Source organism: Aricia agestis, chromosome 16 (genome assembly GCF_905147365.1).
Source record: "Aricia agestis chromosome 16, ilAriAges1.1, whole genome shotgun sequence".
Lineage (NCBI taxonomy): Eukaryota > Metazoa > Arthropoda > Insecta > Lepidoptera > Lycaenidae > Aricia > Aricia agestis.
In genome coordinates this window covers 9,455,310-9,599,488 of record NC_056421.1, presented here as the reverse complement: position 1 = coordinate 9,599,488, position 144,179 = coordinate 9,455,310, and the positions used below count along the sequence as shown (strand labels likewise).

Here is a 144,179-nt window from a genome sequence, read left to right as displayed (position 1 = left end):
TCTTTCGTATATTAAAACTTGTTCTTACAGAAATTATGTGATACTTTGTGACTCCAGAAGTGCTTTGCAGCATTTGGCTCGGTGCTCCTCGTCCTTACGAGGGCTACCGATAGCTTATGTTGTAATCGATTCGCTTCTGGAGTTACAAAGTATCGACGTGAATGTTAAATTTCAGTGGGTGCCGTCTCATATAGGTTTGGCTGGGAACGAACGAGCCGATGAATTAGCACAGCTGGGGGCACACTCGGGTATAGTAGTGCAGCAAATGGCTTTCTTCACGGATTTATTGTCAGATGTTAAAAATAATTGCCACAGTTTATGGAAAACTCATTTTGATGAAAGATCGGTGGAGAAGGGCATTTGGTACAGAACTCTGTGTAATGAGCCACCTAAGATCCCGTGGCTCATTTCTATAAAAGCAGACAGGATGAGGCTAACGACGCTCATGAGACTTCGCTCCGGGCACGTTCCACTCAATGCATTTGGGTATTTGATGAAAGTTAGTGATTCGCCAGAATGTAGTTTGTGTCACAAGCGGGAAGATGTTTACCATGCTTTGGTGGAGTGTGGGGTCAGAGAGGCGCAGGTTTGAGGCTGATGCGGGGGTGGCGCTGACACAGCTTGGTTGCGTGAGCGCCATTCTCGCTCAGCCGAAAGATCTTGTTTGCTGGGGGCTAGTAAATTTGTATTTATATTTTATTAAGTGTAGATCTGATTAGTACTTACCTCTTTTAAATCATTACGCTTGAGATTTTTGTAATTTTGATTTTTATGAGGCTGGCATTGTCGGTTTCGACACAAACCTTTAAATAAAGAAAAAAAAAAAAAACCGCTATAGCTAGACTTCTAAAATTTTCACAAATTGTGTATTTCTGTTGCCGCTATAACAACAAATGCTAAAAACAAAATAAATATTTAAGGGGGGCTCCCATAAAACTAACGTGATTTTTTTGGCCTTTTTTGCTTGTAATCGATAATGGTAATAGGCAGGCACTTGAAATATTCACTAAATCGTAGACTAAATCCTTAATTTTATTTATACTTTAAACAGTTAATAATAAAATTCAAATAAAATAAGTATTTATATTTAAGGAGGGCTGCCATACAAAAATTATAATTTTTGCTTACTTTCGCTCTATAGCGGTACGGAATCCTTCGTGCGCGAGTCCGACTCGCACTTGGCCGATTTTTTTTTTTTATTTTGATCAAAACAAATTAATAATTTTAAGTGGTAAAACGAAACTCTGTGCCATGCGATATTTTAACGAATATCCCCCGGCTATCTGCCGTAATCAAATCACCTGAAAACGCGATGCGTCAAATTCAGATGCCGATAAATTTGTGGTTTTAGCGTTTCTATTTCCACTATGATCATCAGAATCTGATGAAACCATAGACTTATGGTCAATTCACATTACGACGTACCCCGCATTCCATTTAGCGTTCAAAACGATCAAAACGCTCAAAATTGCCTCCTATTTTGAGCGTTTTGATCGTTTTTAACGCTAAATGGAACGCGGGAGTAGAGGCTTTTATGAATGAGCTATTCAGCCCGACACCGCGAGCGGCAAGTCTGTCAATTTAATGTATAGTTAATAAAGTTCAGTTTTGAATGGGTCAAAAATGCATCCTATTGGATATCACTGTCGCACACAATTCAGGATTTATTAATATAAATTATCATTCTCATAATAGGTAGATGCTGAAACACTAAAATACCTTATTCACCTCATATTTAGCAATATTAATAACATAATATTCGTGTTCGCAACTCATATTGTATCCTTCCTGCAACTATTAAAATCGTTGTAGCGTTAATGATCATACTTACCTAGTTACCTATTATATTGTTGTCTAATAATTAATATAATTAATTAGATTATTGTGCAAACAGAGAACAATCACACATACATAATTATTATTAATTAAGTACAGTAACCGAAGTTAATGTTATCAGTTATCACATAACTTTCCATTAGTGTAGTGAGCTATTATAGCGACGCGACGCGACGCCTACATAATTTGGCTGTAGCGATATCGAATTTTCTCAGCAATGATTAGTCATTGCTGGGAAAATTCGCTGAGCTAAGAAATTAAAGTTCATTGTCAGTATTCATCATGTCTTTGTCTTTGAATTACCCATAGCATAACACGATTGGTCAACTTTTATAACACAGAATAAACAATCAAAAAGACCTCTGTAAAAAAAGGGATTCCTATTTTTCCAACAGACGAGAGTGATTTAAGCTTCCGAAATTTGTACATAGATTGGTTCAAGCATACACTTTGATTTGCCTATAGCTTATAATATGAAATATATTTATGGTTTTTAAATTACGCGACAAAAACCATTTTGTCGCTTACGCCCTTTCCATTATTTGCTGTTCCATTGCCTGTTTTCTATGAGAGGCCGGGCCGGCTTTTCATAGAAAACAAGCAATCTAAAACATATCCAACGGTTTTTTACTTTAACGCGGCGTCACCTTAACACTAATATTTTTACTATTTAGTATTTAGTAATCTGAATCATAATATTTTAAATGGTAAAGTGTATATTTTGTCTATCCACCTGTCTGTAACCTCTTAACGCTTTAATCCCTTTAACCGATGATGACATTTTATGTGAAGATACTTTGAGTCCAAGGAAATAACAAATAATAACTTTTATCCATTGTTCAATGTAAATTCATATTCAAACAAAGTGGCTGATAACATCTAGTTAAAAATATATGTATATTTAAAAAAAAAATATTTTAAAAATATACCTTTTATGAGTCTTTTATTTAAGATCAATTAACATAATATTATTGTCCATATATGATAGAAATGTAAACACTAAAATACTATCTAAAATATACAGATATATTATACGAGTATATACAAACTTTAAATATAAACTTTAGTATAAACAAACTTTAAAAGGGGGGGGGGGGGGGGTGGGGGGGGGGGTTTAGATTATTTAGATTAAGATTTACCTCCTATGCTGACGCCGACGAAGTCGCGGGCACCAGCTAGTATAATAATATAATAACGTTCTGAGCACTCAAGTGCTTGACCGGGTAGGATAGGTAGATAAACGGTTATTTATGATACGTGAGTAAATCACACACATCGTATTGCAACGATCGTATCGTTACATTATATTTTTTGTTATCTATGACAGTGCACCGTCGGGAAATTCATTCATATTTCCCGATGGTAGATAGTAGAGCAATCAGAGAAGTTGATTCCTAGGCAGATGGGGGACCTACTACGGGATACATAGTCACGTAGTTTGGTCGCGTTACGTCAAACCCTGCCGACAGATCACAATTAATATTGAATTGACATGATCCGACCAAATGACGTAGGTAGGTCAACTGCTCAGGAATCAATTTCCTCGATGGTACAATACTTTACTAAGTTATAGAGTCCGGTCCAAATTTCCTCCAATTTTTTAAGTACTTATAATAATAATTTTCTATATCATAGTGTAGCGTTAGTCCCATTATGGGTTGTTAAGTTAATGCTCCATTAAATATTTTTGTCCCATTCACTATTCGAATCATTTATAGCAAGTATTACCGTAACTGTACTAATATCCTAAGATCCGACCGTAAAATCCTTCATGAATCGTTTTTTTTCGATCAAATATATTTTAAAATAATCTTTAGACCGCATAAAATGGATTAATGTTGGGTTGCCTTGTTAAAAGTAGCCGCAAGTACCTCTAATTGTGTAAAATGAAAGCCCGTTATACAAATTTGTGTGTATTCAATGGAAAAATAAGAACTAAGAAGGAATGACATTGAGGAATGACAGGACACTACGCATAAAAATAAAAACGCCTGTTAAATAAAAATTGCAATCTTGCGGGTTCTCGACGTCCTCAAATTCTCCCAGGCATAATAATTGTAGGCCTGAACATTTGTCTTAAACAAAAGTGATGGCAACCCCAATTTGCGGCTATCGTGCAACTGGCAACCATGGATATTCATGCACAAAATGCATAAAACTTTAATTTTGTATCAAAATTATTAAAAAAATCGATGCTTCAATTTTGATGATGAACTATGTCTGTTTACGGGCTGGCAACCCTAGGTTGCGGCCGATTTAGAGCTGGCAACCATTTATACCTTATTTTGTCTCGTCATTTTCTTTCAAATTATGTAAAATTTACTGAAAAAAATATTCAAACAAATTATGCATTTATCTCATGAACATTAAACTTAATTAGAGGTACTTGCGGCTACTTTTGATAAGGCAACCCAACATTAATCCATTCTATACGTTCTAAAGATTATTTTAAAATAAGTTTGATCGAAAAAAACGATTCCTGTAGGATTTTAGGGTCGGATCCAAACTATAAATAATTTTCTTCATGCACTTCACTCTCTTGCTTTCATCTTTTTTGACAACATAAAATAAATAGTTTTAATTCACAAAACATAAGTAATAAGTTTTATTTTTTTAACAATTTTAACGAATTAAAGCAATCAAAAATTTCCACAAGCGCACAATTTACACAAACACTAGCTATCAATCACGATAAAACACGAATGAAATGACATTTTCTGAAAATGATTCCTAGCTAGATCGATTTATCGACCCCGAAACCCCCTATGGCCTATATACTAAATTTCATGAAAATCGTTGGAGCCGATTCCGAGATTCCAATTATATATACAAGAATTGCTCGTTTAAAGATATAAGATTTGAAAACGCTTATCTCAAACTATTTACGTAGACTTTTTGCGGTCACATATTTGTCGTTGTCTATTTGTACATTATTTCTTTCGGTTTTCTGACCTTTTAAAATGGCTTCGGCTTCAATGCCACTTGAACTAAACAAATAATATCGAGTGTCGACGTCAGACGATTCTCACCCTCATATTTTACGAATATTCCCGTTCTGCTGCTTAAATTTCCCTGACAGGGTCGATGACATGGAAAATAAATAGCCTGATAGTTGTATACTATACATAAATAAAGTTTTTGAAGATGAAATATCAGAGAGTTGAGAGTGAGTTTTGGTGTTTTCACCGTACCGTTTACCATTTCACCTCACCGTAAGGACATGATGTTGCCAAATATGATGGACTAAATCGGAAGTTGAATCCTGCGATATAAGTCAAAATGCATTTGCCATTTCAATAGCAAAGTTGTCAAATCGAATTTAAATGTACCATCGAAGAAATTGATTCATAGGCAGATCTGCCGTGGTATAACAAAAATGTCGTTAAGTGACATTTGGTCGATTTTCAGGTTTTGACTGTACATGAATAAGAAAAAAATTCTCTATCGACCTACATAAACGGTTTTTTGATATTATGTTGAATAGTTTCGGAAATAATATTAATGAAAATGCCGTTATATTACCCTTTTTTGCGCATGTAATACGCTTAAATGACGTTAAGTCATATTGGGAGTCAATATAGCCGCTAATGTTCATTAACTTGTATTTTTATTATACTCTTTTCTTGTGATTGTTTCACTAGATTGCCGTTATACGATATTTTGTACACTGTAAAGTGATTAAAGTACTTTAACTATTTTATTGTAACTCTTTTTTAATGCAGGATTTTAAGTTTGCTAAACAATAATGCCGTAAAGTGAAAAAAATAGACTTAAATGTGACTAACGAGTCTTAACGGCATTATAGCTTAGCATTTAGTACATTTATATTTTTACTCAATGAACGCTACGAGCCAGTAACGGCATTTATAAAGTAAAATAAAACATGTTTTAAATTAAATATTAGATTTAAGTGTCGCTATCTCACAATAATACGCTATAATGCCGTTAAATAATCTCGCCCGGTGAGATCCTAGTTCCGCGGTCAGGGGTCAGGGGTGAAATCAGTATTCAGATTTCAGTGCGTCGCAGGCGCTTACCGAATGCGCTTACGTAATTAGGAATTAAAATTCCCTATCTCAAAAAACAAACTTGCAGTATTCCTAATAATAATAATAAACTAAGTTGAACAATACCTACTAGAATAAAAAAAGTATCACTAAAATCGGACTTGTGGTTCCGGAGATATGCATGCACAAACATAAAAACATACATACATACATACCTACATACATACACTTTTGAAATTTGGCACATCTGTTCAGAAGCTGTCATAGATTGATATAATATTTTATATTATACAAAAACTGGGCAGTTCTGGAAATATTACATACATGTACATTGTACGCGTCGAATTGATAACCTCCTTTTTTGAAGTCGGTTAAAAATATAATTTTATGTTAAAAATAACATTTGACTTGATTTGTATTTTGTAGTTTCATTAAGTTTTATTTTATTTAGTTGTGTTGTTTTTATTTGAGACACAAAGACTTAAAAACGGCCGTCTTAAGAGCATGCAATAATAGGCATGATGACAATTTTTTTTCTTATCGGTAGTTGAAAGACACTTAAAAAATAGAAACATCGTTGAAAGAATGACTCTGATAGCTTAAAAATTCACCAAGATATGACAATTCAAATATTTCATAAAAAAGACCTGCCCGAAACGCTTCATACAAAGTGCTACGAAAGTATGACGTCAGTCTTTCGTAGTTTGTACGCATCGGGAGGCAACTTTGTTCGACAGGTATATTAAATATTGCGTTTATGAAAGTGATTTCATAACAAAAGTTGCTTTTAATTGCATAAGTTATCGAATTGTATACAAATATTAAGAAATTTAATTGAAAAAAGATTCGACTTGAATATCCAACTTTGAAGGCGCATAACAAAAAAAAATACAAATGCTATCAAGATGAAATTTTGAGAACACTTATTTTTTACCGTGATTTCTTTATTTCATTACCAAAATTCGCTAATCTTTGACCTTGTCATCATCCCTATTATAATATTATTATGTAGAAATGTTATCGTGCCTCTTACCCACCTAATTAATGTGATATTTGTATTAAGTACACTGAGCTAAACGTCCATACAAATCAGTTGTAAGTATAATCCCACCAAAACATTCAATGTAAAAAGGAGCCAAGCAAAATATTGCATAACCATGCAATCGTATATTTATCGTAAAAAGTTTTCAGATCACATTCAAGTCAAGCCTTCCACTTATTTTGTAATTTAAACCAACATTAAGTGAATTTATCAATAGTTTTCTTTATTTTATAATTATTATAGTGGCTCGGCAATTACGGTACAGAACCCTATGTACGCCAGTCCGACTCGCACTTGGCCAGTTTCATAATTTTTCCTTTCACTGTGGATAACGACCAACCTTGTTGCCAAATTTCAAGGTTCTAAGTCTGCAAATCTAAGTCATCAAAATTCTAAGGTACTTCTACCTTAGAATTTTGATGATCTGTCAGACAGTGTGTGACAAAATGTAGTAAATTCGATCATCCGTAACTAATTATTAAACTATTATCGAAATGTTATGTAATTTGGAGGTTAAGCTAGTTTTAATACTTGCTCCTAGTCACTGAAATTCTAAATCCCTAGCTTTGTTAACATCGAAGATAAAGAGGGTGTGAAAAAGCCGCGAACTGCTTCGAGAAAAGTATGCTACGGCCGTGCCTTTGATAAAAAGCTTGGCTGGAGCACTGCCATGCTCCCAGATATACTATAGAGCTATCTAAGATGCTCAATGGGTGGGTGGATGGGTTTTAATTTATTACAAAATATGATCCCTATTTAATACTTTAACTCCGTATAGTTAAATATCACAATGCAATATTTTTCGCTTTTTGTCGCTATAACGCCGTTAACGTAAAAAGTAAATAGTGTAACGGCGTTTTAGCGGAACAATGAGTGGAGTTATTCATATACATTTTGTAGTTTACTAGACTTAAATGCGGTAAAATACCAATAACAGCACTAAAGACTAACATAAGTTACTTCTGTATTACTTGATATTAAGCTAAATCAGGGTTATGTACTATAACGACATTTTAGCTAAACATATGAGAAAATGTTTGTAGTGTTTTAATAGACAACGTTTTTATTAGGAATAGAAACACTAAAATGCCGTTAAGGTATACGTAACGGCACTTAAGTCAAATTATAGATGAAAGAAAGAAACATTAATGTTGAACTAAAACGAAAAATGGGTTTTTTTAATTCATAAATAAATTCTAGAAGATCGCATATTAATAGATAATAAGTATCTCTTTTATGTATGTTCTGGTGCTTTTCGATCTCAAATCGGTTTTGTCATTGAGGAGTTACATAGGTTTAAAGTTTTACCGCGTTTTTTACTCATAACTCAAAAGTAGGTTTTGGTAGATAACGGCATTATAGTCATACCACGGCAGAGATGACGGACCTACGTTATTACTTATTTGGTTAGGCTGTGTGCCTGTGTCAATTTAATATTACCGGGTGCCGGGTCCCTAAACGATCAATTTTATTGTGCAATATTATTGACCGTCTAGAGCAGGGGTCGGCACGTAATTTTAGGTGAGGTCCGGATACTGTGGGAAAATTTTAACGAGGTCCAGAAAAAACACAATTTGCATGGCCATGTATGGCAGCCATATGGTGTGCGGGCTGGGTTCGACAAAGCGACCAAATTACGTAGGTCCGCTATCTGCCTACGAATCAACTTTTTTTTTATATCTTACTTTTTTACGATTTACGAAATTTTTTTTATATCTTACTTCCCTATCGAAACTGGTCAACGCATTTTGACTAGGGAGTAGGGGGCCAGGAGCTTAATGCTTACGTATCATTTATCAATACGTATTAAGTTAGTTAGTTAACAACTTCTAACCGCCTAAGCTCTCAGGCAAAGCGATTTAACTTCGACCATCACTTTTGTCAGTCATCATGATGAGTAATTGATTCATATTATTATATGCATGATGCATGATGGCCAACTTGCGACGTTATTCCGTAGGATTAGGGTTGCCAGGCGTCCGAATAAAGCGGGACACAGTCAGGCTTTTTGATTCCTTGTCGGGCCAAAATTAAGAGGAGTCCGGCTTTTGTAGAGCTTTGAATCGATAATTTCTTATGAAAATCTACTATTTTTAGAAGGTTTTACACCTAATAAAATGTAAAATTGTTTTTAATAAAACACAAAATTACGAACGTATTCCTACACTAAGAACTTTTAGATTCTAAGTACTCAATAGCAGGACTTTTTTGTACAAATGTCCGGCCAAGCTGGCTCCTTTGTCCGACTTTTTGGCTAAGCGACCTGGCAACCCTACGTAGGATTATGTTTTTTACACATTCAGTCGGGCTGGGTTTAACATAACACGACCAAATTACATACGTAACTAATATTCGACACCTGCAACGAATTAATTCATTATTCCGTGATAGTACTAGTTCATACCTAATACTAGCCGTTAAAAGTTATTACGTACTTTATACCTGAAGAAGAAAATCTATTAAAACTGGCCACTTAGGTACCGCCAAACAGGTAAAGTGTAACAAAAATAATAAATATTGATTCTGAACAAACATTTCGGAATTTCGGTTCCATTTTCGGGAAATCGAATTCTGATAAACAAGGAGGCATCGACCTCAGCCATTTGTATGTAATCCCCAAAACAAACAAATGAAAATCGTTTTTAGAGGCGCGCAAAGAAAACAAGAGTGTTCGTTAAGTGCCAAAGAAGTTTCCTATTACTTACTTTCAAACAGATACCCAATGAAATTTATAATAAGTAGTTTGCTTTCAAGTACTTTGTGAATTATTGTTTGTTTTAATTTGATCTACGTGGGTAATTTTGTATTAAGTACTTACCCAACCTATAGTGTACCAACCTAGGTACCTAACCTAGGTTGGTACACTATAGTATGTAATACCTAGGTACCTAGTAATTAAAATAAATTAAAATAACTAAGTATATAAACTTTCGTGCAGATATCCCTACGGGCGACTAGTCGCTTACCGATCAGCCCCTGTAGACAAGTGGCAAAACGCTAACGCGAACGCTAACGTATTCGCTAGCGAAGCGATGACTAATGTCAAATCGCATACATTTTGTAGCGCTAGCGTTAGCGTCAGCGTTAGCGCTTTGCCACTTGTCTACAAGCCAAAGCCTTTAAAAATCAGTCAAGTGTGAGTTGGGCTCGCGCACGAAGGGTTTCGTACCACAATAGAGCAAAAATAGGCTGAAAATTGTATTTTTGTATGGGAGCCTCCCTTAATTATTTCATTTATTTAAATGTTATTATAGCCAGGTTGGCCGACGGTGGCGATGGATCGGGATGAATGGAAGGACTTGGGGGAGGCCTTTGCCCGGCAGTGGGACTGCATAGGCTCTTAAAAAAAATGTTATTATAAATTATTAAAGTGCAAATAAATTGAGCAAAAAATCAAGTTATTGTATGGGTAACCCCCCTTAAATATTTAATTTATTTTGTTTTTAGTATTGATTGTTGTTATAGCGGCAACAGATAAACCTACACAATCTGTGAAAATTTCAGAAGTCTAGCTATAGCGGTTCTTGAGATACGAGACATACAGACGGACAGACATCAAAGTCTTAGTAATAGGGTCCCATTTTACCCTTTGGGTACGGAACCCAAAGGGTAAAACGGGACCCTATTTCTAAGACTTTCCGTTCCGTATCCGTATTATAGAGCAAAAATAGAAAAAAAATGTGTTTGGTGTAGGGAGCCCCCCTTAATTATTTATTTTATTTAAATTTTACTATTAATTATTAAAATATAAATAGAGCTGAGTATGTTGTGAACATTTCAGGTGCCTACCTGTTGTCATCAATCATCATTGATATCGAGAAAAAAAATAAAAATGTTTGAATCATAAACTTATAATATACTGGTTTGAATAATCACGTTTTTTTATTTTGTTTTTAGTACATATTTGTTGTTACTTGTTATAGCGGCAACAGAAATAAATAATCTGTGAAAATTTCAACTTTCTTGCCTATTACTATAGACGAATTATGTTCTTGAGTTACAGCCTAGAGACAGATAGACAGACAGACGGACAGACATCGAAGTATTAGTAATAGGGTCCCGTTTTACCCTTTGGGAACCCTAAAAAAGGAATAAAAAAATAACTAAGTAATTTAATCTTTAATCGCACGATTTTCGTGCGATAAACAAATTTAAGCGCAAGTGCGCAACGGAGTTGTCTAGTTGTATCTTCATAAAAATTTAAATTGTGTTACACTACACACCAGGGAAAATTGTCGATCCGTCGGCCCGGAGCGATTGCAAAAGATCATAACTCAAACGCCCGGCCCGGCTAATAATTCACAGAATTCAACTTCATTCTAAAACGCCATAAATAAAAGTCAGGCGCTTGTAAAAATTGGATCTGTCCTACATTGTAATATCTCCAGCAATAAATAACGGGACCGCCGCGTCAACAGGAAACTGAGGCACTGTCAAACTTTTGCAGAACCAGGACTTAGGCGGCAGGCCTTTTGTAGCCTTGGTTTTAAGGCTAAGTAACACGATACGACGTCGCGTCGTGGGATTCTATGACGAACATCGTAAAAAAAAAACGGCGAAAAACTCTATGAGTCTGCGCCAGTGTAAAGCCCAATCCCCACTCGCGCGCGAACCGCGCGCGGACCGCGCGCGACGCCGCGAAATTTCCGCGAAACGTGAGTGTGGATCCGATTCGCAAATTTTTCGCACTTCGCGGCTGGTTCCCCGACCGCATCCACACTCGCGCGCGAACCGTGCGCGACGCCGCGGCGCCGCGGCGCCGTGGCACCGCGAAATTCTTGCGAAGCATGAGTGAGAGATCCGATTCGCATATGTTTAGCACTTCGCGGCCCGTTCCCCGATTGTTGTCGGTTTTCTGTCCCGCGACAAAGAGATTTTTTTTAAATCTTTATTTTAATAAGGGCTTTTGCCATACAAGACATGCCAGCATTTAGTGAACAGATAATTAATCCTACTTTATACTTTATTACTTTTAAATACTTTATTACTTTATATACTTTATTACTTTATACTTTATAATATTATAAAGGCGAAAGTTTGTTTGGATGTATGAATGTATGGATGTTTGTTACTCTTTCACGCAAAAACTACTGAATGATATATTCAGTTGTCAGAATAACATATAGGCTACAAATTTTGTAGCCTATATGTTATTCTGATGTATAAGCTAAGTATAATATTATTGTAAAGTTTTTTCAAAATTCAACTGATTTTCAAAATTTTTCTTTTGGCTTACAGAGTATCATCTCAATTTGGTACTATACTCACAAAAGTGGTGATCTGATGCTGGGAGCCATGACTAATCGAGGAAACTCCTCAAAATTTATATGGAAACATGTGGTGACTTCGGTTTCGTGGGAAGTAGTCTAAGCATAATATGCAATCAACAAGTAAGATTTCGCACCAAGGTATACCATAATTAGGTTAGAAAGGTGCTAAGATAACTCCTTTGCATTGCTTTAAGAACGGAAAGCATATGCTATAACTATGCAAATTACATTCATTATCACTACCATATTATACCTTATAAAGTTATATGCATCCCATGATTATGAGCCTATTATGACCCATTGGTACTTTTCATAGTCATTTAGATCAAGATTTGATTTTGTCAAGCGATTTAAAAAATATTTATTTCTTTGATTGAACACGTTAATCACAGGAACTATTGGTCCGATAAAAAATATTTTAGTGTTAGATAGCTCATTTATCAAAGAAGGCTATAGGCTATTTTATCACGCAAACTAATAGGAACGAAGAAACAGAGGAAATGTGGTTAAAACGGAAAATTATTAGCAAGGGTTTATCTCACGAACTACTAAAGCAATTTTGTATGTTATTGGCACAGATATAGGTAGGTATGTGAGAGACTACGTGAAGAGAGATAAGCTATTTTATTGCAAAAAGAAGTACGATTTCCGTAAAATTCCTAATAATTTACGCGAGCGAAGCCGCGCGGGCCATCTAGCTTATAATATAAATTATAAAGTAAGATAAATACGGCTCGAGGGCGCAAACTACACTGCGGACATGTCGCGAACTTTGCGAGTGTAGATTAGTGTAGATTTGGCAGTATACGCGATCCGCGCCGCGGTTCGCGGCGTGCTGTCGCGCGCGAGTGTGGAGCAGCAGATTTGGCAGTATGCGTGATCCGCGCCGCGGTTCGCGGCGCTATCGCGCGCGAGTGTGGATCAGCAGTTAGTTGAGCCTAAGGGCCGGGACACATAAACACGATACGACGTCGTGTCGTGTTTATGTGTCCCGGCCCTCAGGCTCAACTTACACTGGCGCAGACTCATCGAGTTTTTCGCCAAAGCATATTCGTATATATTATATTGTCTCATTTAAGTAGAAGTTTCTGCTATAAAAATATGGAAGCGTCGAAAAACGAATGTGCGCGTCGACGCGCGCTCCTATATTATTTTCAAGGCTCCTATATTTTATCCGCCACCCCATGTACGAAATCGACCGGCCCCCTTTAATGGACGCTGACACTCCCTTAAGAGGATACACCAGGAGCGAGAGAAATTGAAAATATGTATTTGAAAATGTCTCAAGTCTCCCACCGCAGAGCTCGATAGAGACAATACGACAAAAGTTCTAATAAAAGAACAGAAAATCTTTGATTCGTTGTCCGCTGATTCCTTCTCCAAAACTGAACCGATTTAAGTACTTTTTTCATTAAGAATTAAAGCAAGGATTGAACTGTGTTCCTATGTTTTATTTTTTTATGTATATTCTAGCCAGTTTTGTTTTCTGGGTGTTTGAAAACAGAGGAAAATCTGACCTTTTTTTGGATTTTTGGACGTTCTTATCTTTTTTAATAATAAAATTATGAAAAAAAGAAAACATAGGGACATGCTAATAGTGGCCATAGATATTCAGGAAAAAAATCATAACTCTACCGGCATTATCCAGGGAGGAAACAGGGGACAACGTTTGTATGAAAAAACGGCGGTGTGGACTCCTCTTAAGACCCTGCTGCCCCTAGGCCGCGGCCTAATTACCTATAAATCCGGGGCTGCTACGCTACCACACATTGGTGACCTTGTACTTAAATAACTAATAGAACAATAGAAATGAATGTGCAGTAGGCAAGAAAGTAGAAACGTGACGCGTCACGAACTCGCGACGCTTCAACTCTGCCCCAGTGTGAGTTAAGCCTATAAAGGTATTGTAGCGGACCATACAGCGCACAATTCTGCATCGCGCTATCGAAGTTTCTGAGAACGGTAAGAAATATAAAACGTCTGCGACGTCAGTGGTCAGCCTGGTCGAGTGGCGAGTATAGCACTCCGCTCAGTCGGAAGATCTTTTGTTGTTACCACTCAGTGGCGAATTTAGACATATTTTTATGTCCGCCATCCTGTGTACGAAATCTACCGGCCCCCTTTAATGGACGCTGACGCTCCCTTAAGACGCTGCTGCCCCTAGGCCGCGGCCTAATTATAAATCCGGGGCTGCTACGCTACCACACATTGGTGACCTTCGACAAAAAGCCTTCTTCTGGACATCATCATCACTTTCTTCATCCATATACGTGCTCATTATAAACGTAAACCATTACTTACTTGAACGTGAACAGTGTGAAACAGCTATAATGGCTCATTTTCATTGGTCGTTAACTCTTTCGTTATACAGCATGCGGGCAGTCCCCGCAGCCGAGATAACGACCAATGAAAGTTATAAGTCGATACGTGTTCGTTACACCGCCTGCGGGGATTGCCCGCATGCTTTATACCGACCGTGATATCGATCAATGAAATTCATCGGTCGATATACAGCTTGCGGGACGCGAGTTGCCACGTTTCCGACAGTTCCCAATGGCCGCCATACTACTGCAAAGGAAATCTTGGATATAATGCCTCACGAAATTGAGTGTCTTTTTTCTGAAGTCGTGTTTCTATTTTATTTAATAAATCTTCAAATAAGTCATTAGATAATCTAAAAAAATTATCATGATCTTCTACTGTATCACACTCCAAATGCAATTGTAACTCCTTACACAATGTTTCTGACGCGCCATGCCTGTTTCTATTTTTCAGTAAAGTTCGCACCCAAAATCTTTTTCTCTTCTCCTTCAGTGACGCTAATAGTTTCTTCTTCAATAAATCACAGACAGTCAAAATTGCTCCGCGTAACATCAATTGTTGTTCCATGGCAAGAACATCTGTAACTGGCGACGAACACAGAGGTTCTCCCCAGCCCTGCGGGCCCTATCGACTAATGAAAACGGTTTCCCGAATGCGGGCCCTGTGGCACGCGTTCCAGAAATCTCCCGCACCCCGCATGCAGGCCCTATCGACTAATGAAAACGGTTCCCCGAATGCGGGCCCTGTGGCACGCGTTCCAGAAATCTCCCGCACCCCGCATGCGGGCCCTATCGACTAATGAAAACGGTTCCCCGAATGCGAGCCCTGTGGCATACGTTTCAGAAATCTCCCGCACCCCATTTAATTTATATGACTTAAGGAGTAAATGCACGGCACATTAGATTTGACTGGATAAATCTAACTTTATGGCGGATAAACGTCCGAATTCCGCGACATCATTTAATTGGAAAAAAATTACTTTAATAAAAATTAGCGAAGCTATCAAGGGTGGACGGATTTGATGGATTTAGGGACACAGAGAGAGAAAAGAGAGTAAGTATGGAACACTAATGAAACGAAGTCATAAATTAGTTTGTACTATGTATTATCCTCCACATCTCCTATCCACCAAAACACTAGACTATTCTCACAACTACTAGAATATTTCGTATTCAAGTCTTTTGCATTTACATCACAAGTATTCTCCATTGGTTCTGTCTTTATATCATCTTCAAATATCGCCTGATGATCTACAAAGTGGTATTGGCCTGAACCTGTAGCAAGTATTGGCCTAAGCGGATGTATTGATATGCTGTTGCAACAATCTGTATGCAACGGAAACTGAAACAGAAAAAAATGTTATATGAAATACTTTACATACATACTTTTTAAAATAATTTGATAGAACTTGCAAAAACTTAGAAAACAATAATATTATATTTGTACTAATTGGCACAATTCTTTCTGGAAGTGTGTTTATGAGAATTAAATGGATTAAAAGTATGTATTATTGCTAATATGGGTATAATGGGTTATAGAGGAAAACATTAACCTATCTGACACTTATATTTTGTAGATTGTGAAAGAGACACTTATTGTTTAAAATAATATTTTGTAAAACCTACCTTAAAAGTAACATTGTCTTTATCAACATCTGCTACATCTAAACCATCTTTCCAACTAACAGCATTCTCATCCCAGACTTTCACAATACCATCAGTGCCACCAGACACTAAGTACTTCCCGCATGGAGAAATATCAAAGTAAATCCTTTGGTTTGTATCTACCACCCTTGACAATATATTTAGAGGTCGTCTGTAGTATCTAATGTCCCATACGAGAAGTTTGTTGTCTTTTCTTGCGCCGGACACTAATTTTAAGCCATCTGGGGTAAATTTCATATGTGTGACTCCACCTGTAATTATTATTTAAAAAATTTAATTTTCCATCATCATCAACCAATAAAAAAACCCAACTGCTTTGATTTACCCAGTGTCAGTCTCACAACTAAGATAGATTCAATAAGACCTTTTGATCTTTTATTAACAAGCTGTTAAGGGTTAAATTATTCAAACCCTTAGCATTTGAGATTAAAAAATTGTATGTTTTTTTACATACTTATTATAAGTAGGTTCAGAGAAGTTGATTCCTAGGCAGACGGTGGACTTAAGTAAGTTGGTTGCATTATGTCAAACTCATCCAACCGATCACAGCTCAGTGGTAACATTGAATTGACATAAGACAACCAAGCAAGTTCAAACAACATAGGTCTATCAACTGCCTAGAAATCAATTTCCTCGGCTCAGTTCCAAAAGTTATAAATAGAGTTTTCAGCTTTACTGTACCCGAGTGTCCATGCATTTTGCCAATACTCTTGTATGTGCCCATTTCATTAATGTTATATAGAGTGATTGTTGTATTCCATGACCCCATGGCTACTAAATTTCTGTCCGTAGCAAAACAGGAGGCTGGTGAATTGGTTTTATGCTCTACAAACTCTCTGCCTGGTCTAAAAAAATGAAAATATTTTTGAAATGTTTCATATTATGTTAAGCCTACAAAGAGATATTTGTAATTTGGACATAGACTAATGATAAAGGTATTCAGTTATGGATTCACATTTTTTTTTTACTTAATCATTTCTTTGTTTCTATTAAAATTGTAAAGTATAACATTTTTTTTAAAGTACCTTTATACCTTACCTTTCCACATCAAAAGTTCTTAAAGCCTTCTTATATCCAGCAATAATTCTTGTTCCATCCAAGTTGAAAGTCACAGACAGGGCTGGCTCCATCTCGTCAACAGCATTGAAGCCTCGGTACGAACATCTGAGTGATCCATCAAATGCATCCCACATTTGCACTGGTGCATTTTGTCTTGTTGTGAGCCAGCTGTAAATGTTAAGTCAAAGTCAAAAATTTTTATTCAGAATAAGTTTTTTTCAAACACTTTCTAAACGTTGACGCTACTGGGGCCTACCACCGGTTCGGGAACTAACCCGGCGAGAAGAACCGGCGTAAGAAACTCACACGGGGCCATCATTTACCAAAAAGATGGAAAAATGTTAAATGTGATATTAATATTCCATGAAATGTACAACTTCAATAAGTCTAAGTTACAAAATTTTAAATTTGAAGGTTTGTAACTTGTTAAAGTATTATTGAAGAAACATAAAAAACATAAATGTTACAGGCAGATACACACAAACACATTACTAAATAGTGCTCACCAACAACTTTCTGGAACATTACTATTCATGCCAGGATACCAACAGAAGTCATACACTAGGCCGCTTTCTTTGATATGAATAATAGAGTCTAGTATATCAATAGTGCGTTCTCTGGACACGTTGGCCGTGTATAAGTCTCTTGGGAGCTCCTGCACGTGTACTCCATCGTTGTTGACCACGGACAAGCAACACGTTCCGTCTGGGGACCATTTACAACCTCGCAAGTAAGGCTGGAGTTCACCACTTGCTTTTTTATTTGAAAGCGACCACGAGGAGTTGCACAGTTCCACAAGAGTTTTGTCAGCAAACAGTGGAATATATTGTGGTAAATATTCTTCATTTACATCGCTTTGTGAGTTTGTATTCCCATTGGTATGATCCACCTGAGGTGAATTTATTGTTTCATCATTAACCGCTGATAAAAGGTTATCGTTAAGTTCTGTTTGGTGTTCATCGATTTCCATGTGTCCTAATGTATTAACATCTTCCATTTTTGTCTAAAAATTATCAAAAATTAACTTTATTAACCCGTAACCGCGTACAATGTTTACATTTACATGCTGACCGCTACTTCTTCTTCCTCGAGGTATTTTGATTTTTGACATTAATACCACAGTCCACAGAATACAAATGATTAATACAAAATATAAATTATAAAATTAGGTATGACATTAGTGATCTGACATTTATATATTTTTTATTCGTAAATTCCTGACTGATCAGTGATCACAGATCACTTGACTGATGACTCTTGACTTGAGTGAGTCGTGACTCATGAGTGATGAGTCTTGACCTTGAACGTTTTTCTGACCTTCTCATAGACAATGCACATAAAATTGACATTGATGGTTGACATAACAATTGACATTGACATTACATTTGTATTTTTGTCCAAACTTCAGTATCAGTTTTTTGCACAAATTGTCATTGTAGTTTTTGGACTTGATTTACTGCCTGGAAATTAATTTAAATTTTAAACTTTTAATTATTTCTTTGCAATTAATTCATTGTCTGAGAATCAGTAATAATTATTAGCAATCATTTAATCAAATGTGTGTTTTAATTAGCAAGATTGATATTTACTATAAATTAAGTAAGCGTAAATAAGTAATAACAGTTCACGTAATAACTCAAAAACTTTTGAATATATCCGACGGATTGAATGGAATCTCGATGATTCGTCGCGAAGAACTTTGTAAATACATTGTCTGATAATGTACATGTAGATGTAGACTTTAGATACCAAATATATCGATACTTTGCAGATGTCTCTTAGGGTAGTAAATCGTGGTTTTCGGTCGACTGCGAGATTTTTGTCCAAAAATATGTCGGTGGGTGAGACTCCCGCCAAAGCGGCGCTGTGCTGCGGAGACGCTGAAGGCTCACCACCAACGTACGCGATGTACGAGGCCTTAAAAGACTCGTGCCAAAACAACGCATCATATTTCCAACCTGATGATAGTGAAAATGGACAACGGCTGTACCAGGGGTTCATGACACTCATAGACCACATAGACTCTGTTTGGCCACTTGTGGATCATGTTAGAAAGGTAAGCCACATTTTTGTTATCTACTATTTTTGCTGAGAAAATTTGAAAAATACCTTTCTGTGTGTACTTAATTCTCAAATTGTGGGACATAATCCTTTCCCAGTCTTACACTACATCTGTGTGTACAAAATTTACCTAGTTTTTTCTAAGCCAATATGGTGGGGAAAACAAACAGATCTTTTGCCTCTATAATATTAGTAGAGATAGCCAACTGTTTGCTCTATCTTTTATTATTTATATTTAACCTTAATGATATATAATTATGAAATTAATTTTCCTATTTTGTATCTGCTTTGTATACAGATGACTATTTAATTTGACACATGTGTACATAGAAGACAGTGGCGTATAATGATAAATGATAACATAGATTTATGTTAACTTATCGGGAGCTATAAACAGATGCTTAATTAAGAAGTTCATTGTATGCCACATACAATTTATTGCTATTAGTCATCCATATTATAATAATTAAAGGGATAGTAAATATTAACCTTTGCCCAATAATTTTGTCTTGAAACCTTACTTAGAAAAGCAAATTTAAAGCTAGGTATGTAAGTTTTGTAGCTAGCAGACTAGACTATAATATCAAAATAGATACATATTAGATAAATGATAGAATTTCAAAATTTTAAAAAATATAAAAAACTAGAAACAAGATACCTATAAATAGAAATGGAAGTACATTAAACAATAATTATTATCATTAGCATGCAATGGAATAGAATTTCTTTAATATTACATAATCTTGTTTAAATAAATTTATGATAATTATGTTCTGTTCTGAGATGTTATTCCATGTTTTACAAAAATATTTTAGTAACCAATCTGCATGTATTAAATTAGTAATTTAAATGAGGCAATATTAGATTATTTATATTTTCTTTTTATTGAATAGGTACAAATATTGCTGGGCTGACTTATTAAATTTAGTACTAAGAACATTTGAATAATAGGACAGGAGAGTGCAATTAATTTTATCAACAACTAGTGTAGTAACTAGTAACTCAATGCTACTTTTAAATGACTTCCCATGAGATACTGTAACAAGTAACAACTGGGTTTCTCCCATGGTGTTGCCATGGATAAAAGCTATTTATTAATACTTTGGGATTTTTGCAGGTAGCCCCACTATATGATTTCGACAGTAAGTCACCAGGCAATGGGTACAGGAGTTTTGTGTCAGTTGTGGATAGCTGTATACTGCATGGATTGAAACTGAGTCGACAAGTTTGCACAAAGCGAGACACACTACTGTTCCGGAAAGGATATTTTGTCAAGTAAGATTTTTATTTATTTCTGTACACTATTAGAAAGTACCTACCGAAATAAATAATATGTCATCTGAAACCGAATCCTGTACCCCTGGAGTTTTTATGGAATTACTAAAAAAAGCAGACATTCTGGTACCAGCCAGCTTTCACAGGAGACGTCTTTTAGGTGACTCAAAATATCTCCATACTTCATTTCATCTTAAATCAGCTTACCAGTTTAAACCGATTTGAGAGGATGACTGATATTTTCTTTTTGATGTGACAAGAGTCTAGACACAGTTTCGCATTCGTAAATATTTCTAGAAATCTATACTAATATTATAATTGGGAAGAGTTTGTTTGTTTGTTTGAACGCGCTAATCTCAGGAACCACTGGTCCGATTTGAAAAATTCTTTCAGTGTTAGATAGCCCATTTATCGAGAAAGGCTAGAGGCTATTTTTATCATGTTAAGACTAATAGGAGCGAAGAATTAGAGGAAAATGTGAAAAAGACGGGGGAAATTATTTGAAAGGGCTTATCTCACGAACTACTGGAGCAATGTTTCTGTTATTTGACACAGGTAAGAAGTAGACCACGTGAAGTATCATAGGCTATTTTTTGCGAACTAATTTGTCTGTGAAATATCTAATTTACGCGGGCGAAATGAAATGAAATGATATTTATTTGGATAAAATATGGTTGCTAAAGATGTTACATTTCGGTAGATCGCTATTACTATTTTGTCGTAGTTGACGACGTCCAAATAATATTATAATAGAAGCTGCAGGGAACGTTTAATTTCGCGTGGTCACGACATCACGCGTAAACGGCTGGACCCATTTTGCTGAAATTTGGTATTGACAATAATAAAGATATTTTGAGTCCCGAAAAAGAACATAGGATACATTTTGTCCCGGAAAAATGTACGGTTACTGCACAATATCCTTTTATGATTTGAGCGTAAACTATTCAATCTATAATAATAATATCTATCGACGCTTCACACCACGTCAGTCTGGCCCCGTGGTAAGTACCTGAAGGACTTGTGTTACGGGTACCAGACAACGGATATATATTTAATACTTTTTATACTATACATATATTTAAGATTTTTTATTATATGATACACATATTTAATACACATCCATGACCCAGGAACTTTGTGAAACTTTTTGTTCCGTCGGCGGGATTCGAACCCGCGACCCCCGGCTTGAGCTACCAACGCGCTCACCACTAAGCCACAGAGGTCGTCAAATCTATTTTGAAGGAATTTGGTATGGAGATACTTTGAGTCTCGGGAAAGGACAAGGAATACTAATTTTGTCCCGGAAAATGTACGGTTCCCTCATAATGAACTTTTATGATTATCGCCTAAACTATTCAATCTATTTTGATAAAATTTGGCATGGAGATTGGAGATACTAATTTGAATCTGGGACAAGGAATGTTTTTTGTCCCGGAAAAATGTGCGGTTCCCACACAATAATATACTTTCTGATTTGCGCGTAAACGACTCAATCGATGTAACTATAAATTAAAGTCCATGCGGACATCGGATGTCGGATGCGGGTAACAGCTAGTAATTTATTATATGGCAAAACAACGTTTGCCGGGTCAACTAGTGTTATTATCATAGCAAATACCTAATACATATAATCTATATACACGTCTCTCGTCATACATCGATTTTACGTTAACAAACAAATGTCAATTGCTATTGTTTATTTACGCACGTACATGGTAAATCAACCGCGTAATTAACGCTTACGTCTCCATAGCTACTAATTACTCATTAACATGCCAGCTCGGCTTGGCACAAAAACGTACGTGTTTAGAATCCCAAACATACTCTATTTTCTATGACAATTAATGCATTCGTAATGTCTTAATTAAGGCCATTTGAAGCCTAGGGTCAGTGGCGGGCGGCGGCCTTACCCATTGCGAGGTCCCGGGCGGCAGGTCTTTGAGAGACCCCGGTCAGCAGGTCTTTGCGAGGCCATTCGGCCGTCTGTCCACCGCCGCCGACAATGGGACCTTACCGCCAAAAATTCAAATAAAATGCCTCTTTATGACTTTTTCCTTGACGCGAGTCCCCTGCAAAAGCGAGGCCCTGAGCGATTGCCCTGTTCGCCACCCCCGAGGGCCACCACTGCCTAGGGTTACACTAAACGATATGGGACGCAACGATGCAATAGGAAAAGTGAAGTGGCGTAGTATTTGCTCTACTGCTAAGTACTCACATACGGTTTTGCTCGATCGAGCAATAACGTCGAGTAAAACCAGTGGCTCGGGCTTTCGTCCACACATTCAGCATTGCATGTATTTAATTCCATCGAGCCGGCTCGATGCGAGCCTTCGATCTGTGCGTTTAGCGGTCCACACAGTAATTATTACTGAATTTGGAGTAAAACTATCAAGCAAAACCGTATGTGAGTACTTAGCATTAACATGGCCAATGCCAGGTTTCGGACATTTTTTTTCGTTACTCATGCCAAAAACCGCAAAAACCAAAAGTCGCGCTTCCTTTCAGTTTTAAGTCCTTAGATGTAAAAAAGAAAGTATTATAGCAGGAGCTTTTAGCCAACGAATAGATCATTAAACACTAAAATGACTTGGAGCCAAGTAGGTCGTGACAACATTCCTGTTGTGAGTTGTGACTAGAGTTCCCAACCCTCTCGGATTGCCCGGGAGACTCCGGTAATAATGCTTAACCTCCCGTCCTCCCGGAGAGCGATAATTTCTCCGGTTTTTCAAAAACTAATAATGATTGCATAATATTATATTGACTTAGTGAATAATTGTAAATTTATTAATACTTATGAATGACTTTTTTACGAAATTGAAAGAGATAAATGGTCCTGATACTATGTTCTTTCTCATATAAAAAAACTATTTAATATTTTTAAGCTATTCCATAGCTTTTATCGCTGGCTTTCATAAAATAAATCTTAAACATCGTCTAACAATCTACGACATATTGGACCCCCCCCCCTACAATTCTCCCGGGTTGGTCCTTTCGAGAGTTGGCAACCCTAGTTGTGACAGACGTCCATCTATCCTACCGATATTCCGATAGTCTAGTCAGCAGTCTTTGCTAAGAATATATTCCTATAGATTAATATGTAAACCACAAGCAAACAACTTCGATATTGTAAGGACAAAAATAAGGTTATTTGAATGGTCAAGGAAAACGCATGCCAATAGAATTTTAACTTGATGATAAAATACTATATTCTGATATTTTTTTTATTCAAATTTTTTACGAGGCTTAAAATGCACTTGGCATCTATGCCAGCCTCATAGTATTATTCAAAATTAAACTATGCGACCCTTCATTGACAATAAATAAAATATTATTAAAGTGCGGGCCTCTTGCGAAAGAAGAGACGCCAAAATAATATTAATTTGCCCCCCAAACAAATTATATTCTGATTTAAAAACGAGTTTTCTAAATGGTACAATGGAATGGTGGATTTTTCTTAAAGGATTTGGGAACCAAAAATAAATACTCCTAAATTAGAGTGTTAGAACGGGTCATCAGTTTTCTTTGAGGTCAATTTAATGAGGTGAATTCGACCTTAGGTAGCCGGTAAGTGAGTATTAGAAAAATAAATTCAGAAGGTTCAGTAGATTATACTATTATATATTTATTTATCCTTACTTTGAATGTGTCCCTTCTTACAACACAAAATTATAAACATTTTTTGATGTTAAAATTAATAATCTACTAAAAATACTGATCGATTGACAGAGCTATTGTGATTGTCAGCAAGTATGAAATTCTTTGCCACGTTATCACGTTGTTTTGATCAGTTATACTGCAGCGTTTCCCAAAGTGGGCGATAACGCCCCCTTGTGGGCGCTGAAAGCCTTGATGGGGGCGTTGTGGGGCCCATAAAAAATGGAGGGCACTGTGTAGAGACTTATTGGGATGGGTGATTATTAATTTAATATTTTTATCTGGATGCATTTTAAATAAAAAATGCGTCTATTCCCTCACATGTGCTAAATAAACTTTTGGCTAGCATGTTTTGGAGGCGACTTCTTAGACAAACATCATTAAACAAAAATTCCTGAATTCCGGGATTGGAGAAAATGCGGGAATGCAAATTAAGTTAGTGGTAATGGTAAAAATATGGTTTGAAAATGACTAATTTAGCATTTAGTATTCACTTTTATAAAATTTGGGGAAAAGACCCTTAATTTAAAAAAAGATAAGAAAGTAGGTGAAACAATGGGGGCGATAAAAAAAATATTCTCAAAGTGGGCAGTAGACAAATCTATATGTATATCTACAATCTACATATACATATATATCTGTATGAACTAAGTACTAACCCTTGCTCGTGATTATTTACTATGATATTACTATCTACAATATAATAATATTATATTTTCTCTATCCGTCTCTTTAATCGCATTCAAAAGCATGTATCTGTAGATAAACAATCCAACTAGGTCACACGAATATCACTGCCGCATCGAAACAAAACATGACCGTCTTAAAAACTCAAGGAAAACTCTTCTTGTGGCTATTCAATCCGTGAACAAATTCAGGTCAATTTGCTTTGAATAAAATTTAGTTTCTAATTATTATATAATACAATAAACATAAGTATTTTATGTGTCTGAGAATTTGAGGAGTTTATAGACTATTGATATCTTTTATTTCATGAAATACAAACCATGTTTTATAGATTTTTTTACATAGCTTATATTATATATATATATATATATATATATATATATATATATATATATATATATATATATATATATATATATATATATATATATATATATATATATATATATATATATATATATATATATATATATATATATATATATATATATATATATATATATATATATATATATATATATATATAATATATTAACTTTAAAATGTTTGCTTGTCTCTGTCTGGATTATTGGAAAAGTCATATCATAGCAAATACCGCGGACTTCTGGATTATAAATGCGAAAGTGTGTCTGTCTGTCTGTTTCCTCTTCACGCTTAACCACTGAACCAATTTTGATGAAAATTGGTATGAAGATAGCTTGAGGCCCGGAAAGGACGTAGGATACTTTTTATCCCGAAAAAATGTGCGGTTCCCGCGCGATAAACGAATTTAATATCAATGAAAATAAACAATGGAATTGCGGGAGTCAATAATAATCATACGACGCGTAAATATTTTTAATAATAAGCCCCCCTTAAAATATTAATTTTAATTTGTTTTAGCATTTGTTGTTATAGCGGCAACAGAAATACACAATCTGTGAAAATTTCAGAAGTCTAGCTATAGCGGTTATTGAGTTACAGCCTGGAGACAGACAGATAGACGGACAGACATCGAAGTCTCAGTAATAGGGTCCCGTTTTTACCCTTTGGGTACGGAACCCTAAAAAATATTACGAAATAATAACATAATGTTGTTATTTCGTAATTGCTTTATTGCGTAAAAAATCTCATATCTGTAGGCCTACTACGAAACCGTTTTGAGATTCGAACAATCGGCTGAGAAAGCTCCGCCCTGCTCTTACAACGTCATTTCTCGTTTGTTAGAATAGGACGCGGCATGCTCGTACGACTGTTTGAGTCTCAAAACGGTTTCGTGGTACGGCCCCTGTAACATTTTGTGGTGATATCGGGATGCTAATGTCCCTGTGATATACACATATCTGTGACAACTGACAAGCATCCAAATCGGACCTAGTTTCGAAATCTGTATTCTGTACAAATTCAAACGATTCTCCCCTCTATTATAATAATTATTACTGTTAGAAATTTACAATAGACCTGGGGGCTTAGTCAACACATTTTCTTTACCTTTATAACAGAATCGCCGATCAAAAATATTGTATAGAATTGATCGGAATTGATTTAAGCGTACGTGTCATGTCAATTCAATTAATTTGCATTTACGATTCTATACAAAAAAAATAAAGTATATGCTAAGCCCCCTAAGTAATTAGTCGACGGGCTTTCGATAATTTTTAAGTACGTCGAAGTTAGAAATAAAAATGTATGGAATGACAAATCCCATACATATTTTATCATCTCAAAGGCCATGTCAACAAGCGACGCGTTTTTTCAAATCTCATCCATTTTCTAAACTTTTATGTCAAAATCTATTATGCTCCCAGAATATACTTTACTTGTCGTTATTCTTCTAAAAAGTTATCGTAAATCAAAAGACCATTAAACAATGAAAAAGAGATAATAATAAACGTTGAACGTGTGCCAGAGATCAATTGAAATAATATTCTCCACAGAATTGTCACTTGTAGTGGGATCTAGGGTTGCCAACTTTTTTTAAAAAGCGTAATATTATGGTTTGACAAGAATATAAAACATTGTTAGAAACGAATGGTATTTAATATTTATTTAAGCTCCTCTTACTACAATTATTATACCTAAATTTATAATGAATTTCTGAGTACTTACATTCTTACTAAGCTGAGCTGCTATTTTTAACTAATTAAGGGATAATAAGCATATCGATTCTGTAATCAATTAAATAAAATAATGGTCTCTTGTAAATTGTAAGTAATTTTTTTGAAAATTAAAACGTATAATGTTAACTGTTTTAATACAGTAGTATAGTACAGCTGCCCTGATACCAGAAAAGACCGCTACGTGCAAAACGCAACTTTTGGTAATTGACAAAAATAGCGGGAAAACAGATTTCTTGAAAAGTATTATGATTAGTTAAGATTTAATTATTGATTAAAATAAGTGACGTTACGTAGAATATTTTCATGTTCTCCTTTTCTATTTAATATGTTTGTAAGGTAATTTAAAATACATATTTCTGGTTTAGCTTAGCCCGTAAATAACTTTTTTATTCACGCTGCTAGGTTAAAACGCAGTTACCTCGATGGTAACTGCCATTTAGCGTATGATTTTTGTCTTTAAATTTTGATATATCTATTTTTTACATGAATCATACGAAAAAATGCCGCTATGTCGCCTAACTGCTTTATAGATTATTACGTAACTGAGAAGAAACAGATTCATCAATCTAAAAACGCCATTATGTGACGTCAACGGCATTTTTGATTAGTTTAATCAAAATTGGTTTAAAAGTTATCAGTATAATACTAAAAAAGAAAGCAGTTAAATGCACTACCCACTTAATAACTGTATTTTAACTAAGTATTCCACTTCAAATAATTCTAGTCATTAGCTGAAAAGACCATTAGATCAAAAATGCAACAGCAAAAAAAATTAAATTTGAGCAGAAATAAAACCATAATATCAAAACAAATTGTTTATTTGTGAAAGAAACTTAAATGCTTAATTTATTATTTGGTAATAAATTGTAAACGACGTTACGTAAACATCATAACAATCAATAGAATTCTTACTGACTTCTGTCCTAATAATTTCTAGTACAGTACCATAACTAAACATATGAAAATTATAAAAAAGTAACTTAAAAAATATTACACATCCAAAATAAAATATAATTATCAAATATTTATCAAAAACTTAATTGTAATGAGATCAAAAACATTACTTCTATGAGAGATCAAAAAGTAGATATATTAAAACCTAATCATTAATCAGTCTCTTCGTTATTTATATTATTAGTTGGTATTCTTTTCCAGAATGTAAGTTTATGAGAAGGCATAAGTTTGGTTAACTTGGTTAAAATATTCAATTTTCTTGTTTCTGATATTCCTCTCGCACTTTCTCTAGGAGTCAGCACCTCGGGAACAGATCCATTTTTTTGGTTTAAGGTAAGTATCTTTTAAAAAACAAACTTCAGTATAATCGCCGTCAAAATCCGATTTGTAAAACATATTTGTAGCTTTTTCGTTCAAAACTAACTTGAACGATATTTTTCATGTACACTCTTGGTGTTGAAGTTTGAATTCTTCGATTAGAAGTATAGTCAGATATATCGATAAAATCTCCTAATTGCATCTCTTTCACAGCTACCTTTCCAGAATTTGCTTTTTCGACACAATCAACAAAATCTTGAAAGTCATAGAGTTTGCCTGACTTCTTCATGGAGAGTTCTACTTGGTGATGAAAATGATCACAGCTCATATACGTATGCCCTTTTTCGAAATAATTCAATATTATTTTGTTAGCGCTTATTTCATCCGAGTTAATGAGATGAACCAAAAAGAAATAGAGGAGCCAATTTTTATTTTGTGCCGAACAATTGTCAAGCCACAAATCAAAATATTTGGTATCACGATATTTATTGAAAAAAGCTTTAAACGCACTGATGATATCATTCTGCTTCCTTCCAGCTATAGCTTCGTGCCATACAAACGCTAAGGGTTTCTTATCATTGGATTTCCCTAGTGATGCAAATGTTTGGTTGTAAGCTACTAAGCGCTGACAAAATATGACTTCTTTAAAAGTGTCTAGTCTCGGCAACATAATTATTTTCTCAAGATCTGTACTGAAATATAAGTGCGATTCATTTTTGCTGTTCTTATGTTTACTGTATAACATCCTAGCTTTTTTTGCTCGCATTTTGTGGTTTAAATAATCATTGCAGACTTGGCAATCAGTAGGTAGGTAAAATATCTTTGTCATGACATTCGCTGTCAGAATGAATACGGTGAGCTTCGCAGATCTCACACTCTTCATTGCCAAGTCTAGCAAACGATATGTTTAAAGACCCTAAATGTTTTCTATATAAATCGTAAGACATCTGTTGAATAGGATTTTTCTCTAAAAAATTTTCGTGCATCATTTTTACGTTTATATCACTTGGCAGGTATCTTCTCAATGGAGCCCTCCTGTAGTGTGTTAAATAGCGGTCTTTTTGTTTAGTTTTTTAATTAAACCGCGTTTATAAAATGCCATCATGCAAATATTTAAATAATATCCTAAGTTAAATGACGGTCATAGTTTTGTAGTGTAGTTTTTTAGTTTGATTTATTAATATTCTACAACGCTTAAAAACAGTTTAGATATCATAACGTGGTTCTAGTGTATGACGATAATTTAGCCGTTTTATTGCTTATAATGGAAATGGTTCTGGGCAAAAATTTGCTACGTATTAAGGTCGTTATAGTTAAATAACGGTTTTTATACTTATCATGACCATTTCACGGCATTCTTCTGTAGTAGTTCCCCAACCATGTTTTCAATTCTTACTAACATAAACATCAGTTAAGATATTATAACATGTTTATAGCTTAACAATTTAGTTTAGCGGCTTTTTATCTTATGGCCATCTCTAAAAACTGAAAAAAGGGGTCTTATAGCGGCAACTTATCTCAGAAACTAATAAACTTAAAAATATAAGTCAAATAGAACCAGAAAGCTGACAATCTGCTTAGTTTACACATAAAAAAATAAAAATAACGTATTTTTCACGTAGCGGTCTTTTCTGGTATCAGGGCAGAGTTGGCAACCCTAGTGAGATCTGACCTATTTTCATTTATTATGTGGCAACACAACCTAATGCTTATCGATTTTGCGATTATTGGCTGTAATTGCATTAAAAGGTACAAATTGCGGTTGAATTGATAAGCTTTTCTGTAATTATGTACATATGAAAAAGTATAATTATAAATTAAAAATAAAAAAGATAAGATTTATTTATAAAAGAATTATAAGAAATAAAAATAATAAAAATGGGAATTTTTTGTCCAAAATTAATTCAAATTTGTGATTAAATGATTATAATGACAAAGTAATTAAGTATGTATTCTTTTATCCCAAAAATAATACATGACCTAAATGTATTTTTTTCTTTTTAGTCTATAAAGTCCCAAATACCTTTAAACAGTATCCATTCAGTAGTCTTTGCCTTAACAAGTAACACAGTCACAATTTTATCCTTTATAACATTACTGGATGACCCGTGAACTCCCTATAACTTAAATTCTAAATTCCTCACCATATAAACCTTCCCTGGACTTTCACAAATATTTCAAGACTAAGATTTGTTTTAGCGAGACTTACAAAGTTGAAATTCAATTTTATTCATACAGAAGAAGATAAGTGTTTAATATTAATATTTGTCACCAGGGAGGTGGAATCCTGTAGCCAGCTCCTGGCATCCCTGGGCACGTGTCTTCATCACCTCCAGACGCTGCTATCGTGGGGTGCTCCCGGGGAGCTCTTCCCAACGGAGCCCCATTCACCAGAAGAGCTGTTCTCGCAGGCAGACACTATCAACCAGTACTGCTTCTATGGAAGGTGCTTGGGGTTCCAGGTATGAGACCAAATTCGAACTTAAAAAAATGAATGGGATAGCAATAAGGTCGCTCAGAAATTGTACTTCTAGAAGGGCCAATAAGTGAATATTGCTATATCTTATATCTCACAATAACATACAATACTTACCATTGAGGTTCATCCATCAAGTAAGTCGCACCTTAAGGGGAGGTCTTAGTTTTGTGACATCACATTTTTCAATTTTATAAATTTTATAGCGAATTTTTTACATTAATGGCCTGTTTCACCGCTTCCTGATAAGGTGCACCTACGGGCATTTCGGGTTGTTTGACAGATTTTCCATACTCCATCTGTCAAATTAAGTGGTGGATAGCCTTATCAGGAAGCGGTGAAACAGGCCCTAAGCATAGTATATTTCATATTATTTACTGATATTAAATATTGAGGTTGTATAATCACGATTTACCAATAGAAACGCGCGCAGGCCCACCCCGCGCACTCCTACTAATACCAAAGAAACCTAAAAATTTAACATTACAATTTACACCTTCCCTCACCATCGGGCTTAAAGTTTTGCGGGGGCTATACTTTATGATAAAAAAATAGGTTTTCATAACATTATTTAAATTGCCAAAAGCGGCCATTTTAATCCCCTAAATATTTAATAATAAGAATAAGAATACTTTTATTTCCAGCAAATTGCTTAATTTGCTTTTTACTTTTAAGAGCTCTCTCTCTTCTTTTCAGTTCCTACCCTCAATGCGAGGTATACTCAAAGGCATATCCATATGCATGGCCGGCTTCTCCGAGGCCTACTACAGCCACGGGAACCTCATCAGCTCAGTGTGGACCGGGGGCCAATACCTTATTGACCCAGAGATGAGAGCACGCCGCATTGTGAACATCTCGCACTCGGCTAGCGTGGAATTTTGTAAGGCGTTCTGGTTTCTGGCTGAGAGTGGTAAGTTTTTTTTATTAATACATAACTAGATGACGCCAGCAACTCCGTAGCGCCAAAATTAATTATCGCGCGGGAACCGTACATTTTTCCGGAATAAAAACTATCATGTGTCCTTTCTCGGGACTCAAAGTATGTCCATGCCTTTCAGAAAAATCGGTTCAGCGGTTTGAGTGTGAAGAGGTAATAGACAGACAGACAGACGGACAGATGGGCATACAGACAAACACACTTTCGCATTTATAATATTAGTATGGATAAGGGGGCAAACGAGCAAACAGGTCACCTGATGCCCGTGGACACTCGCAACATTAGAAGAGCTGCCGGTACGTTATCGGTCTTTCAAGAGGGAATACGCTCTCTAATTGAAGGTTTGCAAGTCGTATTGATCCGGAAATATTGCTGGTGACTGTTATTGTGAAGATAGATGTTATGTGTTATATCATGTTTCAAACGATACAAAATATGAACATTGTATTTTATACCTATATGTGTCACAACTCACAAGTGACTCAGTAGTCACATCACACAAGGTCCAATGTTCATGGTGAGATTAACAACAATTAAAACATATTTTACATTACAAATATTTATAATTTATTATAACATTCATATTATTGTTATGTTTGCTCTGTTCTTGTTATGTCTCAAAATTTAGTCCTGGTTTATTCTTTTACATAATATCAGTGCCGTAAACAGGGCAGTGCCAGCGGTGCCCAGGCACAGGGCGTAGACTCTGGGGGGCGCAAGATTGACCAGGCAGGACTTTTGTTTTTTCTGTTTTCTCCCGATAAGTTCCCGCTGCGCTTCTAGTGCTTTAATTATAATTGGAGCACTAGGAGATTTTTTTATCACCCTGGATAGACAAAAATAGGCCTAAACATAGCGTTGCTCTCTTTACCTATAATATTTAAAAAAGGGCGTTTTTATAGAAGCTCGCACAGGACGCAAAAAAGGCTATTTACGGCACTGCATAATATGAAATCAAAATTATATAGTTTGCTCTATTACATTGTTTATATCGCCAACTCTCAAAACGCTGATTCACCTAAGTTCGCGTTTTGAGTCACTCAAAATTTTCTTGTGGTTTTCTAACCACATCTTATCGTGTATTTTCCAGAAATAATGAAGAGGGTACCAAGCATAATGTCATCTACTGTCGCTGTGAACAAGTTAATCACTATACCGCCCGAGCCCATACACATGGTCACCAATAGCGGTGCTGAGCTAACAGTGCTGCCGCCGACAGTACATATTGGATTACAGGGGCTGAATGTTACACTGATTAGCGCTAGTAAGAGGGAAGGGATGGTAAGTACTTATAAATACGTTACCAACTAACTTATGAGACCGAGCTTTGCTTGGAGCTTAAAACGGGGCAAAATGGACTAAGCTATGGTTTCTCAAAGACAAGACCTACGATACGTACAAAATTTTGTGGAATACAGCCGTTGCCAAGAAGCATAATAAAATTCTCTTTACTTTACACAAGAATTTTGTTCACTACAGTAGAAGATAATAATTATTATTATATTTTATTTATGTAAGTAAATGAAAAGTATTAATTTCGAGCTGCACTGCTGTTGCAATGAATCGTTAATCTTATTACCTGATATAAAAACATAAAATTTTAAATCTCTTGCGCAGCAGCTGACTCTTAGATAAATAAAAATAACTGTCAACTGACACCTGATGACATTTAATTTAATTTCAGAACGACGATTCTTCAAGTCTCCCGCCGTCAGATGGCGTGCTATTCCACTGTCATGGCGGCGGCTTCGTCGCTCAGAGCTCCAAATCCCACGAAACGTATTTACGGGACTGGGCTTCCAAACTAAACATGCCGATATTATCAATCGACTACAGTTTGGCCCCACAAGCGCCTTTCCCTAGGGCACTAGAGGAGGTGTACTACGCCTATTGCTGGATGGTTAACAACTTTAAACTCATCGGGACTACTGGTAAGTTGAAGAAGAAGGTGATAATGTAATAGAGATAGCTGAGTAAGTAAAAAATCATTACAATATTCAATGATTTGTCGCTATATTTTTCGTCACAGTAACGCAGCGAGTCGACGAATATCTAGTTATCTGTATCTAGGTTGTATTTCAGTTGTTTGTTGTCCTATTCTTTTCGTTTATCCCCAAAAGTTTCGTATTATACAGAACATCTATTCGTGTTACAAATTTGTTATTAATATCGTAGGTTTTAATTGAAAGATTTTATAAACAATATTAAATTAAGCATCATTAAAACTGATGTACCTTTTCGTGTTATAACAAATTGTCCTTTTCAGGTAAACGCATCGTCTTCGCCGGCGATTCTGCGGGCGCAAACCTCATAGCGGGCTGCACGCTCAAGATACTGACGTCAGACCTGCGTCCGCCCGACGGGCTGTTCATGGCGTACGCGCCGCTGCTGATATCCTTCATACCGAGCCCGGCGAGGCTGCTGTGTCTCATGGACCCGCTGCTACCTTTTGGCTTCATGATGCGGTGTCTCAAAGGTAGGTCAAAGTCTCCCGGGTAGTTTACAAGCTACCTCGTAACGAGTTGTACGCTCAAAGGTAAGCTATAAGTTAACGCAGCGAGGCTGCTAATTATTTTAGATAGACTGAGACACACGTTGTATTAAAGTTTTTAATCTTTTTTTCAGCGTACGCCAGTCCAAACGGCAAAGGCAACGATGATAAGAAATCCAACAAAGAACTAACATCGTCCAACGCTACCACACCAATCGAAGGGAACGGGTTTCTAAAAGTTAGCCCGTCACAAGGTTAGTACAGTCACGTCTCTTTTTTAGCGAAAGTGCTTGAAAAATATTATCACGTTCTGTGAAGATACAAGTGTTTCTCTAAAACCAATGTAAATTACACTTTTTTCATCGTAAAGTAAAGAAAGACAATGAAAAAAATGAATCACATCTTGTTTAGGTTAAATAAATTCACAACTCAATTATTGTGTATTAGGGAGATCGCAGACGACAGATTTTTGTGCGATCGAGTCTGCGGCGCTCATACAGTCGGTATGGCCGCGGCCAGCGTGCGCATACGCTAAATGCGTACGTCGTATACGTCCATGCATATACATTTCCGACATTAATCCAATACGAACTAAACACAATAAAGACAACAACTCACATCATTTCAACAATAATATATACCGCAATTTTGGTTTCGGATTTATTTTTGTTTTGGGCATGTTTTAAATTTTGTTTTTGTATCCCTATATCTAAACTTACCCTTGTTTTTTCAGAAGCAATAAGCGAAAGTCCGTCGTCGTTCGAGGAGGTGTCCCCGTCTGATCTGTTGGAGCTGCAAGCGGTGGTGTCGGGCAGCGAGCGCCGCCGCTCCGGCGACACCACCGCCAGCGCCTCGCTGCGCACCGAGCACACGCCCACAGGTGGGTAGGGCTCCGCTACCTAACGCGGACGCCAGGATCTAGTTGTTAATATTTGGTTACCTATCAAGGTGTTCGTTGGCATTGCCATGACGTGATATGGGCCGTGTTCGTCGGTGTAATTCATAGTGCCAAGCGCGCACAATATTTGGCGCATGTTAAAATCATGTCATGCTATGGCAGCACAACAAAAAAGGAGCTTTACAGCTTGGCAGCCGGCAGGTAACAGAATATAAACAACAGGTTTGGGGCGTTGCCCTGACGTGATAAAATTTTGACATGCGCAATGAAACGTTGCATCAAAGCGCATGCATCAAAAATTACGCCGATGAACACGGCCAATGACGAGACACAGGTATGTTTGGCGGTTTGGCACTCTACAAGCGACGTTAGCTCCAAAAATATATCCTTGCAACATCGTCCATAACAATTAATTGGAATAATTTGTTGCAGATATAACGCCTACCGAGGACAGATCGCAACAGTACGTATCAGATTTCCTAGAGCGGTACGTTTTCGACAGTGACACCGACTCGGATGGGCGACGGTACCCCGTCGTTAGGCCCGCGCACGCCAGGTACCGTCCCGTGCCGCCGTGTGTGCGCAATTAGAGACGGGGACTGAGACAAAACTAAAAAGTTTTAGCATAATCAATTAAATATTCGTATTTAATTGATTACGCTAACCGAATAATCGTTGATCAAAAGAACTCTCCCGTTTTTCTTGTAACTTCGTCAATAGAACATTTCTATAAACGCGATGTTGAGATAGCTGAATTGGTTATAACATATAACTATAAACTATATTCTCATATAAGCTGTCTATATTCCTGGCGTGGAGTATTCATTCGTTAACCTGTCGCTACAAAATATAATTTGATGGTGTGATCTTTGTCCTATTTTATATGTTATTGCTTCTCTAAGTTACTGTTTCAGTCCCTGTCTCTATGAACGGTTGACACGCTCGCGTACGGTTGTGCTACCACGCTCGCATTTTGTTCTGTGGTTTGAGCTAAAATGAGTGTGCACGCTACACTATAACTCTTTTGAAATAAACACAAAGCACAAGTAAGGTTAAGGCGCCTACAGCAAATTTATATTGCCGCAGCCTTTATAAAACATGCAATTATTTCCATGAAAAAATTATTTATCGATAAAACGAAAACTATATGTAAATATTAATAGGTAATTATGATACGCATCTTTCATAAATAATGCATTAACATATAAATTCATTAACATTTTTATAAAAGTGTTGACGCAAGCATTTGCACGCACTTTGCGTGCACACACGCACTGACGTATACGTTGAGCTGAACTTGCAACAATTCAATACTAACTAAGCGTAATAAAGACAACATTTTACACCATGCACGCATTTTGCGTACGCACACAATATGTTTTGCGTACGCACACGCATTTACTTATACGTCGACAATGAAATATAAACGAAGTCTATAAAGACAAAGATTTATATTTTTTACAGAATATACACTGAAATTTTCACTGTTTTTTTTGTATGTTAACTTTTGTGTCTGCAAATCGAAACACCTTGTGATACACTGTGTGATTAGCGAAGCTTGTAAAGCCCACTTGTGTTTAACATGTTATCACATTCGTTCTTTATATATTTTGTGAAAGAGAAGATTATCTGTAATTCGTTTATCGGGAACCGTACATTTTTTTCGGATAAAAAGTATCCTTGTGTGTCCTTTCCGGGACTTAAAGTATCTCCATTCCAAACAGCAAAATCGGTTTTGCGGTTTGGGCGTGAAGAGGTGACAGACAGACAGACAGACACACTCACATTTACAATATTAGTAAGGATTTAGAACGACGCAAGTGGGTTTAAGTGGTGCGGTGCTAAATTGTTGTGATGATTTAGGCGCGATTCGACCAAACTTGAAGTTACACGAGTGTGACTATACTGAGAATAATTTTACTCTTTCAATTTACTCCAGGATATCTTCGTTTGCGTTTTACCAAGTTACTCGAAGAGTATGAAATAAAATGACAATTATAGTTGACAATGACACCGACCGTGACAGTTGACACCCTGTCGTGCAACTATTCTCAGTTTAATATTTACTCCACCAAAATAGCCCGTGTAAATATTTACTCCCATGTAATAACCTTATTCTTGGATTACAAGTTGAAAAAACGCAAAACCAGCTTACTCTTAGATTAGGAAACAGTTATACTCGAGTAAAATTTTACTCTCGTTTGGTCGAATACGCCCATGTTTCATTATAAAGTCTGTCAAGAAAGTGAAGAAATTAAAAAGTGGCAACATCGTAGTGTCATCCCTTTTTTCTTAAATTGATTTGAAAGGGAAACACTACGATGTTGCCACTTTTTAATTTCTTCACTTTCTTGACGGACTATACATTTCCTAGTTTCTACGTTTTTTGAAAAACCCATAGTCATAATTAATTATTTTTAAAGTTTAAAATTGATTCTTATATTTAAATATAGAACAGAAAACAAAATTTCTTTGCGTTCCTAATGAAATGAAATCGAAAGTAGCCACGACTGTAATTATTGTTGAGTTGCAATGCCCGGCGCACTTGATTTTGCTATAGCATGATGCGTGTTGTAGTATTTATTTTTATTTTTTTATTGTAGTTTCTAAAATTATGTCTATTACAGAGAACCAGATTCGGAAAACTCAAGTACGTTGGTCGGAGAGCCACCGCTTATTATAGATTCCGACCAAAAAGATAAGAAAAAAATTAAAACACGGTAATTATCGTTGCGAAGTTTAAACTAAAATATTTAATATACGTAGATGGAAATCTGCATGAATATCGCTTTATAATGAAATAAGAATTGAAACGGGGTTTCGTTTCGTTGAATTTGCACTTAAACAACTCGACAGAAAATGTATTTTCTGTCGAGTCTCTAGGATTTTAGAAGTTACCAAAAAAATAATATCGTGTCTTTATAAAAAGTTTCTTCAGAAATTGCATACTTTTGTAAGTTTCTTGTAAAACTATCCGAATGTTATACTCTTAGCAAAAACAATACATTCTACGAATGGTTGTAAAAATCTGAATACTGTTGTTAATGTAAACTCAAAACAGAATCTTATTATGTGTCTTCTTGATTGTTTTCATATCATAATACACTATTAAACCGTTTCATTATTGTTTTCATATCATAATACACTATTAAACCGTTCTATGTATTTCATTTAAATATTTGAACTAACGTTTCCAAATTAAATTTAAATAATTCTAAATGTAATCCACTTATTACATGTGTTAGAAAGAGATAGGACGGTTCAACAGTTCTCGCTTGATGTGTTTTCTGTGTTTTGTGTTTTTTGTCTCACGCCTTCATGTTTGTGCCAGTATATTGTCATCTCTTTCTATTCCCTGTAGTATAAGCGAGGCGGCGACAGGTATAATGGGCGCTATGTCGTCTCGGCTGGCGTATATCACCGGTTCTAATGACATCGCGGGGCCTACGAGAGATGAGTGAGTATGATTTGAGGTTATAAAATTTTGTTGTGACGTCATATTGTGAAACTACGCTTAAATTCATTTTTACCACTCTACTTATAAAAATATTTACACAATGTATACGATGGTTTTGACCATGTCTTAAACGTTAGAAAAAACTCGATAAAAATCGAATGAATCGTATTCCATAATGTGGTGGTGCGGTTGTACTTACAGTTCGATGCCTACACTCGCGAGTGGGACGGGCCTGTGTAAAGTTTTTAATAAATAAATAAAAAAAATATTCTCGTACGGCTAACACATTATATTATTATCACATATTTTGCCGCGCTTTTATGTAAATTAATATCGTCAATAGGCGTAACTATGCTCTAGCGGAGTGACGCGGAGTGCCGCATCGTTGTAGTTCCGTTGTCGCGTAGTGCGAGTTTTTTTTTTTTTTTTTTTTGCCGTGACATGTCGCGTGGCTGCAGAGCAGTGTCGCCTAGTACTCGCTCTTGACTTTTTGGTACGCCAAAGAATATCTTATGATTCTTGAGACGCAATATTGGTATTGAGTATATTAATATAAGCCTAACTGTTATGAATCATAACTTGAGTATGGGAGTACATTAATATGGACCACAGTGACGACGTATTTTCTGTGACTCCAGGTTGGCGGCGCGTACGAATCTCGACGCGTTGATCGCCCGCAGTCCGTCCGACGAGTTCATATTCTCCGTGCCGCGAGATCCCTTCCTCTCGCCGTACTACGCCGACGATGAGTTGCTCAAGCGATTCCCGCCTGTTAGGATATTGGTGAGTTGTGTTAATTATTATAATTATTGCTATTATTTTGCAACTTCGGTCGAGCAGAAATTTGTTAACTTATGGAAAGCGTACATTTTACTCGTAATAGTAAACGTAAATTAACTTTTGTCTGAGGGCTCGACGTATATTACGTACAAAATTCCTTCCAAATCGACTAGGCTTTGTGCATAAATGCTTTATTAAATAATAAGTGATCGCTTTTAGATTTTTTCCGTGTCATGGCGCTACACGTGACCATTGAAGAGTATTATCAGAGACTAGACATGTATTATTGAAATATAATACACTAGCTGTCCCGGCAAAAGTTGTTTTGCCGTAAAGTGATTTTCCCTGTTTTCCTGCTTTTCTCTTGAAGTTTTTTCTGTTTTTTTTTTTTCTATTGACCTCACGGAGCCCAAGACCTTTCCAACGAATGCAAAACCGTGGAAATCGTTTCGTGCGCGGAGTTATAGCGTCCGGAAGGAAACCCCGACGTATTTTTATATATTAGATAAGTTATCAAAACTGTTTTCATTCCAGACGGTACACTTGGACCCGTGTCTCGACGACTGCGTCATGTTCGCCAAGAAACTGAAGGGTCTTGGCAACACGGTGGGCATAGATGTATTAGAGGGACTACCGCATGGATTCCTCAACTTTTCTCTTGTGAGTATACTTGTTTATTAGCCTTTGGCAGGGCCGGATGAATATTTTTATGAGTACAGGCCACTTTAAATTGCCATCCCTATGTACAAACTCTGCCCCCCCCCTTAGGGTATACTTCACGGTATAAGCACAGGGTAAAACAACAAAATGATAAGAATACTTTAGGGTGTGTATGTGTCCCTCACACAGAGTTCACCATGAAAGTAGCAGCGCTGAAACAATGTCCTTTTTTTATAATTTGTACAGTCAAGAGCCCCAGCGTCAGTCATTCGCCTACACAAGGATTTTAAAAAGTTACTATTTCAGCGTTACTTTCACACACAGGGAACTCTATAGTATATACAGGGGACTCATACACATCCTAAATTATTTTAACTTTGTCTTGTTACACTCACATATCAATGTGATAATATTGTTTTAAGTTCATGCTGCTGTTAGTTACAATGATTTTGAGCTTACATCCCCTTAATAATTATCTATATATATATAAAAATGGATTTTCAATTGTGTTAGTAACGCAAAAACGGCTGAACAGATTGGGCTAATTTTAGTCTTAAAATATTCGTAGAAGTCCAGGGAAGGTTTTAAAGTGACACGAAGTTCACCTGGACAGCTAGTTATTATTATAACTTTCATTAATACTTAATGATTTTATGTTGTTTTTAGATGGCCAATGAAGCGAATGAAGGATCAAAGTTGTGCGTTGAGAGAATAAAACAGTTGTTCGACTTAGACACTACAAAATTATGAGCATGTCGTGTCATTTATAGATATGTAGGGCTTTAGTATGCTGTGCCTGTATTATAACTAACAATTAAAATGTAAAAAGTATATTTCATTTGCCTGTTTATGTTGTCTAAAAAAGTAAAGTGTAATTTATTTTTGTCTATGGTAACACTTGACTTAGAGTTGCCATACCACAGCAACTTCATTAAATCATCAAGAAAAAATATAATTATTTTAGCATCACAACTTAATATTGTATTAGGGATTTATTATTATGTGTTCAAAGTTTATTGATGTCGAGATGTTGCTATAAGCAAAAATAAAATAACGAATTATATTCTCAATAAATAAAATTTATAATGAATTAAGGATTTTAAATATTGATATTGTAAATACTTTAATATTTTTAACTAATGGTGCGATGGAAAATATTTGGTGTCTTTTTAATTTGTAGTGCAAATAATAATTATTCATGATATTGACACGATCAAAAATACCAAATATGTAATTTTTATTAATTAATATCTACTTTATAAAATATATAAGAAACAACATTATGTTAACCACACTTATGTACAGTCTTTTGGATTTACTTATTATTTCAAAAATAAATCGAAAGACTGTTCAAATGTTATAAATATAATATGATAATTTTATAGTACTTACCTACTTACCAAAATGTGCAGTAGATATTATTTGCAAGCTTTACCTACCAAGAGCTTTTAAATATTACAATATTAACGTCAGGCACCCATTCAATGGTTTAAATTATTTGCAACTGTTAACGTTAACGTTATTTCTGAACATTTCCAACATAATGAAACAGTAAAAGACATCACTGTGATTAAAATTCATTTTGTGAATACCCATGTTTAACAATATTGTTTGTAGGACCATTGAAAATAAAACCTCGTTTCTGCATAATATCAAGTTTTTTTACTAACTTTTATGATCGTAAGACACTAATTAAATTAAATTATTAATATATCCTAAACAGAATAATAGAAAGCAGGAACATTGAAGCTGCTGATGGTTAATTAATGTCCGCAAAACCTATTTTAAAGAATATTTTATTGGTACTTAATATGCACTATTTAATTGTTATTTGAATTGACTGGCAACATTACGTGCGTAATTCCATCCTGTTTGTGCAAATTTTATTACATGGTATGTCCAAAATTTTCTAAATTATTTTATAATAATAACATCTAAACGCAACGCTTATTAGATAGAATATAAATAAATTAATGTGTAGATATTATATTACAAGTTGGAAAAGTAGTCCGCCTCAATTAATATATCGAGTTATAAAGAATATTAAAACTATTGTCTATTATATCTAGTGTTGCCATATTCGTCCGTATCTTTTACTATATCTACACACAATTTAAATATACTTACGACGGATTTTAATCTGAGCGTTTTGTATCATTTATAATGATAATTATAATTATTTATAAATTTGTTTTTATCTGCAATTAACTTATGAATTTGAAATGTTGGCTTGAATAATGATTTTATATTTTAATGCATTTTTAGGTTAAGAAGGGTAGAATAGTAATTAGTTTTTAAATGTTTTTAATTTAAATATACTTTGAATATACTTTGAATAAATGAAATTCAGCTTAATGATTAATTTACATTTACAGAGTTGCACTTTTTTACTTAGGCTGAGCGCAAACTACTGACAAAACTGTCGCTGCGACTTTTTTTTCTTTTTATTAGGTTAGGTCTCTCCTATTATTATTATATGTATATGTAGTTCTCGTACATAACATAGAAATTTTGGCACTTGTGTTTGTAGTTTCCTTAAAACGAGGCGGCAAAAAGACTCTAAATGGAGCTTGGGACGCCTCTTGGACTTAATGTGAAGAATGTCGCAAATCGTTACAGTTTTGTCTTCCGAATGCGTGTAGCTAAGGCGCCTTTCCACATTATGCGGTACGAATTACGATATCGGATATCATCCCAATAAGACACAGATGTGACAAGGACAGGGATGTGTTTTAGTATAAAACACATATCTGTCTTTCTCATTTTCGTGCACTTTAGGTAAAATAAGTGCTTAAAATCAACGTATAATGTTTTCTGTATATCGCATCACATAATGTACAAACGTTCTTAGGGCCGTGCTACACCGGAATGGCAGCGGCGAGGCGAGCACTTTCAGTATTATATGATTTTAAACTTTATCTTCATTATTGTAATACATAGTATCGCTTGAGAAGTCTATGGCCGCTCGTGGCCCGCAGGCGGCCGCGATTTCTGAAGCAATACTATGTATTACAATAATGAAGATAAAGTTTAAAATCACATGACACTAAAAGTGCTCGCTTCGCCGCTGCCGTTCCGGTGAGGCGCGGCCCTTAGGCTGCGTCCCCATCAGACACGGCGCGGCGCCGGCACCGTGTTACGGCACTCGAACGAGTGTTTGTCCAGACAAGCACTCTCGTTCGAGCGCAAATATCGACTGAATAGGGACGCACCGTACGCGGCACCGTGACAGGGTGCGGCGTCGTACCGTATCACGGTGGCGGCGTCGTGCCGTAAGTCGTAACACGGTGCCGGCGCCGCGCCGTGTCTGATGGGGACGCAGCCTAACTGTTAAAACGCTGTGATTTTTAACACGTTTACATTTATGTGGTATAAACTTATACCACAGCTTGTACTAAGATATGTCAATTTAGTCCAAAGGCGACTTTTAATTTAATTCTAGAATCTATTTAGAGTCATGTTTAATTAACAATTACTTTTGTAATTTTTGGACTAACTTTAACTAACAAAAACATTGAAATAGATTATCATTGTCTTAATCTAATTAGTTATGATCATGATCATAACTAATTAGATTTAATTTAATTTTTGTAGATGTAGTAGTTCACTGTTTGTTCCTTTTCATGTTGTGATTTTTGATTTAGTTAAAATATAAATAGAAGTTTGCAATATTTTGTTTGGAACATCTGCGTTAGAACTTGTGTTTAGAGGATGAAAAATGTAGCAATAACCCCGTCAAGATATTTATTCTATAAACCTGCAGGATTATTACATGATATCTTGCAACAGCTATGCAACAGTCGCTTGACAGCAGTTATGTAATGCAGTAGTTATAAGATATTGTATCTTATATCTGTTCTCTATCGGAAATTTGATTGACAATCGTATTGTGCATTGGTACTAAACCTTTTTTTATACGGGCCACAAACGCGTTTTGGTCTTGGTGTCGCAGGCAGTAACTAAAATATTTTTGGGGTAAAAACTTCAAAGCGGAGGTTGAGGTTGGTATAGCCGGATCGCCTGTTGCGTAAATGTCGCAAGATACGTCATGGCCCTGCTGATTAGAATATGAGGTCACTACTCTATACATGCCCCGCGTTCCATTTAGCGTTAAAAACGATCAAAACGCTCAAAATAGGAAGCATTTTGAGCGTTTTGATCGTTTTTAACGCTAAATGGAACGCGGGGGTCGTGTTATCGCATACCACCAGTGTCTACAGATGTTTTGACAAATCAGTATGAGGAGTCGCAATGCAGTATAATATACTCGTCTTTGAAATTATGTGGGTTCATCAATGTTAGCGCTCCTAAAGTTGTGACTGAACTCTTATTAGAATAGCCTACAGCTACTGTTAAAACTGAAAATAGTTTGTAAAGAACGAAAACATTAGCGACATCGCATCTTTAAAACTAATGGGTAATAAATAATTTTATATTTTGTTATTGTACTTCTCTTATTGCAATTTTATAGTCTGTGATAGTGAATTGAAAGCTTTTGAAAAGCGTAACAGTATTTAATGCACGAAAATTATAATAAATGTTTTGTGTTGTATTACTGTTGTATTATTTAAAAATAGCAACACTGGAAACCCGATACTACCACTTCCATACAAACGGCGCGAAATCGCCGAGATATTTACCTACTACTCTGGAAAACAGCCTAAACCTAATTTCAACCTTTTGCATTGCGTTTAGCGTTCATAGTACAATAACTGTCTGCCGTCTCGCTTCAATCTGTCAGGGCTGTCAATCGAGCGGCGGCCGACGGCGCGACGGTCGGGCGGCGAGCGCTCGAGTCGTGCACAAAATACAAAAGTGCCAGCCTAATAGTTATGTCCACACTGTGCACTTTCATCTTCAATTTTCGTCATCAACTTTCATATTGGCGGATTCAATAATTGAATGCGTCAAGGAAAGCAACGCCAATATTGTCATTTTTGAAGTTTTGGATACGGTCCGAGGGCATGCCTCGCTGGCATGCCTCACGTTCGCTGTTGACTGCGCTATAACGCATGCCCTTGATGAACAAAAAAAGTCACAGTGTGGACAAAGCTATTGAGACTTGTAGTCCGGTGACCAGACGCTTGTGTTTATAATACCTGAACTCGGGAGTGAAATTTCTGTACCGTAAGGTACTAATTATATATTCTGTGCTACCGCTACTAATAATACTAATGTGAGACCTATCAGTGGTGATAAACATTTCACATTAATTATAAAATTTCCTTTACCCACACCCAGGAATTAATAAATATAAATAAAAATTCATCATCTTTATTTCATGAATTAGAAGTTCCAGTAAAACAGAGACCAATGAAATTTTTTCAAATGAAGAAGTTTTGGTAACATGTTATAGGTACATACTATGATGAAAATAAAATTTGTTAAAAAATTAACAAAGAATTTATTATATGAGATGAAACGAAATGACAGAAGAATATTAACACTTTAAAACTCAGAAAAATTAAAAACAATACACCAAATGATTGCGAGGTGTCATATTATGTTGATACGTACACTTCGTATTAAACAAAATATTGTGAAAACCTATACTTATATTAACCTTACATTATGTCACAAGTACAGTAGAAAACAGACAGAATTTATGCCATGAAGTTAAAAGAACGCCTAAATGTATTATTTATACAGATATTAAAATTATCAGTTACATGCTAGACAATGTATTGGTATTGCATCATTTGTATAATAGACCACAATTCAAATTGCAACGTCCAACAACATGCGTAATCCCAACAGTATATTACATAAAAACATTGACATTAGACAATTATCAGTCGTACACCTATATTATGGCCTCAAAAAGTCCACAACCATAATCCTATTTCATTACCGTTTCACATTATTTTCTTTTTAGAATCAGTATCTATGTGTGACTCAATTTGGTTATCACTTCCACAGTTAGTTAGCTAGCTTGTGACTTTCAATCGTGTCCATTAACTTTTGCATGAGGAACGGTCCCATTAACTAGATTTAGTGGTTGAGGTTGTCTTATCGTTTTCTGTAGTACGTGAGCGTCGGCAGGCTCTATCCGTTTGTAGTAATGTTCTTTTGTCTCAACTATTTCAAAGCCAAACTTTTTGTAGAAATCTATTGCCCCCTCGTTATTAACTTGTACATGCCTGAAAATAAAAAACATTTTATTAACACAACTGTTCATTTTAATTGTAATTTAACTAACAAACAATAATATTACAGGTGAACAAACTTAATCTTTACACAATCAAAAACTTTATGCTAAACAATTACAATTAAATAATGATTAGTACAGATTTTAATTAACAGGTGCTTGACCTTACTAGTAAAAAAATGTGTGCTGTGTAAAAGGGCTCCTTTAAAATATTATAGGCATTTAATTTATGTTACATACAGATTACAAAGTCATTCAATATTTACATTGATCAGTTTTTTATACACCTCTATCATTGTTATTTGGATTTATAAAAACCATACTACTGTAAAATAATGTGATTCATCAGATCATTGAATATTAAACAGGCTATACAATTGAACAAGATAAGATATAATTGCTTTATGCATCTGTTTATTATGTTACAAGTTAAAAACAGTCATAAAACTTGATTGCAACATTTTTAATTTTAGATAGAATACCCTTATAATACATTTATAAAATAAACAAAATACATCTTTAGGTTACAATATAATGATATTGTTTTTAGGGTATTAAGTGGGTGGAAAAGTGGGTACAGTAAGTAATTATAGCCCAAAAACTCCTTTGATAACAAATATGATGAGAATAGGCGGTACTTACAGGAAAATGCTATCGAAATTTCCGTCTTGTTCCACAAACTTGAGCACATGTTCAACCATCAGGCTGCCTATGCCCAATCTTCTGTAGGGATACAGGCACCCTAAAGTCATGATATACAATCTTCTCGTGTTATCTGATGTGTCTATTCTACAGCACACCGCTCCCACTACGATATCATTGTAATAGGCCAGTTTCGCTAACTCACCAGCCTCCAATACGTCTTTGTAGAACTTGTCATTGTAAGACACTGGGAACACGACGGTGTTTAGTTTCTTTAGCTGTTTTATATTATGCGGGGTCACGTCGCCGAGTTCTATTTTAGCTCTGGAATAGGAAATGTTCTTTTACACACAGATTCAAGCAATCATGGACAAACGTCCTTATTAACAATCGCAACGAAACCACTTTGTTAAAACGGTAAAGCGAACTTGACATGTCTTGAACTCAATGCACATGTATTTACCTAGTCATTTTTAGTTACTATTATTTAATTATCACTAAAATCTAAAACTAATTCACAGTTATATCACACGGGATCACTCCCGCCATCTACCATAATCGCACAAGAAGGGCCTAAAATTTTACGACCATTTTTATTTGACAGCTATAAATGGTGTTGCCATTTGACATTTTTCTTTTTTAAAAGCTTGGTTTTTACTAGTCAAAAAGAAAACGGCGATCATGGCAGTTTGCCAACAGTTTGCAAGTTACAACTTTGCAGTTTGCACATTGTATACAATGATGAAAAACTCAAAGCAGATATGTTACTACCGCACGCGTTGTGAAGATTCAAATACGGCCCAATTGGGCCGTCTGTTGTTTAGTCTGCATAGAGCGCAGTCACGAACGTGTCGCGTCTTGTCTTACCTAAATAAATTGAAAATGACGTCGTGCGTGTTTCGAAAATGTACCAATTATGACTCGAAAGTAAACAAAACACATGGAATCTCTTAACACATGTCTTGATTGCAATAAATACCTCGATTATTTACATTTTCAACTATTTTTTCGAACAATCTGGAAAAATCGAATTTTCGTCATAGCTCAGGCGAAGAAAGAGACAGCGATACGATTCGACGTTTAAAAATAGAACTGTCTCTTTTATGTAAATAGTTTTCGTATCTTTTGTTTCACTTAACTGTCAAATTTGTCGTCTGCAATTTTGAATTTGAAAATTGTTCGGAAGAGATTTAAGCCGGCAAATAGTATGGACGTAACATATCTATATAAGTAGAATATCATTGATTGTATAAAACAATATTAATACTCATAAAACCAAATATTTTCTATTCAGAATGTATGCTTTTCTAATTTTAGGTAAAACAGCTCGTTAAGCAAGTTTATAAAGTAAAATATTTAAACAATAGTGGCGCTAAATTTAAAAATATTCTGTCACTTCTGCTAATTTCATTTTTGATTTCATTCGATAAAACTGAAGATAGCTGTTTGATTGGGTTCCTAAAAATAAGAAAAATGTTTTTATTTCAAAGGCATGTTCTCGGGAGAAATTTAAAGCACTTTGCTAGTAACGGAAAATTAAATAATGTGATAAACATAAAACGTTACCAGACAACAAAGGAAATCGAGGAAACCAAGAGTACAATGCCTATGGTAGAAAACACCGATTTATTTCAAACAGAACGAATAAAACGGGATATTTTACCGTCTGCACGTATTCTGCCTATGATTGTGGATGAAAAGGACGCGACTGTGATGCCATTTGACGAAGTGCCTGGCCCTAAAGCTTTAAAATATGCAGCTGCCTGTAGATATTATTTATCGGAATTAGGCACGCAATTAATTGCCGGAGCCCTTACCTTATCGCTTAACATTGGTAAATACAACTTAGTGCTTACCATTAAGAGCTCACCTGACTCTAAAAATCAAACATCGTCCTTCTCTCTTCACACTCACGCCCGTCTTTCATATGCCAGGTGAAAAAGGACGGCGCGGAATCATCGCCGAGTTAGTTTTACTTGAATACAAGACGAACTAAAATGATTATGAAAAAAGTGTTTTGAGCAAATTTAGGTTTTATCAATACCTTTTTAGATATTAAAAAATATTAAAGAAAAGATAGCAAACTTCGAAGATCCAAGCAAAAATGTGTCTAAAACAAGGTTTTTTGTAAAAAAGAAACTATCGAGCATTTTTTGAGTAATCGTGTTTTCGTCTTGAGCATTTAATCTTTATGAACTGAAGTTACTTGTGTCAAAAAATCAGTTTTCTAGACCTTACAGATTTTGAGATCTAGGTTAAAGTATGTAGTCAAGTTAGGGTCATATGGGCTCTTAATTATTTCGTCTGCTTGAAGTCTTCCTCAGAAGTCTTTTTCCATAGCAACATTCAATCCAATCATCCAATAACGATCTAATCTTAACCATATACCCATTTATATAAAAAAAATATATTAGTGTAGTGACTAGTGAGTGACCCCCCCAAAATTTCAGGCTGCGACCGCGCCTGCATATACCTACCTACCTAGTTATTACATAAAAATTCGTAGAAACCCATCTTTACCACTGTCACTCATACTTAATATTTTCTTTTCTTTTTCAGGATCTTACTTCAACGAGGGCAAGTTCCACAATTACAAGTTTTCGTCGCTATTTGATGAATATGGCCCAGTCGTAAGATTTGTGAACCCTGTTGGCACCGATATAGTTTTACTCAACCATCCTGCTCATATTCAGAAAGTATTTAGCTTAGAAGGGGAGTATCCAAATCGGTCGACACTAGAGTCGTTGCAAAAGTTTAGAACGGAGCGCAGATCGCATTCTTATAGTGGTATTTACAATGAGTAAGTAAATATGTCTAATGTCGGCACTACAATATATAGATTATAGGCGAATGCGTTGGTCGGCGCGCTGGCCCAATGTAGGTATAGAACGGGCGAAATACCTACCGCCAACATTGGGCCAGCGCGTCGCGTCGGCCAACGCGTTCGTCTAGTATAATATTACCTATATATTATAGCTCTCTGCATGTGGCCTGTATGTAGTGCCGACATAATAAAGTTCGGTCGTCAGATAGACAAATTCGGTCATTACCTACCTAGGTACTCATTGACTTTCTTTCATGACAATATGAGAAACTCGTTTTCTCTCTATCCTGACATTCGACCTAGCTAGGTACATATAATTGTTACCAGCTATATCTATTGTTACTAACTAGGTACCTAAGTATATATCAAGTCTTACCTTACTAATTTTTCTAGCTTTGGAATTATATTTATAGTCATACCTATATAACCCATATAGGACTCTGACTAGGTACTTAACTAATTATCAATTTTAATCGATGATTCTGTTGACCAGCCAAAGCCACGAATGGAGTCGTCGGAAGTCTGATCTGCAAGTACCATCTGAAGCAGTCTTGGTGAAGCAAGCTCGTGGTATATCGGAGGTCTGCCACAGGTTCACCAATAAGCTGTACACCATCAGGAACTATCAGGACGAAGTATCCAAGGACCTGTATGAGGAAATACGAAAATGGGCTTTCGACACCATGGGTGCTGCTGAGTCTCAACTTTTATTCCTAGCAAAGCAATATTCATGATGTAGAAAAGAATCTCTAAAGATCTAAGTGCTGTTAGAAAAATTGATTCATAGGCAGATAGATAACCTCAACCAGATTTTCTCAACTCTAGACTCTGACAAGCATGCGAAGTACTGCAACGAAATAATATTATGACTAGAGCGGTCGTGCTGAAGTCGTCGACTGCTCTAGAGCGGTCGTGCTGAAGTCGTACACGACTGCAACACGACCGCGTCATCACGCAGTCAACCATACATACCTTTGTTGTTCGACTGCTCCGACCGCTCAAGAACTGCTCGAGCGGTCCGTGTAATGCGGATATGAATTTAGTATGGAAACTGCAGATCGCCGTGCGGCAACCGCATCTAGCAGTCGGTCTCAACTGCAAGATGCAGTTGAGACCGACTGCCGGCCTATGGGTTTGCTCAGCTATACCCACATCTTTACGGCAGGTCTCATTATGTTCTCCAAGAACTTTTCAATGCTGGATACAGAGGTAATAAGCAGCCAATGTGATGTTTCCTGGATGTACCACAGCCTCGTGCATGCTACCGATGCGATTTTAAAATGCGAAGGTGGCCTGCATCTTTGGAAACTGTTCGGTACACCTGCATGGTACAATCTTGTAAAACACTGCGATAATTTGGACAGGTAAATAAAAGTTATAATCCACGTAAAATTTTAGCTAACATTCAACCATTACACAATGTGTGTAAAGATATTTTATTCATTACTAGCTGTTGCCCGCGACTTCGTCCGCGTGGACTTTATAGTTACTGTTGTTCCCGTACATCGATTGAGTCGTTTACGCGCAAATCAGAAATGTATATTGTGTGGGAACCACACATTTTCCGGGACAAAAAACATTCCTTGTCCCAGATTCAAATTAGTATCTCCAATCTCCATGCCTTTCATCAAAATAGATTAAATAGTATAGGCGAGAATCATAAAAGTTTATTGTGCGGGAACCGTACATTTTCCGGGACAAAATTAGTATTCCTTGTCCTTTCTCGAGACTCAAAAGTATCTCCATACTAAATTCCATTAAAATAGATTGAATAGTTTACGCGCAAATCATAAAAGTATATTGTGCAGTAAACAGTATTTTTTTCGGGACAAAATGTATCCTATGTTCTTTTTCGGGACTCAAAGTATCTTTATACCAAATTCCAGCAAAATGGGTCCAGCCGTTTCGCGTGATGTCGTGACCACGCGAAATATAACGTTCCGCGCAGCTTCGCTCGCTTAAATTAGATATTTCACAGACAAATAAGTCCACAAAAAATAGTCTATGATCCTTCACGTGGTCTTCTTCTTACCTGTGCCAAATAACAGGAAAATTGCACCAGTAGTTGGTGAGATAAGCCTTTTCAAATAATTTGCCCCGTTTTTTTTTTTCACATTTTCCTCTATTTATTCACTCCTATTAGTCTTAGCGTGATAAAATATAACCTTTAGCCTTCCTCGATAAGTGGGCTATCAGACACTGAAAGAATTTTTCAAATCGGACCAGTAGTTCCTGAGATTAGCGCGTTCAAATAAGCCCTTTCAAATAATTTCCCCAATTTTTTTCACATTTTTCTCTATTTCTTCGCTCTCATTAGTCTTAGCGTGATAAAATATGACCTATAGCCTTTCTCGATAAATAGCCTATCTAACACTGAAAGAATTTTTCCAATCGGACCAGTAGTTCCTGAGATTAGCGCGTTCAAATAAGCCATTTCAAATAATTTCTCCCGTTTTTCAGCACTTTCCTCTATTTCTTCTCTCTTATTAGTTTTAGCGCAATAAAATATAGCTTATAGCCTTCTCCGATAATGAGGCTATCTAACACTGAAAGAATTTTTCAAATCGGTGCAGTATTTCCTGAGATTAGCGCGTTCAAATAAGCCTTTTCAAATAATTTCCCTCCGTTTTTTCCACACTTTCCTCAATTTCTTCGCTCCTATTAGTATTAGCGTGATAAAATATAGCCTATAACCTTCCTCGATAAATGGGCCATCTAACACTGAAAGAATTTTTCAAATCGGACCAGTAGTTCCTGAGATTAGCGCGTTCAAACAAACAAACAAACAAACTAACAAACTCTTCAGCTTTATAATATTAGTATAGATTATTTTAAGTAAGTACCTACGAGACGTAAATAAAATTATTAGCACAAAATATTAAATAAGTAGATAATATTCTGTTTCAGTTTATTAGGAAAATTCGTGTTGGAAACTGAGCAAAATATTTTACAAGAAGTTTATGGTAAGTGACGAAATGTTTCTCTTTCTATTCATTGTATGTCGATTGTCGGCCTTTGACCTATTGTTGCTTTCTCTTTCTCTCGTACTGTAATAAATTGCTATCCCGCTCGCAGAGGTCATATTGTACTTTTTTTGCAAATATCGTACGATAGTCGGAGTTTTTGAATACTTTTACAGTTTTTTTTTAATTTATAGATTCAGAATCAAGTTCTCTAGCTGGTTCAATATTGTTAGCTGACAAAAATCTAAATACTGGAGATGTAGCCACTATTTTAATGGATATGATGCTTATTGGTGTCAACACGGTTGGTTGAATTGTTTTTGTTTATGAGGTTTTGGCACGGAGCTAATACAGAGAGGTGTGGTAATCAAATTTCCTTAAGAAACAATGCGTGACAATTTGCGGGGTGAGGGGGTGTCAAGCTCCGCCCACTTTTCCATATTTCACCTATCGTGTAAAAGCAAAATAGCTTAGGTCGATGTTGATGTTACTACGTAGTTCAGCTATCTTACACTAGATGTCAAAATTCTTAAATATTATGGGACGTACTCAGAACTTTAAAAAATGTATATTAATTATAATAAGGTCAATCATTAAAATTAGGGTTAGAATTTTGACCGAATTTTTAATGTAAAATAAGGAGACAAACGAGTAAACGGGTCACCTGGTGGAAAGCAACTTTCGTAGCCCATGGACACTCGCAACATCAAAAGAGCTGCAGGTGCGTTGCCGGCCTTTTAAGAGGTAATAGGGTAGGGAAGGGAATGGGGTGGGTACTAGGTAATAGGTACCTAAGTACTCTTTTCCAAAAATTTAATGAAAAATTTTTTAATCAATTACCTACGGCTGGCCAAATGTCAGCGCGCGTCAACATTAGCAAACAAAACTGTCATTGCGATACTTAACCGATTCAATGCGGCGCACATTTTTGAAGACTTTCAGTCGTGGCGGCACACAATTTTCGCGTGACAGGTTATCCGTGTCATACGCCATAGAAGTAGATGACACGGCTACCGTGTCACCCGCCACGTTCAAAAAGGTTTATTGTTTAGTTGAGCCCAAACCATTGATGTTAACGGAAGGCTACGTTGTTTTGAGTTGACTTCGAGTAGTTTTACTAAGTGTTAACCTGAAAATGGCAGGTAAGCGATTTTTTTATTCAGATGTTGCAAACCTTATGTAGGTTTCAAAGTTAGAAAAATGAGTATACTAAATATAATCGGGGTTTCCGATGTAAATTATTATACGTTCGTAGATAAATTTAAACAATTTAGTTGTTAAGTTTTTTAACCGACTTCCAAAAAGGAGGAGAGTTCCAGTAATAAAGCTCATAGGTACAAGACCACTTTTAACCGCAGGGAAACGTTTTATTCCTATGGATAAGGAAGTTTGCGGTAACAGCTAGCTAAAAATATTTTTGAAAGAAACAACTTAGATTAAAACAAAAATCGTTAGTGGATTAGTAATACTTTGATGTCAGCGCATTACGTGGAAAATCAAGACGGTTTTGTTCGGAGTAGAACCTTCTAAAGTGTAATTTGAGGGAGATACAATCGTTTTTTAAATGACACGGCTCACGTGTCATACGCCACACGTTAAAAACAAACATGTATGACACGACTACCGTGTCATCCGCACTGAATCGGTTAATAAAATAATAATTCTGAATACAGCCCTGGATAATTGTTACTTTTCAAATAGTTATCATAGATGACGATAGATGGCGGTTTATAAGTAGTATAATAATAAAAGCTATATAACTACGGTTTTAGCTATTAAATGTGTTAAGACTAAGTGTATAACAGTTACGAGTATTCAAGTATGATTATTCCAATAAACTTATGCAAAATTATATACGCATTTACGTCTGTATTATCTTTCACAGGTTTGGCCATCTAGTGTCAAGTAGTATAATTAACGCTGAAATCTGAAATGTTCTAGAACTTTTATATTTAAATTACATTTAAAATTATTTACAGATGCAATGTGATGCTATTTATATTATCAGAACGTCTGTCTGAGTAACTTTGACATTGTAAAACACAATACTTCATCCTTTCGTTGTTAAAAACGTAGAAAACACCAATTTATTGGGAGTGTCGTTACGTGTGCACCTGACAAAAGCTGAAAGTGTACTGACTTAAGCCCCGCCCACAATGATGACGTCAGGACCTAGTTGAAAATCACAGTGCACAGTTGCTTAGGCCAGCTCCTCTTCGTATGAGCTCCGTGGGTTTTGGCGTACAGACTTACACAGACCTTATTAGTTAATGTTGCTGTCTTTGCGTAGTACGTTTGGAAAGCCACAGGCCACTATATCGTCAATCGGTATATGGTAATTGGTATGTGACTGCTTCAGTACGTCCCTTGTATTAGAGTTCACTGTAAAAGTAGCAGCGCTGAAAGAGGATTTTTTTGTGATCTTTAATCTTTATGGGCAAGGGTCCCAAGATCATGAATTTACCCACACAATTTTTTTTTCAGCGCTGCTACTTTCACAGCTATACAAGGGATACATACACACCCTAAATTATTATCACTTTGTTTTGTTACATCCTGTATCGTCGTTATACACATCTTTCTTTTTAAAGGAAAAGGAATTGCGACTTCTTAAAAGTAATTTACTTAAGGCCGGTATAAATAGTCACTCAAGATGCATCTCGGTCTCATGACGCGGTTCGGCTCTATGATTGGTCCAAAATTTGACAGCCAACCAATCACAGAGCCTGAACCGTGTCTTGAGACCGAGATGCATCTTGAGTACTGACTATTTATACCGGCCTTAGTGATAAGAGTATATAACATTATTATCCAATCGTAATTGGTTACATTTTAGGTAGCCTCGTCTATGTCTTTCCTGCTATTTTACCTAGCGAAACACCAGAGAGTACAGAAAATCCTATATAATGAAATTAAAAACTCCGTACATGACGCTGTCGATACAACTGTAAGAGACCTAAAGAGTAAAACGCCGTATCTTCAAGCTTGCATTAAGGAGACGTTAAGGTAAAAATGTGAATTAAAATTTATTAATAACTGTTAATAATAATTAAATTACGTTAAAAAAATATTTGAATGTCTCAAGGGCCGAGGGCTACTAGAGTAGTAGTCAGATTGCGCAATTGGGTCGCCAAAGCTCAGAGCACCAACTTTTATCAATCTTCCATGCGCCAAAGGACCTTCAAAGATTCTGATTTTACACTCCAGTGGAGCTATTTCTTTGGAGCTCACATATATGTCGTAGCCGACTGGTTTAAATAGCCGTTCAATCAAACAGCTAGCCCTTTGACTGAACTACGCCATTCAATCACACGGCTAGCTTTTAGATTGAATATTTTAGTCGCTCAAAACGTTCAACACTACAGCTGAGTCAAAAGCCGCCGTCTAATTGAAGTAGTTCAGCGCGCACCGCTGCGGCGCTAGGTGCATTTTATTTACAATATGGCGTCAACTAGCAGGTGTTTGTGGTTGTTTTTCGGAAAGAAAGTAGTTAATAAAAGTTACAAGTGTTATTAAAGATACAAAAATTATGGAGGCACAGACGAGTGAATCAAAATTTTAACAAATATTCGAGGAGAAATTACGGGATTATGAAATGGATGGACGCAGGTCCCCTGAAAGGGGGGTTCGGGGGGTAGGGTAGGTTAGGTTAGAACTGTGACTGTGCTGCGGCAGCAGCCGGCGACCGTCACAAAACACGCCTCAGAATTTTGAATAATCTTTTAATAAAATACAAAAAGTTTTCCTATATTACATTAATATGTAATATAGGAAAACTTTTTGTATTATGGTCGCCCTAGTTAATTTGCCATTAAACCAGTTGGCTTAGCGTCGTTTAGCTGTAGTGTTGAACGTTGTAGTCAACAAGTCGGCTAAAAGACGTAAAGCCGTGTGATTGAATAGCGTTGTTCAGTCAAAGGGCTACCTGTTTGATTGAACGGCTACTTAAACCAGTTGGCATATACACACATATTATGCAGCTTTTAAATGATCTATTAGCTATGTCCACACTATGCGCTTTCGTCTTCAATTTACGTCATCTTCTTTCATTCAACTCTTGTATTGGCGCATTCAATAATTGAATGCGTCAAAGAACGCAACGCCAACATTGTAATTTTTATTCAGTTGAAGTGTCTGTCAGCTTGCGACGAGAAGATTTTACTGGGTGGAATATTTGCGCCTTATTTGGTCATAAGAAATTCCAGAAAAAAAAGAACAAAGCGAAAGTTTTGGATACGGTCAGAGGGCATGCGTCGCGGGCATGCCTCACGTGCGCTGTTGACTGCGCTATGATGCATACCTTAATGAACAATAAAGGCACAGTGTGGACATAGCTACGAGGGCTGCTATTTATGTATCCGGAATTAAAAAAAGGAACAAACATATATCATTTAATATGGTCTCTAATGGCACTGTAGCCACATGTCCATTAATTCCAAAAAAACAGGCGACCATTTGCTTCAAAGTACTTTTTGCACGAGTAACTTTTGTTGGTTTCGGCTCATCTTGGAACACCCACACCGTTGACTGTTGTTTAGTTTCGGGGTCATATGCATAGATCCAAGATTCATCACCTGTGTAGATATTATAAACGGCTTTTGACGTACCACGGTTGTATTTTTTTATCATTTTTTTGCACCAATCGACACGAGCCCGTTTTTGATCCATTGTCAAGTTGTGCGGAATCCAACGCGAACATATTTTTTTTACAGCCAAATGTTCGTGTAATATCTTATGTATGCTCGTCATACTTATGCCTAAGGACGCCTCTATCTCGCGATATGTAACATGACGATCACGCATTATTAGTTCCCGCACAGCATCTATATTTTGTGGGACAACAGCTGTTTTTGGGCGACCTTCTTTATTTTCATCCGTGAGCATAGACCGCCCACGATTAAACTCACTGTACCAGTGATAAACAGTGGTTTTTGATGGTGCTTCATCTCCAAAAGTTGCGGTGAGTTGAATAAAGCACTGTTGTTGATTTAGCCCACGCCGAAAATCGTAGTAAATCATTGCACGAAAATGTTCACGCGTTAAATCCATGGCAAATGAAGACACGCAATTTTCAAAATGACGCCACAATGGAAAAATAATTGACAGTCACATGAAACAAAATGTATTCTTCAACCAAAGAGTTCTATTTTCAAATGTTGTAATTACTTTTTAAATATTGTTCTTGTAAGTGGCCAGTTCCGGATACATAAATAGCAGCCCTCGTATTACAGCCTACGAATAATAAAAACTAAGGAAACGTAACGCCCATACTTTCTTCAATAATACTTCAATAGTTTTGAATATAATACTTCAATAGTTTTGAATTTTGTTCCTTTTCGCACACTAAAATAAGGTAAGGTCAGGCGGGGCAATTTCAACCGGTGATGGAAAAAAAAAACTTTGACCACCCGTAAATAATACCTGATGCAATTTTATAGAAAATTTACTGCGTTCATGCTGTAGAGTGGTTATGTGAGTTTTATTTTTCCATGTTTGTATTCAATTATTATAGATTTTTATACTTGAAAATGCCTTTCTTATATAAAAAGGTCAAAATAGTTGAAATTCCCCCTCGGAGGGGCAAAATAAACTATTGATTATAAGCGGAGTTGTAGTGTAGATGAACGGCTAAATTTGAGCTCCTGAGGTTTGTCGTAAGGTCGATAATCTAAATTGAATCCTATCTTCTATGAAACAAGGCTCACATTTGAAAAAAAACGCATAACAAATTTAAGCGGGGTAATTTCAACTGCTCGCTATACTGACTAGTGATGTGACTGATAAAAAAATAGTCGATAGATGTTTTCACACTTCTTTTTTATACCTACGACAGTAAAAAAAAACCGCGCATTTCCCGTGGCACTGCTGGCACTTAATAGCTGTGGTAGTACTACGGTAAATAAAATTTAACCATGGCACTACCAGTAGTTCCACCGGTAGTGCCACGGGAAATGCGCGAAAAAAATTCGAATTTTGTTTTAAAAATAATTTTAATGTGTCGGCATGAGTACAGGACAGAACGATCTCAGGACATCAGGATGGCAGGTTAAAAGGCCTTACGAAATATATTTGGTTGGATGGTTAGTGTACGAGATTACGAATGTTTGAATTCAATACACGACATAACGGCGGAACTGTGGGGAAGCATGAAACATTTTATTTCACATTAGTCTCCACAGCGCACCCACTGGAGTAAATATGAGAAATGAAAGTGGAAAGTGCAGAATTCAGGGTGATGAGCTAAATCGACGCGTATTTTTCCATGGGTTTATTTCGCATATTTTCCCCAGTGGGTGCAAACAGAGTGAAGACGAATGGGTGGGTTGGAATTGAAATCTAGTCCATAGTCAAATAAGAAAACTATGTGCAAAATAAAAAAAAATACATATTTATTACTTAAAGAGCAACACCTTCAACAGACATGTTGAATTTTACTACTTTATTCTTAACATAACATTGGCACAAAACTTCAGTCTTAGTTTTATAGTCTTTGGACGGAGTAATTGTAACTACAATCATACTATCAAACTAAGTAATTAAAATCAAAACTAAAAAATCAACAGTCTTCTGTTTAACTTAATTAAGTATATTCTTTAATATCAATATCGTTCGGAAACATATAATCAACGCCTTTCACATCAGGGTCGGGAAGATAATCAATTATCTCATGTTCTTCTATGATTGAGTGATCATTTTCGATAATACGAAAGACTTTTTTATTCTTGTTTAAGGAATGAAAACCTTGTACTACAATTTTGCCTTCACTCACACTTTCTATCTGGCACACATACTTAAAGGTCTTTTTGCCCTTCGATGACGAGAATTTTGCTAAAATAAATTTTCCTTCTTTTGGTTTTTGTTTTGACCAACATTGTACTGGGATTATTTTAGATGTACTAGCTTCAACTAACTCCACATCAGCAACATTTTCCTCATAATCTAATTCCATCATGCGGTTGTAAAATGTTTCCAAATTATCTACCGATTCAGTCTCACTCAAAGATACGTATGAACAAGGAGAATCACTATCTGATACGTATTTCTGGCACTTGCGGATATTCCTCTTACCAGACTTTTTAATATACTTTGACTTTGGATCCAACCCGCCTGATTCTCTCTCCTGTTTTTTAGGTTTTCTGGGTTTTTTGCTCTTTGAGATGGCCTGTTTTTCAAGCAATTTTTGTTTTTTTTGGTTTTCTTTATCTTTTTTCTTCTTCTCCTTCTCTTTTTTTTTATTTTCTTTATCTTTTAGTATCATCTCCTTCTCTTCTTTTTCTTTTTTCATTCTATCTATTGTGTCTTTATATGTCAAAACTTCGGCGTTGCTGTTAACAATACGCTTTTTCTTTGTTTTTGGAAGATCACTCTTTGATATAGTTTGAAGCAATAATTCCTCAAACGAAACACATGGCTCCTTAAGCTCGTTTGTCTTAGCTGCATTTTTCACTAACTTGCAATCTAAAATTTTCAGAGATGATAGTTTGTTCAAGTCAAATTTTTTGGATATTGGCAGTTTTGACGTGACAGTGATAGGTACGTTTTGCATCTTGATGTTACTCTGATACGCTTTTTTCTGGTGGGAGTTATTATTAGAAAAAAAACTGGAACTTGGTTCGTCACAGATTTTTTCAACTATTTGCCCGTTTGTAAATTGCTTATTTATTTTGGTTAGTGCAATTGTGGTTAAACTTGGAACCGATGGTACGACAGGCATGACATTCTCTTTGAATTCTTGTGTTTCGTTGCAATTGTAACAGGCATGCTTATCTTGCGCTGGTAAAGAGTCCGCTTGGATGGCATTCGACTGAGAATTTTCCAATTCTTGTGTCTCGTTGCAATCAGAGCCATGCTTATCTTGCGCTGGTAAAGAGTCCGCTTGGATGGCTTTCGACTGAGAATTTTCCAATTCTTGTGTCTCGTTGCAATCAGAGCCATGCTTATCTTGCGCTGGTAAAGAATCCGCTTGGATGGCGTTGGACTGAGAATTCTCCAATTCATGTGTTATGTTGCAACTACAGCCATGCACAACTTGCACTGCTGGTATGGGGCTCTCTTGTATGGCATCGGCCTGAGAATTCTTCCATTTTTGCAATACCAAAGGGTCGAAAATCTCCTCCTTGATGGCATTTCGATTTAATGGTTGAATGCCAGTCTTACGAAATCCATTTTGTAAAATTAGAGGATCCAGTTCATCCCATATTTTGGTTAGAATTCGTGCAAATTCAGACTTTGGTAATTTTGTACCAATATGAAGCCTCTGCCATTTGATTACTTCGTCTTCCCAGCGGTCTTTTAGGGGTTTCATGGCGCTGCAGTCTAGAGGCTGCAAAACATGTGAGGAGTGTGGTGGAAGTTTCAAAATTGTAACCCCTTCTGATTGCGCGTATTCGATGACATTTAAATCGACGTGCGTCGAATGACCGTCATATATCAGCAGCACCGGCCTCGCACTTCCCAACGCAGGAACAAACACCGATTTCATATATTTTTCAAAAATGCTGGTTTGCATCCAGCCCTTTTCACTAACTGCATAGGCGGTATCAATCATTTCGTTTTTATACAACCACTCCGTCCAAAGGTGTTTCCCTTGGAAAATTATAAGTGGTGGTACTTTTTTCCCGGAAGCATTTGCCGCCAGTAACACAGTTGTATTATTTCTTCCGGGACCACTAGTTGTCCGGGTACAGCGAAATCCTTGCTTGCCAATAACTTTACCTTTGACAGGGTCATTACATATGCTGGTTTCATCTAAGTTATAAATTTGTTGAGGCTTATCCTCTAACCCCAGGCATGCCAGCACTTCGCTCAATAAATTGAAATAACCATAAATAATATATGGGTCACATGCCATTCGTCTGGCGATTTCGACGGATTGTGGCTTTTTAATCGATAGGCTGTGTCTTTTTTGGAAGGCCTGCAGCCAATCCTTTCCTGGCATATCATTTTTAAACGGAGTGTTAATTCCATTTCTGCGCACAAATTGAGACACGAGAACTGCCACTTCTTTTCTGGTTAATGGGAAACCATGTTTTTCCATAATGTGTAAGCTATTTGCCATTCGTTTTTCTGTTTCTTCTGAAAAAACCGTTGGTCTCCCAATCTTGTCGCTCATATCAGTGTGGTATACTCTACTTATAATAGTGGATCTTGGTATACCGTATTTTTCTGCTGCTTGGTAGCTCGTCATGTTTTTATTGTTCACATCTTTCAGTGCTTGCTGCAGTTCTGCCACAGTATAAGTCTTTTCAGTTTTCTTTTTATAGTGGCGAACCATCTGCAATAAATTATAAATATATTCAATAAAGTTGAACTACTATGTAATATTTCTTTTTGTTTCAGGAACTTCTAAAGAGTTATTTTTTCCCAAATATCTTTAATATTCACAATATAAGAGATTGTTTATATCGATTAATTATCGACATATGCACATCACTACTGTTTAGTAATCTTCATATAAAATGTAGAGGGGCAATTTCAACTGCCAAATAGTTGACATTTGCCGACAAAACAATTTCAGTGGGGTTACTTAAACTATTGCCAAAACACTGTTTAAACACAAAGTAAAACAGAAAAATTCAACCTAGTCATATGAAGTGGGTTATAAACAATATAACTTACCTTTAAAAACCTTGGAAATCCACATTGAAATCACTTTTTTAATATAAATTTTAAGCTGTCACTCTGCACGTGCACGCATGGAATTTTGTCGAAAACAAAATGGCCGTGTCGGTCAAACAGTATTAGGTCTATCAGCGCCATCTACGGTGAAATTAAGAAAAGCACATTGCGCTTCCCGAATATAGATGGCATTTTTATCAGTTACGTTAAAAACGGAAGTTATGTTGATTAGTTGAAATTTCCCGCAGTCGAGATTGCCCCGCCTGACCTTACCTAATATAGCTACGAAACACTACATTAAAATTGACAAATTAAAGCCGTTGACAATAATTGTCACTTCTATAATTATTACACAAAATTTTTGCATGTATGCGGGCCTTTTTTTGCATAAAGTATGCATGTATTCGGGTCACATTTTTTAGATTCGGAACAATTTTTTTGACACAGTTACTCTTCCTTAGTTTTTATTATTCGTAGATTAAAGCTATTCTTTCTTGCAGACTTACACCTCCCATACCGATAATAACGAGAATTCTGCCAAAGAATATCATATTGGACCATTACAAGTAAGTTAATTTTAAGTTAAAATTAAGTTATTTTAACTAGTAGAAAATGAATATAAATTATATTTACACCCATTTCCAGCATACCCCGTGGCACCATGATAATAATGGTAACTCAGAATGCCTCAACCAAGGAAAGTTATTTTGATGATGCGTCCAAGTTCTATCCAGAAAGATGGTTGCAAGCAGAAGCCTTAGAACAATTTGCATGCATTCCATTTGGGTTTGGCGTAAGAAAATGTCTTGGCCAAAATATGGCTGAAGCTATGCTGTCTTTGCTTACAATTCAGGTACTTTAATATTATATTTTCTTAACTTATTACATTTTAACCAGAGCTGCCAGTAATATACAGAGTGTAACAGAAATAAATGATAATACTTTAGGGTTTGTTGTAATTTGTTCACTGAAAGTAGCAGCACTCAGAGTTATCTTTCGTTATTACTATATTATGGCCAATTCATGACGATAAGTTGTTTCTAGAAACATAGAAGTCTTTTACTCTTTCAGCAATGTGGATGTTTCACTAAATTATACTATCCATACTAATACTATAAATCACAGACATAGATCAAGATAGATACCGCTTGTGTATGTACTTCGCGTGCCATATCGCGTTCCCAAACGACAAGCAATGCTCGTCTTTCGAAAGTCTGTTCTTTAGTCTGCTATTAGAATCGGACGTCAATCGGAATTTTAAAAATGCCTAAGTGCCTAAAAGTGCCGCATTGAGCTGTAGAAATTCAAAGAGAAACGTTGGCCAAGATAATGGACACGATTCTTATCATCGGTACGTCACAGTGGGTAGGAAAAAAGTGACACGCTCGTTTTCATACAAGTGGAGCGACATGCGGTATCTATCTTGATCTATGTTACCTCCTTGTCCTTATTTTTAGATTTTACAAAAGTATAAACTAGAATATCACTATGGAGATGTGTCGGCTACAAAAGACTTCATAACTCGACCTAAGCAACCACTCAAGATAAGATTTATTGACAGAATTCAATGAGACAGCAAAAAACAATCCTCAGCTTAAAAATTTTATTGTATTCTAAGTTTTCTCATACTACTAAACTTAACTTATTATTTGAGGAGCTGGTGAACAAAACCGGACAGGTCCACCAAAGTGCGAAAGTATTTTTTTTTGGAATCGTCTTCTCTTGATCCATCTGTGTCAATCCCTGTTAATATTTTCAATCAAAACTGGTTAAAAAGGCTTTAAGAAGTCCATTTTACAAAACCGGATTAGTTCAGTAGTAGTTGATACTGGTTTTTTTACCACTGTGTAATTTTTTTTTCTCGCGGACTAATCCAGTTCTGTTCGCCAGCTCCTTATTTATGAGTAAATACTTTATGTTACAAATATGTCTTTAAAATTTGAAAAAAATATTTATATTGTGATGTAATTAATTTATGTCCATGCAATAAATGTTTTAAAATTAACTAGTGTATTATTATTGTTATAATACACTTCAGCCTGTTTCACCACATCCTTATAAAGTGCTGGATAGGCTATCCACAACTTATTTGACAGATTCTCCATACTCTATCTGTCAAGTTAAATGGTGGATAGCCTATCCGGCACTTATCAGGAAGTGGTGAAACAAGCCCTAAATATGTATCAAGAACAATAGTGTCAAGTAAACTAAAACTTCATATTATTCTGTAATCTGTAATGACAATGATGGCTACTGTCTACTGAGCACCAAAACTCTAACCCCCTTTTAAGTTAAAAATATTCATGAAGCAAATACCTATACAACCATCTTCTTGTCTTTGACTGGCTTATTGTAAAAGTCACAAGACAGACTAAGGGCCTGTTTCTCCACTTACTGATAAGTGCTGGATGGGCTATCCACAACTTATCTGACAAATAGAGAATGGAGTATCGGTCAGATAAGTTGTGGTCTGTGTGGATAGCCTATCCGGCACTTAGGGCCAACGCTAAAACTCGCGCGGGCGCACGCTCGCGTGTGTATATGTTAATGAAAAATAGTATGGGCAGTGCAGGCGCGTGCGACGGAGCGCGGACGCGGGCGCCGACGCTGCCCATACTATTTTTCATAATTTATACACACGCGCTCCAAAATGCTCCAAATACCATAGACCGCCTTTCGTACCAATGTCTCCATCCTTAGTGACTTAAAGATAAAAACAAGACTCGTCAATCTGCTTACGTAGAGTTTTGGATTTCTTTGGTCACATCGCAAGAAAGGATGGCCACAACCTCGAACAGCTTGTGGTTACAGGCAAAGTTGACGGTCGCCGCCCAAGAGGCTGAAGCCCTATTAGATGGTCTGATCAAGTGCGCACAACTATAGACACTGGCCTCCATGATGCTCTCCATTCTGCCAAGGATCGCCACAGATGGCGTAATGTGGTCGTCATTAACTCCAAAAGGGGAATCACGACCCTCAGCAATGAGGAAGACGACGCGAGGAGGAGGATACACACGTGAGCGTGCGCCCGCGCGAGTTTTGGCGTTGGCCCTTATCAGTAAGTGGTGAAACAGCCTCTTTTATATTCTACTAAAGTTCAAATTGTGAGTCGAGGCACAAAATTTCATATAAAATATTTTTTTTTATATCAAATTCGCTGTCTCATTATTTTAGAGTGGATACCTATAAACTATTACTTAACTACCTTCTCGAAGAGAAAATATTCAAGTATGTTCCTCTTGTCATTTCTTTAGCTTCTTCCAAACCGAGTTGATATGCTATATCATGCAACTTTTTCACTTCAAGTATTAGGCTGGCTGCTGTTAGTGATCCCAGTTCTGGAAATGAAAAATATAATGTATAAGCTAAAGTATAAGGGTTATATTTACAAAACCTGCCAAATAATATTAAAATGATTATTGGGACAACCGCTATCTCTATATGTATACAGAGCTCAGACATAGAGGTAGCTGTATGATACATATAGCAGGCTTCAAGCCAGAAAGGCATAAAAAAAATAGATTTTTTTAGGAGAAAATAGACTTAGGAGCAATAGTGGTAGTTTTGGAATAGTTAAAATACAAAAGATCATTCACATATTTATTCATAAGTACTTTCATAGAGACATGCAAATTGTCAGCTGTAGAGGTCTAAAGGCTAAAAAAAATACTTACGATTACGAAGCCCGCGATATAATCTTTACAGTATGACCCAAATAACTCTAATAAGGATAAGAGCACAAACATAATTAATGTCTTGGCAATCTGTGAACGTTTTACTCAGTGGCGTAGCTACTGCCGTATGTGCCGTATCAATTATACGGAGTCCTCGGGCAACGGAGGCCCTCAACATGCGTAATTTACTCATACTGGTGCCCCGAAACACATTTTTATATGGGGCCCCACCAAGGCATGCTACACTTCTGATTTTACTAATTGAAGGGTTAATACATTTTCTGTCATTTCAATAGGAAAACACGGCTTGGTAATTTTTGGTTGGTTTCTTCGTATCAGGTTAAATTACGCACAAATTACGACAAAGTGACAACTAACTTGGCTTTGGCAAAAAATATTCAATAAGCAGAAATATAAAATGCTGAGCTGTTTGACTTTTTGGCTTAGTTTACAGTCCCTGATGCACTCTGACAGTAATAACTTTCCCATTATTTATAAAAAACACTTGTAATGCAATAGGTATAACTACTTACTTACAATTTTACAAATTTAATGTAAGCACTACACGATTGCAATTTTTTCCTTACTCCTTGTATGTGTTGGCCAGGAGGTACATTACACAAAATACACTAAACATAAAAAATACTTACGTTGCATATGTTTGTAGTCCTCTTTGGTGAATCTACCGCTCCATGACGGCGGTGACTGGTTACTGTTTTGCTGCGGCGCGTATTCTGATACTCCAGGAACTATCAAAGAATCATTAGAACACTGTGAGCTGTCCTCGTTAGGAAAATTCGTACTGTTTTCACCCATTGTAAATAAACATTCAAATTTATGTCGTTACTAACTGAAACTACGTTGACTGTAGGTATATGAACAGGTTATAGATATAGGAGCAAAATTCCTGCACGATTAGCATGGTAATGACAACCTGAGTGATATTATTCGCGCCATTTTTGAAAAGGTTGGGATTAGTTTTAGCGCTGCTACAGATTAGATGGTGTGCTGTTTATTTACTTACTTTGCTCAGGCCACAGCTCAGGTGATGCACGATCCAGTTTTTCTAAGCTCATTAAGCTTTCCTCCAAGGACGGCAGTGGAATATCGTCAGACGCCTGTCCTGCATTAAAAGATCATTTTGATAAGATTTCGCCACCTTTAGTATATATTATATTTAGAAAATCGATTTTGTAACACAGAGAATGCAATATTTATCATAAATGAAGAGGAATTTTACACTAAGACCATAATATACCTTCGTATTTTGTAATCGAATTTTGTTTCGCGGCCATTTTCTAAATTATGACAACAAACTCCAAAACAACAATAGTCAATAGACAATCAACATTTTTTTTAACTTTATAAGACCCAAGAAGACACAGAACACTAATAGTCTCCTTGCTCCTTGTGAGTATAGTATTCGTTGCTAAATAGAATAGTCCTACGGACTACGGTCCTATCGCGGCACCGCCTACCGGAGCAAGAAGACAAGTGTCTACTGTGTACTGTCTAGTGTCTAATGGCGGCTCTCGACATAGGCGAACGCGTTGGCCAACGCGTCTGCAGACGCGTTGGCCCAATGTGTAGAACGGGCGTTCGCGCGTTGGCCAACGTCTAAATACCTACGGCCAACGCGCGAACGCCCGTTCTACACATTGGGCCAACGCGTCTGCAGACGCGTTGGCCAACGCGTTCGCCTATGTCGAGAGCCGCCATAAAGTGCATTTTTATTTTTTATTGAGGAGGAATGAGTTGTTTTCTTTTTTTTTTTGATCTCCACCAGACGGTGCAACCATAGACGTAATATATACTGTCGGGTGCAACGATAGATTTTCTATTGCTATTTGGTTCCCCACCAAGAAGTTAAAAAAAAACACTTTTTTTTAAACTTCTTGTTCGGTGTTTCCCACCGACGACGCGATCTGAAATTATCTGCAGGTTGGCATCACTGACTACATGGGTTGTGTTTCTAAAATCTCGCTGTGTGTGACGTGTGTACACAGCGACAGGCAAATGAGCTCTGCATTGTGCTCAATATTTAAATATTGTCTGAGTATGCCGATTGGCTCGATGAGGACAATCTGAAATCTCTAAATATTTGAGTTACGTTTTACCTGAACAATGTTACTACATTATACATTATACAATTTATATTTTATACAGACATACAGATTACAGATAAAGAAACAGACGGACATCCTTTTACATCTATAATATTAATAAATAATGGCCGTGAGTACATTGCGTCAAAGCCCTTTGACGTGGGAGAGTCATGCTTCAGCACGAATGGGCCGGCTCAACCGGAGAAATACCACGGGCTCACAGAAAACCGGCGTGAGACAGCGTTTGTGCTGTGTTTCACCGAGTGAGTGAGTTTACCGGAAGCCCAATCCCCTACCCTTTTCCCTTCCCTACCCTCGCCTATTCCCTTCCCTATCCTCCCCTATTACCCTATTCCCTCTTAAAAGGCCGGCAACGCACCTGCTGCTCTTCTGATGATGCGAGTGTCCATGGGCGACGGAAGTTACTTTCCATCAGCGGGGCTAAAATGGTCGCTTTGAAGAATCATGATATGAATCATAATATTATTCATTTTTCTAAAATCGCAAAATGCAACTCTGCTTGCAATTCATTTCTGTATTTTTGTACTGATTTGACATTTGTAAGTTTGACAGTTTTGACAATTCATTTGCTGAATTGATTGAGAGGAATTGCTAAATGTGACCATTTTAGCCCCGCTGGTGACCCGTTTGCTCGTTTGCCCCCTTATTTCATTTTAAAAAATGTCCGTTTATCGAGTGGATACCGGACATTTTCGCGGGACAAAAAATACTTTTTTTCCTTTCCCGGAACTCAAAGTGTCTCCATACCAAATTTATGCAAAATCCGTTCAGTGGTTTGAGTGTGAAGAAGTAATTGACAGACAGACAGACGAAAAGACTTTCATACTTTTAAAGTTATAATAAATTAGTATAGATATGTTACAATAGTACCTACCATGTAATATTAGTAAGAATTTTAATTTTTTGAAGTCAGTTTTTTTAAATATTTTAACGCTTCTGTACTGAAAATCGTTTATTCATTAACCAAGATTAGCACATTTACGTTAACAATTAAAAATAAGCAATCACAAGAGGCCAGCGGGAACATAAACATCGCTGGTATGACCGTTTGAGTGAGGCGCGGAGGATCGCGTGATCGGAGAGGCGCGAATTTCACAGCGCGCCGCTTGATTGTCAAAATCGCACTGACTGGCCAGCGGACCCCGCGCGGGCGCCGGAGCGGTCCGCGGCGTTCGAGGCGCGGGAGGGGAGGTGTTATAGGGATGGATCCTGGTGATGCAATAGGGATGTACCCGATTTTTAAAACCCCGCGTTATATCCTCCCCCTCTAGCCTAACAGGGCGCCTCGCCGTTGGGCTAGTTATCTAAGTATCTACGTGGCCTTCCACGTTTACGTTTCTCCCGGACGGGAGGTTCTACCTGGCCTGAGAAGGGCGTGAGATGCGAAACGTGATATTTACCCACGTCCCCCCCGGTCTGAACGTTCTTCAACATATAAGTTGTTGGGCTGGCAATACTACCGATTTGATATGGGCCGTCACGGCGTGGTATGAACTTTGCGGATTGTCCGCGCCCTGCATCGTTTGGCCCCTGAGTCTTCAGAAGGACAAGATCCCCTACCTGATAGTCTGGAGGCGTCCTGCGCTTCTTGTCAGCATTATCCTTCTGGACGGCCTGAGCCCTCTCGTGAGTGTCTCTGGCGTCATCCAGGGTCGCGGCCATTTTCTTTAAGTAGGGAGTGATACCTGGGACGAAGTTATCCACCTCCAAGATAGCCCTCATGTCCGTGGCGGAGTCATAAGGAGCTCGCAGCTCTCTTCCAAAAGTTAATTGCGCCGGCGAGTACCCTGTACTGCTGGTAACGGCGGAATTCATCGCGAACCTTACCGCAGCGAGGTGTAAATCCCAGGTGTCATGATCCTGGCCCACAAGAATAGCAAGTTGAGCCTTGAGGTCCCTGTTCTTGCGCTCGATCGGGTTGGCCTCCGGATGGTAGAATGGCGTGAGCGACTGGCTGATCCCTAAAACATGACATACCTGCTGCATGACCTCGCTCACAAATTGCACGCCGTTGTCACTGATGAGGCGGCGTGGCACACCATACCTGAGGAAAACCTTGTTGGCTAACGTCTGCGCACACTCGACGCTGGTGGCATTCTCGAGTGGAAACAATTCCACCCAGCGCGAGCAGACGTCCTCCACGATCAGGATCCACCTGTTTCTCCTTGGGGTCTCAACCAATGGGCCGAATAGGTCCACCGAGACAACTTCGAATCTTCTCGATACGGCAGGGGTTTGCAGCAGCCCCGCTGGTTTCCGATTGTCGGCCTTATACCTCTGGCAGGGCACACATTCTTTAATATAATTAGTCACGAACGTGCGCATGCCAGGCCAATAGTAGCGAGACCGAACGCGGCTCAAGGTGCGTTCCACTCCGAAGTGACCTGCTGTAGGTGCATCATGGAGGTCAGCCATCACTTGCCTGCGTTCGTGCTCGGGCACAACCAAACATGCGTCTTCTCCGTCGTCGGACTCCAAACTGTACCTATAAAGGATTCCGTCGGAAAGTGTATATCCGCGATCGGACCATGGTCTCCCCCTAGAGGGTTCGTCGGACTCCAAGTCCTCAATAATCTTGCGAACCTCTGGGTCCATCAGTTGATTGTCACGGACGTCACCACTGCTCCGTTTCGGCAGATCAACAACGGTGAGACATATGTCGCATACCGGGTCCTGCGAACAAACGGGCCGCGAAAGCGTGTCTGCGACCACATTTGAACGTCCGGGTGTGTATTCAATACTTAGGTCGAACTCTTGCAGAGTTAGGGCCCACCTGGCCAGTCGGCCGCTAGGTGACCTCTGACTCATCAGCCACCGCAAGGGCTGATGATCCGTTCTAACAATAACCTTCGCGGTTTCCACATAACCGCGGAACTTACACAAAGCCCACACGACAGCGAGAGCCTCCCGCTCAGTCGTCGAGTAATTCCTCTCGGCACTGGTGAGAAGTCGGCTTGCGTACTCGATCGGCCTCTCATCGGAGCCCTCCCCCTGCATGAGAACGGCCCCGAGGCAATATCCACTACTGTCAGTGCAGAGAATGAATGGCCTTGCCTCATCTGCCTGACGCAATATGGGAGCGGATACGAGGAGAGATTTAATGCGCTCGAACGCCTCCTGTTGCTCGGCGTCCCACCGCCAAACGTTCGTCTTCTTCAGGAGGTTAGTGAGGGGCCGTGCAATCTCTGCGTAATTCGGTATAAAACGTCGGAACCAACTCGACGTTTGCAGAAAACACTTGAGGTGTTTCACATTTGTGGGCACTAGCATGTTATCTACCGCCGCGGTTTTGTCCGGATCCACCTGGATTCCGCCTGGTGCGATAACATGGCCCAGGAACTTGACCGACTCTCGGGCGAAATGACTCTTGTCTCTATTGACTCGTAGCTTAAATAAGGCCAGCCGGTCGAAGACGGCCTTCAGGTCCGCCAGGTGCCTCTCGAAGGGACCTGGTGACAGGAGGACCAGGTCATCCAAGTAGGACAGCAGTTCTACTCCCTTCAGGTTTGAACGGAACCTGTCCATCAACCTTTGAAAAGTGGCCCCGGAATTCCGTAGGCCCATCGGCATCCGCTTGAATCTGAAGGTTCCGAGCGGCGTTGTGAACGCCGACTTGTCCTGATCCTCAGGGCAAAGGCTGACCTGATGGTACCCTGACCTCAGGTCAAGGGTCGTCATGTATTCACTGGATTTGGCCGCGTGCAGGATGTCCTCAATGCGCGGGAGTGGATAACGGTCTGGCTCGGTTACCGCGTTGAGCCTCCGGTAATCCACACACATCCTCAAGCTTCCATCTTTCTTGGCCACGAGGACGACATTCGAGGCCCAAGGAGACTCGCATTCCTCGATTACGTCGTCACGTAGCAACTTGTCTAGTTCCCTCTGCAACGCCTCCTTCCGTTTCTGGGACATCCTGTACGGCGGGTTAGCAATGGGCTCCTGGTCTGGACTCACCTTTATGCGGTGGGTGGCGAACTCCGTGGCAGGACCGTGGCGCGCAAATTGGGCCGTTCTGTCACTGATGAATTCGTTGAGAGTGCGCCTTTCCTCCTCTGACAACTTCGTTCCTTCATCTTCGCGCAACGAGAGCTGCGCGGTGTCGGCGCGCAACAGCTCCGTGTCAGCTGGGCTAAGGGAGTAGGTATACACAAAGTCATACAAAAGTTCGGGATCATCCGCGAACATCCACTTACCTCGAGCAACATCCAGTACCATACCGGCCCGGGATAAGAACTCGACACCCAATAGTGTTCTAGTCTCGTCCCCGGGCAGTACCAGGAACTCACTCGTTACCTCATGACCTTCAATCGTGACTGTGACCTCAGCTGACAACAAGTCCCGCAACATCTGAGACCCGTCAGCCAAACGTACAGCGCGGCGGGATTCGATAAATTGTACTCCCGCGTCGACTAAAATTCGGTGCAACATAGGACTCGCGATGCAGTGTGTAGCACCCGTGTCGACTATTGCCACACCGTTACGACCCATAACACGAATATTCACCATAGGGTGCGATGAATTTTCGCACGCGACTGTACTACCTAAGTGTACATGCGTGTCACTACCTTTATCGGAACAATAACAAAAATCGCGACTCGACGTAACATCCCTATTCGAGTCGGTATAATTAAATGTCGCACTATTAAGCCCCGTCCCCTCTTTTTTCGCCGGCAACGAAGTCGACGTTCCCGGGTTACAAACATCACATTTCGCCCTCACGACACCAGTCTTACCGCAACCATAACATCGGACAACTTTAGGTGAACTATAACTGGGGTCGTTACCCTTATTACCTATTTGGGAAGTTTTCTCGCGATTACGACACTCATCACTAATATGACCGAAAGCTCTACAATAGCTGCAACGCGGCCTGTTTTTATTACGCGTAGCGACAGTGCTCGTGCAAGGCGAATTGGATCGCGCGGGGTGCTGGCCAGTAGAAGTAGGTATAATTTGCGACTTACGTGTTTTAATAATATCGGGACTTACTTGATATTCCTTCATGTTATCCTCCGCGATCCTCGTGTTACACAGTAACTCATCTAAACTACTTACAGACTCGCGGGGCACTCTTTTCTTAAGTCTATTACATAACAAACCGTAACACATATCTACTTGCATAACTTCGTCTACTTTATAGGGCAACTTAGCGAATAGAGCGCGCACTTTACACAACATAACTTCGGCGCGTTCGTTATCTTGTTGTTCGGACGCGAAAATCTGTCTAAATATTTTGTACGCCGGTTGAGCGACGCCGTAGATTGCGCGGAGTCGTGCGAGCGCGTCGTGCCACGTCGCGACCGACGACTTGACGCCTCTCCACCATATCGCTGCGTCGCCTTCCAGGAGCATTGGTAATCCACGGAGAGCATGCTCGTCGCTGACGGCTGCGCAGTCCTTGAATATCTCGACGGCGTCGAGGAATGCCTCCAATACTTCGCCGTCATGGGATGACCCGTCGAATCTGGCGGTGCACTTCGTGAAGTTGCCGCCGGGCGCACATGCTGATGACGTCGACGCCACCGGGGTAGAAGCCCTGAAGTCTCCGGCGGATGTCATCAGTGAGCTGATAAGGGTTCTGTTCGCTTCAGCTTGAGCGCGTGTGATGCTATCTACCAGCGTAGATAGAAATTGCTCGGGGAGTTGGAATGCTGGTGCCTGCGGTTGTCTCGTGCCTTCCGCAGGTTGCTCAGCGCGGCCGAACTCGCCGGTAGTGTCTTCGTCGCCGGTCTCGGTTGGCGTGCCGTCGCCATCTTGTTGACGATGCCGGAGCGCGTCCTGCCGTGTTCTCGTCATCGTACGCGATCCAAACGCGAACGGATAATCACGTAGGAGGTCCGTGCTTCTGCCACACAAGCGGGTTAGGTATTTACCTACACGATTTTACGTAATTATGTACGTAAAAATGTCCGAGCCGCGGGATTCGAGCCACTAGTATGGGCGCCAGTTTAACGCTTCTGTACTGAAAATCGTTTATTCATTAACCAAGATTAGCACATTTACGTTAACAATTAAAAATAAGCAATCACAAGAGGCCAGCGGGAACATAAACATCGCTGGTATGACCGTTTGAGTGAGGCGCGGAGGATCGCGTGATCGGAGAGGCGCGAATTTCACAGCGCGCCGCTTGATTGTCAAAATCGCACTGACTGGCCAGCGGACCCCGCGCGGGCGCCGGAGCGGTCCGCGGCGTTCGAGGCGCGGGAGGGGAGGTGTTATAGGGATGGATCCTGGTGATGCAATAGGGATGTACCCGATTTTTAAAACCCCGCGTTATAATATTTAATTAAAATACCTTATTTTGCAATAAATAATAAAAATATAATACGTGAAAACAACAATTATTTATAATCTTCGTTTATAATGTACTTACAAATTACAATACCAATTTTATGTCGGCTGTACACTCTCGCCGAGAGCTCTCGGGCGAGAGTCTCGTGCGAGAGCCCCTTGCCCGAGTGCGATCATGTACATTCTCGCTTAGTTCAATTGCAGTTATGAACTCAGAGAAGATGGACCATTATTTTTCTCTATGCATCGAAAGATATCATTGTAATCCAAAGATCTATAATCATATTTAATTTTATTTCTCACAGATAATGACTGATAATGACGTTTATTATTGTTATTTTTCTGTTCTGCACTGTCTAGCGGCGCGACTAGTAGTGAAAAAACGCGAGAGTGTACAGTAATGCGCTCGCTTTCCTCGCGAGACCCTTTATCTCGGGCGCAAAATACCGACACCGGACCGAGAGGGTCCGAGACAGGTGAGACGAGGCCAGCGCACCCATTTACACTCTTGCACTCGGGCCGCCTCGCTGTGTCTCGGCGAGAGTGTACAGCCGACATTAAACTTTGCTTGTCCAACTACCGGTTTTGGGTGTCCCAACTCCCAACTGCTGTAATTCCGTCCCATGACTCTGATTTACCTACCATTCAGTTTTTACCAAAAAATCAATATAAACTGAAAAACCATCGCATTTTTATGTTTGCATATCTTAAGATAGATAATTTATGAACAAAATATTAAATCTTTTTCTATTTCATGCAAAGTATTTAATGTTTTACAGCTATTTCTATAAAAATAATCCTTAGCTGTCCAATGACTGGTAGTTTACGGTAATATAATATAAATAAATGTGTGTTACTTTCTTTAGTAATAAAGCGTGCGAAAGAAGAAGTAAACATTATTGGCGATTTGACGTTTGCTGTCTCTTCCTTTCTTCCGGTTGCCAACACAAGGCAAGGTGAGTATTTTATGTGAACCACATGGTTAAATATTATTTTTCATTGATATTGTGGAATATTGTGCCCATTGTGATTAATTCCTTCTAAAGGTAAAGATTTGTAAACATAATTTTATTCCAATTCACCTGAAAATGACAAACGCTTGGAGCAAAATGTCCGCCTTCAATGTTCACTGAACAACCTTAAAATTATATGCTTAGTTTTGGATATAAGTTATTCATAATATGTTGACTAAAACCATTAAATTATTAATATTTAGTCTTAAAAGTTAAAATCAATTGTTTACAATGTTGTGGTGTGATAATGTACAAGTTCACACATAACCTCAAAAAGTTACATATTTTCAAGTGCTGTTAATTTTCCAGATTGCTGAACTAGAAATAAATTATTCTTTAGAAGGAAATGTTACTAGACACTACCATGCTTAAGTTACGAGTTTCCTGACTATTAGAAGTGAAGTAGTAGTGCTGATTTCATGGAAACTAATATTTTATGATTTTTTTTAGATGCGTTCCGTTACCCTGAAGGATGTTGAACAAGACAAGGTCGTAAAGACCGTCGCTGCCCACTTGAAGAAGTGAGTTATTTACCACTTGCATTGTAAATACAGATTCCAAAAACTGTTAATCTAAAATATAATATAGTGTTTGGTCATGAACAATAACTTTTCTGTTTCAGAGTGGGCAAAGTTAAGGTCCCTGAACACATGGACCTGGTCAAAACTGCCCGCTTCAAGGAGCTGGCTCCCTACGACCCCGACTGGTTTTATGTCCGCTGTGCCGCTGTACTCCGTCACATCTACATCCGCTCACCAGTCGGTGTCAAGACAGTGACAAAGATATTTGGTGGCCGCAAACGCAATGGAGTCACACCCTCACACTTCTGCAGGTAGGCTTATTTAAGTTGGGATACTTTTTCACACATACTATAAACTATAATTTACTTTCAAATTTTCACTAGTTATTTGTTTTGAAATAGATTATAATTTAATTCTCATTCGTGTGAGCAATTATTTTATTGCTGTTACATTATAGACATTTTTCTTTCAATTATTTTATTAAGAAACACACTATAATAAATTTATAATGAACTATGCTACAGCCGCTACAGGCGTCAAACAAAGGGCTTTAGGATGTGTATGAATCCCCTGTGTTATATTATAGTTACATACTGAAAGTAGCTGTGCTGATAAAGTAACTTCTTTTATTTTGTATGGCATCCCAGTGTCGAAAATTAGCCCACACTCACCAGTCACCACCACACGCACACCCTGAATAAATTTAAAATACTTTACTCCAGCTACTTAATAAAGAGAATTAACTATTGGTATTAGCTGCTTGTATCTTCGACACTTTCTTAAAACATTGGCATTCTGTTTATATAATCCTTGTTATACATATTGTGAAAAGTGTGATAGAGATACTTTTCTTTTTGTGAGAAGTAACACTGTATTAGATTAAGCTTTACAATATTTGTATTTGCGTTGAAGTTTTTTATAAATAAAATAAATAAGCAAAGGGGTTCGAACATTTTTGTATGGAGCCTGGCATATCTAGCCACTGGCCATTTTGATTTTTTTTTTCAAAATTTCCGAGCATGATAAAAATGGTATATTTGGATAGAGTACACTTATACAAACAAAAAATGTTAAATAACATGGTATCCTAAAATGTCACGTTTCCGAGATATTTGGAAGTAAAAATCGCCATTTGTGTCCTTTCCAGACTAATATGGCGATATTTACTTCTAAATATCTCGGAAACGTGACACTTTAGGATACCATGTTATATAACATTTTTTGTTTGTATAAGTGTACTTTATCCAAATATACTATTTTTATCATGCTCGGAAATTTGGAAAAAAATTGGCCTATGCCACAAAGGTTCGTACCCCTTAGATATTCAGATATTATGTAGGAGATACAGCATCTCTCTGGTGATGAGACTTAAAGAAGTTCTTATAACTCCTGTAAACCTTATAAATATAACTTTAAGGCCGTGCGCCCATTGCCACTTTTTGTAGCGATGCTGTCGCGATACTGTCGCATATTTGTATCGATACAGTCACTAGCTGTGTGTCCTGTATGGCGTTGCAAATGCGACTAACGCGCGTTAGTAGTGATGCAGTCTTGCGCTTTATAAACGTGCGACTGAGTCGCTACCAAAAGTCGCACTGGACGAAGGCCCTAAATCAAATTAAATTAAATCTATAATTATTATTATTCCAGATCATCAGGCAGCATCGCCCGCAAGGCTTTACAAGCTTTGGAGGCTTTGAACCTTGTTGAGAGGGTGCCCGATGGTGGCCGCATCCTCACCACAAGGGGCAGGCGTGATCTTGACAGAATCGCTGCCCAGGTCCGTCTAAAGGCTAAGCAAGCAGCGAAACAGAGTGTCATTGTTCTGTAATTTTACTTTAAATAAAAATAAAAAAGTACTGCAGTCTTTTAATAGCTTGTTTATGAAGTTTCGATTGTTATTTTGGTTTCTTATCATAGACACAGAAGGGAAGTAGATTGGATTTTTGTTATTCTATGGTCAAACTATATGACAGTATATATTAAGTCTATGGGTCAAACTATGTAAGTAAAGACAGGCAGGGTAACTACTAACTTGGTAGGGCTTGTCTAACTTAACCGATTCAATGCGGCGCACGTTTATCCAATACCACAGAATACATAATATTATAATTAGTAAAAACGTAGATGACCCCCGTAACCCCCGCAACGTTTTCGTTAATTCGTTTAACGCACGGGAGCCGTCAGTCGTGGCGGCATACAATTTTCTCGTGACACGTGAGCCCTGTCATACGCCATAGAAGTAGATGACACGTCTACCGTGTCACCCGCCACGTTCAAAAAGGTTTATTGTTTTTCTTGGTTTTTACGTGGTTATATTAACTTAATTTATTTAATTGAACCCAAACCATTGTTGTTAACGAAAGGCTACGTTGTTCAACGATTGACGCTTGATTTCGAGTAGTTTTACTAAGTTTTAACCTGAAAATGGCAGGTAAGCAATTTTTTTATTCAGGTGTTGCAAACCTTTTGTAGGTTTCAAAGTTAGAAAAATGAGTATATTAAATAAATCTGAGTTTCCGATGTATATTATACGTTCGTAGATAAAAAAGAAGTTCGTTGTTAAGTTTTTTTAACCAACTTCCAAAAAGGAAGAGGTTATACGTTCGGCTGTGGACATTTTTTTGTGTGTTCATACTCCGCTGTTTGTAAACCGATTTTCAAAAATAGTGGATTTTTAATAATTTGATGTCAACGCAAGTATTTTTCGACATTATTGTTTTAAAAAATTACGAGAAATTGAAAGTCTAAAATAATATAGAATAATATTATGGGCTCCCAATTAAACTTCTTTATTTTCTTAAAAGTTTACTACTAAAAATCCCGGCCGCACATTATCTAAATTTCTAATGACAAAAATACATTTTGACACGTCAGAATTCTGATAGCATGCGGGGTCCACAACAAAATGTATGAACAGTCTGTTGACTGTTCATACATTTTGTTGTGGACCCCGCATGCGTGGACAGAGTGCGTTCCGGCGAGGGTCCGGCGGGCGTACGGCCGGGCTAAAAAAGAAGACAGCCCCTAAGCAGCCCCTACTTTTTTCAATTCACAGAATATTCAGAAACGAAGCCTATAGGCTTGTTTTATTGCGTGGAAATTTAAGACGGTTTTTTTTCGGAGATACAGTCGCTTTCTAAATGATGACACGGCTCACGTGTCATACGCCACACGTTAAAAACCCATAACACGCGGCTGCCGTGTAATCCGCAATGAATGCACCTTTTAAAAAAGGGTTGACGGCCCCTACTTTTTTCAATTCACACAATATTCAGAGGCGAAGCCTTGTTCTACGTGGAAAATTAAGATGATTTTGTACAGAGTAGAGCCTTCTCAAGTGTAAGTTGAGGGAGATACAAGCGTTTTTTAAATGACACGGCTCACGTGTCATAACTCATACGCCACACGTGAAAAACATGTATGACACGACTCCCGTGTTATCTGCACTGAATCGGTTAAAATGACGCGCCCCTCCCTTGTATTCACATTTCACAGTACAAAATTTTTCATTTAGGTACGGTATATCAACTAGTGAAGTGGTGGGGCGCGTCATTTAAAATTAAGACATACTATAAGTAGTAACAAGACAAAAAGTGCGGTGTGGCAGCGGGGGGGGGGGGCTTACCTGTTCCAAAAAGATGGTCGGTCTGGTATATCATGAAAATTCAGTTATTTCTGCGCAGAGTAGGTTTTATGCCTGCCCCTAGTACGTGGTCATATATCTATAGTAGGTAATAGATATATGACCACTTTTTTTTTTTTATTATAAAATTGTGGCCGTCTATGGACTGTTCGTCCATATCCTTTTTTTGTTATTTTATTATTTAGATTTTTCGCACCAAGGATAATTGAAATAATATTATGAATTTTAATTAATTAATTAAAAATATATGACCACGTTACACGACCTCAGTAACAAAACTTTATTACCTTACTACCAGCCATACTCAACCTACGGCCCGCCGCGCCGGGACCTGTCTGTAAAGCTAAAACCACGCCCACCGGCAAAATAGTACAAAGTTTTAGTGAACGCACGTCGTAAAAAACTTTAAAATCGCATATAGTTTTTATATAATAACTTTAAAGGAGACTATTTCCTTGTTTCGTAACATTTTAGAGCGTGTTTTAAGACTGGATTGCACCAACTAACTTTGACTTTAACCTTAACTATAACCGGAAAAATTTACAGATATCGTATGAGAATATGGGGTGTTTGGACGCCATATTTAAGTTTAACTATAACCACGCCTCTGGTGCAACCCAACCTTAGTAGTTGAGACTTGGGCTTTATATTTTTATTTTTTATTCAATTTCAGTAAAAATAGCCTTTACAAAATTGTGTGGCTAAACGTATTACTAGTATTATATAAAAAGAAGAAGAAGACTGTCATTTTGTAACTTGACAGTGACTTTGACATAACGAATGTCAGTTGGCATTTCGACTGTCAAGCAAAATCAGCAAAATATTTTTCAATTTTCATTCGTCATTGATTCGGGAGTGAACTACGCTTCGAGCGGCCTGTTCAGCAGTTTTGTTTAAATATTTGATAAATAAATCGTCTAGAGTTGCTTCAGGCCGGTTATTTATAGCTTCGATAATTGCAGTGATGTCAAAATGCTAGCGGCATTAATGCCCAAGTGCGTTCTTATATTGACAATAACTTTCGTGTCTTGTTGTTTGTGTGAAAATTATGGATTATATGAAAAATCCCTGTACGTGGCCGATGAGCAGAGCCATGCTCGAAAACTGCATATAATTAATAGGCATACGGACAGGAATGAAGACCTTGGCTTGGCTAGAAAGAAACGCGATGCCACGGCGGTGCCACCAGCACCGTTAGGAAAGAACATTTCTACGTGGGTAAGTGTTTTTAAAATATCTATATTCTTTGTTGTTTTCGTTCTAACGTTAGCATAACAAAATATTATCGATAAGCTGCTTACCGGCGTCGTTATCGTAGCCTATGCGATAAATCGCCTAGCTTCCTATTTATTTTAAGCACCGACGAAAGAAACATTAGGTACTGATTTATGTTAATTCTATTTTCAAAGAAAAAGAGAGGGAAAAATAAAAACAGGTACTCTGTAAGGTCAAGTTTGAGTTCTGAAGGACATGTTTACCTTTCTATTAATAAATGCTAATGACTTGCTTTATTTTGCAACAAATAAAATTTGGCAATGATGTGCATAAAAGTTACATCTTACACAAATACTTGTAAGTACCTACTCATTAAAGTCAATGTGTAACAAAGAACATAAAATGTGTTCCTGTTTTAGAACTATAAGTTCTGAATAATTCACATTTATTTAAAAAACACTTTTATTATTGACACCATTGAACAAAATATATTATATTATTATAAATTTTTTTCAAATTAACAATGTTTAACACTTTGTTTATATGCTTGAAAGTTTTAACATTAGACATTAACCTTCTATTTTGTTGTGAAAAACGAATCCAGAAAATATATTTTTTTTCTCATTTTAGGTACAATGTTTTTTTAGTTTTAGCAAACTCAAAATGTTCATAATATTATACCTTTTGACTGTTATTTTTTTTAATTTAAGTTCTGTCCTTGTTATTTTTCAATTATTAACATAATGCAGTCCATCAAAAGAAAATGTTTTTAAAAGTTCTAATCAACTTGTTACCTATATTATATTACATTATATTTGTTTCAATAAGATTTAAGTGTCACATGTTTTTATTAGTAAATGATAACGAATTAAGAGGTCAAAAGATTATTTCTTTGTTGGTAATTGTGTAATATTATGTAGTCAAAACTAATTCTGAATGTTTGAACTTGACAATTCCTTCGTTTCCAGAATTAGTTAACTTTCATATTTTAACATAAAAAAAACAATTTTTACAGAAGAGTAAAATAAAAACAAGATATTTTTACTTTCTTATTTTTTCTGTATTGTAACAAAAATTTTTTTTTAGACTACCCACCTAAATGACAGTCATCAACAGTTGATGGTGCACTGGGTTGGGGAGGGATCCAATGTGATCATCTGCCTGGCAAGAGATTCCAGTCCGAGAAATAAAGGAGCACTTACACCATCTGCTCTCTACATCTCATATGACTATGGCAAGAATTTCACCAACAAGACGGAGAGTTTCCGACTTGGTGATGAACCAAACAGTGGCTATGCACAGCTGGACAAGTTCTTCAACCATCCAAAGTATCCAGAGTTTGTAAGTTATTCTTTTGATTCAATTTAACAAGATCAAGGGCTATATTTTGAAAAAGTACGGGCCCCTTTTTATGACCCTCATCAATTAAAATATTTCTTTGAAATTGATAGAGATGTACAGAAAACAATTTTTTTTATATAATGATCGGTTTACATTATTCCAGTCCAGTGATGGAATGTGAATGCACTGAATTGCATTCCAGTGTCTGTTTACATTATTCCAGTAGTAATCCAGTGCTGGATTCGATCACTGGATTAGAATAATGTAAACCAGCTAAAATATTAAGAATTTCAACTCCAGCCAAATAAACTAATGCTGTAATTTTGCTTATTCACAAGTAATAAACTGATGCGGCAGTGTGTTTGTATTGGATATTTAATTAATTGATAATCATAGCTATAAGATATGATGGGGCTGGCATGCCATGTATGTATGGCAAAAGCCCTTTATTAAAAAAAAAAACAAGTAATAGCTACAATAAATCCATCCATACTTTGCCAATATTACTCCTTCATGCCCAAACCGCTAAACCGATTTTGTTGAAATTTGGTTTAGAGGTACTTTGAGTCCCGGCAAAGATCATAGGATACTATTTGTCTCGGAAAAATGTACGGTTCCCGCACTAAAATCGAATTTTGGCGCAACGAACTTGTGGGTGTCATCGAGTTTTCTATAAATATATATATTTAAATAATGCATTCACAAAGTACAGTAACTGCGGTTCAATGACCACATACAATATGTACATTAATATACGGAAGATCAGGTATTTTCATGTTGTTGATAATGTCAAGTATCAAATGGATTGGAAAAGTGAATGTCATTAACCTTCAATGATAAAGTCTGAATAACAAAGTGACTCATGTATTTTGTACACAAAATCTTGCGCGTGCTTTCTTCATTATTTTGGTGCGAATCAAAATCAAAATTGTTTTATTTCTGAATAAATTTAAAATAAATGTTTTCAGAATTTCCTACATGATGCCTACCACCGGTTCGGGAACTAACCCGGCGAGAAGGACCGGCGTAAGAAACTCGCACGGGGCCCACTTTTTTACCAAAAAAAAGTGAGAAAAAAATTAATCTTTTAAAATAAAGTTAACAATTTTGTAACTAAATATTATATACAATATCCACATACATAATTGTAAGTCCTGTAATAATGAAGAAGTAGCCTTGCAAGATGCCATCCTACTCCCAATGTCACCTTATACTCAGGGCAGGATTAACCATAAAGTGCTTGTAGCAAGTACACACTTTTAGGGCCCCTTTTTGGGATTTCCGCTTCTTCAACGTCTAGTCTGTGTCGTAGGACTCCTAGGTAGGCACGACCTGCCTTCGCCGGCTAGCCAATTGACAAAGGGCCTCAAATCTCAATGTGAAGCGCACGTATGACGTAGCACGTGTTATTAAAAAAAGTCTAGAGCGCCGTTCGGCCCTTTCACTTCGAAATTATCATGTTTACAGTTGTGTTAATAAAAAAAATACGTGGCACTCGGCGACTAAGTAAAGCTATATTGCATATCATTTTTTATCTCCTTAATTATAATTCGCATACGTCTAGTCGCACGCACATAAACACCGTGCCGAAGTCTGGCAACGCGCGCCGCAGCGCTGTGCCGGTCGGAGTGGGGGGTGTTAGGTTTTTTCGTTACGGAATTTTTGATTCGGTCGCCACGCTCAAAGCCTGCGATAAAAGCTGCAATAGCTTAAAAGTAAATAAATATATGTATTTTGAATCGGATTCTTAGAATTTTACATATCCTATAATTCTTAGAATTAATATTCTGCATTTGAATCGCATAATATTCAAGGTTGTTAGTTTCTTTACTGCATTGTTATAAGGAAAAGTCAGATGTTCTTGCTACTGTTAGGTTTCGATATTCTATTTAAGTACATATCGGTGTGGCGATCGAATTCAAGATAAGATTTTATTACTTTTATAACCCAATCAAAAAAATATATCTAAAATAGATCACAAATAAATAATATTAATACAATGTACCGCCAATCTCCATTTTGGCCGTCATGTATTAGGTAAGCTAAGTACTCACATATACGGTTATGCTCGATAGTTTTACTCCAAATCGAGTAATAATAACTGTGTGGACTTCGATCACTGAACTTAGTGATCGAAGTGTGTGGACCGCAAAACTGACAGCTCGAAGGCTCGCATCGAGCCGCTCGAAGGATTGATGGAATGAAATATATCGATTTAGAATAAAACTATCGAGCAATGCTGAATGTGTGGACGAAAGCCCGAGCCGCGGGTTCTGCTCGACGTTATTGCTCGATCGAGCAAAACCGTATGTGAGTACTTAGCATAACTATAATTTCCACCATGATTGCGAAACTGTTTAGCATACCCCATCGACGTCGATCAAAGACAATCTTAGACGATATTATTTTTCTTTATATATAACCGAATTGATCCATAAAGGGCCAACGGCTTTTACAATTTTAAGGTGATAATAATATCCAAAAGGAGAAAGAAGATAGTAAGGAAGTTTCAGTTTTCCTTAATTATTGTGACGACAAGTTCTACGTAATGTTATGTCGTCGCTTCCTATTTCAAAGCAGGTTTTTCTATACTTCAAAATATAATTTCAAGGAACCCCAAAAAGACCAATCTTTTTTACTAGTCTTATTTTGATAAAATGATATTATGCAACTATATCTAATATTCCTTTTCAGTGTGTCTTCATCGACTCGACCAACAAGAAACTCTACTATACTCGTGACAACGGCAAAACGATCTTTCGATCCGACCTAACGTTCCATCCCAGCGAGCTCGCTTTTGATGAAGATTATCCCGACAAATACGTTATCCTGGACAAAGTCGACAATGGAAGGGATGTGAGTATTTCTGTCCCAAAATTCTATCAGTAAAAACCTAAGGGTGGGTTGCACAAACTTACTTTAACTTTAGTCTTTATCTATAACAAAATGTCAAACGAAGTGCCAAATCTCTGGTTAAAGTCAATAATGGACGCCATATATTTTGACGATAACCTTAACCTCTATAACAACGCCTTTGGTGCAACCCACCCTTAAGTTAACTTTCTAAGTATCTATTATCAAATATGAATAAGCTATTAAGCTGTTACTTTTCATATAAGTCAAACGAAATTAAAATTACTACGTGTATTTCGTTACCCGCAAACCCTTAGGCCGGTATAAATAGTCAGTACTTAAGATGCGACACGGTCTCAAGACGCGGTTCGGCTCTGTGATTAGTCCAAATTTGGACAGCCAACCATTCACAGAGCCTGAACCGTGTCTTGAGACCGAGATGCATCTTGAGTAATGACTATTTATACCAGCCCTAGTGATCTGTATTATGTACCTAGTCAGCAAACCTATAATCTCATTGTACCCACATATTCAGGAAATGTCCACCAAAAGCTGTCTGTTTTTAACAAGATAGGGCAAATAAGAGCATTTGAACCGCCTCAGCATTTCACAGTCAACTTTATAGAATGCAGCGAAGCCAAAAAGAAAAGTCTTGGCAAACTATGTATGTAATATGTATGTTTGTACGTTCCTTCGCAATACATAAACTACTGATCCGATTTTGATGATTGATTCGTCATTAGATTCGTAATAATGCAATTTATGTACTATAGCTTTTAACTTTTCATAATAAGCAAAGAAGCGATCATAAACGAGCATTCCTTGCAGCTATTCATTACGTTAGACGGAGGGAAGACCTTCAAGCAGATCGGGAGCTACATCAAGGCTTTCTACTGGAGTTCTGGAGCTGGTTTCCCGAAGATGTTTTACGTGGAGCGCTGGAAGCCAGGTGGCAATAGCTCTGTGCTAGCATTCTTTGATCCAGTCCATCCCACGGTGCTGGAACTGTTCAGCGACGCTAAGGATTTCCAGATCAAGGGAGACTACATGTTCGCGACTAGACAGAAAGACGTGAGTATTTCTTATCTATACTTATCAATAAGTACTTAAGTATTTGTATTATAAGGCTGAAGAGTAATAAAGCTTAAGAGTTTGTTTAAATGCGAAAATATCACGAACTACTGGACTGATTCTTATGTAATTTGGCGCAAATTAAAGAATAGAGAATGAGAAAGTCGCAAGGACATAATATAAACATATTAAGTGTAACGGTTATCGCGAAATTCCTTATTTATATGGGTGGAGCTGCGCGAAACATCTAGAATCTAGATCAGGGGTTCCCAAAGTTATTTTGTCTACTGCCCACTTTAAAAACAAATTATGTTTTGGCGACCCCCATTGTTTCAATTTAAAAAGGCATCTAGATGAAATAAATCACCCCCCAAGCCTCTAAACAACGCCTCAATTTTTTTCTGGGTCCCACACCGCCCCCCTTTAGACCTTCAACGGCCACAAGGGGGCGTTAGCGCCCACTTTGGGAAAGGCTGATCTAGATAGTCATAATATTATAACGTTTCCTATGTCCTTGTATACCGATCAAGATACTTGAACCCTCTGCGAGACGTAAGGGAACAGAAACACAATTTCGTATTGTGTACTTACTAGTAGCAGCAGTAGCCGATAAAAATAGAGTAGTGTTTACTCGCACTTTGATAAGAGAACCTTTCACCTAAGCGTAACAAACACCAATACCTCTCACTAGATAACAAAACAGGTTAGCGACTTAGCAGTACTAGGTGATAAAGAGGCAATTATTCTTTATATTAGGTGATAAATAATGCGCCAAGTGCGAGTCGGGCTCGCGCACGAAGGGTTCCGTACCGTCATAGAGCAAAACTAGGCCAAAAATTGTGTTTTTTTGTATGGGAGCCCTTAAATTTTTATTTTATTTTATTATTATTATTAATCATTAAAGTAGACATAATATATCTAAGACCTTTGTGAAAATATCAAGTGCCTACCTGCTGCCATTATTGATATAGAGCATAGTTTCTCAACCTTATTTTGCTCACCACCCACTTTTGGAATATTTTTTTTTCTAGAGCCCTTACCATCTGTCGCGAATTTAAAACAGCTATTGACACGATTATATTTAAACGTAAGATATTATAATATTATAGTCGTGAGATCTCTGTACTTTAACCTCGATCGTAGTACTTTTTATTTTATAGTTTTTAGTAATGATGATTTTAATCCATTGCTCGTCCTACCAAAATACGTGCACACGTAATACCTACATTAACAAAAATTAAACGATATTAATTTTTATTTTACTTTAGTACGTGATTAGCGTGTATTTTTTTGCCTTTTTAGACTATATTTTTTAATCTACCCACGCCCCATCTGCGCCATTTCAATGCCCCCTAATTATTTTCTCTGGGTCTTCTACTGCCCCCCCGAAAGTCTCAAACGCCCACAAGGGGGCGTTATCGCCCACGTTGAGAACCTATGATATAGAGCAAAAAATGTCAAAAAAAAAACAAGTTTGTTGTTAAAAAAATAAAATAAATCTAATATTTAAGGGGGGCTCCGACCCCTTAAATATTAGATTTATTTTATTTTTAGTATTTGTTGTTATAGCGCGAGCGGCAAAAGAAATACGTAATCTGTGAAAATTTCAACTCTCTAGCTATCACCATTCTTGAGATACAGCCTGGAGACAGACAGACGGACAGACAGACATCAAAGTCTTAGCAATAGGGTCCCGTTTTTACCCTTTGGGTACGGAACCCTTAAAACGCCTCTTAGCCTCCATTCAGGGTTATTTTACCTTGAAGTTTCTATTATAATGACTCTTATGTACTCAGCATAAGACTGTTAGAGTTATTATAACTTTAGTAGGTAAGTAAGTAGATAAAAAAATGCGTAAGTCAAGTTCATTTCCAGCGGAACAGATAACGTTCACTCTCGGTCTGGCATTGTCATGGCATTGTATCGAGTTTCTCGCATCCGTCCTACGTCACTGTATTTCGTATGACTCAAATGTTTAGGGGCGTTATTGGGAATTTTTTGAACAATATATTTTTTCTTCATAACAGTCACAACGTAAACATAATATGACGTGTTTTATAGGATCTTGGATTTAGGTCAAGCTACAGCCGACGCAACGTAGGTATCACAATTCACAAGTCCTCCTTTTTCGAATTTTAAATTGCGAATGTTTCCTTTTTTGAAGTCTTAATTTTTAAAGTAAATGTTTTACTTCCTCCTTTTTAAGTAACCCTACCCAGTGTAAACCTTATTGTTAGCAAGGTGAATCAGGTAGTGAATTACGCAGGCTAAGTTTGAAATGCAACTCTTGCGTCATTTTGGGACCATTTTGCTGCGTGTAAGACAACATTAAAATTTAAACCACATCAAAGTTTGCCTCATTTGGTGGTCGCAATTTCTGTTATGAATATTATTTTTATTTTATGTCTGTAAGTTATGCTAACGATGTTTCAGTATGTGAAATTAATGACATGTTTTATCTGCGTAATAAGTGCTAATAATATACTAAAAATGAATGATTCATGAGACAATGTGGGTCATAAGTTGTAGGTATAGAACTGCAGACGCTATTCTATTACTCATTGTGGTTTGCACATTAAAATGTTGGAACTATGGTCATTTACTGTTAAATGAGAAAAGACTGAATCCTAGACTCCGGGAGCAGTGGCGATTCACAAAGGAAAGAATCCTTTTTTGAACAGAAATCAAACTTACAAACATTGCCATTAGATGAAGACGCTTCTTATAGCTCGATATATGCTTCGACTAAAGTTCAATTTGGAATAGGTAATAAACCGTTAAATAAATATTTATTTAACGGTTTATTACCTATTCCAAATTTGAATAAATACCCCCAAAAGCATTGGCAATTTATAAAGCAAAGGAACTTTATAAAAAAATACAATACTTAATAAAAGTAGGTTCATTACTTGAAAAAGCTATCTTTCAATATTATGCTTCTATTATAACATAATTATTTACCAACATATTGATACAATAGTTCAATATAGAACATAGTTAAGGTCAAAGGCCAAGCGTGATTTGTACCGAACTTTCCAGAGCGCGAGGATCAAATTGGCCGTATTATTCAATTACCCACTTCCCCGGCCGCCATTTTAGATTCCCTGATGCAATACGTTGCACCTCTCCGATTGATTTATTGTAAAATTTTATCGTTACGACCTTATGTGGGTCATGTAAGTACAAGGTAAAAGTTAAAACACTCAATGAGCATTGTCCAAAAAAAAATCACATGTACTTACTTTTTTTTTTCGTTAAAATAGGGTACCTATTTTAAGAATATAAATTAAATAATTTTGTAATTCATTGGCTACTTTTTTCTTAATAAATTTTTAAAGTTTCGCTCTGACGTCATCATCGGCGGCCAATCGACCTCTGCAGTATGTTTTAAATTTCCTTTCAATCTTATTTATAATGGCTGGTTCTTTAAATGTAAGTTCTCATTATGTGAAAGCTGATACGAGAAGCTTACCAAAAGTTCGAAACGTAATGTTGGTCGAATTTATTGCTAATTTAACGCCATTGAAGGTCAAACTAGGGTTAAACATATTTGTTCAAAAATATAAGTAACTAAATCTAATGGGTATTTTTTTCGTTTCTATACAGAAAAACGATCACTGACCTTATTCGTCGAAATGTTTTTGTAATGAGCAAAATTTTAAAAAAAGTTGGCAATTAAGAAGTTCATCCATACTAATATTATAAATGCGGAAGTATGTCTGTGTGTGTCTATCTGTCTGTAACCTAGTCACGCCCAAACCGCTGAATCGATTTAGCTGAAATTTGGTATGGGGATACTTTCAGTCACGGGAAAGGACGTAGGATTCTTTTTATCCCGAAAAAAAATACGGTTTCCCTACGTTAAACGAATTTTGCAACGGAGTTGCGGGTGTTATAAGAATAAAATATGATTGAAAAAAAAAAAAACTTTTTATGACGACAACCTAAAAAGTTGAATACAATATTTGCAAGTAAAGTCTTTATTTACATAAGCAAATACGGCCTAAGAATTGTAAGTAAACAGCTGAGTCTAATGTTACAGACTAACGACTACAATGCATAATTATTGACCTCTGAGGTGAACGACTCTTAAGTCTTAACTATGTGTTTTATTACCGTGGCGTAAATACGGCATATAGATACTTAAATAAAAATAAAAACTTTATATTTTTACTAACATAGGAATAAGATTATTGTTAACACTAACGTCTATGGGCTGTGATAGTCTGCAATAAATGTATTTTATTTTTTATTTATTTATTATTTATATGTATGCGTAAGATATATTTAAATTCTAATAACATATGTATAATGAATTCTGTACATAAATTACTACTTACTAGTAACAATAGAGTCGAAAATCACACAAATACTTGCGATTTTCAACAGTTCGCGAAAATATATTTTTTTGTCCATATTTTTAGCTAAGGCTTACAGAATTTATGCAGTTTTGACTAATTAGAAGCAGAACTTTTGTTTTAACATTGGTGGTTATTATACACAAAATGCATCAAAACCATAATATAGAAGCTGTAGGTATTATTAACGTAATAAAATAGTAAAACTGCAGGGCTCCAGTGTGGACTGTGGATCTCCACACTGACGTATGATCACATCACGCGTTTACTCGCAGGAAGCCGCTTAAGAGGTTTCATAAATAACAAACTCGATTACAATCAGACTTGAGTGTTAAAGAAGTCCTACACTATAAGAGACACTCTTATAGTAATTAAATACTTTTTTATGAAATATTTGTCGCTTAGAATTTAGAAACAACAACGATAATAAATATTTAATTATTTAACAAGAAATGAAATTCAATTTAAATTAAGTAGCACTTATCACTTATGTTGTCATTCTACCATGTAGACTAGACTGACAAAAAACCTAGAGGTTGTCAATAAGTTTAATTTTCATGTGTATGACCACGCATAACTTTTAGCAGAGTGGGATGATTTTGATAATTATTTGTTTACTGTAAAGGGTGTACTTCCAAGTTGGTCCCACTGTCATATTATGTCATTGTCACCAAATAACCACCAATGGTGATGGGATCCATGCGGAATAGAAGGAAATATATGCTGCATAACTATAACATTATGTACCTAATTATTTTGACCTGTTTTTCATAATCTTTGTTTAGTTGTCGGATGTGGTTACAAATTACAATTATTTTAGTATTAACGGTAGCTGTTGTACTTTGTACGTAATTACTTGTTGTTCTTGTGAATCACCAACTACTCATCATATTATGACCTCAAAACAATTTTTGTTCTTCCTGTTTAAACTTTAAAATTACAATGACAAGGAAATTTAGTTTTTTTCAGAAGGCAACCAATAAAATTCTACTTGGCTTAGTTTTAATTAAAGGCAGAAAGTTTATTAAAGCAAGTTCTGAATGCTTTTTAGTACTCGGTACGCACTTATGGTTTCGGTCGAATTTCAGGTAGGCCTTTTCCAAAACCCTATTGATTGCACTGTTGGTTATTGGTAAGCCTTTATGTCGTAGAAAATATTACTTATGACATACCGTTGTTTTGTGTGCAAAGTGCAATTTTTGTCGTTGCTTTAAGTATCTTGCTATGAAGATTTGCTAAGCGTAAAACTCTACCTCTTATCTACTCGTAGTATGCATTTGCAGCCAGTATCAAATCACACGAATTGACTCCTGTTACTGTTTGGCCGGGTCATTTAGTTCATATTACACTGCAAATTGCAATAGAATAGGGTCATTTGCATCTTGTAATTGAGCCTGGATGATACCAGAATGAACTGGCAAAATGTACTCGGATGGGTTACGACTTACGTATAGCCAAAAAACAATCTGTCCCCTTACTAATGTTATAAACTAGGTAAACCAGTGAACTTTTTATCACTTTCCTCCTGATATATCAGGAAAATATCCATGGAAGGCCAAGAATGGTTTATAAACCATTCTTGGCCTTCCATGGATATTTCAAGACCAAAATTATCCAAATCGATTCAACCGTTCTCGAGTTTTAGCGATACGAAATTGAAAATCTTTTCTATTTTATAGATGCGAAACTGTATGTTACTTCGTTAGGATTTAATTTACCGATTTAGATGAAATTTTATCTGTTTTGTGATTGCTTTGATTTCGAGCTTCTGACTACGTATGGGAACAGTACTTACAGTGCCCCCTAGGGCCCTATGCCATAAAAATGTAGGACAAATGTCGAATAAAATCCATAAGCATAACACTAAAACCACAGAATAACCGCAATATAACTATTCACCCGCATCTTTTTGTGATTTATAAAAGGGACTTTTGATCGTTTTCTGAATGAACATTGAATACCTATCGGTAAATTATTTGTAGGGGAATACAATGGTCACTTTTGTAATTAATTGTCTAACCTTCCCCAGAAACCTACATTTGTAAATTCTGTAAATATAATAGTTTTATTTTATTATTATTTTAAGGCTACGAATAAGGCTACGAAAGTCGAAACCGACAACGCAATCGCCAGCCAATTCACTAGTTTTGTAACCGATAGTTGACAACTTATAAATTAAGGAACTAGGGGTCAGAAATCATCATAATGAATACCCAATACCCATGATTGCTAACCTGTCTTCAGTTTGCACAATAAACGCCGATCGAGACGTTGGAGCTTGGACCATCTGTTCTATCGGAGAAATTAAATCATAAGCAGACCTATGAGATTTTGTCGGGTTATGTCAATCCCAGATCAAGACTAACATTGACTTGTCATTACTCATCCAAAGAATCTGCTTTTGGGGAATCAATTTCTCTGAAGTCTATTATAACCTACACATTGGGCACAGAGGCGGCGTAAGGCGTAGGCGACGTGGGCGGCCGCCCACGTCGCCTACTTTTTGAGCACTGAAGACGCGCGTTTCTGATGTACTCGTCTTTTGCGCGTTTTCATCGCGTTTTGTCACATATAAAGTTTAAACCTTTAGGCTTCCTTGCGTTTGCTGAGCGTTCAACTTGCGTTTGTATCGATACAAACGAGCGATGATACTCATAATATATTCGTAAAAAATAGTTTTATAAATTATACTTAAATAAAAGTTTGCGACCAAAAAATTATCTTTTTTAACAAACCCGTCCTCATGCGTCATCAATCAGCCGCCACTGATTGGGCTAAACGTGTAGACTGTAGAGGCCTACAGTTACTAAGTTAGCGGTTAGTTAAGAACGACTTATACGCTGGCCCAATGCGCTTGGCGGCGGTAATAGAGTGGCCGTTTTACATTGTGTTTCGAGTTACAAGAGGTTCAGATTACAATCCAATTAGTTCTATGGAAGTCTTTGTTTACAAATGTCAGCCTAAAAGTAAACTACTTTAGGAAGTCGATGATATATGAAACTAGTTTTGAGTGTTTTGACTCCGGAATATTTATAACTCTATGCTCCGGACTTGTTTTGACGATAAAAAAAACATTAGTATTTAGGAATCGGTACCTTTATAGAGTAATATTAAATATAATATTATATCTTTATACTCCATATTGGTATCTACAATTATATACTTGTACTGATTACAAATAAAAAATATATTTAAATATCTTTTTAAAGTTAAAAAAAAACTAGAATTCTAAGGACTGTTCAGTGTTTATTACTAGATATTGCCATCGTTAAGGTGAAAATCCCATAAAAACCTTACTTTTTCGGACAGAAAGTATACTATGTGATATGTCCTTCCCAAGTCAAATCTACGTATATTGTGTCTTTCAAACCCTTCTTGACGCAATCAACTAAACAAACTCTTCCTCTTTCTTTCATCTAAAATAATGTAGAAAACCTATTTTTTTGTCCTGACATCATTATAAAAAAATATATTTTTATTGTTACAGAAAAACTCCCTAGATCTCTACATCTCGTACCAAAGAGGTCCGTTCTACAAGGCGGAGTTTCAAACAGAGTTGGACTTAGTCAAATTCCACATCGCAGATGTGACCGACAAACGTCTGTTCGTCTCTGTCATGCACTCAGAAAACCTAGTTAATCTGTACGTGTCGGAGATAAACAAGAACTACACTCAGTACAATTTCGTGCTGAGTTTGGAACAAGTGCTGTCTTACTTCCCCGAAGGCAACTGGAAGGATAGTTGGCTTGAGTAAGTATAAGAGCTGTTTAAGAGTTTTGTAAGATGATGTTTGTATAAAGGTCATGGCCAAGAAGCCGCCCACAATTTAAAGATCGCTACGTGATTATAAAAGAAGCAATGAGGAATTAGATATCAACCAATAACGTATAATAGTAGCCAATAACGTGTCATGAATGAACGCAATCTACCAATAACAACCCTTCTAAGCAGAATATCTACTAATAGTGTGTCTCCGTAAGGCGTACATACATTTTGCCAAGCGATTTCTTAAATATATTTTGAGTACCGTCTATATCAGGGCCGGGTTCATATTTTTATGAGTATAGGTCACTTTAATTTTGCCGCCCCTATGTACGAACTCTGCCCATCCTAGGACGCTGCCGCCCCCTCTGGGACGCCATAGGACGCTGCCGCCTATAGGCCATGGCCTATACTGCCTATACATAAATCCAGAGCTGGCCTATATATAAAAAATAAGAATTAATGAATCCAATAATAATTAAATAGTAGTTTGTATCTTCAAGAAGTCTAATCCTTAACCTTTCCAGGGACGTAACCGAAGATCCCTTCACTGATCTCTACCGCGTCGAAGGTCTGAAGGGCATCTACATCGCGTCCAAAGTGAACTACAAGTCGCAGATACCGAATATCGAGCCTGACCACCTGGTGTCCCTGATCACGTTCGATCATGGTGTCACATGGGCGCCGATCACGCCGCCCACGGAGGACGAGAATGGTGAGTAGCACAAAAGTGGTAATTATTGCTCATTCAGCAAAATCGGTTCAGCGGTTACGAGGTAACAACCTCTTCACGCCCAAACGACCAAAATATGAGAAAGTTTTTTTCTCTTGTCACTTTCGCATAATTATTTTATCATATTAGTGGGACTTCCATATAGCCCGATACAGTCCAGACAATGCAGGCTGATGATGTCCATGCACCGGATGGGCATGAAGAGTCGGCCCGGCGCTTGATGCGCATGTGCCCTCACACTTCACAGCCATCTCTGCTAATGACTAGATTAATTTTTTGGTAGTACTTTTTACTTTGCTGTACTCATAGTACATTGAGATACACAACCATCTCTGGCCATGTATAAATTTCTTTGATAGTTTTCTTCATAGTTTTACTTTGTCTGTACTCAGTTACATAACATTAAGATGATTGCCGGATCTGTCAGTATGTCTAGGACTCTCAATTGAACGATTGGAATACTCAACACCTTAATACGGGTGATAATGTACGTACTGGTGAAGCGTAAGTAGTAGAACAGGGGGGCTATTATGAGCTCTTAAATCCATTCACTTTACGTCCTTATACAGTCAGTATAAGGACGTAAAGTGAATGGATTTAAGAGCTCATAATAGGCCCCCAGTACTGTCAAAGAAATTGATTACATAGAATATAATTAGATTATAGGCAACAGCCAACCGCCAACAGGCGGACATACATTATTTGGTCGGGTTTAAAGTTTAAAGTCGCAATTATTTACCACTTGGACCTTGAGTGACATAACCTTTTTTTATGGACATAACCTGGCTAACTAGCATAGAATACGGCCAATTATCCGGCCAGTGTCTTGTAAGAAACTTAACAGTCTGATGACGAGAATCGAGATGATGTTCTCGTAAGATTTTTGCTGATTTAACCTAACAATCTCGACTTTATTTCTATTGCAATAAAGGCTACACTTGTAGCCATTGTAGCAGGAATTCTGTAGATTTGATAAGCTAATTAAGACTCTATTGCAATTGTAATAAATACCACTTTTGTTTCAGGAAAACCGCTCAACTGCCACATCGAGAACTCTTGCAGTTTGCACTTATGTCAGAAGTTCAGTCAATTATACCCGGCCACAAGGTGAGATTCGTTTGATTATCCCTAAAGCCAGGGCTTCCCAAACTTATTTGTACTGAGACGCCCTTGGTACTTTGCCATTTCTTTACGACGCCCCTCAAGTCTCAACCCAGCCCCCAAAAATACTTTCCAATTTTAGAACCAGCCTACATAGGTTATCATAAAAACACTATAATGGAGAATGTTACTAGGTATGCCAAATTGCTTGAAATTTGGTCACAGTAAAGCCTGTGTGTATACAAATACACTAGTTTTCGTTGCAGTCAATAATACCTAGTAGTTTTGATTTTATAGGGATTCAAAGTTTCGAAAAATATCGATTCCCGCTAACAGTCCCGCGACCGAAAATTTAGGGGGCTCCCATACAAAAATTACAATTTTTGGCCTATTTTGCTCTATAAACTATATTCTCTATTTTAGACGTCGTCTATTTTAGACGTGGGCGAGCCATGCTTCGGCACGAATGGGCCGGCTTGACCGGAGAAATACCACGTTCTCACAGAAAACCGGCGTGAAACAGCGCTTGCGCTGTGTTTCGCCGAGTGAGTGAGTTTACCGGAAGCCCAATCCCCTACCCTGTTCCCTTCCCTACCCTCCCCTATTCCCTTCCCATCCCATCCTAACCCTCCCCTATTACCCTGTTCCCTCTTAAAAGGCCGGCAACGCACCTGCAGCTCTTCTGATGCTGCGAGTGTCCATGGGCGACGGAAGTTGCTTTCCAGCAGGTGACCCGTTTGCTCGTTTGTCCCCTTATTTCATAAAAAAATAACGGTATGTGTATTCATGAGCGAGTCCGATTAGTAAAAAAATACAAATAAATAATCGGCCAAGTGCGAGTCGGACTGGCGCACGAAGAGTTCCGTACCGCTACAGTGATTTTTGTATGGGGGCCCCCCTTAAATTTTTATTTTGTTTTAATATTATTATTAAATATTAAAGTACACATATAATTAAGGCCTTGGTGAAAATTTCAAGTGCCTACCTTTTGCCGTTATTGAGATAGAGCAAAAAATCACGTTTATTGTATGGGGCCCGCGCGGCAGAATTGTGCTATGACGTCACACCGTTACCGGGCGCCGGTAATATTCTTTATTTTTGACAGAGAATGTGGACTGCTAATAATCAAAATTAGGTAACATTCTCCATTTGGGCATTAATATTTTTATTAGGAAATATAAATGACCAAATCAAAACATAAGCATAAAAATTAAAAGAGATATTGATTAATCCTTAATTAATTAAAGCCTTTTAATCCTTAATTAAAGCCAGCGAGGCCGGCTAATGTGAAGGATGCGCTTGCTTTTCTGAGCATGGCTTCTGAAACCAGGGATTAAGACTGCCCGGGAATCGGGATGTATAAAATATGATTTGGTTGTGTTGACCGCTCCTGGGACAGTTTGGAAAGCCCTGCCTAAAGCAATTGTTAAATTAACGTCGTTAAAGTATTTTGAACTCTATCCCAAGTAGTTAATGTCCATTGTGTAGTGTATGAGTTTAAATTGTTAAATAAGTGTATCAAGTGTGTAATTTTGCGAGCAAAATGTGTGTGTTAAGGCCTTTGGGTTGCATAAATTAATGTGCTGTTTATATGAACATGAAGTTTTGTGTTTGTCGGCCATTATCTTATATTATATAAAATTCTCGTGTCACAATGTTAGGCCGCGTACTCCTCCGAAACGGCCCGAATTTAACCAAATTTTATATGCATATTCAGTGGGTCTGAGAATCGGCTACTGGGTACTTTTTATATTGATAAGTGCATTTGTTGAATAAATAATAGTAAATTATTACAACTCGAGGCTGACGGCGACCATTGTTTCTGCGACGGGATAGCGATGGACGTTGCCATGGTGTGGCCATGGTGACATACTTATTTAGTCACTTCAATAAAATGATACGGGCGAAATACTTTATATGGCAAATAAACGTTTGCCGGGACAGCTAGTAATAATTATATTAAAATAAAAAATATAAAATAAGAAGTATTGCATAACCACATTCTTAGTGTATTTCAGGAAACTAGAGATCGTCCAATGGTCGAAATTCGACCTTACTTGCAACAACATTAGGACTACTACCTATGTTTTGTAAAAAATATTGACTTCATCATAGTTTTTTTCAATTCTTGTCTCTGGGACTCAGCTGATCTCAGACTGGCCGTTTAAGCATTGTCTAATAGTATCTAAAATAAATAAAAAAAACAATAATCCATTTTCAATTTGTCAACTTGTTGTCAACAGACTTCAACCATAAATAAAAGAGTATAATTCGTACGTATAGGCTTGTCATTTTTCCTAGTACTAGTGTCGTAGTGTGTGTAACGTTTTATTTGTTAAAAATATATATGATAAAAGCATAACTGTGCGAAATTTCATGCTCCTACATTTCCCCATTTTTCGTAAAAAGGGTTACAAAGTTTTTCTCTTACGTATTAATATATAGTTTCAGGAAATAGTCGTTTATCATGCAGTCTGTTATGCTTAAAGATTTTATATTGTTATTCATTTACTCTCAGAAGTATATTATTTCTGAGGGTCAATAAGGAATTCATAATAACATAAGAAATTCATAATAACAATATCAATTTCATATGATATAAAATCTGTACACTAATAAAACACACTTTTCTTGCACTTTTTCCACTATATTTAGATATTATTATAACTTTTAACAAATAACACGACCGGTTTCGAAATTATTCATCATCAGGTGTAAGTTTAACGTCGGTACTTTTAAAAAATTAAATATTATCAAAACAAACATTAGGGATAAAAAACAAACATTAGGGATAAAACATTAGGAAAAAAGTACCACGATGCTGACAACCCTAATGTTTGTTTTGATAATATTTAATTTTTTAAAAATAATATTTAATTTTTTAAAAGTACCGACGTTAAACTTACACCTGATGATGAATAATTTCGAAACCGGTCGTGTTATTTGTTAAAAGTTATAATAATATCTAAATATAGTGGAAAAAGTGCAAGAAAAGTGTGTTTTATTAGTGTACAACATGAATTTCCACCAAGAACCGACAGTACAATCAATTACATATGATATAAAATCTTATTATAACTCATAGTAGTTTATATTATTATTATTGATTATTACATACTCAGACCTCACCGGATCCGATCTGATATAATTACAGATATTATCATAATTTGTTATACTTACTCATTACTATAACACTTCTACTCAGTTTGAAGTTCAAGAAATTATCTTGCAGCTTTAAAATTGCCAGACTCGATCCAAATTGTATTATTTTTGTATTTGGAATTGACGTTATGTTGTATGTTCGCTTGTTTACAGACCAACCGGCCCGTATATGAGGTAACTTATGTGGATGTTGCATTGGTTTGTTCCTTACGATGGCTTTTTGGGGCTTCACCATCATTTCATAATTTTGGGGTACATTATTTTTTCACATAGGTATATGGACTAGGAGACTGGTTTATTTTAGTACAGATTTTTCTTGAAGTAATAGGTGTTTTATGTGAATAATGAAATATTCACTGAAACTTATCATAAGTTCTACTGCACACTTGGTATTTATTACCTAATGTTATGGGCCACTGAAATCTTCTGTACTATTTATAATTGGTGTGGTCTTACACACTATTGAGCAAATGATTAAGTAATTATTGTAAAAACTGTACTAATTTCAATTAAGTTATAGTCTGTCAAAAAAGTGAAGAAATTAAAAAGTGGCAACATCGTAGTGTCATCCCTTTCAAATTAATCTACGACAAAAGGGATGACACTACGATGTTGCCACTTTTTTATTTCTTCACTTTTTTGACAGACTATTATTGTTAGTGGTCCTATGAATGAATTTCTCAGGATGTTGAACTAGATTATTACTTCGTATCATTGGGGCAACACCTTTACATGTTACATGTTAAAGTTAATTGCTGATTAAGTATATATTATGAGATTACTCGCATTAATGAAGGAGATCACAGAATATTGAAAAGATTAGCACCAACTTGATAAAGTTGGCTTTAATCCTATTAATTACTGTCGATTTTCCTGAACTTTAAAATCGGTATAAGTGAAATCTTAGGATGATACAACTGTTTTTATTATTGAATATCGTTTCATCTCATACATTTGTTTTTTGCAATAGGTTTTTAAGACCAGCTTAGTTTTTATTTGGTAACAAAATGAGTGTTGTTTTAAAAATGTTACTAATATATTTTTCGTTTTTATGTTAAAGTATAGATTGTAATTTTTATAAATCACTAGCGAGTTATTATTTTTAGTTATTAATCTATGATGAGTGTAAAGTTTTACATTAAATATGTAATGCATGTTTTTCCTACATCTCTGTGTTACCTTTTGGTATATTTCTAAATGTATAAATTTGTAATGATTGTGGAAAAAAACAGGAAAATAGTTACTATTGCATGCCCTCTTTTAAAACCACTTGTGATTAGTTTCAAGTTAATTATTTAACATAATATCATGTTATCTCTTCTCTGTTGGATAACGTGAAAGAGATAGCATGATATTTCAACTCAGGATTTGTATATCTAAACATCCTAGATTGACGCAATGTGGACATATAGTTTTAAAACTTGGGCGCACTCTCAAATCACAGGGGTATTCAGGGAATACTAAAGTAAAAATTTTCAACCTCCATTTTGTTTTCAGGTCCGCAAGCATCATGAGTTCGAAGTCTGCGCCTGGTATTATAATGGCCACGGGGGTTGTCGGTAAATCCCTCAAGGGAATCCCCGGGGTGTACCTCAGTAGGGACGCAGGGCTCACATGGAAAAGGATACTCAAAGACTACTACTTCTTCAACTATGGTGACCATGGCGGTGTATTGATCGCTGTGAAGTATTTCAAGACGAGGGGTGAAACGAGCAGGATACTGTATTCGACGAACGAGGGACTGGATTGGAAGTCTTATCGGTGAGTTTTTTTTTAATTTGCAATAAATAGATCAAAGGTTTTACGAAGTTTTTGACACCGATTTTGTTTATTAGATGGATTTTGGGAATACTTTGCACTAATGTAGGCTATATTTTAATTGCGCGCTGTAAACTGAAGTCCACGCGGACGGAGAAGCGGTCAACTGCTAGTTCAATACATTTTGTTGGCAATTAGGCAATAAATTCCCTTCACAATCAAAGGCATTGTGTAACTATAACTTCTGTATACAACTGGATCATTTTAATTTCCAAAATTTCATTCGTCGCATTTTAAATCATTCAAATTAAACTCCAAATTAACAGGAAATACTAAAATACAGGGAAGACTAAACCTAATAGGTTTTGTACTAATAATTTTATCATAAACTACATACCTACTTTGGTAGTAGAGATAGAATAGGTCGCCTATGAATAATGATTAGTTACATATTATATCTAAATTATTGTAGTCGCTATCAGTCAAGGGCAATGTATGTGTGATAGGTCGTGAAATTTAATATTATTGTTTTGTTTATTATATGAAAAGTTTGCCTCGTCAACTCTCATAATTTCTAATTATGGGTGTGTTCGTAAACTCTTAACAGTTTACTGGCGAGAAGGTCAAAATGGCCAAAACATACTTAAAGGCAAAACTGGTATAACTTCAGAACATAATATTATATACTCATTTTCTTTTATAATATAGACTATCAAAAGTAATCGGTAGCTATATATACGATTCTTAGTAATGTTCGTAATTAATTTATTTTATGATGAAATAAATGAAGGAAAATGATAAGCATTAATTTACATTTAACTTGCAGTTTAAATTGTTGCAAACAGGTAAAATTTCACGAAAATGGTGTTGTTATTGTATAGTTCATAATGATACACCAAAGAAACAAAAAAATAATAATAAGTAATGATTTTGTTTTTCTTTAGATTCAACGCCGATGACCTTCGAATCTACGGTTTAATGACTGAGCCAGGAGAGAATACAACCACGTTTACAATGTTCGGCTCAGCCAACGAGCAACATCAATGGATCATCATCACCATAGACCTCTTCAACACTTTCCCCAGAAACTGTACAGCCAACGACTACAAATTCTGGTCTCCCACTCCGAACAATTCCTCCGTATCTTGCGTTCTCGGTATGAAAGACACCTTCCAAAGACGGTTAGCGCATACTAACTGCTACAACGGTGTAGGCTACGATAGACCCATTGAAAAGAAACCCTGTGTCTGCAGTAGGAGGGACTACGAATGCGATTTCGGTTTCGTTCTATCCAATAACATTTGCGTCAGAAACCAGTCAATGAAATTCGACCCGTATGCGGTCCCGAATCATTGCAAACCCGGAGACTTTTACAAGCGGACGAAGGGTTACAGAAAGATCGATGGGGACGTTTGCACCCCAGCCCATTATATGCCGTACGAACCTGACATCATTCCTTGTCCCATCGACGCGCCTGCTGAGTTCATTCTGGTGGCTTTACGGGACAAAATTGCCCGAATCGATCTTTTCGACAATTCCACCATTATACCCGTTAAAGGACAACAGAATATAGTAGCTATTGAGTACGATATGAAAAACGATTGCATCTACTGGGCTGATATTGAGTTGGATCGGATCAGCCGACAATGCTACAAGCACGGTTCTCTACCAGAAATCGTGGTAGATACAGAGCTAGCGAGTATAGAAGGAATGGCCTTGGATTGGATCTCAAATGTTTTGTTCTTCGTTGACGGTATGAGGAAGACTATTGAAGCTGTCCGAACAGATCTGACCAGCAGTGGACGAATGAGGGTGACGATTTTGGACTCAAAAGTATTGTCCAAGCCGCGTGGAATTGCCGTGCATCCCAGAGCTGGGTTCCTCTACTGGACCGACTGGGACAGGAACCATCCATCCGTTTCTAGATCCAACCTGGACGGTACCAACGTTAAGAAACTGTTCACTCAACCCATCGTTAAATGGCCTAACGGCATTACCGTAGATCAAATGGCTGAACGTATCTATTGGGTCGACGCTATGGAGGACTATATTGCGAGCGCGGATTTAAACGGCCAATACTTCAGGAAAATCCTGTCCAACGATGAGAAAGTGTCTCATCCATTTGCAGTAGCAGTGCTGAAGGGTAAAATGTACTGGGATGATTGGAAGGCGAAATCTATCTTCATAGCCGATAAGGACACTGGAGCCAACGTGATCACGATAAACAACTCGTTTTCTGGTCTTATGGATTTGAAGGTGTTTGCTCATTCGGTCCAGTATGGATCGAACGCGTGCTCATACAATAACACAGGCTGCGAAACTCTCTGTTTGGGCGGCCCGGGCAATACTTTCAGTTGCCTCTGTCCGGATGGCTTCAAGAACGTCAATGGCAAATGTATGTGTCCCAACGGCATGGAGCCGTCAGCTAATATGACGTGTCCACAGAAGGATGGCACCTGTGATACGGTAAGTAGATTTTTCAGTAATTCTGTTCACTAAACATTTAAGAGCCTATTTAAAGTTCAGGCCAAGTTTGCTTATTTCAAAGTCTTTATCTCATAAAAAAGGCCGTCTGTGCACGTGCTACTGTATTTGTAATGTTGCGAGTGTACATGGGCGACGGTAGTTGCTTTCCAATAGGTGACCCGTTTGCTCGTTTGCCCCTAATTTTATATATATTTTTTTAATAAATCAATAATTTTTATTTTTAAATTCAGAACGAGTTCAAATGCAAGAACGGTCTTTGCATCGCGTCGACGTGGCGATGCGACTCCAACGACGACTGCGGCGACTTGTCGGACGAGGAGGGATGTGCTTGCCCGCCGCTGTGGCTACACTGCGGCAACGGACACTGTTATAAAGCCCACTGGCGTTGCGACGGCGAGGCGGATTGTCCCGACATGAGTGACGAGAAAGGTAATAACTTAATAAGATAAATATTGTCAGATGTGTGTGCGTATACATGTAAGTATGCATGTGCGTGTACACGTGTTTGCGTGAGTGTATACGTGTAAGTTTCCATGTGCTTTTCACATGCGCTTTGAAGGCGGCGAAGCGGACTGTCCCGACATGAGTGATGAGAAAGGTAAAAAAGCTGTGTGTAACGTATGTGAGTATACGTGTGTATGCGTGTATGTGTTCGTGAGCGTGTACGTATGCGTGATTGTGTACGTGTGCGTTTGTTTGTGTATGCAGTTGTTCACCGCGGCAATGACACTTTTATAAAGCGCACTGGCGCTGCGACAGCGAGGCGGACTGTATGGATATGAGTGACGAGAAAGTTATTATAATATATTGATGGTTTTACGTGTCTGCGTATACGTGTGTGTTTGTGTAGGCGTATATGCGTACGTGTATTTGTCAGCTGCTGTTAACTCTTGTGACTGCCGCAAGTTCTTTTACATAACACAATGCCAATAATACATTTTCGGTATAAGTGCATTTTTTTCAACATCCAATCTATACCTCTACAAATGCGTGATAGAAGAGCTATTGTGATATTTTCTAGTTACAAGTAGCGATAGTTCACCGAAATTTTTCTTGCACCGCGACCTATCTTCTCCATCAAAAATGCTTCATCTTGGTGATTGATTGAATGATTGATTGTTTGACAGATTGCGACCGTCCGAACTGCACGAGCGACACGCAGTTCCAGTGCCGCAGCGGCAGTTGCATACAGAAGGCGTGGGTTTGTGACGGCGACACCGACTGTCCGGATGGCGACGACGAACATAACTGCACGGTCATTTGTTTTCTATTACAATATTAGCACTCAACAATTTATTCGTTCCTCCTCTGTTATTTTCTAAACGATTGCCGACCGATTTTATTAGCCTGGTATGACATCAACAACAGTTTTTGTGTACTTACCCCTAAATTACATTATTAAATATTCTCCCTAGTGGGAGATCTAGTGATGAAGCTCGCAACTCCGTTGCGCCAAAATTCGTTTATGTGGGCACCGTACATTTTTCCGGGATAAAAACTATCCTATGTCCTTTCCCGGAACTCTCAGTATCTTCATGTCAAAAAGCAAAGTCGGTTCAGTGGTTTGAGCGTGAATAGGTAACAGACAGACATACACACTTTCTTAGTTATAATATCTCTATATATTTAATAAATAATATGGATTACAGACAAGCAACCGACGTCACGACACCTCCCTATGTATCGGCAACGTATTCTCTTGTGGCAACACCAGCGACGCCCTTTGCATACCCAACTCGTGGTTATGTGACGGAGAGAGAGACTGTCCCGGCGGTGAGGATGAAAGGGACGACAAATGCAAGAACTCCACCTGCGCCCCGTACCTGTTCAAGTGTCCGAGCGGCAAGTGTATTTATAAGGCTTGGGTGAGTTATCTATTCGCACTCGATAATTTCAACAGCAAAGTTAGAAACCTATTGCCTATTGGACACAAAGCATCGCAAGCGCAATGTCACTTATCGCCGCGTTATGTCAGATTCCATAAATTTTAGGTTAGAAAGGTCGCTTCGCTATCAAAATTTATTCTAAATTGTATAATGTTCCCATATCTGTCCCTAGGCAATTTACTTCGCAATCTTAAATCCCAGGTACCATCGAAAATATTGATTCATAGGCAGATTAACATAGCCCCACCAAATTACGTATGCCCGTCGCATACGTAATTTGGTGGGGCTATGTTAATTCAGTGTTACTCGTCATATTTCGGCTTGGTTATACATACATACTGCAACCAAATTACGTAGGTCCGATTGTATAATTTACGTATATTTATCAATTCTCTCAGGCATGCGATGGCGAGAACGACTGTGGAGACGATGAGGCATCAGACGAGAAGAACTGTCCGAGCTCCGGGCCGTCGAAACTCTTACCCCGGCCCACCACAACACGACCAGAATTCCCCCACAATGGCACTTGCCTCGACTGGATGTTCAAGTGTGGCAATGGCAACTGCCTGCCGTACTGGTGGCACTGCGACGGCATAAGAGATTGTGATGATGGAACTGATGAGGTCGGATGTAACCTCCCTAAAGCGCCGGAGACGTCGACCCCCGCTGAACACGATAACAGACAGAAGTGCGGCAAGAACCATTTCACTTGTACCGATGGTGGGTTCAGAGTTGTTTTGTTACTTTTAATACAAATTTGAAATTGCTTTCAATGCCTGGTTTTTGTGGTAGTGAAAATTAAAGATGACAATTTAGTTTGAAAAAAATTAGTTATTTAACCAACCGGAAGTTCTGTTGTAACTTGTATACAATATAGAGCTGCAATACAGATATAAAGATATAAAGACAGATATAAGTCTCGAGAATTAAATGCATTATTAGAACAGCGCAAATAACGTAAAATTGGTTATTATATACAATCTACTTCAAAATAATACTTTCAACGCTTTGTGAATGAAAAATATTTTTAGTCATTTATCCATTACATTAAATTCAATTCTTTTAATCACATAGGCAAGTGCATATCTCTATCCTGGGTGTGCGACGGCGCAAAGGACTGTTCGGACGGTTTGGACGAGCGAGGGTGCGACCACCCCATAACTCCGCCCCCTAGACAGCTACGGTGCGGGCCCGACAGCACTGCGTGCGCGGACGCATCGGGCTGCGTGCACGACCATCAGCTATGTGATGGCGTACCGGACTGTTATGACAGCAGTGATGAGACGTTCTGTCATCGGGTGAGTTATAAAAACCAGTTAATAAATACAGCTATAAGGTAAGACGGGGGTAAGCAGTGTTCACTGCGCTGCCAAGTTCACATAACTCTGCCCCCTAGACAGCTACGGTATGGCCCCGACAGCACTGCGTTCCGACAGTACCGAACATTGTGAAATTGACAAAATTTTAACCGCAATCGCATGACGCGTTTTAGCGAAGGCGAACTGAAGAAAAATTTAATTTAAGAGAGAGAGACAGAGAGAAGAAATATTTTTAGACATACAACTCAAGCATTTTTATGACTGGTTTTTGTGAATAAATTTGCGATTAACTGCTATAAATAGCTTTGGACATTTGGTGCGGTCGCATGCAACCGCTTGGGGAGTAAGAGGTTAATGTAAACTCAACAATTCTGCAGCTTACCCTATTCGACCATTTCAGAACCATAAACCCAGCATCAAGTGCCCTGAAAACCACTTCCTATGCGACGACGGTACTCGCTGCATCTACCAAGCAATGGTGTGTAACGGCCGACAGGATTGCTACGATGGCACAGATGAAGACAACTGTACGAGTGCGCATACTAACTTCGGATATGAGTTCAGAGTAAGTATAAAATCCAATAAGTTCTGGTTAGCCATCCAGTAACTTCAATAACTATTTTACCAAAGCCTGTTTTAATCGTCTGTATATTATGTGTATTAACTAACTATATCCATGCGAAACACTTTCGCATTTATAATATTAGTTTGATTACCCTTTCACGTTTTAACCGCAGTACCGACTTTAATGAAATTTGGTATATTTACATACTAAATTGTAATCGTTCACATTTTTTGGTATGCAAATATTTTGCAGTGAATCTTTGTACAGGAATTACTAATATCTTAAGGTGAATAATAACTAAAATATGGTAAATATTCTCGTATTGGAAATTATCTTGGTATTACGTTTGTATGAGAACTGCGATGGCACCCGGGCTCTTAAGCTCCGGAAAAGGACATAGTGTATTTTGTTGCGTCAAAATGTACGATTACAGTTCGATAAACAATTAACAAATGATGTCTAAACATCTAGTTCTCTATAATTATATATGACAAGGAAATTGAGATAATAATTGATTAACAAGACACCAATGTGCTTTACGAATAAAAAAGTATAAGTATTCATTCATATTAAGTCATTGTTATTAGTGCAGAGTAAACTAACAATAAAGAAAGCCCTCTTTACAGTCTCTCCGCATCGCTGTCGAGCCGCTATCCATCAATGCATCGAGCTTCCTCATATCGTGTTGGATGGCCCAGCGCAAGACCGTGCTGTATAGTCTACTTCCGTCTATAGCCAAAGTCAGCGACGGCGTGTGGAAGAATATGACGTGGATCAACTCGACTGTTTATAGGTAAGTGCGTGCGTGCGTGCGTATGTGCGTGCGTACGTGCGTGCATGCGTGTGTGTGTGTGTGTGCGTGCGTTTAAAGTGCGCAAAACTGTGATATGGCAGTAGACACACAAATGCGTGTCTACTGCCGTCCATAGCTAAAGTCAGCGACGGCGTGTGGAAGAATATTACGTGGATCAACTCGACTGTTTATAGGTTAGTGTGTGCTAACGGGGGAAATTATTTGAAAGGGCTTATTTGAACGCGCTAATCTCAGGAACCACTGGTCCGAATTGAAAAATTATTTCAGTGTTAGATAGCCCATTTATCAAGGAAGGATATAGGTTATATTTTATCACGCTTAGACTGATAAAAGCGAAGAAATAGAGGAAAGTGTGGAAAAAACGGGGGAAATTATTTGAAAGAGCTTATCTCACGAACTACTGGAGCAATGTTTCTGTTATTTGGCACAGATAAAAAGTAAATCACGTGTGAAGAATCATAGGCTATTTTTTGTGGACTAATTTGTCTGTGAAATGTCTAATTTACGCGAGCGAAGCCGCGCGGAATGTTATATTTCGCGTGGTCACGACAGCACGCGTAAACGGCTTTTGCTTAAATTTGCTGGAAAGAACCCATTTTGCTTAAATTTGGTATAAAGATACTTTGAGTCCCGAAAGAACATTACATACATTTTGTCCCGGAAAAATGTACGGTTACTGCACAATATACTTTTATGATTTGCGCGTAAACTATTCAATCTATTTTGATGGAATTTGGTATGAAGATACTTTGAGTTTTAGGAAAGGACAAGGAATACTAATTTTGTCCCGGAAAATGTACGGTTCCCGCACAATAAACTTTTATGTATATCGCCTAAGCCTTAAACTATTTAATCTATTTTGATGAAATTTGGCAGGGAGATTGGAGATACTAATTTGAATCTGGGAAGGGAATGTTTTTATCCCGGAAAAATGTGCGGTGCCCACACAATATACTTTTCTGATTTGCGCGTAAACGACTCAGTCGATGTACGGGAACAACTATAAACTAAAGTCCACGCGGACGAAGTCGCGGGCAACAGCTAGTGCAAATATAAAAGAAAAATATTTACTAATAGACTTTATACAATAAAACACAAAAAACTATCGAACAAAAAGCTTTATTCACGCGACTACACAAAGAAAAAAAGAGAAGCGAAATGTCTACATATCTCATTTCACTAAATAGTAAAGTAAAAAAGTACTAAATAGTAACTTAAACTCATGTATTTTTACCAGGTTTTCCGATTTGGAGGCGTACACGAACTACAACGTGACGGTCTATGTCAGGAACAGTCAGTCCAACCTCACGTACGCCACCATGAAATACATCAACGTCACCACCGGTGCAGGAAGTGAGTTTTAATGTATTTATTTTACTTTGAAACATCGACGGTTTGACTTATATTAGGTTATACAAATTGTATTTTTATAATAAGGTGGGTTACGTATACTGTTGCAGGTTTATTCTTTAACTACTGAACCGACTTCAATAAAATTTTGTGGGTAATTAAAGACTGGGCCCGTACCACGAAACGGTTTTGAGACGAGAATGTTGCGTCCTACTGTAACAAACATGAAATGACGTTGTTAGAGCAGGATGCGGCATTCTCGTCTGATTGTTTGAGTCTCAAAACGGTTTCGTAGTAGGCCTACTGAATTTGAGCCCTGGAAAAAGGTTTAGGATAGTTTTTATCACAAAACGTGCGTTTCTGGCGCAAATTAAAATCTAATTTCTTCGCGAACTAATGTGCGAACGACGGCTAGCTTTGTTTTAATGTTCGGTTGAGTGTGTCTTTAAACTCGTAGGTTTTGCCCAATCATCAGTTATGCTATGTATAAATTTAAGCATTCACGTCATAATAAAGACAGATCACAATTAAGCATCAACTGGTTATCATTTTACTTCCTAACATCACTGTCAGAGCACCCAGCATCTATCAATTCTATCAAAGGGAAGCCACAGCTATTAATTTTATTTCAGAGCCGTCCCCACCTCGGCGTCTCGCCGTGCGTCAAATGGTCGGCAGTCGAGTGAACTTAGAATGGGACGCGCCCGAGTTCCCTCGCGGCCAACTTCATCATTACTCCGTATACTACGTCCCTCCCCTGCCGCCTTCAGAGAAGATAGTGAGAGCGAACGGCACGGGACCCGTGTCTATCATGCTAGACGCCTACTTTAGACCGAACAAGAATTATTCGTTCTGGGTGAGTAGTCAAAGTCGAATATTTTTATTTGGAATGAATTTTATACGAAATGTTTTCTTAACGTCGAATCTTCGAAAATATGCCTATCACTGGTTCGGGAACTAATCGAAGTAGTGGCTTTGAATCCATTATTTCAAAACCCGAAATGGGCTGTGACAATTATTTAACTAATAGAGTGAGATATTCACACAAAAGGTGAAACTTGATTTGGTCTATACGCGCTCCACAAGTAACCAATAGGCTACTTGACCTATATTTTCATTGAACAAATACATATTTCTAGTAGAACTTGGCCTAGGAAACCGTATTTCACCCTTATCATCAAATAAAAGCTTATGATTGATAAATAAAGTCGATTTGAAAATATGATTTTATGAAAATAGGATTTGTACTGACGAAAACGCTTTTGCGTACTTCCGAATTGGATGTGACGTCATTCTATTCGTAATTTAATATCTTTTATTTATCGCGCTCGTTATATGTAAGTTTATTTGTACATAAATAATAAAAATAAGCCTAGAATGATTTGTAAAATATATTTTCTTGAATAATTCAAATAAAACATCAGTTTTATAAATTATCTCCATTTATTGTAGACGGGAAATGAAATGGCCAAAACTTTTCTCCAAAAGTTTTCAACATTACAAATGATTTCTAATTTCTTATTTAATTCTTTTATAATTTTTGGGCACTTTTAGACGCGTACATTTAGCATATAAAAATGTTCAATAAAGAGAGCTTAAAATACAAAACGTATGACGTCACACTATGGCGGACAGTGTTTTCGGCGCCATTTATAAGGCATATTTTTCAATTAACATTTTTACGGGTTTCTACTGTGTAAAATATTGAAATATTAGTTTTTTTTTGTAATAATGAACGATTATGAAGCGTTTAGCATGAAGAAAAAAATGAGGTCAAGTAGCCTATTTAGAAGAGGCCAATTTTTGCTTTGACATACATCTCCCATAATGATAATATGACATTTGATGTCTGAAATATTGCATAGATTTTGCATTTTGCTGAAAATATAATAATATGTATACAATGGATATGTCCTTGTGTTATGTAAAGGTTAAGGATTAAAACAAAGCATCGTGTAACTTTTTTATTAGTAAGGAAGTAAGGAGGTTAGTATTTCAATAACACTTCTAATATTTCAGGTGACAGCCTCAAACGAAGAGTACACATCGATATCGACGGAGATAGCCTACCTAATGTTCGACGAGGTCGGCGACGTAGACGAGATAGTCAACGCGAGTCTGTCGCGCGACAACAACACGGCAGTTACGCTGTCGTGGCACAAACTGCGGGGAGTCACCGGGTATGAAGTGCGCGCGCGTTTACCGCAGAATTACTGTCCGATGCCTGTCGTAAGAACGCCGGAGAATCACGCTACAAGTAAGTAGATGTTTAGAAATTATAATATGTTTTGGCCTTTTTTTAAGTGACTCATACAATGTTTGAAGGTCACATACACCCATCCCAATATAATTTTATTTGTAAGAAGATATGATTTTTAGCAAGAGTCGTGTGAACGTAATGCTCACAAATTGTACTTATATTTACGTAGACGTGCACGACTTACGACTTGCTTTGCTTTACTTCTTATCAACACGAATGTGCGTGTATTCTAATTTCTAACACCTCTCGTAAACGCAGTCCGTACGTACACGCTTAAACGCAGTGCGTACACGCAACGTACACGTATTGCGTACTAATCTACATATGTACACGCACACGCCACACCACGGAGCTAATACTAAGAGGAGGTGTTGTAATCAAGTTTCCTTATTAAACGACGTGTGACAATTTGCGGGGTGAGGGGGTGTCAAGCTCCGCCCACTTCTCAATACTTCATCTATCGGCTAAAAGCAAAACTACTAACTTAGGTCGATGTTGATGTTACTACGTAGTTCAACTATCTTACACTAGATGTCATTTTGTCTTAAATATTACGGGACGTACTACGGCCCTGGATATTTTGTTACGTTTCAAATAGTTTCATAGATGACGACAGATGGCGGTTTATAAGTAATATCATAATAAAAGCTATATAATCACGGTTTTTAGCTATTTAAATGTGTTTAAGACTAAGTGTATAACGGTTTTCAGTATTCAAGTATGATTATTGTAATAAACTTATGCAAAATTATACGCATTTACGTCTGTATTATCTTTCAAAGGTTTGGCCATCTAGTGTCAAGTAGTATAATTAACGCTGAAAGCTGAAATGTTCTAGAACTTTTATATTTAAATTACATTTAAAATTATTTCCAAATGAAATTTGATGGTATTTAATATTAATCAGAACGTCTGTCTGAGTGTTTTCGACATTGTAAAACACAATACTTCATCCTTTCCTTGTTAAAAACGCAAAAATCACCAATTTATTGGGAATCTCGTTACGTGTGCACCTGACATACGCTGAAAGTGTACTGACTTAAGGCCCGCCCACAATGATGACGTCAGGACCTAGTTGAAAATCACAGTGCACAGTTGCTTAGGCCAGCTCCTTTTTGTATTAGCTCCATGCGCCACACACTCTTACGCGTTTTTATGATTCTGTACTCAGTTATTCAATTGTTTTTATTACAGTTGCGAACCTACCGCCCGGCGTCAAGGTATACTTCGAAATTAGAGCTTACAAGGACGATATCTACGGCAAATCCTTCAACATTCCTTTCACAACCGATGGGCGGCCAGAGGAAGTTCTCAACCTGACTGCTGCGCTGATTAAGAGCAAACAAGCCGTCGAGTTGTCCTGGCCTAGACCTAAATCTGACAGATATAAGAATAAGGAGCTAGAATATGAGGTCCATTACACCAATACTATACAATGGTCCAACTTTAGAGAGCATAATATGGTTAATGGTGAGTGTTTCATGTTTCGGATTGTAATATTATTTAACTTGAATTATTTAAAAAAATATTAACAGTAAGTGGGCCCCTAGACAAACAATTTTATTGTGCAATGTCATTGAACAATAGTATTGAACAATTTATTTGACAATAAGACAGACAGGCGGGCCCGTTCAATATTAACCCTAGGGCCTAGCTAGACGGTCGATAATATTGCACGATACGTAATATTACGCAATAAAATTGATAGTCTAGGGGCCCGCTAAGGACTTGCCATCTGTACAAGTCATTGCACTTTCATTGTGTGTAAAAATATCATTTTTTTTTAATTTAACCAAAAAAATGGTATTAGACTGCAACATAAATTGTACGATGAATTCACTATACCATGTTACGACGCGATGATATCTGTAGATTCAATATAGTTCCGATAAGTTTCATTTTACTTTTCTAGTTTATAAACCTCTCCGCCTCCAATTGAAGTCTTATTTATTTAAAATGTATTTACAGACACGAAGATAATAACGAAGAACACGAGCCTCGTTATAGAGAATCTGACGGGTTGTCAGTGGTACATCTTTACTGTGGGACTGGTTGGTGGCCCGCATAGCCCGTTCAAACAGATCCTCACTAGAGAGAATGCTACGTAAGTTTATTATTGCTTTTTTTAACCGACTTTAAAAAAAGGAGGTTATCAATTCGACGCGTATGTATGTAATATTTCCAGAACTGTCTAGTTTTTGTATATGTTAATCTATAGCAGCTTCTGAACAAACGTGCAAAATTTCAAAAGTGTATGTATGTATGTTTCTATGTTTGTGCACGCATATCTCCGGAACTACAAGTCCGATTTAAGGGATTCTTTTTTTGTTGTACTAGGTATTGTTCAACTTAGGGAATACTGCAAGTTTCATCAAAATCGGTTCAGTAGTTTTTGAGATAGGGAATTTTATTTCTTAGTTACGTACAATTTGATGTCGGTTTTATCTTTTTAAAATACTATTATATACATGATATTAAAAACTCTTTTGTGTACTGTAACTGTTTTAAAAATAAAAAGGATATTATTACTTCGACATTGCTGTACATCTATCTGTCTGTTACCAGGCTCTTGGACAGTGACAGCTAAACAGTTTATAACAACTTACGGCCGTTCCCAATATTTGATCTATCTCTGGTTTTGCCCTACTAGAGATAGGAATAGCTCACAATTGACATAAAATATATGTCTCTAATGTCTAATGTGAGCTATTCCTATCTCTAGTAGGGCAAAACCAGAGATATATCAAATATTGGGAACGGCCGTTAATGATTGTTTTTATGTTGTCGATATAATAACAAATGAAAACAGAATAAAGTATGTAGGTATTTGCTCAGAAACACGTAGATATTTTTGAATATATTCTGATAGTCATTTCCGTGACTATCAGAATATTCCACACTATGAAGTTTCATTGGTTTGGAGTATAATATTAATTTATTTATTGTACTAGGGCTCCTGTGAAGGGCCTGCACTGCGTGTTCGACGAGAAGAACGCCGAGCTGCGTATAAACTGGCTCGCCAACTGTGACGTCATACGAGACCCTGTAACTTATATGGTAAGTCATTAGTGTACTACTAAAGTTAAATGTCTGTAAAAATCCGAATTGACATTATATTTACGTCTTGTCCGAAGCGTCCACTTCTTTCTCTTTTTTATCATATTAATAACGTACATGCTTTTATTAATTGTACTTTTCTTACCTTCGATAACTTAAAATCATTACATACCCAGAACACGCTAATCCGTTGAATCTACTATAAAATATATGGCGTCAATATTAATTTGCCTGTGCTTTTACCCAAATTTTTCATATTCAATAATGGTTTCGAGTTTTTAAATTGCAATCCATTTAGGATCTAAAAAAAGTGGAAATCATTTAAATAGTACCTAATCATTATTCTAAACGTCGTTTACAGGTAGAGGTGACGGAGCTGACGAAGGACGAAGTGAGTCGCTACGAGCTAAAAGCGACCACCAACGTCACGCTGATGCATGTCTTCGAGAAAGTTCCGGTTGGCGGTCGATACAACATCTGTGTTTATGTGAGTTTTGATATAGCTAAAGATAATAATAGTTGTAGACCTAGATAGTTTTGTGGATGAGTATTAAGATCAGAGAGCTAGATAGACGTTGCCGTGGACGTTAAGTCAGAAAGTGTCCCCATCTAAACATTGTTTGTTTTACGTTAGTTAGTTGCAAGCTAATTCAATCTCAAACTTTGTTAGATTTTCAATATTAAGCCCTGAGAGAATATCAGAGATTTCTTATTACTTGCTTTTCGAAAATTAACATGATAGGCTTTAAATGACATTAGTAAGGCCGGCCATAGATGGCGCATCTTGCAGCCGAAACTGACTGCAAAATGCGCACGGCGATCTTTAGTTTTCATACTAAACTCATATCCACAAAACGCGGACCGCTCGAGCAGTTCTTGAGCGGTCGGTGCATTTGCGGTCCATCTATGGCTCTCTCTAAGTGTATTTCATAGTCCCCCATTTTATATACAGACGTCAGCCCCCGGCGCCGCTCGCACGTGTCAGCTGGTGCGGTCCGGCGCGGTGGAGGTGCCGCGCGGCGTGATGGCCTGGCAGGCGCCCGACGGCCGGCTGCTCGTGTCCTGGCTGCACGAGGACGACAACAACTCGCAGTCCAAGTGAGTTGTTACATATTACTGCTCTTACACACATAACCGCATTAAAATCGTATTTCTAACAGCTTGCTAGCGTGGAACTACCAACAAAGCTAAGCTGAGCCATAGACGCTGAGCCAAACAGCTGAATTGTTCTTAGGTGTAATGCCAGAAAGGCAGAAAGAGTTTTTTATATTATGAAAGAATAGATAGTTACAGATAAACTTTGGAAATCTGCCTTTTTTTCCCTATATCTGTATTTCGTATTTTTATATATTATTAGTGTATAGTACGGACGCCTCCGTGGTCTAGTGGTATAGAGCGCGGCTCTTGACTCGGAGGTCGTGGGTTCGATTCCCGCGTTGGAAACATGTTATTTCCAAGTTTGGTTAGGACAATGCAGGCTGATCATCTGATTGTCTGACAAGTTATGTGATCCATGCGTCGGATGGGCATGTAAAAAGTCGGTCCTGCGCCTGATCTCTCGCCAGTCGTGTCGGTCGTCCGTCCCACTGGGTTATGAGAGTAAAGGAATAGAGAGTGCTCTTGTGTACTGCGCACATACTTGGGCACTATAAAATTACTCCTGCGTAGCTGGCCTGGTTTCAATGAAACCGGCCACCGTCACCGAAACCGGTGTGGGAGCTATTATTATTATTATATTATTAGTAGTACACGGTACATTTTGTATAAGCTTTCTGCTGTCATATATTTCTTTATAATATAGTAACGGTCTTACTAAGATTGTTTATCAATTTCCAGATACAAATACCAAATCCTGATATCGGACAAGGAGATGCCTGAAGAACTCCTCCAGCCCACGGAAGATATGGAGGTGGTGGAGGCGGAGTTCTCGCCGCTGGCCGTGGCGGCGACGCGCACGGGGCGGGCGTACGTCGGCGTGCGCGCACGCAACACGCGCGGCTACTACAGCGACCTCAGCGAGGTGCATGCGCTGACTGTGCAAGGTGAGTGTGTTATAAAGACATAGAGAGTAGTTTAATGCAGTGATCCGCAGAAGATGTGCCGCGGCACACTGGTGTACCGTGGCCAGTAGTTCTTGTGCCTAAAAAAGGTCATCGTACCTCCATATTCCTAGTTTATAAGAACCAAAAAAGGGAACATCTGAGGACGATCGACGAAGGGATGGGAACTTGTAGTGATCATCCAAAAAATTTCATTATTTAGCTTTACTTGAACGCAAAAAGTTTGCGGAACACTGGCTTAATGCAGCAAAAAGAGAAGACACTTTAAGATTTTTAGAGAGGTTATATCTCGAATAGAGAGTAGATACCCTACAAATTTGTTTTAGAACGTGGCTACGTTTTAAATTGACGCCCCATATTGTCAAATATAGCTTGAGGAACAGTCGTTATCTAAGTGATAATAATTTAAGGCGTGTACGTGTTGTAGAGAGCTCGCTGTAAAAGTAGCAACGCTGAAAGACAAAAACATTTTTCACTTTTGTTTGGGGAAAGTACTCGTGACGCTCGGACCCTTGCCCATACAAAAGTGAAAAAAATGTTGCCTCAGCGCTACTTTTTTCACAATGAACTCCCTAAAAGGAACACGTACATATCCAAACTAGTATTATCACTTAGTTTTGTTACATCCTATATAACTATCTTCATGTTACAGAGGGTCTCGTGATGTCCTCCGGCGGTGGTAGCACGTGGTGGTGGTGGGCGGGCGGGGCGGGGTTGGTGGTAGCGGGAGTGCTAGTGCACCTCGCACTGCGCCAGCGTCGACTCGCGCGCCGCCTGCTCACGCCGCGGTACGACAGCCGCCGTGGACAGGCTACTATTCACGGTGAGTTTACAGGCTTTACGCCTCTAGTAGACCGACGCTGTGAAACGCGAAACAACTACGAAACTGTAATGCTAAGTACTCACATAAAATTTTGCCCGATCGAGCAATCACATAGAGTAAAACCCACGGCTTGGGCTTTCGTCCACACATTCAGCATTGGTCGATAGTTTTACTCCAAATCGAAGGAAATTAGATATATTTAATTCCATCGAACCGGCTCGATGCGAGCCTTGGAGCTGTGAGTTTTGCGGTCCACACTGTGGTTTTTGCTCGATTTGGAGTAAAACTATCGAGTAAAACCGTATGTGAGTACTTAGCATAATAGAGCGAGATGCAATATAACGCGTTGTCGTGTGGCGGATGAGACAGTAAATCGGTTCGCCGCTGTTTCGCGTCTCGCAACGTCGTTATTCTAGAGGCGTAATGCCTGGCCACACATAACTGCGAATTCGCATCGCAAATATCTCCGACAAAATTCATACTAAAAATGACATCGCGATGTGATGCGATGCGGATTTGCAGTTTAGTATGGGAGCCCTAACTCACACTGGCGCAGAGTCGAAGCGACGTGTTATTTTAGGCCTACATATTCATCTCTATTTTCTTATTACTTAAGTAAGTACAAACTTATGCTGTGTAAATATGGAAGCGCGAATGAGAGATGACGACGAATGAGTTCATATTTCCATAGGAGAAATTTGTATAGAATAGAGATGAATATGCTGAAGGCGAACCATTTATGACGCGACGCGTCGCGTTTACTTAGGGTGGGTTGCACCAGAAGCGTAGTTAAAGTTAAGGTTAACGTTATCGTCAAATATGGCGACCATTATGGACTTTTACTAGGGATTTGACAGTTCATTTGACATTTTGTTATGGTTAAAGTTATAGTTAAAGTAAGTTGGTGTAACCCACGCTTAGGCATTTTTTCACACCCTTTACTTAGGCCCACTGCCTAAGGGTTAAAACATAACCGTAACCGTTGTCGTAGTCAACAGTCCCACAGACCCAAGTTAGAAGTACGAATGGAGATTTAGTAAAGAAAAATCATTACTTTACACTATTTTATTAAAAGATTAAAAAACATGTAAAAAACATACGTCTTATACTGCAAATAACATTTTCCAATAATAAATTAATTTTACTCCACTTATGCTACAAATAATACAATAAAACATTAATTTTACTTCACATACATTGCATCTCGAGCCAAAAGGGCTAAACCGGACATCTCTTTCGGGATTGTATTATTCCCTGAAAGGCCTCCGACGGGTTGCAACCCCTGGCATGGCACGCCGCACGGTACGTTGACGTGACGTGAAAATTTACGTCAACGTAACGTGAAAATGCACGCTACGGTGTAGCAACATTTGACGTCTTTTTTTTCCTTAAATCTCTCTCTCCGTCTTAACAAAATGGCAGAAGCATAATACGTATTGTGCGGTCCATATACAGGGTGCAATTAAACCTTCCTGCCAAATTTTAATATATTGATCCTTGTTAAAAATAAAAATACACATATTTTTTTCTTTTATAGTCACTCAGTACTAAAATGTTGAGAAATACCTTCCGCAAGTTATCCTAAAAAACACACGATGCGTCGGCCGCGCGTGACGTGCCCCCGCGCGCGCCTCATCCCGCGTCACCCCCTCTTATTCTCCCGCGCCGCGAGTGCGGTTTCTGCAAGGATTTTAAATGGGATAAAATATGTCATTGAAAAAAAAAATCACCCAATTTTTTTTGGTTAAATGGACTCTCCTAATGATACCTAAGCCCTGGGAAAAATTTGGCAGGAAGGTTTAATTGCACCCTGTATAGATAAGTGGTGAAGAATGTAGCAGTTTTACAAGGCATGGTGACGTAAAATGTTCCTACACCGCGGCACCGTGACGTGCAAATTCACGTTACGTTGACTTAAATTTTCACGTCACGTCATAAAAAAGAGTCTTCTCAAAAAACATCCTAACGCCACCCGACGATGCAAAGTAAATTGACCCTTAACTCTTTAGCTCTAAACGCTAAAATTGCATTTTCAGACGACGACGACGTGCCTCCAATCCACGGGTTCTCTGACGACGAGCCGCTGGTTATCGCGTAGACCTGCAAGCGTGATAAGTATTGTAAAGTTAATACCGCGGGCTGAGAGTGGTGGAGCGACAAGCTGAGCGGATAGCGAGTAAAGTTTTATTTTACCCCCGTACTAATAGAGATTTATGTAGAGTACACAAGGTCTGCGTGTCCTTGCCTGGCATATAATTATTAACTAAGTTAACTGTCATGACAAAGTAAGTGGACCTTGAATACAATGTGTAAATGTTTGAATAGTATGGAGTATTTTTATGTCACTAGTAAGTAGTGTAAGTATTATGATTTAAACGTTCTTATGCTACTCTTATGATTTTTTTAATCGAATTAAAGTAGGAAATACTCCCGAATTAGTTTTCATAGACAGTTTTTGTGTTATTTTTTTCTTATTTTTATCGCTTAGCTAACGCTCCGCCAATCTCAACTCATTTTCAATGGCTGAAAAACACAATATGTATCCAAACTAAAGTGGTAGCTATTTGCGCAATCGATTTTTCACCAAATTGTTTATTGCGAAATAGCTAACTTCAGAGCGTTAATGTCATATCCTTGCCAACTTGCCTAAATAAAATAAATTGGGCAAATTACGAATTTTGTGTTATATTTTAATTTAATTAGTTTCACTGTATAAATTTTTGGGTAGAAGCAGAGCCCCTAGGCAATACGTTTTCTTTATCGCTTCTTTATGGAATCGCCGATCGAAATGTATGGAATTGACATATTAACATGAGTCGATGGTCGACTTTATTTTTTCGAACGCTTTTGTCAATTTCATACATTGTAATCGGTGATTTTATAAAGAAGCGATTAAGAAAACGTCTAGGCTAGGGTCTCAAAATGTCTTTATTTTAAAATCCAGCGTCAATTTTATTTTTTATATCTTACGTGAATGTGTTTTCCAGCCAAGCATTGTATTGTTAGCATTTGTCATTAATTTTTAAATGTGGTTGTCGTTATTTCATTATAATTTAATTGTGAAATAAAAAGTATTACGCGTATTATTATGTTATAATGTTTTGCTCACACAGTGATATATTCTACGAAGCTGGCATAAGTCAAAATTACAAGGTTTCTTAGACTGATACTGTATAAAGTAAGGAATATCTCAGCGACGCTGGCTATAGGAGATATATTTTGTTTACCAATGGGCTGTAATACGTAAGACTAAGTATACGGCCATTTTGTTGTAAAAAAACTAAAATGATCACTATGTTTATTACAAAAGGTTAGTCAAAGTTCATATAATTTTAAGAGTAGCTTCACGACGGTAGCTCATTTAGTTTTACAACAGAATGGTCACATTTTAATCAGATGCAAAGGGATGAAAAAGGTAGAAATGTTATCGAACTATTGACAAAATATGGCGGGGTAAAATCAATGCTAAAACGTTTTATGTGGAAAAAATATTGTCTCTCTAAAAATAATAATCGTCTCGTGCATGATGCACGTGCATACACGATGTGCGCCAAACATAAAATCGCCCATAGTATTTTGACCAGGTCGTTAGTTAGTTTTTTAGTTACTTTATGGCGCAGCGCAGACGTGTGCGTTACTGCATAGGTTGTTAGGTTGCAATTGCATAGGTTCTATTTCCACGGACTAGAAAGTGCGTCACGGATAGTCTGTCGTCTGCGCTGCGCCTATATTTGGCTAAAGTCCCTTTGCTACTGGTTTGTAAGACAACTATCTCGCGGTCCACACCAAAGATAGTGTAAGTACAAGTGATATAATGTAATCTTGTAGAGTTGGCCTTAGGCGGATCTCGACATTCCCAATGTTTAAATTACTTTAGAATCGTAGATTTAGTTCCTAAGTCTGGATTTGTATGCGTCTACTGAACGCGCGGTTCGGCGGCTATAAGACTATGATCAAATGTATGTAACGACTTGTGGTCCCGCCCCGGCTCCGCCCGTGGTACATACATAGCCTATCACTCAGGGACATCTTAGCTATACATTGGTGAAAGAGTTTTTGAAATCAGTCCAGTAGTTCCTGAGATTATCGCGTTTAAACAAACTAACAAGCTCTTCAGCTTTATAATATTATAGTATAGACTAGACGTTCCGCGCGGCTTTGTCCGTGTAAATTTGATATTTCACAGACAAATTAGTCCACAAAAATAGTCTATGACACTATATCTGTGCCAAATAACATAAAAATTGCTCCAGTAGTTCGTGAGATAAGCTCTTTCAAATAATCTCCCCCATTTTTTCCACATTTTTCTCTATTTCTTCGCTCCTATTAGTCTTAGCGTGATAAAATATAGCCTATAGCCTTCCTCGATAAATGGGCTATCTAACACTGAAAGAATTTTTCAAATCGGACCAGTAGTTCCTAAGATTAGCGCGATCAAACAAACAAATAAACTCTTCCGCTTTATAATATTAGTATAGATTTATTTAAAGAGCGGCGCGGTCACGCTGTTATTTACATACATTTGCTTCTAATATCGCGGTATATCGGCCAACCCGCGCGTTCAGGCGCATATTAATCCAGCCTAATTTTCCTAGTAGCCGCATTGTTTTGTAAAACGATAAAATTTTTATTATAAAATTCTTATGGTGTTTATTTATTTAGTTTTTTAAACGAATACTCTGTATTGTAAGCTAGATAAAATTAATAAAGTATGATTCGAAATGTTGGTGTTTTATTGTTACTAGCTGTGTGACCGAGCTTCGCTCGGTATTCGATGAAAATGACATTTTCTAGAAATGATTCCTAGCTAGATCGATTTATCGCCCCCGAAACCCCCTATATACTTCATGAAAATCGTTGGAGCCGATTCCGAGATTCCAATTATATATATATATGATGCTAACTCTGTTTTCAGATTTGACGCAATTGAATTGCAGTAATGAACAAGACATTATTTGTTTTAGTTTAACGCTAAATATGACTACATAGTTTGAAAACAATGGTGAGTTTGACATATGCTAAGCCCACAATATAATATTGTTGTTTCTGAGCATTGCAAATTAGCTATGGCAAGCAAATTGAAAGAGAGACCGCACTAAGCAACTACGCTGCAGCGGCCAATATTCTTTGTATGACGTCAATTGAACTGAACCGCAGTGGCAGAGAAACTATACCGTATTTCAAGTACTATGAGTATGTCGCATCGCTACACATGCTAGTAATGGGAATTAATGCTATTTTCTATTAATTTCATTAACATGCTAATTTTGATGTCACAGCATGCTAAGTATTATTGCTTTGCTATTTGCTAAAAACGCGGCATCGTGAATTATCGGTTCGCATCGCACCGCTCGCGTCGTGTATTATTTCGCATTGAGTAAAAAATAGCAATTCATTAACAGTTAGCACCGCGGTGCGAAACAGCGCGGACGTGATTTTTATAATGATCACAGACTGTTGCTGCGCACGATAATATTAGCAATCGTATTTTTTAGCAAGTACGATTAATTTAATTATTGCTAATAGGCATTTAACAATTAATTATTATTGCTAATGCTATTTTTACCAACACTAACACATGCCGTATAGTGTAGCCACGCATAGTGTGGTCTGACCATAACCAAACTTTTTTTTACTCTGAACAAAAGGATAATAATAAGGGTACTCACATCAATCGTGCGCGACATCAGGTATTGTCGCGGCGACAAATTGCGTGACGGGCAACAACACCACGACGTCCTCGCGCCATACCGCTAGCCCCACTAGCGATGTGCGATCACCGTTACGGCATAGCAGCGGCCCGCCCACACCCGTCTGAATTATAAGTGTTCTAATATTATTATCACTAGACATTTAGTCATAGAAAATATTCATTTTAGATTTTCCTTTTACCCCCTTTATTCAGACCGCAACGCATCGCATAGATGCATTTCTAAATTTGTGCTTAATTGACAGATTTCGTCAGCGTGAGACGTCTCGCAAATCTGTCAAATCCATACTTTAGAAATGCATCTATCTACGCGTCGCGTTGCGGTCTGAATTGACCCTTATGCCGGCTTGATATAGGCGAACGCGTTGGCCAACGCGTCTGCAGACGCGTTGGCCCGATGTGTAGAACGGGCGTTCGCGCGTTGGCCGTAGGTATTTAGACGTTGGCCGACGCGTCTGCGAGCTTGCCGCGCGGGTCGGAAATGTCGGCGAAAGATCAAAGGACATTTGTCGCAAGCTTTGCGCTCCATCCACACATAGGCCGCGCGATCAGTTTGCCCGGAGTTATAGTTATGATAATTATAATAATATGTAATAATTTTTATATGTAATAATTTAATAAATAATAAGTAGGTAATAAAATAATTACTTATATTATTTTAATATTATAAAATATTATGTAAAAGTGAGTTTATTTCTTTGTTTGTTACGTTTTCTCGCCTTTTATTTATTTATTTCGAGAATACCCTTTAAACTTTTTCTTGTCCACATTTACACAGTAATTATAAGCTGTCAATAAATATACAGCTGCAGCTGTTAGCGACTCAACATCCATTTTGAATCCGTCCGCACATTGGCGCGATCCAAAGCATACTGAACGACCTTCCTATGTGTGGATTACTCACAAACGCCGTTGCAAGCGCACTGCCAACGCGTGTGCAGACGCGTTGGCAGTGCCAACGCGTTCGCCTATGTCGAGAGCCGCCATTACACTTATTTACTTGTCTGTATCCTTGTAAGTATAGACGTAATGGTTAAACAATGTGTTATCATATATGTTATACCTAGGTTACTTACAGACCTTACAGTCGACAGACAAGAACAAAATATGCATAATATCTATAAACAGTTTATCTTTTTATTATTAAGAGAAATAGCCTTTACAATAATCATTTATAAGAAAGATCAAAAAATTCTCACCACAGTACCGCGCGACTTGACGGCGGCACAAAACGCGTCTCTCGGCAGCGTGACGTCGGGCTTAGAGATCCGCTCCGCACACTGTCGCGGTGTCAGTATTGTGGCTTTTTGTCGACGTGCCGTGCTCTCCATTGCTGAAATAAGAAATTATCATTTTATAGGGATGAAAAAAAGGAAAGTAGTTGTAAAGAGCGACACAGTCGCAGTGTTGCCAGATGGTAAAGGCGCCGTACCCCTGAACTAATTTGATTTCCCCCTAGAAATCCCTAGATTACTTTTTCTTTTAATATTCAATAAAAATATATTACTAAACTTTATATTTACAGCTCGACAAGGCTTTATGTGAACGTGGCGAGAAAAGGAATTAACGCTTCTATCATACAAAAACGTCATTCTTGACAGGTCTCCTTTACCAGCAGCGCCTATTGACATCATTGACAAATTCATTTAAAGCCTTGTCGAACTGTATTCATCTTTTCAACATCTCGAATCTCGACCTCGATTAGTTGTTGTGGCGCTCAAGTAATTTAAAGATGGTAAAAAAATATTAGGAACGTGATATTTGCCAAAAAAACTGACGTGTATTTTGAATTTCCGCTAAAAAATCCCCTAAATATTTTTTCCCCCTGTTTTGCCCCTAACTTGGTCGAAAAGCCCCTAAATGTAGGGGGAAATCCCCTGATCTGGCAACACTGCACAGTCGTCCAACTAAAGTCACAAATCGTTAGCTCTTGTAGAGTTTAGAGAGCGAGTTTAGTTGAAAGATTAGTTACTGCTTACTAAGGAGAAGAAGTTTCTAAAAAGTTATAACCTAAAACTACTTGTACTATTATCTATTCTGTGCTAAAACGTTAAATGCTTGGCTTTTTAAAAACTATAAAAACAACTTCCATTGAATGCTTAAAAGGCTTGGTGGCTGTGTGTTTGCTTAAAAGTTCCCAACAGATTTTGCTCGGCATGCTATAAATAAATAGTTTTAATGGACTGGAGTACTGGACACATAGGCTACTTTTTACTTCGAAAAAGCATACTGTGTAGTGTGAATACCCTATAATAGCAGGGGTTCCCAATATTTTTCAGCCTGTGGCGCACTTACAAGTCCATGTTTTATCACGGCGCCCTTCTCTACCTAGCTATTACATTATCTATTCTGTGCTATTACAAAAAGATACATAAATAAACACCTTTATTAAGCAAGTAAATAATAATAAACAAATATTTTAATTATCTGCCAATTTTGTATCATTCATAATATTAATATTTTATTTTAAAATATTTGTGGTTAGGTATGGATAATGATGGACGATCGACTCACGGGCCACGGCGGCGCCCCTTTTGCCTTTCCACGGCGCACCAGGGCGCCGCGCCACGGCGGACAGTTTGGGAAGGACAGGGGTGCCCTATAGGTTTTGCTGGGGTAAAATCTAGGCAACCCATTTTCGGTACTTTCAAAATAGTCTCGAAATCCGATGTAATTATTCGCACTTGCCAGGGAATCACAGAGTATAACGATGTGCGTTATGCGAAAATAATTGTGAATTCATAACACAGAGGCACAATGCGACGGAAATGATTGGAGCTATTATGTAAATGGTCATGTGGGTCACAGGCATTATGCAACAACGTGCAGTTCGATGACCATAATATTATTATCAAAATATGTTAGAACACTTAAAATGAAAACCTGATTATGCAAATTATACCCACTGTATACATGTGTGTACATAGGTACAGCATGTTATAGGGTCATAATAATAATTATTATTACGAATTTACACTTCATTTATTTAGGTAAACTGTACTCTATACAGGGTGTAACAAAACTAAGTGACTTTAGGGTGTGTATGTGTTCCTTGTAGAGAGTTCACTGTGAAAGTAGCAGCGCTGAAAGACCAATTTTTTTTCACTTTTGTATTGGGATACTCGTGTCGCCGGGACGCTTGCCCATACAAAAGTGAAAAAAGATTTTGGTCTTTCAGCGCTGCTATTTTCACAGTGATATCGAAGAACTACGCTCACTTAACAAATCCTAGGTCTACAATTAACACTCTACAGTTCTTCACTATAGTTCGTGTTCCATTTTTTATTTTGATCGTGAGACCCTTGTGAAGGGGGAAGGCTCTTTGTTCGCCTAGGTGGAAGATATGCCCCAGTTAAGCTGGGGCACCATTGTAGTACTGCTTGCGATCATACCTTGGTCGTATCCAGCCCAGCCCACGAAGTAGCAGTGGTCACCGACGTGGGGGTCGGCCACACACGCCGGCTGCACGCCCGCCTCCAGCTTGAGAGGCCGTTTCCAGCTCTGAAAACATATCCATATTAATAATATTAATGCGAAGGAACGTCTGTCTGCATGTTTTCACGCTTAGGACCGCGCCACACCGGAATGGCAGCGGCGAGGCGAGCACTTTCAGTGTCATATGATTTTAAACTTTATCTTCATTATTGTAATCCATAGGCCAGCGGCCACGGGCGTTCGTAGACTTCTCAAGCGATACTATGTATTAAAATAATGAAGATAAAGAAATGACGCTGAATGTGCTCGCCTCGCCACTGCCATTCCGGTGTAGCGCGGCCCTTATACCGCTAAAGCTTTTGGTGTTTGCTATGTAGAAACGTTGAGACTGAAAAAGTACGGTACTCGTGCGATAACAAATCATTTGCTTTTAAACGGCTGAACCGATTTAGATGGGTAGGTCGAAGGCATATATTTTGAGAGGCGGGGAATAACACATAACAGTTTTTGATGCCGAAAAATTCCTCCGAGTCCCGTGCGAAAAACGAATTGTGACGCAATGGAGTTGCTGCCTAATGCAAAGAATTATATTTAAACTGAGGTGAACATCAGTTTAAATATAAGTCTTTGGCCTAATGTAGTCCGGACTCCGGCATAAAGCCTGTCCATTGTTTTCCTGCGCAATCCACTTTTGTGGAAGAGTAGACTTTATTTTATTTATTGAATTTAACATCAGACATTTCTGTCTATCGCTTGGGTGTATATTATAGACGGTAAGCACCGTCAAATTATGGTTGGTAAGCTCTTACCAGCAGTGCGATGTTATTGTCAAGTTCTCCATTGTATTGTGAGTGCGCGTGGACGGTGCACAAGCGCTGTTGAGACGAGGACTGGCTCCTCAACTCCCAGACGCCGGAGAGGACGCTGAGCTCGCCAGGTTTAGACCTTGTTAACGAAATACAAGTTGATATTAGTCTCAGTTGCGACAGAATTGCATGGGTGACTAGATAATACTTCCAATTTAAAGTTCAAATAAACAGTTAGAGAAAATAATGATTAATGACATTAATTTGGTCGAGTTTTAATTATATTATTTTTATTTATTGTTTATAGATATCAACATTTTTAAAAATTTTAAACGTAGCATACGCTTGTTAATGAAAATTGGAATATTATCTCTACGGACGCATCACACCATGACCATGTAAGTCTGGACCTCAAAACTTGTGTTATGGTGAGCAGATAACAGAAACAAAGGGCAATAAAGTGTACTAAATTAGTAGTCTAAAATTAAATTGATAGTCCATAACCTATGTTCACATTTACATTAAAACTTTTTGATGAAACGGAATGGACGGACGAATATTAATTAAATCAATTTTTGAACAAAACTAACCCAACCACGCAGTCAGCAGCGGTAACAGCGGCCCGAGGGTGCACAATGGTGGCATAACACAGGATCTTCTGTCGGCTCTTGGTGCGAATGACCAGCGCCAACCACGGGTCAAAACCTTCCTCCGCTATGTCTGAAAACAATACATACTGTTAGATATGCAAAAGTCTGTCTTCGTACCTACCTTTTCGCGTTTGAACTGTTGTAAAGATTTTAAAGAAATTTAATGTGTGAAAGATTTCTTTCACATATTAAATTTCTTTTAAATCTCCATCTGGACATTTAGGTACTTTGGGTCCCGGAAAAGTACGATAAACGTTTCCGTGCAATATGCAGCGCCAAGAAGTTGTGCCTTTTTTTTTGGGTCGGGAAATGCCATTATGCATCCCCGGAAGTGCTGGGGTGAACAATCGTGGTATGTGGGACTCAGTAAGTAAGTAAGTGGCCGCAGCTCTACCCACTAAAACCCGACCGTGTTCCTTCCTGGGCCTGTAGACAAGTGGCAAAGCGCTAACGCTGACGCTAACGCTAGCGCAACAAAATGTATGCGATTTGACATAAGTCATCGCTTCGCTAGCGAATACTAATGTCAAATCCATACATTTTGTAGCGTTAGCGTTAGCGTTTTGCCACTTGTCTACAGGGGCTGCGCCGCTACTGACAGATCCACGGGAAATGTGGGGCCACCGCAGTTCTACCAGCGGGCGTCTGCCTGGTCATCAGCAGACCCGTCTGAGTGAGGGTATTCAGACACCCCCCAGGTAGTACAGGGCTTGTCTAGGCCACCCCTAAAGAAGTTGTACCTAGACACGTGGTAATAAAAAGAAAATATTATAGGAATTTCAACAGTTCGGCTGGCGGGTAAAAAAATCGTAATTTTAATGTTCTTTTTAGGGTTCCGTACCCAAAAGGTAAAAACGGGACCCTATTACTGAGACTTTAATGTCTATAACGGTACGGAACCCTTCGTGCGCGAGTCCGACTCGCACTTGGCCGATTATTTATTTCTGACTTACCTTCATTACTTCCAGTGTACTGCATAACGCTTTTCCCACATTTTCTATACACTTGCTGCTGCTCACTCGAGTCTTCATAATCCGCATCCATCTGGCACGGCTGAATATTCGACTCTGCATGACTCTCAGTAATAGTAAAAGGAAGTGTAGTCCTTACGAATCTGTTCTTTTTCTTCGCCAAATTGAGCAGTTTAAATCCCTCTAAAACGTGGAAATCTGGGTTCGATTTGAACGTTATTGGTCGGCTTGGTTCCGTAATTTCGTCGGGTATCTTTATTTTCATCGGTCTTCTCGAATTTGGAGCTACTGTTGAACCTCGTTTACCTAAAATTTTAACAAATTATTGCATTGTCATGGCTCTTAATACGTGTGCAAGGTTTCGAATTAATTATACTACTGGAGATAGGTAAAAATCGTGCTCAAAGATTCCGTTATACATAGGTACAGCCCAAGCTAATAAAATAAGCATTAATAATAAAATATCGCTACCGTTACCTACGAGTACTACGACTGTGATCTGTTCATGCTGAACCGATTTATATGAAGTTCGGTATGGAGATATTTTGAGAGACGGGAAACAAAACAAGATAATTTTTGGCGGATTAATTTACCGGTTCTTTCGAGACAAAGAAATATCGGCGCAACGGGGTTGTCATCTACTAATTACTATGTAGTAACAAACAGTTAAAATGCTTAATGCACCTAAAATGCTTAAAGAACTTACGATTCTTCCTCGGGTCAAAAGTCGAGTAACCGAAAGGGATCTCTTCGCTATCTTCATCGCTCACATCATCACCACCACCGTAATTAAATCCTTTCTTATTTGACAATTGCCAAGTAGTTTGACTGGAACCTAAATCAGAGTAAAGGCCAATTAAGCCTGGCTTGGGTAATTCTACAGTATAGTCACCGTACTCTTGACTAACGTAGTCATATTTTGTATTAGTTTGGCTTGGATTTTTGACATTCCAGTACGGGTCTGCATAGTCATCTGGAGTCACAATCTTCTGAGTGATCTTAGCCTGTGTTGCAGCGGTTGGTTTGGCAACAGGTACGGTTACAAATTTACGTTGTAGTAAGGCATTTCTTTGTTTCAATGCTGCATTGGTTTCGGCAGCGGCAGATCGCTTAAATCTGTCCGAAGATTCTTCAGGATATCTTATTGCGGCAGATACTTCTGAACGATGTGGGAGTATACAACAAACTTTTTGATCATCCACGGATCTATGCTTTGGACAGTTTCTGAGGCTGAAAATAATAATTAAATCAATGCAGTGAACAGAGTAATGTTAAAAAAATAATATAATCTAATATAATAGAGAGGTGCAAAAGGTGTTAAAGTACAAATTTTTCAAGTGCCTAATAGACCTCTATTAGGCACTTGAAAAATGTTCTTATTTATGTCATATTGTGTTTCATTTAAATAAAACTTTAAATTGCCTCTTCAATTTAGGGATTTCGGTTCGGAGATCAATAGAGACACATTTTTTCGTACTTACTGTTCATTTGATTTATGAACAACACCCTTATTTCGAAGACACTCTTGCTTCTTCAGAAATGTGCATATGCTCTCAGTCTCTTCGAAATTATTTTTGTCTTCTCTTGCATCATCATCATCTTCAAACCAAATTTTATCATTGATTGCAATTTTATTAGGAGTTCTCTCATCTTTTGGAGTCGATCTGAAGACTTTTGACTTGTTGACTGCCGATGCAGTTGTAATTTTGTTATCTTCTTCAACACTCTCTGGAAAGACGAACTCAAAAACATCTTCCAATTTTTCTTCGGATTCTTTCTCAGAATTTGAAGCGATTGTATTATTCACAGGAATATACTCATTAGTATTTAATTCGAATAAAATCTTATTATTTACTTTTATATCACTTTTTACATCGACCGATTTAACACCATCTTCTCTGAAAACGAAGGAAGCTTGCCAATTATTTTCTCCAACTTTGTCATCTCTGATTTTTCCCTGACCATCTTCATCCTTGAATACAATTTTAACACTTTCATCCGTCTCATTTTCGTTGGTATCATCAATTTTGGGCGGTGGAGGTTCGAAGTTTCGTATCGCAGCCAGTTTGCTATTCAGCCACCAAAACTCTCCATTTATTTGGCCCGATATGACATGTACAGCTGCGAACAAAAAGTACAAACAAAACATTTTGTGCGCTACGCGTAGGATTCCAACTGTGACTGGTCGATGGGTGAAAGGGCTAAAGTTTAAAGCCTAAATTGGTGTATAGCGGCGCTATTATCGAGTGATTTGGGACAATTATCCCGCAGTTAGCTCGCTTATTAGCCCGCGACAATACGCGCTCCGGTCTATACACGCACTATGTGAATTTACGGCCCATCATTACTTATATTACTGTGATACGTGTACTGGCATGTAAAAAAGTTGTTAATTTAATTTAATTCCAACAATTATCGCGATACGTTTATGAGCAAAAAGTTTAGATTTTTCCCTTAAACCTAAAGTTAGATAAAGAAATGTACTTACTTGAGATTTTAGCTTTATTTTAAGACGTAGATTGGTTAAAAATATTTTTAAAATGATTTACAAAATGCATTATAAGACTTTTACGTAGGCCTTCACTTTGTTAAACATAAGATTAACGAGGATTACAGTCGCAAATATGAAAAAAAATGTTATCCATCTTAAGACAAAACGGAAAACACGCTTTCCCTAGACAGTTTTGCTTTCAGTTCCTAGTTTATATTATAATAAGTGCGTTGCCACCTAAATAAAAAAAGTGTGTTTAAGAAAAGTCAGTTATAAAACATTTATGTCCGCAACAGTACCCATTATTAAGTTATCATTTTCCTATTATCACATTAAGCGAAAATTATAAATAGTTGGCCAACTTACAAATCATTACTCACTTTCCTATTAAACGGCTATTTTTACTGGAAATCTATATACATACTATTATTATAAATGTGAAAAAGTCTGTGAAAAAGTGAAACTAATCAGATAAAATTTATTATGTTAAAGTATGTAAAAAATTGCCGTCTTCGGTAAGGACATGGGATAGTAATTTTTGGAGTAAGACAGAGAATTCACGGTTCATTAAATATTTTTTGGATTATTAGTACAGTCATAAATCGAAAGTCATTAATATCAGAAGATTTTATCTTGACAGACAAACAGATTCACTTTCGTATTAATAATATTATATTATTATATTCTATCAATCGCTATGACCTTCTGATAAGACTTACCAGAAAGTGTACCATAGTCCAAGGATGTTGTGCCAGAATATAGGTCAGTCAACAGGAAAGGAATGACAAACTTATAGGTGACGAACTAAACCTGTAGCTCTACCATGAGTTTAAAGCTATATTTATCGATACTCGATACCTACTACGTAAATTTTTAGTATAGCAAATTTTACAGCGCCTCTAGCTTTCACCTGCGGAAAAAAATGCCATACTAAAAATTTACGTAGTCAATATCGAGTATTCCCTTCCCTTCCCTATTACCCTATTCCCTCTTAAAAGGCCGGCATCGCACATGAAGCTCTTCTGATGCTGCGAGTGTCCGTGGGCAACGAAAGTTGCTTTCCATCAGGTGACCCGTTATCTCGTCTGCCCCCTTATTTAAAAAAAAAACCGGACACGGGACTCATACACACCCTAGGGCCTAGACTCTAGACTATTATCACTTTGTTTTCACACCCTGTGACTTTTTTACCTTCACTTTTTGTACCTCTAGTTTCGGTACCTGTGAGCTTCTAACGATGTCTTTAGCTGCCGTCGTGGTAGATTCTATATTGTTAGTTTCTGTCTAATTAGGATAGAAACCTTTTTTTTATTTTTGCTAACTATATTTTTATGTACCAAAATGTCGTCTTGATGGTGTAATAAGTAAAGTTAATTTTTACACAATGCCTATTCTCTCTTCTACTTATATATCTATTGAAAAAGGACAAAGGTGCTCGTCAATTTTCAAAATGTGTTTATTTGCATTAATTTTACTTGGGCCATCATATTTAAGCAGAAGCTGCAACGGCCAACGACTGCTGAATGTAACTAAGTAATATAATTTTTTATGTGATATCCATCTACAGAATTCGATAAAGATATCACATTTTTCTGAAACCCAGCACAAGTTAAGCTGAAACCGGCAATACTGTAAATTGAATTCGTCTCCAACTACAAAGTTGGGAATTGATAAATTTATTTTATATTTCTCGCAGGATATGTCTGGAAATAGGGTTCCCAGACGTCCGGAAAAAGCCGGATACAGTCGGTCTTTTTGATTGCGTGTGCGGCAAAAATGAGAGAGTCCGGCTTTTGTAGAGCTTTGAATCTATAATTTAATATGGAAATCTTACAAATTTTAGACGGTTTTATACTCATATGAAGTAAATTTTTTTTTAGATGTAAAACAGAATATTTCGGTTTGGCAACCCTATCTGAAAATATCTGCAACTATTTTTAAGCTTCGATTAGCTGAATTACACTTTGTTTTATTGTCGGTTTCTACTGTCACTGTGCGATTAGTTTTGTATTTGTATATTTAGAATTTTGTTGCAGGTAAACTTTTATGTATTTTTAGTATTGCGGTTTTTTTGTAATGGCTTTTTTTAATGAAATAAGTTGGCAAACGAGCAAACGGGTCACCTGATGGAAAGTTTCCGTCGCCCATGGACACTCGCAGCATCAGAAGAGCTGCAGGTGCGTTGCCGGCCTTTTAAGAGGGAATAGGGTAATAGGGGAGGGTAGGGATCGGAAGGGAATAGAGGAGGGTAGGGAAGGGAATAGGGTAGGGGATTGGGCCTCTGGTAAACTTACTCACTCGGCGAAACACAGCGCAAGCGCTGTTTCACGCCGGTTTTCTGTGAGAACGTGGTATTTCTCAGGTCGAGCCGGCCCATTCGTGCCGAAGCATGGATCTCCCACGTATAAATGGCTATACTTTACAACATAATTAACCTACTGGTAAAGTATCGACTTGAATATGGTAAGGAAAACTTAACAAGATTGCATCTTGAGAGTTGAGCGTTATCAAACAAAGCAAGAAAGAAAAATAATTTTGATTAAATGATTTCTTTTAATGTTTTTTTTTAAATGAATTATTAAAGCTTTCCCATCTGGCTATATCCGAACATTAAAATAGTTAAAATAAATCAATGTAACGACATAATAGTTATTGCCATGATTGATGGACCTTTGTAGCCACAAATATTTGAATTTGGTTGCATGCTCACTATGCATAAAATTATTTATTGCTATTTAATATTTAAAATGTTAAAAATATAGAATTTAATTGCATACTAGATGAGTGATGACCCGGTGAATTTCGATTCACTTTCCTCTTAATAACTTTAACTAACCTAAGTCTTAATCCTCGAACCCTAGCACGTAAACAATAGGTGTTTACGTGCTAGGGTTCGAGGATTTGGAGAGAAAGACCTGATGACTCTCTTGAAGACTTTATTAACACTGCACTAAACACTAAGTCACAACACTTAGCACTAAGTCCAAGCACTAATCACTAGGTCCAATCACTAAGCACTATCACTGCCCTAGGTCGTAGCCAAGTCGCAGGTTTCACTGGTTCACTCACTATTGATCACTTGTTGTCACTCCGAAATCGCCTTGATGATAGCTCGAAACGAACTGAACTGAACAACAATGATGACGTCGTCCAAGTAGACTAAGCAAGCCTCTCCAACTAAGCCTGCCAGTACACACTCCATGAGTCGCTCAAATGTGGCAGGTGCGTTGCACAATCCAAAGGGTATGACGTTAAACTGCCACAAACCTTTACCGGTGGTGAAAGCTGTTTTCTCCTTGTCTTTTGGATGAATTTCAACTTGCCAGTATCCAGATTTCAGGTCCAGGGTCGAGAACCATTTCATGCCACTCAAGGTATCCAGAGTGTCGTCGATTCGAGGTAATGGATAGCTGTCCTTCTTAGTGACATCATTGAGACGCCTGTAGTCCACACAAAATCTTGTGCTGCCATCTTTCTTCTTCACTAACACAACAGGTGAGTACCACGGACTCGCAGACGGTTCAATAATCTTATGCCTTCTCATGTCCTCCAAAAGGCCTTCAACTTCTTTTTCCTTTGCAATGGGTATCCGTCTTGCTCGTTGACGAATTGGGTTCTCGCTTCCGGTATCTATCCTGTGCTGAACCATCGACGTTCTTCCAAGGTCGCCTTCCTGACTGGAGAAGATATTCGCGTGGCGTTGTAAAAACTTCTTAGCTTTCATGCCCTGCGAATAAGTCAGATTACTCTTGCAGTCATCGAGTAGCTCAGTCACTATTCCATAGTTGCTGGTGTTTGCTGAGTCTGAGCCCGTGATCGAACTACACTTTCTCATCCAGACAACTTCCTCGCACTTTCCAATGACGTCACCTTTGTTCAAGCAGATCTCGCGATCACCAAGATTCAAAACTCTGACCACAGCGTTACTGCTTCCACTAACAAGGGTTCTCGCCGTCATCAGTTTTTGCGCTGATGTCTTGGTAGGTGTGTCTTCGATCAACACGCATCTGTTTGACTTCTTCTTTCCAGCTGGAGGTAGTTTCACCAGCACTTTAGCTTCCGCTCGTCCAGGTATAATGACTTCCTTTACACATGCGACTTTCCCGCAGGCGCCTCCAAGGATGAAAATTTCTTCTTCACCACACTTGAAAACTCCGTCAGCGACATTAATTCTGCAGATAACTGCATTATGCTTCTTCATGAAATCCAAACCCAAGATGTAATCATCCATAATCTCAGCCACGATAACGTCATGAGGGTATGAGGATCCCCCTACATTAATCGTAACTGACATTTCTCCCAGGACGGGTATTGGCTGACCGGAGGCAGTAAGGAGCCGACAGTTAATTCTCCTCTTGTGTCTTCTTGCGGCTTTTACCAGATTTGGGTTCACTATCGTTCTAGAGGCTCCTCGTGTCTAGAGTCATTTTGCAATCCGTCCTGTTAATAGTCCCCTGAATCACAAGACTATTCCTGCTGCATGCTTGGGAGATAACAGTTATCGGGGCTTCCTCCGCGTCAGTCAGTACTCGCCCCTTAGTCCTTGCTTCTTCAGCTCCTCCGTTCCATTTCCGTACCCAAAGGGTAAAAACGGGACTCTATTACTGAGACTTCGATGTCTGTCCGTCTGTCTGTATGTCTCCAAGCTGTATCTTAGTAACCACTATAGCTAGACTTCTAAAATTTTATAGATTGTGTATTTCTGCTGCCGCTATAACAACAAATGTCAAAAACGAAATAAAATAAATATTTAAGGGAGGCTCCCATACAACAAACGTGATTTTTACGGCCTTTTTTGCTCTATGTCAATAATGGAAACAGGTAGGCACTTTAATTATTCACAAAGTCCTTTGTTATAATTATGTGTACTTAAATATTTCATTAAAATAATAAAATTTAAAAAATTAAGCGGGGATTCCATACAAAAAAAACACAATTTTTGGCCTATTTTTGCTCTATAATGCTCTATTTTGCTCTCTAAATGTACGAAACCCTTACACGAACCCGGCTCGCACTTGGCCGATTATTTTAACTAACTTATTACTACTACTTCGTTCCACTTTCCACAACCCATATCTACCCTGGCTTTCTGTAAACATCCTTATAATATTAGGCAGACTTTAAGTAAACTACCCACATGTGACTTAGGAATTAGGCAGGTAAGCCCCAAGCCCCACTCTGTCATCGGAAAATCCGTGCGCACATCAAAAAGAAAAAGCGACGTCATATTTTAAACAGCATTGGTACGACCCTTCACAGCCTTTCATCTGTACGGATTTGCTTAAACTGTACAAATAGACTAAAACAACTTTAAACTCTAAGCCGTACGACATAAAAACTAAACTCGCTTGATTATATCGGTCATTTTAACTAGACGCGTTTTGTTTATACCGTGGTTCATGCAGTGAATTCAAATGGTGGAGTTTTATAAAATATGCAAGGGATATCACTCGGTATTATTTAGATTCAGTCCGGGACATGTCTGCAATAACTTTTTAAATCATATTTTTACAACCAGTGTATTCGTTTTACATTTCGGGTGCGCTGTTTGCATGAAATTATGAGTGTAATTTGATTTATATAGCCGTTGATACAGTGCCACTGGGTTGATACAGTTTTTACTCTACATTTTTTGAGTTTTTAGTGATGTTGGTTAGTCCACTTCTATTTAAAAACATTGGATTTTTAATTTTAGTTAGGTAATGCTTGTCTAACTTTACGCATCCCACTTCTTTAATAGTTGATATATAAATGTGAAATTCTGAACTGAAAACATTAGAGAGAGACGCGTTATTTTAAGTTGGACACACTCTGCAAATGTTACGTAATAATTGATATTGTTTAAAGTTGGACAAGCTCTACTAATGTTCCTTAATTATTATTGATGTTAAATTGTAAAGTATAAAAAACATCATGTTATCATAAAGTTATAAGATACCTTTTCATCTACATTACTCCTGGAATATTGTAAGATGTACGGTAATGCTCGTTGTGTGGGATGGTAGGGCTCCCCGGGGGCTCCTCCCGGTGAAATACAACCCCCAGTTAAGTCATGTCCGCAACTTCCACTATAATTAATCTATACACAAACTTCCTAATGTTACTTTGACAGTTAGGCAATTTCGTTACAATATGGGCAATAAAATACATGTTTAGTTCTAGGCACATGAGTCAGTCTTTGGCTCCTAAATCTGATGTATTAAAATTTACTGAGTACTCTAGAACACTTAGAACATAGAAGTACGTAAATAGAACACATAATACGAAAAAAAACTAAAATAAAAACTTTGTATTGTACTTAATTTAATGGGATCAATAAAGTATCTATATATCTAATTCTAAAAACCATTACTTACTTTACTTTGTGCATGCAAGGTCTAGGGGTATATGCAATGCAGTCTACAAATCATAAGATGACAATTCTTTAAAAAAAAAATAAGTACCTATGATAAATTATTGTTCTAGAGATTCTTCCGTTTGTCTAAGCGTGGTTCTACCCTTTTATATACAAAATTTAACGAAAACGGTAAAATTCAGTCCCTTTTACAATCGGATGATACCTCTGAGAGCTGTTTTCATGACTTTTCAACACCTCCCAAATCCCCTATACAAGGCACAGCGGTCAAACGCGAGGGTAGCTATAAAAGTACCCATAATATACAACGTTTGTAAAAAGTCTGTACAAAGCTTTGATCAGTATCAGTTTCAGTTCTATACAAAAACGATCATTTTACCTAAATTGTACAGTTCAAAATTTCAAATGGTAGTAATTATAACGTACCTATTGAATTTAAATTGAACTGCAACTTCAATCAGAGTTCTCTTGTGCGAATGAAACCGCACCGAAACTGGCCACGGTAACCGAAACCTTTAATGGAATCACGTAGTACTGAAGTTGGAATCAATAGCTTCAATAGTGAAGTAAATGACTGAGCATATTTAACCTGAATTTGCTAATATGTAAAGGAAATGTATGTTAATGTATGTTGGTTACTATTATGTATATGTTAATGTTAGAGCGTCCGTGGCCTAATGGGTAGACTTTTGGTTCGCACTTTTAGAGGGTGTAGGTTCGAACCCGGGTGGAGGCGTGTACCTATGAGACATTTTCTGATCTCAAGTACATAATACGGACGCTCGTAAGGTGAAGGAAAACATCGTGAGGAAACCCGCACATAGTTGGTCCTAGACGTATTGACTAGTTCTTTCCTCTGGACTAGGCCGAATATGATGCTAGAATGCCGTATGCGCTTGGGCAACCATACGGACATTTAAAAATCTTGTCCCAGGCACTACAGTATTTGAGGAGTGGTTACTTCGCTTTGAAAAATACTGTATAAATCATCCATAACGGATGTAAAGGCCTAGTTTAGTTTTTTTACTATTTTACACAAGAACTACGAAACTGATTTTGATAACATTTGGTGTGTTAGTAGTTTAGAGTTTAGACTCTAGATTTTACTAGATAAACACAATATGCAACTTTTTGTCGAGAAATATTATTCCATTGGAAGACAGCAATAACTAGATTTTGCGTAAAGTTGGTAAAAATTGAAACATTTATACCAGTTACTTACATATTGCTCGCGAATTTGTGCGCGAACAGAAAAATCCCGTGGGGGCCTTATATTATCTTGCCACGATTAAAAGTAACCCCGGTGGTCTTATCCATAACTGTGTTTATATTATCAAAATCGCTTATGTTGTTTAGGAGCATATTGTAATATTATAAAACAACCATTAAAAATTTTACACTTTTACTGTAAAATTTTTATATGGTTAGAAAGTAAGTAGAGGGTTTCTCACCTGGCCAGCAAACACAAGACAGTTGCTGTGTCTTATCACTTGCAGGTGTCTTGTCACCTGCAATAAACAAAAAAAAATCGAAATTAAGTACTCACCCTGTAAAAATTACGATAATAGATAATAATCGGCCAAGTTGGACTATAGGAGCCCCCCCCCCCTTACATTTTAATTTTATTTAAATATTATTATTAATTATTACGGTACACATACTACGGTACTAAGGACTTTGAGAAAAATTCAAGTACCGTACCTACCTGTTGCCGTTATTGATATAGAGCAAATAAGGCAAAAATTTCCTCGATGGTACATTTTCCGGGTCTCAAAGTTTTGCAGATACTACTTTTTAGCAAAATCGGTTCAACGGTCGGGGCATGAAGAGGTAACAGATAGATAGACAGACAGACACACTTTCACATTTATTATATTAGTATGGATGTTTAGTATTTACGTTGATTTAGGAACCTTCTCCGGTTATTCGTCATTAAAACAAGTAAAACGGCCAATTTACGCCAATTTTATGCTTGAAATAACGTGAAAATCTAGCAGAATAATTTTAGTATAGGTGAAATTATGGGCGAAAACATTCCTTTTTGGAACAATAATAGTGAGTTAAACGGTAAAACGTATTCCGACCGAAATGAAAACGCAATGAATATTGCACAAAAGATGTGTTTTCATGCGCTTTTTAATTTACAGCGTAATAGCGTTCAAATTCAAACAAATAGTTCTTTTTGTGCTCGTTGCATTTAAAATTAATTGGAAAAAATGTATGGGCATCAGCGACATAATATGGTTTAAAATTTGAACGGAGAAATAAGGTAAGTGAACTAAGTTATTGAAGCTAGAATGACATACATATGGACAGACGGATAAATATATCAATAATTCCTTTAATGTAAATGATATCGCTTAGGTTTAAAAATTAGCTATAGCTTTACCTATCTTGTTTATCTAGACCTTAGCTTATCTATTATGGCCTATGGGAGTTTAACAAAAGCACAGTTAAAAATCGAAAGTTGGATCAAATAGCACATTCAACATGACTGCGACAATAGGCGTAGTTTGTTTATATGTGTGTGCAACACGGCAATGCGAAGCTTTGGCCAGCCATAGAGCCTCTCCTCGCATACTCGTAGTATCAATATCATACAGTCTACGGTAGTGAGTAAAGAACGCATCTGTGTCCTTGAAATCAAATCAGAAACAAGTCTCACGCGAGTGCGTTTCTCAAGTCCAAATTGGGGTATTCCAGGAACAAGGCAAAGAAAGAACTAACTAAAATGTCAAAATATTTTGTATGAAATTCTTTGACTACTATATTGTATTATGAGTAGATGGCGAATCTGCGTTATTTGGTCGAGTTTAACAGATCACGACAGCCTATATGAGTCAATTCCTGAAAAAAGGGAATCGCGCTAATATTATGAGTATTTTCTTAAACAGTTAGTCTACTGTCGTAAATTGTGGCGAAACTCTTCACAATTTTATTTGGTCGGAGCTAAAATCCTCTGCGAACTGATGAGGCTGAAGCCCACAGGTTTTCAGACCAGCTCGGGCGGAAATCTGGCTTCACTTGTGTTTTCAATGGACACTCGCATAGCGGCTATTGGAATCGTTTAGCGGTTTGTCGATTTAAGGATTTGCGGGAATTTGGGGATAGTAATTTTTAGGCGCTGCAACTTGAATAGATTTTTCTCTAACTACGGAAATGTATCGGAATGATGATTTATACAGTCGTGTATTTGTCGCAGTCCACTGGTTAAAATAGCCGTTCAATCAAACAGCTAGCCCTTTGACTGAACAATGCCATTCAATCACACGGCCATACGTCGTATAGCCGACTTGTTGACGTCAATGTACAACACTACAGTTAGACGACGCTTAGCGAACTGGTAAAATGGCAAATTAACTAAGATGACCATTACTTTAGTGTTATTATTACACAAGCGTAATGATAACAAGTAAAATAAATAGTATTCTAACTTATTTTGCACACAATTGCAATAAATACCTTGGTGATGCATTTCATAATCCCGTAATTTCTCCTCGAATATTTGTTTAAATTTTGATTCACTCGTATGTGCCCCCATAATATCTGCCACTTTAATAACAATTGTAACGTATATTTACGAAAAATATTATCTTAATACAATCACAAAATACCGGCTAGTTGACGCCATATTGTAAACAAAACGCACCTAGCGCCGCGGTGGTGAGCGCTGGCCGCTGAGCTAATTCAATCAAACGGCTGCTTTTGAATCAGCTGTAGCGTTAAACGTTTTGAGCGACTGAAATATTAAATTAAAAAGCTAGACGTGTGATTTAATGGCTTTATTTAGTCAAAGGGCGAACTGTTTGATTGAACGGCTATTTTAACCAGTTGGCATTGGCACCTCAACACATAAATACATAAATACATATTTATGTATTTATGTGTTGAGCACATATTATTAGCAGCCTACAGTGTCCCACTGCTGGGCAAAGGCCTACCCTCTTTCTTTCCAAAGTTGTATTAACTATGTTAAAAAGTAAATGCTTGTAATAACTATTTTTATATCAAACCAAAGTTCTCAAGTCGTGCTAACACATTTGCACAAACTCTTCAGACTGTACACTCACTGTACATTGTACACACTACACTGTATAGTGTACACTGTACTGTAGAGTCCGACACCAAATGTTTGTTCACTAAACACCGATCGTATTAGACACAACATTGACTGAAAACCGAAGATTTCAAAACTCAGGATAGGGCACGCATGGCAGATAAAAATCTTCATGCAGACTAACTACTACTTTTTTGAGATGTGGCTTATCGAGGTTGGGTTACATTAGAGGCGTGGTTAAGATTAAAGTTATAGTCAAAGTTATGGTTATAGTTAAGGCTAATTTAACTTTAACCTTAACTTTGACCACAGAATTTGACAGAGGACGTTGCTGGTCCGACAAGGCTTTATTAGAACGCTGCTGATAAAGGAGCACTGTCAAAAATGGCGTTTTTGTATGATGACAGCGTTAGTTCCTTTTTTCGCCACGTGCATTTAAAGCCTTGTCGAGCCATAATATTTAACCATAACCATAGAGGTTATGGTTAAATATTATGGCGTCTTGATGGCGTCCATTTTTAACTTTAACCAAAGATTTGACATTTTGCATTGTAGTTAAAGTAAAATTTATAGTTATAGTTAAAGTAACTTGGTGCAACCCACCCTTATGGTGACAATTTTCTAGACGGACGATTTTCTAAACTTTAGTTGTGTATTGTATCTGTAAATAATAACCTGGGCATACCATCTCAGTCATGTAACATGTTGCTAAAATATAAATGGCAAATAAATATAAAAAAGTTAACTTACCCTGACAAAAATTAAGCGTATCCATATTTTGGATTTTTAAAGAGAGGATGAGGAAATAAAAACAAAAAAATGTTATCTAAATACCTCAGCTTCGGTAAATATGGTAATGCGGACGAGATTCTGTATGTGCAACATATTTGAATGGCTAATAAAACGATTTCTATGGTAAATTCAGGGGTCCCATTCTCAAGACTGGAGCTTTTAGGCTGCGTTTCCATAGAGGTGTTGCGAGAAATGTGTTTTTGAGAACCAATAGAATCGCTTCATTGACGTGAGCTTGCAGTGACCTCGCTCAGCGCAGCGATTCTATTGGATCTTAAAAACACATATATGATATTCCTCGCAACACATCTCTCGAGGAAACGCAGCCTTACTCCCGAAATTAATACAATTTCGATTTACGAGTCTCACTCGATATCGATTTTGTTTAAGTTTTGATCTGTACTCGAATATCGTCAAAATTGATATCACATAAACCAAACATTCAAATTCAGCCCTGCGCAAGTGTAGAATGTAGATGCTGGGAGCCATGGGCGTAGCGAGGTAGCTTTCTATAGGTTCTCGGTTTTCTTTTCTTCTATTGTATTTTCTCGGCTTTCTTCTTTGCTGTATCTTGGTTTTATCGGGAGTTAAGGAGGATGGAATGTCGTTTCTATCGTAGGAGCCAGGATGTTCGATTGCAAGCTCTCCTCGATTTACGTTTTACGATAAAAATAATCGAGGCTTGAGAATCGGGCCCCTGCTCAGTTTATTACGAAACGTGGTATGCAAATTATTTAGAATTTGCGTTGCGTACTTTTTACGGGTAAGTCTAATGTTTGTTTGTGAAATGCAATATTTTTGTGTATAATTTTGTGTTTTTGTGTTGGAGAATTTTTTGATATTAATTTGTGTTTAAATTCATCATTATGAACTAGGTAGTAGGTACTAATGGGGCATTTTATAAGTAATTTGTCAGACACTTTGCAGACAGACAAATCCATACTAATATTATAAATGCGAAAGTGTGTCTGTCTGTCTGTCTGTCACCTCTTCACGCCCAAACCGCGTAACCGATTTTGCTAAAATTTGGCATGGAGGTACTTTGAGTCCCGGAAAATGACATAGGATACTTTTTGTCCCGGAAAAATGTACGGTTCCAGTGTGATAAACGAGTTTTGGCGCGGGCGTCATCTAGTTACTTATAAAATGCCCCATGTGCGTTTATTGCGGGAACCGTACACTTTCCTTTTTCCATTACCGGTACTCATGGTACTTACGCCCAAATCGTTGAATCGATTTTAATGCAGATACTTGAAATCCCGGTAAAGGATTCAGGACAGTCGCTCATTTAAAAAAAAAATGAGCGACTGTAACGGGATAAACGAATTTTGGCTTAAGGGCCTTCCCTACGGAGATTCTGTAATTTACCGTTTTTAAAGCCTTATAAACTCAGAATTTGAAAGCTACAAAGTTATAATAAAAATACAGTATATCAACATTCCTTTCCCCGTTTTAAATATTCTAATTTTTAACCCCCGACAAAAAAGAGGGGTGTTATAAGTTTGACGTGTCTGTCTGTCTGTT

The 144,179-nt window shown here is 37.6% G+C and overlaps 7 protein-coding genes across 15 annotated transcripts; 3 read left to right on the top strand and 4 right to left on the bottom strand.

Moving 5' to 3' along the window:
- Window positions 1-10,124: 10,124 nt before the first annotated feature.
- LOC121734649 (hormone-sensitive lipase) lies at window positions 10,125-42,833 on the top strand. Of its 7 annotated transcripts, none has more exons than XM_042125243.1 (16): window positions 10,125-10,129; window positions 18,972-19,256; window positions 20,379-20,536; window positions 30,524-30,710; window positions 31,421-31,634; window positions 32,752-32,942; window positions 33,346-33,592; window positions 33,928-34,137; window positions 34,287-34,406; window positions 34,886-35,032; window positions 35,483-35,606; window positions 37,678-37,770; window positions 38,412-38,507; window positions 39,146-39,290; window positions 39,822-39,947; window positions 40,614-42,833. In XM_042125243.1, the coding sequence occupies exons 2-16, from the start codon at window positions 18,972-18,974 to the stop codon at window positions 40,695-40,697; spliced, it is 2,427 nt and encodes an 808-aa protein (XP_041981177.1). In that variant the 5' UTR covers window positions 10,125-10,129; the 3' UTR covers window positions 40,698-42,833. The 7 variants fall into 7 exon arrangements, with proteins under 7 accessions (XP_041981177.1, XP_041981176.1, XP_041981178.1 ...); XM_042125242.1 differs by lacking the exon at window positions 10,125-10,129 and adding an exon at window positions 18,760-18,799; XM_042125241.1 differs by lacking the exon at window positions 10,125-10,129 and adding an exon at window positions 18,807-18,901.
- LOC121734651 (telomerase Cajal body protein 1 homolog) lies at window positions 15,562-18,308 on the bottom strand. 2 transcript variants are annotated; one of them, XM_042125247.1, is made up of 5 exons: window positions 17,707-18,308; window positions 17,180-17,368; window positions 16,823-16,986; window positions 16,103-16,392; window positions 15,562-15,818 (listed from the first exon to the last, which is right to left on the bottom strand). In XM_042125247.1, the coding sequence occupies exons 1-5, from the start codon at window positions 18,195-18,197 to the stop codon at window positions 15,576-15,578; spliced, it is 1,377 nt and encodes a 458-aa protein (XP_041981181.1). In that variant the 5' UTR covers window positions 18,198-18,308; the 3' UTR covers window positions 15,562-15,575. The 2 variants fall into 2 exon arrangements, with proteins under 2 accessions (XP_041981181.1, XP_041981182.1); XM_042125248.1 differs by having other exon boundaries at window positions 16,103-16,396; window positions 16,827-16,986.
- A 2,372-nt stretch (window positions 42,834-45,205) lies between the features above and the next one.
- On the bottom strand, window positions 45,206-47,344 carry LOC121734835 (probable N-acetyltransferase san). Its single transcript, XM_042125461.1, has 3 exons — window positions 47,201-47,344; window positions 46,738-47,061; window positions 45,206-46,087 (listed from the first exon to the last, which is right to left on the bottom strand). The coding sequence occupies exons 1-3, from the start codon at window positions 47,206-47,208 to the stop codon at window positions 45,889-45,891; spliced, it is 531 nt and encodes a 176-aa protein (XP_041981395.1). The 5' UTR covers window positions 47,209-47,344; the 3' UTR covers window positions 45,206-45,888.
- An 839-nt stretch (window positions 47,345-48,183) lies between these two features.
- On the top strand, window positions 48,184-64,120 carry LOC121734790 (1,25-dihydroxyvitamin D(3) 24-hydroxylase, mitochondrial-like). Its single transcript, XM_042125405.1, has 10 exons — window positions 48,184-48,571; window positions 49,297-49,537; window positions 50,055-50,248; window positions 50,727-50,925; window positions 52,469-52,524; window positions 52,719-52,828; window positions 55,361-55,530; window positions 62,643-62,708; window positions 62,788-62,995; window positions 63,600-64,120. The coding sequence occupies exons 1-10, from the start codon at window positions 48,211-48,213 to the stop codon at window positions 63,711-63,713; spliced, it is 1,719 nt and encodes a 572-aa protein (XP_041981339.1). The 5' UTR covers window positions 48,184-48,210; the 3' UTR covers window positions 63,714-64,120.
- A 969-nt stretch (window positions 64,121-65,089) lies between these two features.
- On the bottom strand, window positions 65,090-67,139 carry LOC121734792 (protein lin-52 homolog). 2 transcript variants are annotated; one of them, XM_042125406.1, is made up of 4 exons: window positions 67,075-67,139; window positions 66,841-66,939; window positions 66,467-66,565; window positions 65,090-65,480 (listed from the first exon to the last, which is right to left on the bottom strand). In XM_042125406.1, exons 1-4 carry the CDS (start codon window positions 67,109-67,111, stop codon window positions 65,344-65,346), a joined length of 372 nt encoding a protein of 123 aa, XP_041981340.1. In that variant the 5' UTR covers window positions 67,112-67,139; the 3' UTR covers window positions 65,090-65,343. The 2 variants fall into 2 exon arrangements, with proteins under 2 accessions (XP_041981340.1, XP_041981341.1); XM_042125407.1 differs by having other exon boundaries at window positions 66,841-66,950; window positions 67,089-67,139.
- A 7,940-nt stretch (window positions 67,140-75,079) lies between these two features.
- Window positions 75,080-119,921, top strand: LOC121735041 (sortilin-related receptor-like). Its single transcript, XM_042125708.1, has 32 exons — window positions 75,080-75,189; window positions 75,697-75,767; window positions 75,869-76,078; window positions 77,418-77,595; window positions 80,335-80,631; window positions 81,715-81,969; window positions 84,664-84,825; window positions 85,651-85,893; window positions 93,739-94,001; window positions 94,541-94,728; window positions 95,772-95,853; window positions 99,163-99,183; window positions 100,507-100,770; window positions 101,712-103,233; window positions 103,485-103,683; window positions 104,382-104,509; window positions 104,904-105,119; window positions 105,539-105,860; window positions 106,215-106,438; window positions 106,860-107,024; window positions 107,639-107,817; window positions 109,076-109,191; window positions 109,821-110,044; window positions 111,208-111,445; window positions 112,643-112,918; window positions 113,417-113,552; window positions 114,400-114,505; window positions 114,867-114,992; window positions 115,458-115,603; window positions 116,342-116,547; window positions 117,218-117,388; window positions 119,425-119,921. The coding sequence occupies exons 2-32, from the start codon at window positions 75,697-75,699 to the stop codon at window positions 119,484-119,486; spliced, it is 6,996 nt and encodes a 2,331-aa protein (XP_041981642.1). The 5' UTR covers window positions 75,080-75,189; the 3' UTR covers window positions 119,487-119,921.
- Window positions 119,922-123,058: 3,137 nt separating this feature from the next.
- Window positions 123,059-139,739, bottom strand: LOC121735040. Its single transcript, XM_042125707.1, has 10 exons — window positions 139,706-139,739; window positions 139,258-139,314; window positions 130,442-131,081; window positions 129,667-130,190; window positions 128,943-129,266; window positions 127,930-128,059; window positions 127,343-127,478; window positions 126,491-126,599; window positions 124,298-124,431; window positions 123,059-123,202 (listed from the first exon to the last, which is right to left on the bottom strand). The coding sequence occupies exons 1-10, from the start codon at window positions 139,737-139,739 to the stop codon at window positions 123,059-123,061; spliced, it is 2,232 nt and encodes a 743-aa protein (XP_041981641.1).
- Window positions 139,740-144,179: the final 4,440 nt, after the last annotated feature.

Excerpts from the sequence above, each read along its gene's own strand:
- LOC121734651 (XM_042125247.1), bottom strand. The coding sequence starts at position 18,197 with ATGGAAGATGTTAATACATTAGGACACATGGAAATCGATGAACACCAA. Across the intron at positions 16,987-17,179 it reads AGAACTTTTGATGTGGAAAG|ACCAGGCAGAGAGTTTGTAG; the intron begins GTAAGGTATAAA and ends TCATTTTTTTAG. Across the intron at positions 15,819-16,102 it reads AAGACAATGTTACTTTTAAG|TTTCCGTTGCATACAGATTG; the intron begins GTAGGTTTTACA and ends TTTCTGTTTCAG.
- LOC121734649 (XM_042125243.1), top strand. The coding sequence starts at position 18,972 with ATGTCTCTTAGGGTAGTAAATCGTGGTTTTCGGTCGACTGCGAGATTT. Across the intron at positions 19,257-20,378 it reads TTGTGGATCATGTTAGAAAG|GTAGCCCCACTATATGATTT; the intron begins GTAAGCCACATT and ends GGATTTTTGCAG. Across the intron at positions 34,407-34,885 it reads AAAAGTTAGCCCGTCACAAG|AAGCAATAAGCGAAAGTCCG; the intron begins GTTAGTACAGTC and ends TTGTTTTTTCAG.
- LOC121734835 (XM_042125461.1), bottom strand. Across the intron at positions 46,088-46,737 it reads AATTTCGATAGCATTTTCCT|GCATGTACAAGTTAATAACG; the intron begins GTAAGTACCGCC and ends TTTTATTTTCAG.
- LOC121734790 (XM_042125405.1), top strand. The coding sequence starts at position 48,211 with ATGTTTTTATTTCAAAGGCATGTTCTCGGGAGAAATTTAAAGCACTTT. Across the intron at positions 52,525-52,718 it reads TATTTTACAAGAAGTTTATG|ATTCAGAATCAAGTTCTCTA; the intron begins GTAAGTGACGAA and ends TTTAATTTATAG. Across the intron at positions 55,531-62,642 it reads TGCATTAAGGAGACGTTAAG|ACTTACACCTCCCATACCGA; the intron begins GTAAAAATGTGA and ends TCTTTCTTGCAG.
- LOC121734792 (XM_042125406.1), bottom strand. The coding sequence starts at position 67,111 with ATGGCCGCGAAACAAAATTCGATTACAAAATACGAAG. Across the intron at positions 66,566-66,840 it reads TGAGCTGTGGCCTGAGCAAA|TTCCTGGAGTATCAGAATAC; the intron begins GTAAGTAAATAA and ends ATTCTTTGATAG. Across the intron at positions 65,481-66,466 it reads GGACTACAAACATATGCAAC|AACTGGGATCACTAACAGCA; the intron begins GTAAGTATTTTT and ends TTTCATTTCCAG.
- LOC121735041 (XM_042125708.1), top strand. The coding sequence starts at position 75,697 with ATGCGTTCCGTTACCCTGAAGGATGTTGAACAAGACAAGGTCGTAAAG. Across the intron at positions 76,079-77,417 it reads ACACCCTCACACTTCTGCAG|ATCATCAGGCAGCATCGCCC; the intron begins GTAGGCTTATTT and ends TTATTATTCCAG. Across the intron at positions 99,184-100,506 it reads CCAACCGGCCCGTATATGAG|GTCCGCAAGCATCATGAGTT; the intron begins GTAACTTATGTG and ends TTTTGTTTTCAG.
- LOC121735040 (XM_042125707.1), bottom strand. The coding sequence starts at position 139,739 with ATGACGAATAACCGGAGAAGGTTCCTAAATCAAC. Across the intron at positions 129,267-129,666 it reads TTTTGACCCGAGGAAGAATC|GTAAACGAGGTTCAACAGTA; the intron begins GTAAGTTCTTTA and ends TTAAAATTTTAG. Across the intron at positions 123,203-124,297 it reads TCAAGTCGCGCGGTACTGTG|ACGGGTGTGGGCGGGCCGCT; the intron begins GTGAGAATTTTT and ends CTTATAATTCAG.